Source organism: Syngnathus typhle, linkage group LG6 (genome assembly GCF_033458585.1).
Source record: "Syngnathus typhle isolate RoL2023-S1 ecotype Sweden linkage group LG6, RoL_Styp_1.0, whole genome shotgun sequence".
Taxonomy (NCBI): domain Eukaryota; kingdom Metazoa; phylum Chordata; class Actinopteri; order Syngnathiformes; family Syngnathidae; genus Syngnathus; species Syngnathus typhle.
The window spans coordinates 2417943-2555403 of NC_083743.1; the positions used below are offsets into that span (position 1 = coordinate 2417943).

The 137461-nt window shown below is 49.1% G+C and overlaps 9 protein-coding genes across 18 annotated transcripts in view; 7 read left to right on the forward strand and 2 right to left on the reverse strand.

Moving 5' to 3' along the window:
• Window positions 1-1485: 1485 nt before the first annotated feature.
• Window positions 1486-6221, forward strand: LOC133155384 (arfaptin-2-like). 5 transcript variants are annotated; one of them, XM_061280661.1, is made up of 10 exons: window positions 1486-1617; window positions 2050-2158; window positions 2566-2674; window positions 2845-2907; window positions 3306-3395; window positions 3514-3617; window positions 3695-3916; window positions 3995-4152; window positions 4226-4400; window positions 4766-6221. In XM_061280661.1, the coding sequence occupies exons 2-10, from the start codon at window positions 2060-2062 to the stop codon at window positions 4919-4921; spliced, it is 1176 nt and encodes a 391-aa protein (XP_061136645.1). In that variant the 5' UTR covers window positions 1486-1617; window positions 2050-2059; the 3' UTR covers window positions 4922-6221. The 5 variants fall into 5 exon arrangements, with proteins under 5 accessions (XP_061136645.1, XP_061136644.1, XP_061136647.1 ...); XM_061280660.1 differs by lacking the exon at window positions 1486-1617 and adding an exon at window positions 1722-1981; XM_061280663.1 differs by lacking the exons at window positions 1486-1617; window positions 3306-3395 and adding an exon at window positions 1722-1981.
• A 145-nt stretch (window positions 6222-6366) lies between these two features.
• LOC133155383 (FH2 domain-containing protein 1-like) lies at window positions 6367-13220 on the forward strand. Of its 2 annotated transcripts, XM_061280659.1 has the most exons (13): window positions 6367-6861; window positions 6924-6997; window positions 7663-8154; window positions 8466-8527; window positions 9084-9186; window positions 9632-9717; window positions 9790-9890; window positions 9957-10027; window positions 10099-10210; window positions 10294-10360; window positions 10432-10549; window positions 10618-10782; window positions 10886-13220. In XM_061280659.1, exons 3-13 carry the CDS (start codon window positions 7807-7809, stop codon window positions 11951-11953), a joined length of 2301 nt encoding a protein of 766 aa, XP_061136643.1. In that variant the 5' UTR covers window positions 6367-6861; window positions 6924-6997; window positions 7663-7806; the 3' UTR covers window positions 11954-13220. The 2 variants fall into 2 exon arrangements, with proteins under 2 accessions (XP_061136643.1, XP_061136642.1); XM_061280658.1 differs by having other exon boundaries at window positions 6367-6997.
• A 746-nt stretch (window positions 13221-13966) lies between these two features.
• Window positions 13967-22293, forward strand: LOC133155749 (tripartite motif-containing protein 3-like). The gene is made up of 13 exons (XM_061281277.1): window positions 13967-14182; window positions 17226-17394; window positions 17562-17802; window positions 17873-18024; window positions 18232-18412; window positions 18517-19246; window positions 19350-19453; window positions 19523-19690; window positions 19758-19926; window positions 20130-20189; window positions 20284-20354; window positions 20421-20561; window positions 20704-22293. The coding sequence occupies exons 2-13, from the start codon at window positions 17243-17245 to the stop codon at window positions 20854-20856; spliced, it is 2322 nt and encodes a 773-aa protein (XP_061137261.1). The 5' UTR covers window positions 13967-14182; window positions 17226-17242; the 3' UTR covers window positions 20857-22293.
• A 2166-nt stretch (window positions 22294-24459) lies between these two features.
• On the reverse strand, window positions 24460-63646 carry frem2b (FRAS1 related extracellular matrix 2b). The gene is made up of 24 exons (XM_061281078.1): window positions 58472-63646; window positions 57433-57522; window positions 45015-45161; window positions 41595-41825; window positions 39576-39701; window positions 38305-38556; window positions 33127-33276; window positions 32037-32246; window positions 31766-31963; window positions 31164-31328; window positions 30914-31096; window positions 30710-30840; window positions 30200-30355; window positions 29056-29359; window positions 28547-28678; window positions 28153-28484; window positions 27323-27515; window positions 27139-27243; window positions 26839-26966; window positions 26630-26764; window positions 26434-26560; window positions 26185-26372; window positions 25936-26082; window positions 24460-25797 (listed from the first exon to the last, which is right to left on the reverse strand). The coding sequence occupies exons 1-24, from the start codon at window positions 63486-63488 to the stop codon at window positions 25360-25362; spliced, it is 9285 nt and encodes a 3094-aa protein (XP_061137062.1). The 5' UTR covers window positions 63489-63646; the 3' UTR covers window positions 24460-25359.
• A 4959-nt stretch (window positions 63647-68605) lies between these two features.
• Window positions 68606-73807, forward strand: trpc4b (transient receptor potential cation channel, subfamily C, member 4b). 2 transcript variants are annotated; one of them, XM_061281999.1, is made up of 10 exons: window positions 68606-69399; window positions 69462-69980; window positions 71249-71585; window positions 71651-71790; window positions 72010-72323; window positions 72407-72602; window positions 72684-72878; window positions 72957-72998; window positions 73068-73157; window positions 73222-73807. In XM_061281999.1, the coding sequence occupies exons 1-10, from the start codon at window positions 69022-69024 to the stop codon at window positions 73585-73587; spliced, it is 2577 nt and encodes an 858-aa protein (XP_061137983.1). In that variant the 5' UTR covers window positions 68606-69021; the 3' UTR covers window positions 73588-73807. The 2 variants fall into 2 exon arrangements, with proteins under 2 accessions (XP_061137983.1, XP_061137982.1); XM_061281998.1 differs by having other exon boundaries at window positions 72684-72998.
• Window positions 73808-76032: 2225 nt separating this feature from the next.
• On the forward strand, window positions 76033-86604 carry postnb (periostin, osteoblast specific factor b). The gene is made up of 22 exons (XM_061281079.1): window positions 76033-76198; window positions 76725-76823; window positions 78838-78902; window positions 79093-79250; window positions 79326-79490; window positions 79561-79707; window positions 80319-80460; window positions 81204-81416; window positions 81671-81805; window positions 82217-82365; window positions 82431-82567; window positions 82713-82843; window positions 82918-83048; window positions 83192-83294; window positions 83389-83456; window positions 83667-83712; window positions 83797-83823; window positions 84384-84536; window positions 84693-84740; window positions 84811-84888; window positions 84973-85011; window positions 86147-86604. The coding sequence occupies exons 1-22, from the start codon at window positions 76077-76079 to the stop codon at window positions 86173-86175; spliced, it is 2385 nt and encodes a 794-aa protein (XP_061137063.1). The 5' UTR covers window positions 76033-76076; the 3' UTR covers window positions 86176-86604.
• Window positions 86605-91209: 4605 nt separating this feature from the next.
• spartb (spartin b) lies at window positions 91210-95301 on the forward strand. 2 transcript variants are annotated; one of them, XM_061281618.1, is made up of 8 exons: window positions 91210-91399; window positions 91766-92475; window positions 92640-92837; window positions 93193-93352; window positions 93477-93671; window positions 93731-93889; window positions 93979-94069; window positions 94415-95301. In XM_061281618.1, the coding sequence occupies exons 2-8, from the start codon at window positions 91771-91773 to the stop codon at window positions 94617-94619; spliced, it is 1713 nt and encodes a 570-aa protein (XP_061137602.1). In that variant the 5' UTR covers window positions 91210-91399; window positions 91766-91770; the 3' UTR covers window positions 94620-95301. The 2 variants fall into 2 exon arrangements, with proteins under 2 accessions (XP_061137602.1, XP_061137603.1); XM_061281619.1 differs by lacking the exon at window positions 94415-95301 and adding an exon at window positions 94191-94407.
• A 1118-nt stretch (window positions 95302-96419) lies between these two features.
• On the forward strand, window positions 96420-103611 carry dclk1b (doublecortin-like kinase 1b). Of its 3 annotated transcripts, none has more exons than XM_061281061.1 (15): window positions 96420-96780; window positions 96894-97243; window positions 99964-100063; window positions 100135-100251; window positions 100327-100421; window positions 100524-100616; window positions 100681-100842; window positions 100959-101078; window positions 101156-101302; window positions 101736-101869; window positions 101940-102017; window positions 102080-102176; window positions 102242-102322; window positions 102402-102521; window positions 102600-103611. In XM_061281061.1, exons 1-15 carry the CDS (start codon window positions 96420-96422, stop codon window positions 102810-102812), a joined length of 2268 nt encoding a protein of 755 aa, XP_061137045.1. In that variant the 3' UTR covers window positions 102813-103611. The 3 variants fall into 3 exon arrangements, with proteins under 3 accessions (XP_061137045.1, XP_061137044.1, XP_061137046.1); XM_061281060.1 differs by having other exon boundaries at window positions 100524-100611; window positions 100676-100842; XM_061281062.1 differs by having other exon boundaries at window positions 100524-100605; window positions 100676-100842.
• Window positions 103612-104292: 681 nt separating this feature from the next.
• nbeab (neurobeachin b) overlaps window positions 104293-137461 on the reverse strand; it is a 56404-nt gene continuing 23235 nt past the window's right edge. The window contains exons 8-24 of the mRNA XM_061280396.1: window positions 123273-123390; window positions 122573-122675; window positions 121910-122025; window positions 120892-121004; window positions 117886-118026; window positions 116615-116734; window positions 114886-115038; window positions 113284-113451; window positions 110348-110437; window positions 109692-109869; window positions 109253-109324; window positions 108989-109144; window positions 108187-108357; window positions 106697-106798; window positions 106424-106620; window positions 106197-106348; window positions 104293-105624 (exon numbers count right to left, since the gene is read on the reverse strand). Coding sequence (XP_061136380.1) covers window positions 105534-105624; window positions 106197-106348; window positions 106424-106620; window positions 106697-106798; window positions 108187-108357; window positions 108989-109144; window positions 109253-109324; window positions 109692-109869; window positions 110348-110437; window positions 113284-113451; window positions 114886-115038; window positions 116615-116734; window positions 117886-118026; window positions 120892-121004; window positions 121910-122025; window positions 122573-122675; window positions 123273-123390 — 2241 coding nt within the window. The 3' untranslated portion in view covers window positions 104293-105533. The remainder of the gene's footprint in view (window positions 105625-106196; window positions 106349-106423; window positions 106621-106696; window positions 106799-108186; window positions 108358-108988; window positions 109145-109252; window positions 109325-109691; window positions 109870-110347; window positions 110438-113283; window positions 113452-114885; window positions 115039-116614; window positions 116735-117885; window positions 118027-120891; window positions 121005-121909; window positions 122026-122572; window positions 122676-123272; window positions 123391-137461) is intronic.

Consider the following 137461-nt stretch of genomic DNA (forward strand, 5'->3'; position numbering starts at 1 on the left):
AAGTCAAAACATACCCTTTCAATCAGTCAAAGTGGAACTAAAGCAACTTTGAGATGTTTGGCTTTGAGCAAATGTCAACAGCAACATTATTTACCTTCTTCCTTTATGGGATTTGACTTCCTGCCCGCACGTATACACGGCTTATACACGTGTACAACGGCTGTGTGTGTACGTTGTCGGAAACGAGATTGAGGCTCACAATGGCGGACGTATTTGAAAATGATTCGTTATTATTCATACGAGCACTTCAACAGACACCCTTGAGGTTCGGAGGCGCTATCACAAGGGCAAGGCGTAGTCGTCGTCACTCAGGCGAGGATAATAACTCTTTCATTTGAGATGTTCCATTCATCCCCCCCAACTCTGCCTTCTCGCTTACATCTCACCTCTGGGCGGTCACTCGCCGCATGAGGTGCTCTGAAACAGAAGAACATACATTGGATATTGTATTTTTTAATACATATATGCTAACAAGAAGGAGTCAAGTGGGAAAAAAAAGAAATCCAGACAGTTATGATCTCTGACCCGACTTGAAGCATGGGGAATTCCACATTTTTTTATATTATGTTCAAAACAACCCCGAGATGTAAGTTCTCTTAACCCAAAGGAATATAGTAAAATAGTGCTGTTGCAGAAGCAAAGAAGGGGGAGATGGGGTGCAGTAAAACTAAGCTCTACCATGCTTGGGAAAAATGTCCCTTGTAGCAAATCTTCAATTTAAGCACTTTCACAAGGTTTGAAAGCCATATTCGCTCCACACTGCTTTCCCTGATTGAAATAAATGAGGCACATTAGTACAATCTGGCTCTATCGGTCTATCTCTAAAGACAACTGCAATCAGCAAGAGAGGCGGGACGCAATAATGATTAGAATAATAATCAACAAATGCAATTTCCTTGGAAGTTGATGTTCAGATAGGGCATTTAATCATCCATTCACCCATTTTTCATACCGTTTATCCTCATTAGTCTCGTGGGGAGGAGCTTATTCTTCCCTGGGATGTTTCAAATTCACAACTTGAGCTTTTAAAAATGCATATATCATGCATGTGGTTCAAACTAGTCAAAGTACCTGGACACATGGGAAAGCATGCAAACTAAAAGTGGATGGCCGGATCCAAGATTTGAACCGTGTTGAGCTATTTAATTGGTATGATTTAAAAAGAAAAAAAAAAGAAAATACACATTGGAAACAGATACGTTACTCTCAGTGTCATAGCAACTAAGGCTTATGGGTTCTCAAGTACAGTAACTGTAAGATGCATTATTTGTAGCTGATTGGGTGTTTAGTAGGTGATTCCAGGGAGGACCAGACAAGAATGGAATCACCAATAAATTAATAATAATAACAATTATTATTATTATTAATTATTATGCACCAGAATACGTTGACTATTTGATTGAAAAAGAAAAAGACTAGTCTATAACGAGGAAACACTGACACCTTCAGGATAGAATGCCGTACTACAGTTTGGGGACAACGTGACGTCAGCATAGCACGACGTGGACAACGGTGATGATGGGCGGAAAAGGCTTAAAGATGATGCGCTTTCAAATTAATGGTGCACTTTCTCGATATACCACCCTAAGCCACCAGTAAACTTTCAAACGAATACTGGTGAGTATTTAACGTATTTTGTAAAATCTACATTGGATTAAAAGTGCTAAAACGCCGATTAAGGTCTCTTGGAAAATTGTCAAACTTTTACTGCGAAGTGAAGTTAAAGCCGCTGCTTGGCTGGATGCAGGGATTTTCAGGATGAGTTGTATGGAAAGAGGCACATCATGTAAACAGCAGCCATGGATGGAACGTTGATTCGTTAGAAAAGTCGGCGCCTTTTCTGCTTTTTATTACATTTGTCCGCGAAGCTTTTCTTTGGGACGAACAAGCTGCCAGCCCGATTTAAGCTAGCTGTCACATAGCCAGAAGCCACATCAGCTGCCGTTAGCAATCAGCGTAGCATCAACGGAAGACAGCTACTGTATGCTCGTTTGTGTAGTACTTGCACTCTACAATTGCCTATTATCATTATTATTTGTATCTTTTCAGACATTTTGTCATGGCGGAGGGCATCATGAGCAAAGCAGCTACGATGGAGATTCCCATTAACAGTAATGGAGACACTGGGACCCAGCCAGAAGATGACAGTCTGGAGCAGGTCAGTCAGTCAGTCAGTCAGTCAGTTAGTGTGTTGTTTGTTTGATGAAATCTCAAACTTCACATTGCAACACAATCGATTTATCCCACAGTGGTACACTGATTTACAAGCTTCAATTGTTCCATGACTAATCTTATATCACATCAGTTTTGCCCATTGAAATAAGATGAAATGTCCTTTGCCTTTTCCACCTCACCCCAAAGTTTTCAAAAAACAGCTCTGTCTTTTACTTGGAAAGTAAAGCAATGAACATGATTGTGAATGAATGAATAATAAATAAATTGGACAGTTTAGTTTTCGCTTCCTCTTTGTGTTGTTGGTTTTTTTTTAAGTCAAGGATGTGCTAATGTGTAGGCACCTGAGACTCAACTAAGTCCACACGCATCATTCAGTTGTTTGTGAATCAGGATTTGCAGCAGGTGATGGTGTCGGGGCCCAACCTGAACGAAACCAGCATCGTCTCGGGAGGTTACGGCGGTCCGGCGGGGGGCATCATTCCGACCAGCACCATCAAAGGTATTGGCCGCAACATCATTTCCTTTTCATTCCCACCACTTAACCCCGATGAGTTTTTAAATAGCCTTCGGGCGGCCACAACAAACGGAGGCTCCGTGATGACTCTGATTTGCAGTCACTGTACGTGTGCTGACGTCCAGGCGGCGGCCTTGTATTACCGTATCTCATAGGGCCAGCCATTCGATTCAACCCCGAATATTTGGACAGAAGAGGTGCCCCCGCGCCTGCGCCAGGTGTCTGTACATTCTGTAGCTGTTTCTCAAATTTAACCCCTTCAGTCTTTTTTTTTTTTTGTAAAACGTCTCCTACTTGAATGAAAGGACTCGCAGCCTTGCTCGCATGCCTACATTGGCAGTTGAGGGGAAATACTGGAGCCTTAAAAGATGCACTAACCCAATATGAGCATTTGTTTGTAATACTGTCTTGTATTGAATGGTAAGACCGACTGTCCTTGCTGTTTGCATCTCATCTCATTAACTCCATTCTTCCATGTTTCTTGAGTGCATGACGAAAAAAAACACGCATGCTGGCCATGTCTTCACCCGCTCATACCAAAAAGACACATTTCCCTTTCAAAGCTTTTCTCACCCATGCCCCCCCCCCATGCCCCCCCCCCCCATGCCCATGGCAGACATCCGCATGAAATCTCGGGCCGCCAGCTCGCCCACCGGCCAGCCGGTTGCCGGTCGACTGGCGCAGCACGGCAGCGAGCAGCTCTCAGGTATCATCTCTGAAGTCAGTCACCATCTCCTCCTTCCCCCATTCCCATGACTCATCGTGTCCATTGTGACGAGTCGGCGCTTTTATGGCAGCGGCTTTTTTTTTTTTTTTTTTTGAAGGCTCCTCAAACCATAGCACCTGCACGGCGATGGAAGAAGTGTCTCGTGGCGTGGCAGTGGAGAAGCTGGACAGTGTGAAGAAATGGGGCATAAACACATATAAGGTAACAAGCTACTGCTAAGCCGTTGATTTGATTTCAATTGATACCATTTTTTTTTTCCACGGACGCGTGTCCCTCAGTGCACCAAGCAGATGTTCTCGGAGCGCTTCGGCCGAGGCTCGCGGACGGTCGACCTGGAACTGGAGGCTCAGATCGACGTGCTGAGAGACACCAAGAGCAAGTACGAGAACATCCTCAGGCTGGCCACGGCGCTCACAAGCCACTTCCAGAGCATGGTGCAGACGCAGCAAGCTCTCGGGGACACCTTCACCGACCTCAGCCAGAAGTCGCCCGAGTTGCAGGTAGCCCACGGTGCGAATTCTGCTTGAATCTTTCATTGAAGACAAATAAAGACCAAGGATGCTGCCCCCACCCTCCAGGATGAGTTTGGGTATAACGCGGAAACTCAAAAACTATTGTGCAAGAACGGCGAGTCCCTGCTGGGCGCCATCAGCTTCTTTGTGTCCAGCATTGACACTTTGGTCAACAAAACCATGGAGGACACCTTGATGACCATCAAGCACTACGAAAACGCAAGGTAACGCTGATAAGGACGGGCGTCCTCTCGCGCGCTTCCCCGCAATGTGACAGCCTCCGTCTCGTGCGCTCAGGTTGGAGTTTGACGCCTACCGCTCTGACTTGGAAGAGCTGAGTTTGGGCCCCAGGGACAGCGCCGCCATGGTCCGCATCGACATGGCCCAGCACGAATACCAAGTGCACAGGGACAAATACGAGCGGCTGCGCAGCGACGTCACCATCAAGCTCAAGTTCTTGGAGGAGAACAAGGTTTGCTGCTTTCCACTTTGTCTCTTAAATGAAGCATTTCCCCATTTGAGAACTGCTTTTCAAAACTTTAAAACTAAGTGAATTTTCCAAAGCGAAACCAAATCACTTTCTGGGTTGTTGAGCGGTCAGAGCGAGAACTGCATTGGTCTTTAATGTTTTAATTCTCAGCAAGACTCCGTTTTCAACCAGAATCCATTTTCAAACTAATAAAAAGTTGCCTCGTTTTTTTGGTTGGATGATTTGTTGGATGTTTCTGGCACCATCTAGTGGCGGAGTGGCGGAAGCTCACGCAGGTCACAAAACAAAACTAAAACTAAAAAAACGACCTTGCTGGTCGGTCATCTTTCGATTTTTGTGTGTCCCAGGTGAAAGTGATGCACAAGCAGCTGCTGCTTTTCCACAACGCCATCTCGGCCTACTTCGCTGGCAACCAGCAGCAGCTGGAACAAACTCTGGTGCAGTTCAACGTCAAGTTGAAGCCGCCTGGGGCCGACAAGCCGTCCTGGCTTGAGGAACAGTGACACGTGCTCATTGCGGGATCAGCGCAGAAAATATGGAAAGTCTCCTTTTTTTTTTTTTTGTAGTCCTCACTTGTTCTATATTATCAGCACGAGTTTTGTTTTTATTTAAGCCACACACTATTCTTATTCTTGGATGAATCATTCCTTTTTCTGTATATAAGAATATGTAAAGTCTCGAATTCTTTTTAGTGGAGATGGCTCTTGGGCATTTTAGTCTTTTTTGTTGTTGTCACCTTTTTTTTTTTTTAGAACGGTACATGATAGTTTGAAAGTGAACGTGATTATTTTATATAACAAATGAGACATCTAGTGATCCGAGCGATGCAGCGTGAGCCTTGCAATTGCTTCTCTTCTTCGTCAGTATGATGATATTTGGAGACCACAAACATTTTCCTTTCATCTCAAGAATAGACAAGGGAAGCCAGCCCACCATTTTTGGGTCATTTCCAGAGCTTCTTTCAAGACAAACGTTTGTCCAATCGCTACCAGATTTGAACTTGGTCATTTGGATACAAGGACGACAGGAAGTTAGGAGAAATTCAATTGGTGCATTTATTCCCAGCTATCGTGGTTCAAAGTGGCCATTTTTATGGCAATTGACCATCGAATTGGAACCTTGTGAGAAGTGCACATTTTCCGCCTTTGGTGCGGGCACAGCATGTTTGAGTCACTCACTCCCAGCCACAGAATGAAGCGCAAATGTCATCGACACAAATGTACAGGACATGCAATAAGTGCTTTCGTCTTTGGAGTATAGCCGCTTCGGCTGTTGTTTTACAGGATGAGATGAAACATTGTGTGCGTGTGTGTACGACATATCGAGTCAATCCCGCCCGCGGGTGTCAAATCTGACACCGTGCTTTGGGGGAATTCAGCACTATTTACTGGCCTTATTTAATGGACACAATTCTTGGAGCGAAATGAGCAGAGGTCAGTATTTGGAGCAAATTGTTACACGGGCGGGCTGTTTTTCTCCCACCTATCTATCTATTTATCCACCTGTGCAGAGAGCCTTGTATTTTCACGTCTTTGTCCTTGTCGTGCAGCTCCCAAATAAAAATCCGCTCGCTGGATGACTTTGTTCCATTTAAATGAACAATTGATTTGGGCATGACCGCCTGCGATAACAAAAGTGGCAAGTCTCACGTCATCTTTTCCATGAACATGATTAATGTGCATGTTTATTATGTATGCCAGTGTTGCATGTGGGTATTTTTTCGACTTCAATGTTACTCGTGTACACGACAGTGCATTTAATGCTGATATGCTGTACAATTAACATTTGAACTACATTTCTCAATTGCTGTTGTCAGCTGACGTGGTTTTTATTATCCACCCCGCCTAAAACATCCAATCTCTGCTTTTAGATAGCGATTTGTAGCATTAAAGGCATTTCAGTTCATTATAGAGGTTACAGATTTTTTTTTTTTTTCATTACAGTGGTCAGCAGCCATAATTCATCGTCAAAGCATGATGGTGATCATAACTTTACTGACCCTTCTGCAGAGCATGACTTTTTTTTTTTTTAAATTGGGTTGCTCAAAATGTAACTGCGAGGACACTTTCTGCAGATCTTAAATCAGCTTGTCAATCTTGACATTGTCCCCCATGAAGTGATTATAAATGAGCAAGTAATCTGCATTGAGGTGAATAATTACATTTTAATCCCATCTTCACTATCTCCCATCTTGAGCTATTTTTAAATCAATGAGTGAAAGAGCCCCATGTGTGTGCGTGTGTGTGTGTGTGTGTGTGTGTGTGTGTGTGTGTGTGCGTGCGTGCCTTTAAAACAAATCAATATTCATCTCCTGTATCTTTGAAGCGCAACTCGTCACGTTGCTGGAGTCCATATATCCAGCCCGGCGCTCACAGTCCAACCACTCGCATAACAAGTCAAGGAGTTCCGGCAGGGATCCCAGAGGTGCTCCTTCCCAACGAAGGTGAGCACACACACTCCCTCCCTCTGCCGCCTTCTCTTTTCCAATTGCGACACTCCTTCAAGTTTCAGCACGAGAGGAGCCAGTCCGGAATGGAAAACTAGGAAGCTGGGCATATTTTTAAGCAGAAAAAGCAAAGGTGAGTTACTGTTTATAAGTTGAGTCACTTCCGTGGCATGCTATTGGATTTAGTCATGTGATAGCTCTTTTTTTTACTTTACTGATGTTATCTTTGGCTTATCATCCCAAAGGTAGAATGCGTAACACCCACCTACTGTTGTCAAAAACAGTGGTACCAAAATTGACTGTGTTAAGGAAAAGTTTGAAATGTTCAAAAGTGACTTTTTACTGTCAATAGGTGTTTTGATAAGTTGTTATAGTGAAAACAACCTTACAGCTGCACACAACATAGTTGTCCTTATTCGCTGACAGCTTGTGTGAGGGAAAAAAAAAGCCTTGCTAGCAACAGCTTGACTGTTTTGCTATCAAAGCAACGGCTTCCCGTAGCACTTTGCACAAGTACAGTCTTGAACTATTTCACTCGTTGTTTGTAGCAAAATAAAATATCAGCGAATACAGAAAATGTGTTTTTGTTGATGCTGCTGTGAGGTAACGGAGTAATGGCAGCAGTATCGGATGCCAAATAGTGAGCCAAAATATTGTCGCTGAGGCCCACTCGCATCAAGACTTACTAACAAACGCAACTACAATATGATGTTGGCAATACTTTCTTCATGCAATTTCAAACGATGCGGTCTTTGCACTCCCGCTGTCATAACCTCCCCACACCCTTTTCTTCCCTAGAATGAATGCGTCACTCTCAGTGCCGTTTGGGACGCTCCCGTTGCAGCCAAGACCAATGAAAAGAAAAGACGACGTGTCCTCGCCGGCGCCGGGCTTCCTCACGCGCAGCTGAGAAGACGACCGCGCCGCCGAATCCCCATCGAGATGGAACCCGGTGATCCTCTGCCGGCGCCGCCGCCACCTCCTCCTTTACTGCCTCCTCCTCCACCGCCGCCGCCGCCCCCCGGTCCGGGCAGCTCGAAACTAGAGCGTCGGCGCTCCAGGATGCGCAACTTCAACTGGGAGACCATCCCCAAGCACACGGTGGTGGGCAAGCACAACATCTGGACGGCGGATCAGGCGGACGGCGACTACGAGCTGGACACGGAGCACATAGAGGAGCTCTTCAGCCACAAGCGGGCCCAGCAGCAGAACCAGCAGCAGCAGCAGCTCGCCACCCTGGGCCGCCACGGCGCCAGGGGCCCGCTGGCTGCCGCCTCCGGGGCAGAACTGGTGAGTGCGGACGGATCGACTGGCTAAGTTGGTCGTAATCAAAAGCATCAGAGCATTGCGTGAACACGTCACACTCGAGAAAAAATGCTAACCCGCTGTTACGTAATGGATCAGCAATGTTATCTTTTCTTCACTCGGTGCGTGTTTGCTTAAGGAAGGTCACATGAGAAGCTTCTGGTGTTTTGTCACAATAGTTCCCAGGTGGAGGTTCAAATATCTCAAGCATATTTTGAGGTTCTCACTGACAATAGCCACTTTGGAAGATTGTTGCAATGTGAGCGTTGAAAATAACTTTCTGCTGCCGTCTTTAGGTGTCCATCCTGAGCGCCAAGAGGAGCATGAACATTGGGATTTTCCTCAAGCAGTTCAGGCGGTGAGTCTCGAACTAACGGCGTAGCACCACTGCGTCACAGTGGCGTGTCCCGGCAGGCCCGCTCGACCTGAGATGAGAAGCATGTTGCTCGCGGCTATCGAGTGTGCATTCACAATCAAAGTGTAGCAATGCTTCTGAATGTTTTTTTTTCCCGCCTTGGGAGTAGCCCGACGTCCTGGCATTTTTTTAAGTATTTTTTTTGCAAGCAGCAATTTTACTTTGGAGTGAACTTGTGACACTCCGCCGTTAGGGGGCGGTAGCAAAAGTCAAGGTGAAAATAACTTGAAATGAACTTGACATGCTAGTGATGTGTTTTTGTTTTTTGTTTTTTGAGTGGATTATTAGTGTTTGCATTCATTTCATTGATTAATTGGAGGATGAAGTGCTTTCAAATGAAAATGTTGTTCAGCAAAGCTCGCTTGTTGAGGCTTGTTGGCGTGCGTAACTGGCGGTCCAACCTCAATACAACAAATAATTCATGTGACATCACTGGTGAGCCTCGCCTCGCCTCGCCTCGCCTCACCTCCCTTTCTTCTCTGCGCTCCTCAATCCACAGGCCTGTCACTGACATGATTGAGGAAATCAAAGCGGGAAACGGCCTCGGTTTTGGCCCCGGGAAACTTCGGGAGCTGCGAAAACTGCTGCCGGATGACGGCGAGGTACCTGCCACCACCTTTTCACGTCAACTCCAGCCGCATTATTGTTAGATCTCGTTAACCATTAACGGCAGGACACACATTGATCATCGAAGTACATTGCAAAAGTTTTCCTTTCTGAAGAGTTGACATCCAAATGGATTGTTGCTATCTTTAACACGTACCATGTAATAATCTGCTTTTAGTAAATCATTGATGGAACACATTGCCTTTAGCCTTTAGTACAAGTTATTTTTGCTAACGTTGTTGACATTAGGCTGGCGATCGAATTATTTTTTAAATTTTTTTTATTATAATTATTGCTTTGTAAATGGATGACTACGTATCTTGTCAATGTTTTTATATTTTGTTGCATTTGTAAATTAAGATTTGCAAGAATTCTGTCACAAGATATTGATTTTGATCGAATGACTCCGTTTGCTTAAGATCTCGGTGAAAATGTCCACAGGTGAAAGAGCTGCTTCAATTTAGCGGCGACCAAACGTCCCTCCCGGACGCCGACCTCTTCATGCTGACGCTGATCCGGATCCCCGGGTGAGAGCTCCAGGTTCTTTTGCAAGTGACGGAATGAAGCTTTACAATTGGAGCCTTTTTATGTTGTTTCAGGTATGAGGAGCGTCTGAGCAGCTTGGTCCTTAAGGAGGAGTTTTTCCCCGTCATGGCTGAAATGAGAGGATTCATTGGCACTTTGAAAGCTGCTGCAAACGGTGCTCTACTTTGGACGTCAAAACGAATACTTTGTGCAAACTTATCCAAATTGTTTGTTTTCTCAGAGCTTCTGGATTCTGACAGCTTGCACTCGGTCATCCGGCTGGTTTTGAAGACGGGCAATTACATGAACGCCGTGAGTGAGCGTGACTCTGCCGTTGTCCGTTCTTTGCGTGCGTTTGTGAGCTCGGCTTGTTCGGACCGCAGGGCGGATACGCCGGCAGCGCAATCGGCTTCCGGATGGCATCCCTGCTCAAGTTGGTGGACACCAAAGCAAACAAGCCCGGCATGAATCTAATGCACTATGTGGTGATGGCAAGTGGACGCGTTCGTCAAGTTGCCGAGGAAGCGTTTTCTTTTTATATTTGGCTAATTGCGATTGTCGCGATTCCCCGCAGCAAGCTCAGAACGTCGACGCGGAGCTACTTCACTTTGCCAAACAACTCGCTCACGTCAAAGCCGCAGCAAGGTAAACGCGCTAACTTCTAAAAAGGAAAGAATTGCAATTGAAAATGGATCCTTCCACCTTTTTGCTCGCAGGATCAATCCGAGTGAGCTCCAAGCCGAGTTCGATCGGCAAGTCAAGAAAGCGAACGACGCCAAAGCCAATACTTTGAAGCAGGAAGACCTCAAGGCTCAAATGGAGGATTTCCTCCAAGTGAGAATCATTGGTCGCCCGCCGACCCACTCTTACCGGGCCGCCGCTAAGCGCTCCTCTCGGTTCAGGATGCCGAGGCCTGCTTGGACGAGGTGGAACGGGATCTGCGGGAGCTTCAGTCCGCCAGCGACTCGGTGGCGGAGTACTTCTGCGAAGACCCCAGCAAGTTCAGACTGGAGGAGTGTTGCTCAATCTTCGATTCCTTTTGCGAGAAGTTTCTGCGGGCCGTGCAGGTTAAGCCCGTGTTCTGACGTGCTAGAAAAATAGTCAACGCAAGAATGGGCAAACCGAGGTCTGATGGGTTGATTTTTTTTTTTTTCTTTCTTTCTTCCTCAGGAAAACACAGCCCGGGAGAAGGCGGAGGTGAAACGACGACACCAGAAGCGTCTCCAAAGCGCCGCCAAGCGCAGATCTACAGCCACCTGCTCAGTCAGAGACAAAGAAATGGAGGGCATCGCTTTGGAGTCCATCCTGCAAAACTTCCTGAGCAACCGGCTCCAGAGGAGACGCTCGGGACGCCCCTTGTCCACTCACGGCTTCCCTGCCGGCGCCAGCCCTCAGTCAGGAAGCCTCTCGGAGATGACCTCCCAGCCTGAGCTCAAATGTCTGGAATCTTTAAAGGCCGGCGTCACGGCCAAGAAAGAGTGGAACTCCGCCGCCGAACTCACCACAACTCCCCACCGACCAGCGGACGGCTCGGACCGCGACGCTCACCAAAAGAACCAGGGAGATGATCTACGTCGTGCCGCTGAGGAATCGAGCGACGGGAATCCTAGCACTCCTTCCTCGCCTCGCACGTTCTCCGCTGCCACGGACAGCGGCGAGGAGGACCTCCAGGACAATAACGAGGAGGAGGCCCAAAAACTGCGTGAGGCCTCCAAGAAGGTTTTGCTCTACCAGAAAAGCCGGGGCAGCGTCTCCTCCACGGAGGTTCCTGTGGAAAATCCCAAGTTGGCCAAGACCCGTCAGCGGACTTTTGACATGGAAACCGACCGGTACCCCGGAGACCCGACAAATGAGGATCTGGTCAAATTCTTGCTCAGCTCATCGCCTCCGTCCAAGTGTAATATTCCCCGCCGCCACACGCTGCCGGTCAAAGTCAAGAAGGAGGCAGAGGACGATAACGACGACTTGTGGGACACCGAGCGGGAGACCGAGCGAGGTTCTGACTTAACCAACCTACCTCAAAAACGAGATTCTCAGGCCAGCGAGGGAAGGCTGAGCCTCACGCCGCCCCCCGGCCAAGACGAGGAGCAAAACTACGAGGGAAATGGCGAAAGTGTTGGTCCATCCAAGAGTTCGTCGGAGTCCTCAGGACTCTTTTCTGGCTTTTTCAAGCGCCTCGGCGACATTGGGAGGCAGCAGACGGTCAAGGAAACTGCTCATCTCGGTACGGATGTGTAAGGACGCAAATGAATCTGAAATGATGAGCTCGTCTCCAAAATGCTGCCACAGCTTTCCTTCATGGGATGTCTGAAATTGACGAGTTCAAGCCACACAATCAATTTTTTGGCTCATTGCCACCTTGACGTCATGGTGGAGAGGGTGGAGATTAGGGACCAATGTATGGATTTGCATGAATACGGGGAAGGGGGCTGTTGAGACTACATAGAGAAGAGAGCCGTTTTAGGGAAAGTGTCGTGTGGTAGAAGAAAGACGTTGTTGATGAGGTCAGCCTATTGGAGAAAGAACGGCTTGGATAGGATTCAAGAAGAGAGGGACAGCCGAGCTTTGGTCCTTTGCCGACATGACCCTTTCAGAAGAAAGAAAGAGTATGTTGGAAGAAGGATGGTGAGGATGCAAGTGAGGAAGAAGGTTGGGGATGTAGCGAAGGAAGACTTGAGGGTCGTTGCTGTTCAAGAGGAAAAGGATGACGTGCAGTGGACACGGGTCAGAAGCTGAAGAAGCTGGGCAAAGTTGTCCAGGAGTGCAGTGTGTTGTCTTTTTGCGCAAGCCAACCTTGAGTACGATGAAAATGAACTCTGTTGCAGGACTGGGCGCTACCGCTAGATGGCAGTGTGTTACAGTCCTATGGAAAGACTAAGCTATTGGTCAGGCTTAATTGGAATGCACGTTGGACGCTGGGAAATATCCCATGTTGTTTTTTTTATATTCTCCAAATGTTCATTTAAAATTGTAATTCAACAGTTTTTTCACTTCTATATTGTCCCCCAGTGATGTCATCAGATGAGCTTTTGCTTCTGCACAATTCAGCCTTTGTTTTGTGTGTGTGTGGGGGGGGGGGCTTAATTAAATGGGTCAGTGGTACAAAGGCTGCCTGTCAGATGAGGCGTGTTACGAGCGCCGCAGTTTAGTCAGCCCACCAAATAAACAAACACCTGACGCTCAGGGAACACGTCAGCTTTTAACTTGCGCCCGCTACTCTTGCCAGCTACTCTGGTGTCCAACAATCTCCGGGGCAGATTTCTTCTTTCGAGCCATTACAGTCAAGCAAGTCAGATTCCACACAAGGCATCGAAATAAATACAACTTAATCACGTACACGGCCCGAAAGCTGCACAGCCAAAAGACAATTAAAAAGTCAATAAGCTTAATGGGAGGTCACTGCTTGGGAATGGTGCTCACATTGGAACACAATAGCATTACAATGTCATTGTATTTAGATGTGTCATTTATTTATACTACCATAATAAACATTGTGGCACTATTACCTCTGATTTTGTAAAAGTGTCATTTACCCAACACAAACACACACACATGCATATTAAATATTTCCAGTTGCTTAGCTCTCGGTGCATATGCCGTAAGGTTGTTCAATGTCATCGTCACTTTATGTGTACGGGCTCTAAGATGTGGCAGATTGCGGCGGCCATGTTGTCGGCGCTCCGTGGCGTGTGGAGGCAGTCGCCATGGCAACGAGGCGTTGCGAGATGACTGAACGCCCGCCCCACCCCCAACAAACCACCCGCTGCTTTTATTGCGCAGCATCACACGACGTCTCATCAAAGTACTTATTCGATTGCTTTAAAAATGTATTACATAACTCAACTGACCTGAGCACATTCCATTTATCGTGGAGCTCTGTGCCACCTTGAAATGTGTTTTATTTATGCGGGACCCCCCAATGGACGTCTTTCCTGATAATCGTCGGCCTAAACTGTATTAAACGCCATCCTTTGTCCTTTTAAGGTGGACTAGCTGGGTGGAATCTTAAGCCAGCCAGCCAGCCCCCCTTTCCTTTTTTTTTTTTTTGCATCACATGCACTCTCCCCGTCTGTTACTGAGATTGGACTCCCCCGCACATCCCCATGCACCACCACACATGCCATTGGCTGACCTAGCTCCGCCCACAAGATGCCTGACCAATGCCTCATAGTCGCCACTCCCATGCCCTCTCCCTCCCTCCCTCCTTTCCTTCCTCTCCCTCGACCCCCATGTCCTTCCCTCCTCCTCCTCCTCCTCCTCTTCCTCCTCCCAGACCAACCCAGCCCTTTCCCTTCCTTGCCTTTCCCTTCCTTTGCTGTCTTTAGCGCCTCTGTACGCGTTTGGGAGTCTCGGAGCGGAGCGTGGAGTGGCACAATGGCCGTCTTTCTCCTAGCGAGCCTGCGATGCTGACGCCTGAGCCTCCCTCGCCCGCCGTCGTTCCTGCTGCTCCTGCCGCCGGGATTTCATGTGAGTACTCCCCCAATCCATGCACCATACCTCCTTTTGTTGTTTGCTTGCCCCCGCTCCGTCCATGCGGATGAATAATTGATGTTTTATGAAGTGTGACAGCGAGGATGCTCTTGGTTTCGTACCCCAAATGCCCAAAGCGTCGGATTTTCGGGCTTGTCAACACGGTGACAGGCCTCTTGTCGCAGGTGTGCCCCTTTGCTGCAGTCTGTCTGTCCAGTATGTGGGCTACATGTGAGTCAGCTTGTTTGCTTATGTCACTGCCGTCCGTCCGCGTCCGTCGGTGCGTTTGGTCCTGCACTGCCGCAGCAGGTCGGTCATGTCGCCGAAGCGGATGATTTCTCATCGATTAGCGGGTCTTTGTGTAGAACAAGCCCTCTGGTGTCGTTTGCGGTCACAGCGAGGTTGCTTGTAGACCCCCGGGGGGAGAACGTCGTCATCGGCGTGACAAGTTTGGGCATCAGCAAAACGCTTAGCTGTCTGAGTCCATCATTGGGTGCTGGTGGAGGCCGCAGAGGCCAACGTGCTTCTGCACTCGGATGGGCTGTCAGCAGGCTTGGATGCGGCAGCCGCATCTCTATCGCTAAATAAAACAACACGTCATCAGGGAGCACGGTGCTCCTTAGTGGTCTGCCCCGCAGTGCTTTGGTTCTGGGTTGGACTCTTGGCCCTATTTTGAACAGTAGGGTCAGTAAGAAGCAAATCTGACCACTTGTGTGAATGTAACTGCGTGACTGGTGCTCTGTAATTAGTTGGCGACCAGTCCAGGGTGTACCCCGGGTCTCGTTCACAGTCAAGCCGTCACTCTGGTGGCATGGGAAACGGACGGCTAGAACTTTAGACTTGTATTGTAGCCTAAGTTCTAAATGGCTTCTCGAGGACAAGCGCAATGGAAAGTGGACGCAACGGACACCCCACAACACATCTAGCTGTTTTTGTCCACTTCCTAATTTCGAAGCTGACGTGTGAGAGGAGGTCACGGGATGATCTGCCGGCCGCTGTCTGCCGCCTCTCTTTGTTGTCTCAGCGAGGTTGGCAAAAGTGCTGAGTCGTCGCGTGTTTGTCGGGTTAGTGAACAAAGTGAGATGAGGAGGTGCTTTTGCTCAGCAACTTTGTGATGGGAGTCATGTGATGTACTCTGTCCCTTATCCAGATGGCTAAACTTTGATGAAATCAAACGGGGCCTCGATAAACCGAGCCGTTGGGACCGACCAGACAATTTTGAGTGACTCAACTGATGAGATGCGATGGGTTGCTTGGCCAACGGGATTCAAAAGTGTCAAACAAAACAGCCGTTTGTCAGATAGTGATCATCAAGTTCCGATGCCCACGTTTGGATCGGACTTGTTGCTCGTGTCTTGTTCATTAAGGAAAATACTTTTACAGCCCGAATTTAACATTTCAGTCCTGGATTGAAACGCTAACCCTGGTTTATAAGAAGGGAGCGGACTCCCGCGCTCATCTGTCTCTTGTAATCGGCCGGCGGGTCGGGTCGCTCGCTCGGATTTAGGCGGCAGACGGTGACCTTAACGCTGGCTCCAAATTGAAACTGGAAACCCTCACCACTGTTTGAAACCTTACTTCAAATTACAGCCCAGGTTTGAAAGCCCAGACTTTATTTTGAAATGCTTGCTCTTGTTTGAAAGCCTAAACTTTGCTTGAAACCCGATTTTGGTGGGCTTGAAATTCCAAAGTGAAATAAATCCTCGATGTCCCAATCATTTACTTCCAACACTCACATTTAGCTGAATGTGTTTTCCCCCCACTTATTTGAAACCCTAACATATACCCTAATTTGCTTCCCCCAACTCAGACTATCGCTTGATTAAAACCGTAGCCCAGGCTGAAAAGTCAAACTGCATGAGGTTGTTCAGGGGTACCTAATGAAATGTCCAGTAGCTATCCGCTGTCAAAGAATACGTGCTGAGAATGGTTGACTGCGTTCCATGTGCTATTTTTAACATTTCAACGCACACGACCTAGCTTTTTTTATTTTCGTTTTAGAACGCTCACATCAAATCTCATGCAGAACAACGCCTTCAATAGTCAGCGCACATGAATGAAAAACTGTTGTTGGAGACATTTTCGCTCGAGTGGGAGGAACTGAAACGCGCCGCGCCGGCTGTTCGGATTGAGGAAGGATGGAGGGGGGGGGGTGTGAGCTACGTGACGTCACTTTTTAAATCAGAGTTCATATAAAAGGAGCGTTGCAGCACGCACTTAAATGTTGGCCAACAACGCAGTCTGAAAAATTGCGCAGGAGGTCCCACAATGCCACGAGTGCATCGAAAGAAGACGCAAAACAAAACGAAAGCGAGGGGGCGTTGATCGAAGCTGGAATGTTGCTGCGAGCTGTCGGGGACAGCTGCTTGCTTGCTTGCTTGCCTGCTTGCTCACTGCGCCCACCGACCGACAGACCGACCGACCGACAAGCAAACGCACACACCCACCAAACGTCCTGTGACAGATGGACAGCCAGGTCAGATGGTGGCGCTGTCTTCATGTCTTCAACTCAAGCAGCTGGACACCAAGGGGGAGGAAGTCTCGCATTGGGGTTTTTTTTGCAGTAGCATCTGGAGAGGCAGCTTTTTTTTTTTTTTTTCCTCGCAGTCCCCATGCACGTCGATATTTTTTGAATAGTTTGATGTTTATGATTGCATTTCCCAAGTGCACGAGCTAAGCGTCACTGAGAAAACGTTTGCAAACTCATTTTGTGTTGACTGCGGTTTGGGGTTCAAGTGAAGGTTAGAAGCGGAAGGATTTCAAGCCTGGCTTTGGGTTTCATACCCGTGATGGGGTTTAGGATTTCAATTGGCAATACTGCAGCCGGCTTTCCAAATTCATCAAGCTGCCTGTAGGCTTGCATGTTACGTGCAAAGCAGGGTGATTCCGTCTGTGGAAGAAACCCAAGAGTTAAACAGCCCTGCTCCAGCCAGCTGATACTTGAGCGAGTCTCCAGCTTGGTGACTCATTTCCTCCTAGGCGCGCGCCGACGCCCTCTCAACGCCGCCCAGCTGACCTTGTCGCCACTCCGTCCGCACAGGTTCCCCATTGGCCTGAATGTCTGTGTCCATGGCCAAGCGCGAGAGCGGCGGCGGCGCCGCCAGCCCGGTGGTGAGGCAGATCGACAAGCAGTTCCTGGTGTGCAGCATCTGCCTGGACCGCTACCACAACCCCAAAGTGCTGCCCTGCCTGCACACTTTCTGTGAGAGGTAGCAAAGCCATTTTCTTTTTCAAAACTTCCAATTGTCCTGCTTTGAACGCAGCATCCCCCGGTGGAGTCGCACGCACGCACTGAAAATGGGTGCAGCGCCGCCATCTAGTGGTGGTTGTCAGAACGGTTGTTTTCCACTTTGACCAATAAATGTTTCCCCTGCAGATGCCTGCAGAACTACATCCCTCCGCAGTCCCTGACGCTGTCGTGTCCGGTGTGCCGGCAGACGTCCATCCTGCCCGAAAAGGGCGTGGCCGCTCTCCAGAACAACTTTTTCATCACCAACCTGATGGAGGTCCTGCAGCGGGACCCCGAGTGCAGCCGACCCGAGGCATGCAACGCGCTGGACTCGGCCGGCGCCGCCACCACCTGCCCGACCCTCTCCTGCCCCAACCACGAGGGCAAGGTGAGCGCATGCTCGAGCCCCCGGTGGGTCGTCGCCTTACGAGGTAAAGACTTGCTCCTGCTCCACTTAGGTGATGGAGTTCTACTGCGAGTCGTGCGAGACGGCCATGTGCCTGGAGTGCACGGAGGGCGAGCACAGGGAGCATGTGACGGTGCCTCTGAGGGACGTGCTCGAACAACACAAGTCGGCACTCAAGAACCAGCTGGACACCGTACGCAACAGGTCAGCCATCACGTCCGCCTTTCGATTTGTTTTAGGGGAGGGCGAATATATATATAAAGTGAAAAAAATATGAATATCATAGTTAGAACTTTGATTGATTCGTTTATTTTTCAAGCGTCTTATTTGTTAAACCTATCATTTATCTTTCTTCATTTGTACCTTATACACGTATTAACGAGGAACCTCGTGTCGGTGTTTGCACGACAGACTTCCACAGCTGACGGTGGCCATCGAGCTAGTGAACGAGATCTCCAAGCAGCTGACGGAGCGCAAGCACGCCGCCGTGACGGAGATCAACGACACTTTTGACGAGCTGGAGAAAGCCTTGCACCAGCGCAAGAGCGCCCTTGTCGCCGAGGTGGACAACATCTGCAGCGCCAAGCAGAAGGTTGCACCTTCCGACAAAAAATCTCAACTTGGCTTTTAGAGTAGTTCACTCCAAAGGTTCTCAATTGGGCAAGATAATAGCCGCCCCATCCATTTAAATTTCAGGTGCTCCAAGCCCAGCTGACGTCGTTGCTGCAGGGCAAAGAGAACATCCAGAGCAGCTGCGACTTCACCGAGCAGGCCCTGAGCCACGGCAGCGCCACCGAGGTGCTCCTGGTCCAGAAGCAGATGGGCGAGCGGGTCAGCGCCCTGGCGCGCCACACCTTCCCCGAGTACCCGCATGAAAACGGCCACCTGGAGTGCCAAGTAGAGACGGACGGCCTGCGGCGCTCCATCCAGAACCTGGGAGTCTTGATTACCACGGGGGCGGTGGGCCACACCAGCGTGGCCACTGGCGAGGGCCTGCGCCATGCGCTGGTGGGCCAGCACACCACCGTCACAGTCACCACCAAGGACAAAGACGGCGAGCTGGTCAGGACGGGCAACGCCGCCCTGCGGGCCCGTATCGTGTCGGCCGAGGGTGCGGCGGCCGAGGCCGAGGTGACGGACAACAAGAACGGCACCTACGAGGTGGGCTACACGGCCCGCGCCGAAGGCGAGTACGCCTTCTCGCTGCTGCTCTACGAGCAGCCCGTCCGGGGGAGCCCCTTCCGCCTGCGCGCCGTCAAGCCCTCCGACGTGCTGCAGTCGCCCGACGACGTCAAGCGGCGGGTCAAGTCGCCCAGCGGCGGAGGAGGTCACGTGCGCCAGAAGGCCGTCAGAAGGCCCTCCAGTATGTACAGCACCACCAAGAAGAAGGAGAACCCCATTGAGGACGAGCTCATCTACAGAGTCGGTGAGGGCGGCTCAGATTGGCAAAATGGTCCAAACCAATCAAGGACGTTTGACAACTTGTCTTTGATGAGGCGCTGGAGTTCAATTGTAACCTTATTTGCCAGGAACAAGAGGACGTGACAAAGGAGAATTCACCAACCTTCAAGGCATCTCCACCTCCAGCAACGGTCGCATCGTGGTGGCCGACAGCAACAACCAATGCATACAGGTCTGGCACGTCGCCTTAAATTCAAAATAAAATGGAAATATGTGGGCGAGCTGTGACACTCTTGTTCAGGTGTTCTCCAACGACGGGCAGTTCAAGATGCGATTCGGGGTCAGAGGTCGCTCCCCGGGGCAGCTGCAGCGCCCGACGGGGGTGACGGTGGACATGAACGGCGACATCATCGTGGCCGACTACGACAACAGATGGATTAGCATCTTCTCCTCCGACGGAAAATTCAAAGTAATCCAACAAAACGACATGAGTAATTTCATTGCGACTCGATGACCCAAACGTTGCCGCTTGTCAGAACAAAATCGGTGCCGGTCGTCTGATGGGTCCGAAAGGAGTGGCCGTGGACAAGAACGGACACATCATCACTGTGGACAACAAGGCCTGCTGCGTCTTCATCTTCCAGGCCAACGGAAAGCTGGTCACCAAATTTGGAGCCAAGGGAACGTCCGACAGACACTTTGCTGGTATTTATTATTCCTACAATCATTACGTCACTCAGAGAAAAGAAGAAAGTTTGGATGTGGCGTGATTTCGGGTATTACAAGATGACAGCCATTTTTCTTTTAAATCAAAAGTTGTCTGTTTCTCCAGCTAGCGAGCGAGCTAACCGTCGTGCTCGCTAGTGAGCCAGATATCAAATTTGAAGTCATGTTTTCTCTCCTTGTAGAAAAAAGTGGAGCAAATGTGACACTTGAACAAAAGCTGAGTAAATCAGGCCCCGTCTTCAGTAAGTAAATTCACTATTGATTTCTTTTCTATCTTTTGCTAGCGAGCCCAAGTCCAAAATTCACCCAGTATCTGTTTCCTTGTGTTTTGTGTAGGTCCTCATTTTGTGGCAGTCAATAACAAGAATGAGATTGTCGTGACGGACTTTCACAACCATTCCGTGAAGGTACACTTCTGTTGTCTTCGACCTTTTTGCTCTTCGTCATTAGTCACACCCTTTCTTTCTCTTCAGGTCTACAATGCAGACGGCGAGTTCCTGTTCAAGTTTGGCTCGCACGGCGAAGGCAACGGCCAGTTCAACGCTCCCACGGGCGTGGCCGTCGACGCCAATGGCAACATCATCGTGGCCGACTGGGGCAACAGTCGCATCCAGGTTGGAAAAAAAACTTTTTAGTGTGCTAACAGTACAGTGTCATGTTTCGACCGCTAGAGGGAGCCCCATGTACCACGAGCAGACTGCTCTTGTGTCTTGTGAAATCTGACCTCACGAGGTCTTGTCTTCTCTTCCCGACCAGGTTTTTGACAGCTCAGGCTCCTTCTTGTCCTACATCAACACGACGGCAGACCCCTTGTACGGCCCGCAAGGCTTGGCGCTCACCTCGGACGGCCACGTGGCGGTGGCCGACTCGGGCAACCACTGCTTCAAGGTTTACCGCTACCTGCAGTAAGACGCCACAAAGGCACAGGGTGGAATGAAACCTCTCGTCTCACGTATCAGCCATGACGCTCGCGCCGTGGGCTCGGAATTTTACAATGTTTTTATTTTCCGAATTTGACGACATAGCTTCTTTTAAGGAACACGTGGAGCGTACGAGTGTGTGTGCGCGTGCTACAAAGATAGCTCGATTAGATTCCAGTATTACACGAGCCTTAACTTTGTCCCAATGCATGCAATTCGATTTCATCTCCGTAACGTCATTTATATACCGACAAGTATATGGGCCACACCACTGCAAAGAAAATAACTAGTCTTTTTTTTTTTTTTTAAATCAATTTCAGTCCATTTTATTCACTGCTTGGTGTGAAACAATAATTTGCTGTATGTACTTAGTGTATATAGCGAACTAAATGTATATTATTGTGTATAATACAACATGACGAGGACGCAGCGGCAGCGGCACCCAAGGCAGCTGTTTTCAAATATGCGCTTTTCAAAACTTGCTTGATGAACATACGTACACTAGAAGAATATTTATTGCGATTAAAGCAGCACAATATCGTTTTTTTGTTGATGACTTTTGTTTTTTGTATGATTTTAAGCAACAAGGAGGCAGGACGGGGGGAGGGGGGAGCTAATTTATTTGATTTTATACACTTTTACACTTTTATTTTTTTAAATGGATATGGGTTTGAATTGTTTTCATTTTATTTTATCTGACAACGCCATGTCACCTTTCAAAGGTGTATTGATTGAGATTTGTGAATTCATTTGTGATCATGTGAAGATGGGCTGCATATGATGATCTCGTTTTCTATTTAATAAATTGATACAAAAACAAATTTAGTTTGAAATTCAAGCAATTAATTAGGGTTAACCCGAACCCTAAATTACAGTAATACATTCATTCAGTCAATTAATTAAAGGTCCAAACACAAAAGTACAAGGAATATGTAAGCATACTAAATTACTTTTGATATATAATTTGGATCCAATGTGTAATCTTTCTGCTTGTAATTAATCCCAGGCAACCAACCAACTCTCGATCAAAAATAAAAATGTGTGTTTTTGAGGTGCGTGCTGGGGACAAAATACACTTCTCAGGAAACACAAACTGGCAGGTTGGTTATTTTATTATATTGTAATTATAATCACCACTGTTAGAATGAAGGACGTTAATGAACCAAATTTGGGTGATGACAGATTGCGTGAACTTTGACGTTCAGTCTGATCTTTGTTGTACTGTTCCGCTTTGGCTCCCCCTGCTGGCCATTGTGTGCCAACACTTCATTTATTCAAATGAATGGTGACGGTTTTTAAAACTACCCACGATCTTAATACAAAACATTTCATCATTGTGGTTTATTTCTATAATTGTGTCTCGCGCGCGCGTGGTCTGGTTTCTAGAAATATGCACTGGTAATAAAAGCACATGGTTACCTGAAAAGATGTTTTGGTGCCCTTTTTGTCTGTTCCACATGGACGTTTTTATGACTGTGATGCGGAGAGGGGAACTGTACACACTGAATCTTTAGAATCAGTTCACTCAAAAGATTCGTTCAAAACAATCAGATGGATCGAATTGTTCACACAGCGAGACTCTTTGCCTTGTGTTCTGGAGTTTTGTCATTTGGTTACACGGAGCGGCATTCGAACCCGCCTCTCCGGTACCGTAGACTAATATTTTTCCATTCGGCCACTTTGGCAGAGAAATCTCAAAATCTTTTATGGTGGTCATTCAAAGCACTCGGAAGGTACATATTTCCATGCAACCCTTCAAGCAATTGCATAAAGAAATGAGTCAAAGGTCACAGGTGTCAAGCTCTAGTCCTTGGGGCCGCATTCCAACATGTTTTCCAAGATAATAAAGTGGCCTTTCATTTAAGCTGTACCTAATGGCGTGTCCATATGATTCCCTCGTTAAGCGCACCTGCGTGAAAAGTTTTTGGTCACTTTCACGTTCTACAGGAGCTAAAACTTTTCACGCAGGTGCGCTTAACGAGGGAATCTCACGGACACTTCATTAGGTACACCGCCATTTTTAAGTGTACCTAATAACAGGCCACTTTATTAGGGAAATATCATGGTCAAAGGTCACAGGTGTCAAGCTCTAGTCCTCGGGGCCGCATTCCAACATGTTTTCCAAGATAATAAAGTGGCCACTCCGTTAGGTACACCGCCATTTTCAAGTGTACCTAATAACAGGCCACTTCATTAGGGAAAAATCATGGTCAAAGCTAAAATGAAAGTGAAAAGTGCCACACCCGCCCTCACCCCCACTTTCTGATTGGCTGGTTGATTTGTGACGTCATTGGGACACTCCATTAGGTACACCGCCATTTTCAAGTGTACCTAATAAAAGGCCACTTCATTAGGGAAAAATCATGGTCAACGCTTAAATGAAAGTGAAAAGTGCCACACCCGCCCTCACCCCCACTTTCTGATTGGCTGGTTCATCTATGACGTCACTTGGACACTCCATTAGGTACACCGCCATTTTCAAGTGTACCTAATAACAGGCCACTTCATTAGGGAAAAATCATGGTCAACGCTTAAATGAAAGCGAAAAGTGCCACACCCGCCCTCACCCCCACTTTCTGATTGGCTGGTTGATCTGTGACGTCACTCGGACACTCTATTAGGTACACCGCCATTTTCAAGTGTACCTAATAACAGGCCACTTCATTAGGGAAAAATCATGGTCAAAGCTTAAATGAAAGTGAAAAGTGCCACACCCGCCCTCACCCCCACTTTCTGATTGGCTGGTTGATCTGTGACGTCACTCGGACACTCTATTAGGTACACCGCCATTTTCAGGTGTACCTAATAACAGGCCACTTCATTAGGGAAAAATCATGGTCAAAGGTTAAATGAAAGTGAAAAGTGCCACACCCGCCCTCACCCCCACTTTCTGATTGGCTGCTTGATCTGTGACGTCACTTGGACACTCTATTAGGTACACCGCCATTTTCAAGTGTACCTAATAACAGGCCACTTCATTAGGGAAAAATCATGGTCAAAGCTAAAATGAAAGCGAAAAGTGCCACACCCGCCCTCACCCCCACTTTCTGATTGGCTGGTTGATCTGTGACGTCACTGGGACACTCCATTAGGCACACCGCCATTTTCAAGTGTACCTAATAACAGGCCACTTCATTAGGGAAAAATCATGGTCAAAGCTTAAATGAAAGTGAAAAGTGCCACACCCGCCCTCACCCCCACTTTCTGATTGGCTGGTTGATCTGTGACGTCACTTGGACACTCCATTAGGTACACCGCCATTTTCAGGTGTACCTAATAACAGGCCACTTCATTAGGGAAAAATCATGGTCAAAGCTTAAATGAAAGTGAAAAATGCCACACCCGCCCTCACCCCCACTTTCTGATTGGCTGGTTGATTTGTGACGTCATTGGGACACTACATTAGGTACACCGCCATTTTCAGGTGTACCGAATAACAGGCTACTTCATTAGGGAATAATCATTGTCAAAGCTTAACTGAAAGTGCCACACCCCCACCTCCTTATTGGCTAAGTTATGAACTTTGCTCTTTAAACGATAGTTTCACAACAGGGCAAGTTTCTCAAATTAATTAATTGAGCATTCAAAAAAATTTTTGAAAAATGATTTATTTGCAGATCAGCGCTGTGCTTGTGTAACAAACGCTAACAGCACAGAGTTTGCATTTTTGTCAAGTTTTTTTTTCCAACAACCATTCCCAAAGAACATCCAAATGGCATATTCATAAGTACTACAGCGATTTATATACATGGTGGACATACGTGTGCATAAAAGCGCTCACTGCAAGCGTTAGAGGACATAAAGCACAATAGCACACGTGGGTTGAGAAGATTAACAAGCAGGTTGTACAGTGAAAAATAAAATAGAATAAAAAAAAAAACACATCAAAATGTAAAATCTCACAAATTGCATAGATGTCCTTTTCCCTCCAAATAAAAAGTTTCCCTCCAAATAAAAATGTCATACAATGACTAAATGTTTACTCGCACACAGCAGAATGAGGTCAAACGTTAAAGACACATTTTTGATGTCATTTATTTAAGCGACGACGGAGGAAACAAACAAGACGAGGACGAGCGCGTTGAAAGACATGTTTCAAGTAGATTTCGGAACACAAGCAAAAATGTCTTTTTTTTCCCATCAAATGTGAGGCACTTGCAAAATGGCGCAGGAGTACTAAAGAAACAGAGACAAGAAAAAAAAAAAAAGACATTTTGAAATTGAAGTTGTCTTTGTTTCCCTGCTATTGTGGGCAGCGGATGCATTTTCTACAAATATGACAAGAAAATCAGATCAGAAAATTCCGACTTACTATTCAAAATAGTGTAAAATGTGTCTTTTGGTCATCTATTTCTGAAAGAGGATTCAAATGATCTAATGACAATTTGATTTCTTTGTCACATAGTGTGTTTTTCTCCTTTCTCAGCAAAAGTAGCCGCTTTTTTTTTTTTTCTTGTCAGTGTGAGCCAAGTACTCGGGACGGGGCGCCGGTTCAGACCTCGGAGCTGTCGCCCGGCGCTTCCCGGCCGCTTGGTGACGGGGCGGCCGCGCCCTTGGCGTCTCGCTTGAGTCGCACCAGCGCCACCAGCAGCACCAGCAGCAGGACGGCCAGCAGCATCCCGACCGCCACGCCCACTATTAGCACCGGCTCATCGGTGGCGGCGGCGCCGTCCTCCGCCTCTGCGAGCCCACGCGGAACCACCCCGTCGGGGACCGGGACGTTCCCGGCCAGATCGGCGCCCTTCAGCGCGATGTGGAGGATGTTGGTGCCGCGGTTATTGTCGGCACCGATTTCCTCGACGTGGGCGGAGCGCCGGTGCCGGCTCAGAGTGTGGTACTCCAGGCTGCGTTTGCCGATGCCCCGCTTGGCGTTGTCCCGGGAGCGCACCGTGTAGATGGCGTGGATGAACCACTCTCGACCGGCGGACACCTGCAGAGGAGGAGTTCTCATTCAGACAAGCGGGAGTGCCCTCCTTTAAAAGCTCTCGTCCAAATAAAATGACAGCTGTACCCACGTCATTCTACCATTTTTGTCTCAAATGTTTGTTTCTGCAGAAATTCGGGTGACCTGGAAGAGGGCGGATGAATCCAGGCTGAATCCATCTGATCCCGGCTGTCTGACCAGAGGGAGAGCGGCCGGGTCGTCGACAGCCAAGCGGGCGCTGAAGCCCACGTTTCCAAAAGTCCTGGCTTGGGTCTCTGGCTGGGCTTTGTCCTGGTGATTGAGTGAGGCAAGATTAAAATGATTCTCCAAAAAGAGGCACCCGGTGACAGAAACGTGCCGTGCCGTCTTGTGTTTTGTTCTCAATTCACTTACGATAATTTTGAATCTGTAGAGCAGCGAGGGTGCGTCGGCCAGGCAGCCAAACTCAAAGCCGTCGGGGTTGTATTTGGGCACGTAGCCGTCGGCGCCAGTGCACAGAAATACTTTCTCAATGTTGCAGATGAAGGAGTCGCCCAGGTTCTGGACCGGGTCAACCATGACGCGGCCGTAGATGGTGTCGCCTGCGCAGACAAAAGTCAATGGAGATGCCGGCGAGCGACTCGACGGGAGGGGGGAGGGCACCTTGCGAGAAAGCCGTGTCGCTGGTCTGGCCGAAGCTCGCGGTGCCGTCGGAGAGCCACAGGGTCTTTTTGGAGAGCAGCAGCATCTCTGTGTTCAGACTGAACTCGGCAGCCACGGGATCGCTCACCTGCCGCCGCGCAAAACAAACAACGAGTAAATACTTACGCGCCGCCATTCACGGAACCCCAATATTTACCTGCTGAAATCGGATGTCCAGCTCAAAGCCCACGGGCTCCCTGGGGTTGCACACGGGCGGGACGGTGAACTCCAGGCCGGGCGGCGACGTGCACGGCAGCAGCTTCACCGTGTACGTGCCCGAGTAGTCGCGTACCTGAACGGTCACAACTTGAGACGGCGCCGGAAAGCACAAACAAACGCAAAGCCGCCCGGGCGGCGCTCGCTCACGGCAAAGTCCGAGATGAAGGTCCACTGCTGGATGGGCTGGTTGTAGGTGGGCTCGCTGCGCACCAGGCTGAGGTTGAACGTCAGGCCAGGGTGGTCCGCGCTTATGACTATGGAGGTCAGGCCGGAAGCTGACCGCGAGGCACAATACTCATTTCTCAAGCATTTTGCACACGGTGCCAAAAACTTTTTTTTTTCAATATTACAAAAAATGACCCAAAAAACCCCCCCAAAAGTCTATGTGTAATGATTGACTGGCCAGGAGAAAACAAATAGTGGTCCCCAGAGTGTATTTGGACTTACCAGGATGCCTGGCGACAAACAGGCCCCGAAAGCGAGCTTCGGTGCGGAAGTTGACCACCAGGCGTCCCAGTTCGTTAATACGCATGCTGCTTGGGTAGAGCGCGCCTGCAAAAACAAACAAAAATAAATAAATCAACATTCAACATAATTGAAGCAGCGGCCGACCGGCCGGCCAAGCGCTTACCTTGGAGTTCGGCCTCCGGGGGGCTGCCGATGCCGTCCCTCCACAAGATGGCGGTGTCGTACACAAAAGTCAGCCTCAGCTCCGACTGCAGGTCAAAGTGCTGCCAACCGCCCGCCCCCACCGGCGAGTGGAAGACGTAGGACACGTGGAGCGGCACCCGCAGTGTCACGTAGGACTGGACCAGGTTCAGAACCTGCCAGAAAAAAATAGCACACGTTTCGCACAATGACCACGGCAAATGAAATGTTACATCACTGCCAACCTCCATTTTCCAGACTCATTTACAATGGGCAAAAATACAGAGAGATCGTATGAAATTGTTTGAAAGTACAGATTGAGCTGCAGTCTTGGCTTGGAAACGTGTGGAAAAGCTCAAAATGCACAAATTTGGCCCGACTTGTTCCAACACGAAACGAGGTATCTGCACCTCTCTGACCTGCCGCGCTTGTGCCTGCCTGCCTGCGAGGCGAGCGTGCTCAGGCGAGCCTTGAGGCGCCCGTCGTGCATCACACGCTCATATTCATCCTGCCGACATGACCTGCTGGGCCTTAATGGATTCCTGCGGCCCCGCTGAGCGTTGACATGACACTCGGGGCGGGCCGTCCCTCCATTAGCTCGTCTGGCCTCTCGGGGCAGCGCTTGCAAATCAAAGGAAGGCTGATTCTGCCTGCCTCGGGGTTTTGTCCGCGACGCACTCACAAAACGTGTCGGGTTCCCACAGGTGGGGACTCGGGTCACAAGTCAGACGAGTAGCTTCTCATGTCGATGTTTGCAATCAATATTTTGCTTTTAGGGCCAGAGCGGAAGCAAATCTCCACGGCGGCGCTCACCTGGCCGTCGGTGCCGATGGTTCCGCCGCAGTCCTCCAGCAGCTCGGACATGTCGTAGTAACTGACAAACTCCCACAGGCAGGCCTCCAGGTTGAGGTTGCGGTAGAAGCGCAGCGTGCCGGCGCCCCTCAGCGCGGCGCTGTACTGGTACGGCGCCGTCTCGCCCAGCACCTCCGGGTTCTTGGTGGCGTCGGTGAGGAAGCCGTGGCGCGTCTTGACTTCCGAGTAGTCCAGCAGGTTGGAGCAGCGGTGGTTGCCCACGCGGGTGCCGTCCGGGCTGAGGGTCAGCTCAAAGTTGGACAGGGCGCGGGTGGACACCACGGGTAGCATACCTGCACAAATGGCACAATTGGCTCTTCCATGATGAAGATGTGAAGACTTTTGGCGGCCTTACCGTCGATGTGAGGCATGGTGACGGTCAGTTTGATGAGATTGGGATGCTCGGGGTCCTCGGCTCCGGTGTAGCGCAGTTTGGCTGAGAAGGGCTCGGCCCCCACCGTGCCCGCCACGCGAGGCTGGCACATGCCTGCCGCCCGCCCGGCCGTAAACAAACATAAACGTTTAGTCGGCTGGCGAGGAACAAAAAGAGAGAAGAAAGAACATTCCGCCGCGGAGAAATGATTTGCAGCTGCCAGAGCGGCGACAGCAGGTGCTCGTCGTGCATTTGCATAACAAACGATAGCGCTCGCTGAGTTAAGTCCAAAAATAAAGACCTACGAAAAAACCCACAACAAGGTAAACCGAGTCACAAATGCAATTTTTAGGATAGAAACCCTAACCCTAGTTTGACCCCTAATTTGAAACCCTAACCCTAGTTATGGCTTCAAACATAAACGTGGTATGCTAACAATCTGCGTTATCAATCTGCATTGATTGAAAACAATTGATTGGCCAAAGTCTCACCCTCGTCCGTGCTGACGCTCACCACGGGGCTGCTGAGCTCCAGCCCCTCGTCGCCGTCCGAGTTGACGGCCCTGGCGGCGCACTGCACCCTGGAGCCCGCTTGGAAGTAGACCGAGTCCAGCGTGATGAGCTTGGACGAGGTGAAGAAGGTGTCAAAGTCCAGCTCGCGCATGGGGCCCGTCACGCCGTCCGGGCCCTTGGGGGCGCTGACGAGCCAGCGGTAGCGTGTCAGAGTGTTGTTGATGTTCTCGCTCACGCAGATGGAGCCCGTCTTGTCGTAGTCTGGGTATTTCACGTTGCACGCCTGTGGCGGGAGGAGAATTAAAACCGGCACCGGCACGTGTGGACATGGCAGCCATGCCGTGGCCATCTTCAGCCCAACTAACACATTTGCATGTGCAGCTGCCTCTTCTTTGGAGTCCACCACAGGGCCAGATTGTCAACTCATCGTCAAGTTTGCTGCAAGCGGCTACTTGAAAATTCCCGTTTGCATTCGGACTATTTGTTCTGCTGAGTCTGCATTTGTGTTCCACCCGAGCCTCCCCAACGGGCAGCGATTGGCCGCAAACTAATTCATATATCTGCACCATCATCTTCTCACATTGATTCAAAATCAGATGTTCGCGAATGATCACTGAGGCTCATTGAGTTTCTGTTGCTTGGATGAATGGCACAGACATTCCGTTTTGATGACGAAATTGATACTGTGCTAGCTAGCCATAATGTTGTACTCAATTTTCTTTCAAAAAGCCCCCAAAAATATTTCAATAGAAAGCTGATGAGAAATATATTAAAAATAAAAAAATCAAATCGGCAAATATGCAAATTTGTTGACAGCAGACTACAAATATGCGGTAGTCGCAATAATTGTAAGTCAGCAGGCCTTTTCATTTCTTGTGAATTCGGGTTTGTTGATTTTTTTTGGGATGAGAAGTTGATTTTTGTGAGAAAAAAAAAAAAAAAGCTTCTTGCACTTGATGTGGGTTTGCAGTTGAGCAGGTTTGCACCGTCCCTGGCTGCTCATTTGTATGCAAGAGAGCACTAGGTGTTTTTTTTTTTATTGCAACACTGCCGTCCCCCTCCGGCCTCTACGTCGGCCGGCCACCATCCCTGCATAAAATGATGATGATGGGCGGAGACGTACGGTGACGCAAACGACGGGGTAGCCGGCCACGGGGAGCGAGTCGGGGGGCTTGCCGACGTGGTCGTAATGAAGCAGCGAAAGCACCCTGGGCACCGAGGGGAAGGTCACGTCTGCCATGCTGTTGCTCTCCTCGATGTAGATGATGGCTTTGGTCAGCTGGCAAAGGGGCGGAGAATACAAGGTGAATTGTACATTCCCTGCAATCTTTCTCTTCTCTTCTCTTCTCTTCTGCATACAAAGTGTGTCTTCATGTTGGCTTTGCCGTTGGTTCACTTGTGCACATGTATGTATTATTCATGCGCACAAACACGCCGCTCGCTGCTCTCATTCTGCTCACTCTCATTGGCCCATGCCTGGGAATAGGGGTTCACCAATTTTGCTCTTGAATAATATAGCATGAGTTGAAGATTTTTTTTTTTGTGACTTTTATTGGGATGTTTTGCAAATTGGAAGCTTCCGCTGACTGTTAACAAAAGATGCAATTATTTCTTCAAATTCCAATTTGCCTACCTGCGTCTCTGCCACCATGTTCTCATCTGGCTTGAGGTGCACGGTGAAGGCTTCCCTCATCTCTCTGACCCCGTCGTATAAAACCTCCAGCTCCACAAAGTGCGCGGCGTCACCTTCTCCGAATACGAGCTCTGCAGAGGGAAGCAGCGTCGTGGGTCGTCCTCCCGGCCATGCCCGGCCCGGCCCGGCCCTCCCGTGGCTCACCCTCAGAGATGGGATGGTAGTCCTCCCCCGAGGTGGCGGATCCATCTTTGGTGTGGACTCGGACAACAGACACCTTGGACGAGTCCCCCACCCGCACCACGGGGATTCTCACCACCGACACCTGGCCTCGTTCTTTGGGTTCGTTCACGCTGAATTTGGTCTCGCCGAATTTGATGACGGACTCTGAGGAGGGAAAAGGCCGCGTAGCACCACGACTCCACAACCAGCTGACGAACGCGACGGAACGTACTGTCGGCGTCATCTTTGATCCTGATGAGCGTTTCGTTCTGCCGGCCGACGGACGCGCCGAAGGGAGAATCGCTTTTCGGACTTCCGAGCACCAGACGCAGCTCCTCGTCTTCCTCGTGCTCCGTGTCATCCACCAAGTCCAGGACGCAAGGTTTCTCCACCTCCCCTGAGCAAACACACGGCCAGCCACTTTAGCATGACGCTTTGGAAAACCGTTTTTTTTTTTTTAAACCTGCACAAATCGATGAGATCTGTAAGCGAGATTTCACGTGTAGCCGTTTGCAGTAGGTGACCGTGAACCAAATTGCCAAGTTGACCTTCTCAACTTCTTTTTTCTCTTTTTCAAATGAACCGAGGCTGATCCAAAGCAATAAAAAGCAAACATCGATTCAAGGTCATTTTAAAACAAAACACAAACACACGGGAAAAGTTGAAAGGGGTACTGAAAGCAAAGGGAAAGTTTGTACTCGAATTAAAATGCAGTGAAGAGTCACAATATCGTTAACTCAGTCACTGCCAGCTCAGTACAAAGGGACGTCAATTCTCGTCAATGGCGGTGAAGGAGTTCATGGAGTCATTAGAAACATGAGTATGGTAATCTACCTGGCAGGAAGGTGATGATGGAGGCGTCCGTGTTGGGCCTCTCGTGGAAGTCCATCACGACCTGCGCCGTGCCTTGCCTGCTGTAGCATCGCACGGTGGACTTGTGGCCGATGTCGCCGCTACGGTACACGCTCGCCGCGATCCGCCCCGACCTCTCCTCGCCCACGTAGAGGCTGTTGCGGAACTGCACTTTGGGCACTGGACCGGAAGCAAAAATTCAATCATGAAATGATGGCCGAGGCGCGATCCAAATGTAAAGATCCTGTCTCACGGTCCGACACGGAGTCGTTGATGAGGACCACGGCCTTGGCGGGTGCCCCGAGGAGGCCGTTCATGGGCATCTGCAGCAGAAGCTCAAACCTCTCGGGGCCCTCCAGCACCGGCTGGCCCAGGTCGTCCAGGATGGTCACGCGGAACGTCTGCGTGCTGACGCCCGGCGCAAAGTCCAGATTCCGGCTGATCCCCACGTAATCCGCTCCGGCTGTCGGCCGCCGTCAAAAAGGACAGATGGACAGTAGACGGCAATGAGATTTTTTTTTTTTTGGGGCTTTTTTTTTATCCTGCAGGGATGTCCCAACTTTGCTTTGGTGATGATCTGAAAAACTCACCTATTTGCTGGATTAGCGACGCAATATTTCTTCAGCATTACGTATCTACTTTGCTGCCACAGCAACAATTTGTAGGAAGTTGCAAACGACGGCGTCGGAAAAGTGCAATGATGGCAAACGAGAACGAACGTCTCGCAGTTAGAATTCATTCGTGAATGTCAAACGGAGGGCAAGATGAAAGGATGCAGACCACATCATTATTTGTCATCTAACTTCAAAGTCAAAGCGGCGTGCACGCTTTGAACAGCCCCTCCCTCTCTTCAAATCAAGCCCCGTCCACAAAAACAAGATGCTTGGTTGAGTTAGGACGATTTCGCACCGCTTAAGACGAAAGAAAATCATTTCTTTCCCCCTAAAGAAACGATTTAAGTGGTTCTAGAATATTATTGTCTGTTATGGAACCACTAAGAATGAGAGCGCCACCTCCTGCTGTGGCAGACCGCCTGCAAATTCGCTCGCTCGCTCGGTTCAGATGAGGCCGGCGTCCGCCCACGGGCTTTCCTCACGTCCAAGTGAGCGTTTGCATACGATGAGACACTTAGTTACTCGTGAGCTTAAGAGGCAGTCGAGGGAGTCTGAGCGAGAGAAGGCGGCGGCGGCGACGACGAGGGACAAACGAGAGCCTGACGGATGAGATAATGGAGGCTGAAAGAAAAGCTCGAGGAGAAAAAGTAGAAAGCCACAATTCGAAAAACGCCGTCCTCAATCAAACCGCTGACCCTGAAAGGGGGAAGGGGGGCGGAGGACACGTACCTTCGGCCGAGACGGGCTCCGTCTTTCGGGAGCGCACGGTGACGCTGGCGGCTTTGGAAAGGTCGCTGCCCGTCCTCCACACCTGCACCTCCACCGAGCCGTCGCTCTCGTCCACGTGGTAGTCGGTGTGGCCGAAGTAGAAGACGGGGGCTGCGCAGAAAGAAAAAGAAAGCACATTTGAAGAAAGGCTGCAATCTTCCCTTATTGCAGGGGAAATGGAGGAAATGTTTCTACTGAGTGCACACTGTAATTGGAGCACTTTAAACATGACTGGCCGCTTTCCAAGGCATCCAAAAGCGCCTGACATTAGCGGGATGAACAATTTCATCATCTCAAAGGACGTAATTCGAGTTCATCAAAGTTCTGATTTACTTTCAAGGAAGTGGCTCGCTGCGACCTCCCGGCGTGCTTTGGGCCTTTCCTCCCCTTGCGGCCCTTGGGGAGATTGATTGGCGGTGGCCAAAGCCAGCCGGGCTCCACGTGAGCCCTCCCAGAGAATTGCGACTCAATTCACTTTGCAAACAAATATGTAAAGCGATTGCCAATGCTAGCAAAAATGTGTACTGCGCCATCTTTCGGCACCCTACTGTTGCCGTAGCAACCTGATGATTAATGAATGGGGAATGGTTACTTTTGGACACACAAAAGGCAAGAAGAAAAAAAAAATCGATCATAGAAGATGCTGAACGTCAAACAAGCGGTCCAAATGATGTGCCGAACCGGCTCGTACCACTCGGTCGTTAAGAGCGGTTCTGGTTACCAAATGCATCGCGGTGATGACAAATGGCTCGGCAATAAAGCCCATGAAATGAATGGCCACGGCCATGGGCACACTTGTTGTTTCCATGACAATGGCACTGAGCACCTTGGAGAGGCTACTTCACCGGTGGCGACGTGTGTGCGGCGGGCGGGCGGGCGGGCGGGCGAGCCAGCGAGTGAGTGGGCTCGAGTGAAGAGGCAGGGGAGGGGAGGGAGGCCATAAGGCTGTGCTACGGGAGGAGAGCCTTGAATGAAATATGACAGCGGCGCTGTGAAGATTAGGTTATCTGAGGGAAGCGATGCACGAGAGGAAATAAAGAGATAATCATTTTAGCAAACATGGGCCGTAACTGTCAGCGGGAAGCGCTCACAGATAAGATGGTGCGCTTTTCTTCGGGCTTCTGAAATGAAAGGCTTTGCACAGGGGTGGAAGAAAATCTTATGTTATACTTACTCTTTCTCATATTTATGGGGATTTTCAAACAAATACCACCTCGTAGGTGGGGGGGTGGGGGCGGGGGTTTTGCAAAACTGGCCACCCACGCCCCCACGAAAAGTCAACTTCACGTCTGTTTTCTAAAACTCCCGAGAAGTAACGCTGACATTTAAGGTAAATCCTTGGCATTTCCACTTGCAAGTCGGACCATCTGGCCGTGATCCCAAAAGTGGAGCAAAAAAAAAAAGTTGCACTAACGTCTGTCCCTGCTAGCTTGGCAGGACAATGAGCAAGAGTTGTGACAGGTGCCAGATTGCAGAGAAAGCAAACAAAGATGGTTTGGGCTGCCTGCATGCACTCGCCAACACCGTCCGGGAGTAATCAGATCATGCAGCACACCGAGGATGGCTGGCTGGCGGGCGGCCGCAGGGAGATACACACGCACACGCACACACACGGCGCTTATCGGCGGCGAGCAGCTTCAAAGAGCCGCCACTCATTAAGTGAAAGGTAAACCTGCAAAGCATCTCCAGTTAGCTCCACGTGAGCGCGGATTATCCGTATTTAGACTCGAGCAATTATACGCAAAAAGTCTTCATTAGTTCCGAAAACAACTTGATGAAAGCTCCTTGTTCTTATTCTTATTGTTGCTCTGGCGCTTGCGGATGAGCCAGGAGCCTCGGATCACAAACAGAACATTGCTCACTTGCGAGAAAGCCCGCTGGAGTCATCTCGGGCCGTCAACCACATGCTGCTTCACCAAATCGAAAGACGAGCCACTGCTCTCGTCCATAGATTTTCTGCTTGTTTACTTTGACGACGCTGCCTTTTGACTCGACTGCTTATTTCAATAGGTCAAGAGCAATTTTGTCTTGAATGAGTTTTTGCTTGAGCCTCTCTTAAAAACGAACAAAATAAATAAACCTAAGTATGATTGTTATTTTTGTCGAAAATGGGTCAGTACCTTTAAGTGCTTTGGACATCTGTTTACAAAATGAAGGGAGAGAATAATAACAGTGTGCATAGCCAGAACACACACACACACACACGTCATAATCATACCTTGGGAAACGGGAGCCGACTTTACTGGCGAGCGGACGATAAACTCCGCAAGCATCGTCTTGTTCTACGAGCAGCCGAACAGACATCCGGATGCAGAGGCCGTATCAAACGGCAATTAGCTGAGCAAGAAAGGGCAAGCCTGCACAGAAAGGACTTTGATGGCCCATCTGCAGGCGGGAAGGCCGACCTTCTTGTCCGGCTGGCCGGCTGGCTGAGCCGAGTGAGCGGCCGCTAAAGCTCGCTGCCAACGCGGCGGCTGCTTCACAGGCAGGCCGGCGGTACGGAACCACAAAGATGCGGTAGAAGGTCAACTGAGGCAAAGGCAGTGGACACGATGAAAAACCACCCAGGAGACAACTTCTTGAAATGATGACAACATCGAGTGCATGTCGGGATCAAGTTTCCCTCGGAGGGCCATTCTGACTGTCATTGTCGTCTACATACAAATCTGTATTTTGAAAGAGTGAAGACAATTTGTCATTTTAGTAATGACGCAAAATTTGTCTTGGCGGACCTCATCAAATGATGTGCGGGCCGGATCCGGCCCCCGGGCCTTGAGTTTGACACCTACGTAGGAGTTAGGGTGAAGGAGTTTTGCGGTCGTACTAGCCAGAAATTGTGTGACCCTCACATGGCTTGGTATAGTCATCTTTTCTGGTGCCCTTGGAGATGGCTGCCTCTTTGTGTTTCTTTTTTAAAATGCAGATTTTTGCCTTTGACTTTGTTTGCCTCAACACTCGGCAAATGTCCTTGCGCCTCGTCGGATCGAACGCTCGGATTACCCCGAGCGAGTGAGCCGTAATGATCCGAGGGGCTCCTTTAATGCCCGTCCCGGCCAAATCCGCCGTAAAGTCGGAGGCCTTAAGATATGCAAATTGGTGGGTGGGAGCAATTTTTGAAAAACAACCAGGCGTAGTCAGAGAGCAAACACGGCCGTTTTGTTTTGTTGCGGAGGCGACGTTGCAAATCAGCCGCCGCCGCCGCGGCGACAATTATATTCCGAGCGGCAGACTCGAGGCGTCGCCGGGTCCCTTTGTTCATTTGGCAGACAACGACTGTGCCATCTTTCACGCCGGCGGAAACTTCCCTGGAAGCCACATATCACGGTTCCCGGGCCGCGCCGCCGGTGCCAAACAAATCAGATTTTAATTACACCCCGGCGGTGGGTGAAGGTGTGCTAGTTAGCGGGAATAAACCAAGCCTTGGCAAAGCAAAGTCGCCGCTGCAAAAAAGTTAGCAAGGCAGTCGGATTCGAAACCCTCGCAAATATTTGCTCAGTGGAGCCGCCTCTCTGTTGGAACAAAGCACATTCCATATATTCACACGCTTAGCAATAGCTGCTGTATTTTTTAAGCTGTGCCACTTAAACAGCAGAGGAAAAAAACAAAAAAAACAAACACAGAATACATTCAAAGTGGGAAATTACGCAAGACTGTCAGTCTTTAGTGAGCGAGCAGGTCGGAAAATGTGAAAATAAACAAATGGATAAATAATGCATAAATAAATCAAATAAATAAAAGCCAAAGACGGTCAGATGCTGGCTAAAGGTATGCGGGCCATCCATGCTATGACTCCAATCCTACTCCGCCGATGATAAAAAGTCCCAAACTAACAGCGAGGCCCGAAGCCAGGACAGTTTTTTAATTCCATTAAGTGACTGTGCAGTTTTTAAATGCCAATAAAAAAACTGAAGCAGACAAACAAAACAATAAATAACGACAAGAAACATGAACGATGCGTCAAGTGGGATGCGACAAAATGGGAGGCGTGCCGCACATCCCATCAATAGATTTTGTGGCGTTGTCCCCAGACGCCGCCTTGCCCCCGTCCGTCTTTGCCGCCGCTCGCTCGGCTTACACCGGACGCTGCATTCATTCCCATCACGTAGCCTCCCTCTCTCCCTCCCTCCCTCCCTCCCTCCCTCCCTCCCTCCCTCCCTCCTCGCTACTAAGTAGGTCAAACAAATGGAGTGTAAGCTGGACTTCCATGGGAACCGACACAGGTAGCAAAGCCAGCAAAGCCACACCAGGACGAGCCAATTAGCGACCAGCGCCACTTTCCTGTTCACGAGGCAGCTCAAACTTTGCTTTTGCCCCTTTTTTTGCATGATTGCAATCAGGAGCCGTGGAACGGCAATCAACGGCAACAAAGGCTCACATTGAAGTGGCAGCTCGACTTTGCTGAGTCTTTTTCTCATTGTGATTACTTGTGTCCCCGAGGGCCAAAACTGCCAGCGACCCAAACACTGCTTCCACTTAAAACAAGTTGTTTAAAGCTACTGCAGTCTAAAATAAACATCTAAAATATTAACGATATTTTTTGGCAGGCTTTGATAGAACCTTTCTTTTTCTGCTTACGTACAAACGTGTTGTTTGTTGCCTTGCTTTGCTATTTTAGATTTATTGAAGCAAATATACTATATCAATATTAAACAATATAGATATAATTTTATATATTTACCCGCAGTAGCTGTAGGTAGCGAAAATAAAGGAATAAAAGCACTAAAATGACACCTTGTCAATCAACGATTGAGTGGCCAAAGTTAATTTGAGAAAAAAGAGCCACTAATGATGACTTTTCCCACCAAGACTATTTGCGACATCAAAAAGCCGTGCGAGTGTGTGGATCCGGCTTTGCTGCACCCGCATGGCCACATTTCTCTTGACATCAACAGCAGCACACTTCTAAAGCAAAGAGCAGAAAAATAACTCTGTCAATGTTTTTCTGCATGCTTCAATTGGGAAAAAGAAATGGTGCATTCCTTCCGCTGAATAAATAGCAACATTGAAAGTTCAATGGTCCCCGTCAGTACTGTAGCATTGAAAAAAATCCTTTTGAGGAATAAAGTGAAAAAAGGGCAAGGATGGGTGAACTGGAGGATGCTGAACTGCGTTTTTTCTTTTTTTCTTTTTAGGTCTTACCGTCGTCCATGTCGGGCAGGATGGTGATTCTGGTGCTGGGGAAGCGGGCGCCCAGGCGGCCCCCCATGGGCACGCCGAGGCTGACGTTGAAGCTTTCGTCGGGCTCGTAGAGCGAGTCGTCGATGATCACCACGCGGCACGGCTTCTCCACCTCGCCCTTGTCGAAGCGCAGCACGCTGCGGTGGTCGTCCGGACGCGAGATGTAGTCGGAGTAGGACAGCACGCTGGTGGGCACCGTGCCCGTGGCCGACGCTACGGAAACACCCACATTAGATGGATTCCATTTTCTTCGCTGTGTGTAAACAACATATAGTTCACTGAAATGCTAATCATGGATTTTATTTTCATTTCTGAAGTTTTAAGGCGTTGGTGTCAAACATCAGGCCCGGGGGCCACATACGGCCCACTACATCATTTTATGCGGCCCGCGAAGAAAAATTGTGCATCGACTTTGTGTCATTACTAAAATCACAAATTGTCTTCACTTTGAAAAAAATGGAGATGTCGCTTGCAATTTTTATTATCACTCGTCTTTTTAAAATATTTGAACACTTTTTACTAGTCTTTGATTTCAAAACTAGTTAGGTATCAGTTAGTTTTGTAGCCTATACTGTATATATAGAAGATGTCCCTCCGAGGGAAACTATGACTACGACCCAAATGAGTTTGACACCCCTGCTTTAATATCATTGGGTGGAGGGGGTTAAACAACTTTGTTCTTCTTTTGCTTGTTTGGTTTTATATTCTGTTGTGATGTCCGCCTCTGCGGCTCTGTTGTCATTTAATGATCCTCAAGTGGCCCATAACATTGTCACCGGGCCAGCCGGCCCGCCCGCCTTTGGTGGTTTTACGCCCTCAAACTTCTGGAAGACATGATAGTCTTGGAAGTGAGAGTGCCAGTACGTTAGACAATATAAAGTCCATTGTTTCAGAACAATGTGAAAATGATGAGCTTTGTATTTGGATGGCTAGCTCCTTCTAATCATCATTTGGATCTCTAAAAAGCCACTTGAGGGATTTTTGCACCGTAGGGAAGAAAAAAGAAAATCACCCAATGTAACACAAAATATCTGCTGAATAAAACATTTTCTTTGACTTGAAACAAGTCCATATTTACAGTTTACGCTAGACTGGGGGAAAAAAAGACAGAGAATATTAAATGATTTATAAAAACGGAGGTTTTCTTTGTCGAATTAGTCGAGGAAGTCATATGCATGCGGAAAGAAAAAGTCATTCGAGTGAAACCTCATCCGGCGCTCAATTTTGTTTACCTTGCTGAGTGAAGCAGACCACCATGAGCTCCTGGGCCACGTCGCCGCTACGCCTCACCGGCACCATCAGCTCGCCGACGTCCTCCTCGATGTTGTACGCGGCTGCCGGAATGAACACGGATGACTCTGAAGGGGAACGAGGGGCGGAAAATGAAGTGTTAGGAAATTCAACCCGTCCCTTGATATATTCCGTTTGAGCGGGATGAAGTGAAGGAGAAGTGCAATGAACGATTTCAATCATTTAAATGCAAAACGTGGAGTTTACACATCAATGGATGCTCTGTCATAGGAACATTTTACGCCGTCATGCACGCCCGGCATGAAAGGAAAAAGAACATTTCATGATTCAATTTCATTCGCGCTAGAAACTTACACTCGATTTTTACTGTGATCACATTTATACGTGTATGTGTGTACGTGTGTGTATGTATATATATATGTATATATATATATATATATATATATATATATATATTACGTGTGTCAATCACATGCTTAAATGTGTTTATCTTTGTTTCTCCTGCAGACGGTTGATTCCAAACACTGTAAAACAAAACAAAGCTGATGTTTTCATTAAGCACGCCAATCACAATTGCCGACTTCTCTCGACTGCGGCGCGGCTTTTCTTTTATGCGACACAAAATCTCCGGGGCGCAGCAAACGAAAGAGGAGAAAGCCTTTTCTTTTTCTTCCTTCCTTGAGCTGCCAAAACACGTCAAAAAAGGCAAAAGGTGACAACGAATCCGTGTTGGCGTGTCGTGGGGTGATTGTCCACCAGAGATGTTTCGCAGAGCAAACTAGCAAGTGAACATGCTCATTTGCATAAGTTGTTGACAGCCAATCCAGCCGGCAACGTCCCAGGAGACTTGCTTATCCATATTTATACGCCGGCTGCACTTTTCCGCACCTCAGCACTCGTGTATATGAGGCGGCGGCAGCGGCGGCGGCGGCGGCGCAACTCTTTACAGAAGCAATGTTCACTTGTTATTGTTGCGCATCTCTTTCGTATCTTTTCCACGACTGTGGCTTTTACCTCCTATTCTTCCCGGTGGTTTGAAGCGGTCGTCACAAAAAAAATAAATTGAAGTTTGGCTGTCAGCTTGTTTGACTAACCGTTAGCTTGTCTGCTAACTGTAATGCAGCGGGAAAGACGTGTACCGTAATTTTCGGACTATAAGTCGTGTTTTTTTTCATAGTTTGGGTGGGGGGGCGACTTATACTCAGGAGCGACTTATATACATATATATGTTTTTTTTTCTCCGGTGCGACTTATAGTCCAAAAATTACGGTACTTGTCATTTTTCACATCAACCAGAACTCAAAAGCACTCACTTGAGCGGCTGACAGAGGCTAGTTTGTGATGCCGCGGACCAAGGCCGCAAAAATAAAGGTTCCGGAGTTTCGCGCTAAATAAATTGCCATTGAAGTCTTGGAAAGCGCACCTTGTGACTCAACTACCAGTTGCTCCTCTATTTGCAGCTGTCGCCCATTCTATACACTACTCTGTTACTTTTTCTGAGATTCCGAGAGACCTCAGCTAGCTGGAGGATTTTTTTTTTTGGGTTAATCCCAGTTTTGGGGAAGCTTAAATTAAAATCCTTGGACAAAGTCAGGACGCTCCTTGAGTCGTCGCCCACTTTGAAGACTACGCTACTTAGTCTCGATCCCATCCTTTGCATAAAATCCTTTTGTTATTCCTTTGGCTTGAGTTATTTTGCCGCAGAAAGCCTCCTCTCTCTCGTGGATCATTTTCACTCGCTTCCAAGTACGTCGTTTGTTCATGGCCACGTCGCATTCAACGGTCGCTGGAGATGCCGTGATTGAAAGTGGCGAGCTCATGCTATCTGCTCTCGATGCATTTGACCTGAAGCGCTAAGTGGTTGAAAATGGCTTTCCACTTCAGGATGAATATCTCGGATTGAAAAGCCGCCACTTTATTAGGTACACCCGCACACTCTGCTTCCTGGCACTAACGCCGTGGTGTTTACAAGAGGGAAAAAAAAAAAAACAGCGACTGACCATCAGCAGGGTCCACAATCTCCACGCTGGCGGCTTCCGGGGATTCGAGGACGGCCATCACAGGTTCGGAGAGAACGATCTGGAAGGTCTCGGACACCTCGTACTCGCTATCTGGCAGGATGCGCACCTTCCAGGTGGCGGCGGTCTGACCCGGGTTGAACTGCACCTGCTTCTGAGATTTGCCGCGGAAATCTTTGTCCTTGAGCGCCGTTCCGTCCTTGGTGCCGATGCCTTTGCGGAGGACGCAAACAAAAAGTTATCATGACAAGACTCATGACTTCATTGGCAACGATATCTCTCACACGTATCAAAACGCCAGCTCAACTCGCCATAAACAAACTCATCAATAAAACCGGGTGAAGCCCGGGCGCCTCCATCGGTGCTGATTTCTGGTCGGTCCCAAGTTACGTGTCTCGACTGGTTATGGCCGAGCTGAAGCCAATTATCTATCTGCTCAGCCCGTCTTTGACCTTCAGCGTTCGACTGTAAAGCCGAGGCCTGTAAAATGTCAACTCCATTGTCTCCTGGAACTGACCACACGACATGCGGCGGGCTTTGGCAGCAAACAAGGCAACCCGCCGCAGGGCCATTATGCCGTCCGACACCGACGCACAAAAACAACTACCAAAGTAGAGCTTGAACTTCACTGGTCTCCAGATATTTTCATGCAGGCGTGGCTGTTCCTATACTTTTGTCGTTGAGCCTTTGTAAACTGACAGCATGGAAACATTCAAAGGGAATCTGAGCATTTGGAGTCATGTCATGGCTAGGTATGTCTTTTTTCCCCATTGGTGGTACCAGTGACCCAATTTCCAGGAAGCGAACCATATTTCAAAACAAACTTTTCAAAATGTTGAGGAATCAAACCTCTGGTTTCAAGTATGCAAAACTTGACTCTGGTTATATGTCTGGACCCAAAGTCCAAAATCGGTAGCGTTGTCCATATGGTCAACGTTGACGCTAATTGGCTCATTCCCCCGAAAGGCTTGGTTAAAAATACCAGGCCAAATTCGGGAAGATGACTCCACTAAATTTGCTGGCTTTTGGATCATGTTTAAAGGTTCAAGGCAATTTCATCTACCTAAGAACCATTTTACTCGTAGGGAACGCCGGTGCTAGTTCCTTCCTCAGTAAATTGTCAGCGGAAGGAAAAGGTTAAATAATTCCTCTTGTAGAAGAAAGATGCTCAGGCTGCATACATGAAATGCATACCTTCGACTATTTGGGCGACTATAACTGATTTATTCACCTGCTCTTTGAAATGTAAGCGAGGACTTTGATATGTAAGTAGAGACGGGAGGGAAAGAAGCTCCAGCACAGCCAAACTGAGATAAGATGGTCCATTTTAGCATCCCCCTCGGCGGTGTAAGGGGGGGCGGGCGTTCAGTCTGCTAACTTGGCAAGGAGAATGAATTTCTCCCGAAACCTTAGCATGCAACTTGCATGGTCGCGGTGACTCAGAAACTCCAACGAAAATGTCTATCAAAACTCACGTCGCTTCATTTTAGCCATGCAGGCTAATTAGCCGTGTTGGCCGTTTACACTAAATGATGAGGGTAATTATTGCCGGCGGCAGCGTGTTTATTTGCACAAGCGGTGAAATGGAGTTCAAACAAAAAAATATTTGATCGTTTCCTCACGTCGGCGAATGTTTGACCTTTTGTTTTGAAAAAGACGTGTTATTTTCTTTATGGCCAAACACACTCTGGGGTAATGTAAGGCTGCGCTCCATTTTGTGAGCAATGTACAACATAAAAGGTTGTATGGCTGTTGAGGGGCTTGTAAGGACAAAATTGTTGGACTTATCCCATTTCAGCGTTGCTGATCTTTCCATCACCGGACGGCGGTTTTATTGTTCTCGCTTGTTCTCGTCCACTCTTCATCGATCTGACGGGAGCCGCGGACCACAAAGGGCTCGTACGCGAGGTGGACCAAAAAGTATTAAGACACAGTCCATCAACGAGATGTGGAAATGAAAAAAAGCTTAGCCCTTGGCTGCTACTTTTGCAACCAATGCTTTTCCGTGCCGTGTGTTCACGTTTGAAAGAAAACGAGTGGACCTGATCACTGAGGAATCCCAATTGTGTCTGACTCTTACTTTGGATGGCTGGCGAACAAAGTCACTCGTGTCGCGTACTCTACATTATACACAGACAAAAATATCAGGACACACGGCTATATTTATAACACCAATCAATTGAGATTCAAAGACGCCTAGGTTGTTTCGTCCAAGCTCCGATTGGGAGAAATGTCTCCGTAGTTGAGTCATTTGAGTGCATGTGGCAGGCTCCCTGTTATTAGTTGAAAGAGGAATTTCTTTCATTTACAACGCAAGCATGAATAAAACAGCCAGCTCTGCTATGCATAATCAAAACAAGTTAAATTTCCGCCCACGTTCTTTAAATACACATTCTTGCTTGGCTTCAATTTGCGAGACTAGCACACGGGGATCATCACACGATATTTTCCGTGTTAACATTCCTTTTCATTTTTGCCGTAATTAGAAAGGAGCCTTTTCAATTTCACACCCCCGTCCGTATTCACACCTTACTGTCAGCTCAATCTCCCGACACCTTTTTTTAATGATCCGCGCAGCCACACTTGCGTTTGATTTCAAACGGCAACTGAGGCGCGCGTGCGCCAAGTTGAACAAAGGTTCGAAATTTCCATATCGCCTCCTGCGTTGATGCATTAGCGGGAGCTCTCGACGGACGGAGGCTGCTAACGATGCCACGGGATCTGACCTTCCGCATCACGTCGTGTTAATGATCCCTTCGCTTTTTAGACGCTTAATGGTGACACCAAAAAAGAAAACAAAAACAGCGGCGCCCCCTCCGCCTTTAATCGCGTTCATAAAAGCGACTTCGATTGTCTCGTTTGGTGGCGGTGGTTAAATTGCTCGCTGCGTCGTTCGAAGCGCTGACACCAATCGCAGGTGACCTCTGCGCACCGAGCGCTGTCGTGCATCCGAACGGTAAATGGGAGAGGGGTTAAAGGTCACTGTTGGAATAATTCGATGATCGGCCTGACCAATTTACGAGTTGGAGTCCCGTAGTTCAATGAAGCTAGCTCCAAAGCATTCCTTTCACTCCCTTCCTTTCTTATCTCACTAACTATGAGGAGAGCTCCCTCGCACCTGTTCAAAGGAACTTCTTTCTCTTTGAATCAATCCTGTAGCTTTTATCGATGGATTGTTGTTGATCCAGACTGTTTGTGTTACAGAAAAGACTCTTTGTTTTAGTGTGTGAAATAATGTCTGATGGCCTGAAAGTATGGTTTTTTGTTTTGCGGGCTCATAAAAAGACAAAGGCAAAGCACCCCAACAGGTTCTAATATGAACTGTGGCTACAATTGATTTGTTCGTCCACGTCAGCGACACGCAACTCAAGCGACAAGCGAACCGTTCGACTTTGGACTCACTAACAAAGGAGGTCTCGCCCAGGTAGCCTCGACGCTTGAGGACCACCTCCAGGAACTTGAGCTCCTCGTCCACCACATAGTGCTTCCTCTCCAATGAGATCCAAGCCCAGTTGAGGCGGAAGTGCTGGTTCCTCAGTTTGTTGCCACCTGCAAAAGACGAAGGAAGTCCTCAAAGAAAGAAAAGACTGTTTGATGCGCTTATGCTCAGCACGGCAAAAGCAGTCACACTCACTCACATTTAACCCACTGGAGAATTTAGCCTTCATTAAACCTAAGTTTCTGGGAGGTCGGAGGAAGCTTCCCACGATCAAGCTCTTTTGAAAACTTTCAGAGTCTGCGGGAAGTACCAAGGGCCGGGGATCGGTAGGATCCGACTGCTTGGCTTCTAATTAAAAGAAAAAAAGGTGCGGCTTTGCCATCCAGACTGCTTCCATTCATCCTGGCCTTTCCAAGCCGCTTTCAAAATGGCACCCAGTCGTCCTACTGTTCTCCGACGCTAATGGCGCTAATGCTACACTAACGCTAATTCATCGGGCAAATAAAGACGGCGCAGAGTTTTAATTAGACCAAAAGGCTAGCGAGGGCGTGACAAATTTTCCCTTTCAACAATTTACGACCATCTCTTCTGTGAGCCCGAGACGATCGATGAGCCGCTAATACAAGTCTGGCTTCACCTTTCCGCCGATGGCATCATTCTTTCTAAAGAAGGGGAAGAATGGCCTTGGTTGACATCATCGCAGTTAGCAAATCATCACGTCAAAGACGCTGAATGGGACTCCAACTTGAGGGATCGAAGAGTAATCATATTGGAAAGAGCTTTCTATTTTCTTGATGGCTTTTTTTCCATGTCCGCTCAGCCATCAAATGACCGAGCGCTATTACCAACAGTCCGGTTCATCGGGTCCTCAGGTGTCTGTCACGAGCAGGGCCTTTCTGTCTTTCTCCCCAGCCACCATCATCAAAATGCATCTAAATTCATGCCTATGGCTGTTGTTTTTTTTCCTTCCCCCCCAACCCAACTGCTCCACTCCCCCTGTAATGCGCTTCGACACGGACAAACAAGGCCTCCGGCTTGATGCGTTGCTATTACGGTGCAGGATGAGTTCAGTAGTTTGGCATTAACAAAGGCAAACTTTGCAGCGGCTTCAACTCACTGGCGGCTGGCTTCCTGTGCGTTCTGTGACCCGGGTGCCACAGGACCCCCGCCTCCGTGGATTAACGTTAGCGGGCGACGCGGGCCGTCCGTTTGATCGCCGAGTCGTGAAGGAAACCGACCGAGGTCGTGGAAAAAGGTCCCAATTCACTCACGGAGAAGGAAGTCGAGAAAGACTTTTGACGAGCCTTTTTAAGGCCACGTTGATCAAATGGAAGAGCTCACGTTAGCTCAAATGTGAGCTCGCTAAGCTAATAAAGGAGATGAATGGCAACGTAGGAAAACATCTCGTCGCTCTTTTGGGGCTTCTCGGAGCAAATCATTTATGCTGACTCGGTAGATGAGCAAACATTAACTTTGAGTTTAGATTGTAAGTTCGGTAAGTGGGGAGGACACCATCGTCCTCCGGATTTCTCTCCAAAGAAGATAAACAGTCTTGAAGCGGCCACCCCGACCGTCTCGCTGAGACGCTGGTTAATCTTTCACCGGCGCTTTGTCAGCCATATTTGCATTTCAAGCGTAAGCTGAGGCAAAACCCGCATGACCTCACCTGACGTTAATGCAAATCTCACAGCGGGTACCTTCATTTCTACCAGACGCTATTGGACAAAATTCACACGCTCATAACTTTGATTCACGGGCTTCTTCGAAATGGCACACTCAGCAAAAAAGAAAAGAAAATAAGAGGCACTTTTGCGGAAGTCTTGCTGTTTCTTTGAAGCAATGACAACATGCGGTGGATGGCAAAAGTCTACACACCCCTGCTCTTAAAAAGAAAAAGCGTGGAGGGATGATTGCATTCGGTTTGATACTATTTTTTAACCACTGGGGAGCAAACCTTCACCTTAATCTGCCTTGTTGCTAAAAGCCCAGAGCACAAAAGTGCCGAGCGTGAACTCCGTGCACTAACACAGTGGGCGGATGATGAGCGACAGAATCCTTTAGAGAGCGGGCCAAGGAATGCGGGGCCCCGGGGCCGTGCCAGCTCGGTGCCCCCCGCTCGGTCCCTCCCCTTTAGTAGACGGTCCTTATTTGGTCGCGGTCGAGCATGCCCGGCGGACCCGTCGTCCGTGCCGGCCAGGCGGGCTAATGAGGCCGGATAAATTGGGACGCGGCCGAACTGACACAATACATCTAAAAATACCTTCACAAGGCGTTTGCACGCTTAAAAAGTTTCCGTGACAGGCGTAAGAGTGTAAACATCCCGGCGACCAAGGGGAATGTTGTCGTTGACGTGGGGGGTCGGCTCGGGCCCCTCCGAACAAATGGGTCGTGATTGCGGGCTGACAAAAGATGTCGCCACGCCTCCGTGCCAAAGCCGCAGCGCGGCGAGTGCCAAGTCACGTGACTCTCATCGCAATCCCCATGTCAGCCTGTTCTCACACAAATTTGCTAGCAGACGTAAGAAAAGCAGCGTGGATGCTAAACGGCCAAGCCTCGTTTAATGTGGGCGGAGCGTGAAGTCAAAGTTTAATCATCATTGCGAGGCTCAGTTATGAAAAAAGGCAGCGGGAGGGCGCCGGCAGGCCGGCCGGCCAGCTTTAATGAGGATTGCTGGGCTTTATGACTTCGCAAAAATACCGCAGCAGCACAAGTGAATGCACAAAGCTCACACAGGTGCCGTACTTTTGCTTCACATATGGCGGTCAGGAGATTTTCTTTTCAACCTTTATCATAACATGAAGTCATAATAGTAGGACTAAATTCCAATCCAAAAGAGCGGCCGCTAATCCCAGCCTAGGCTATATTTTGCCGGAATGTTTAGATTCAATAAAGCGCCAGACGGGGCGCGCGTGCCTTTCGGCGCTCCAATTAAGGTGGAGCGGGATAGGATAATCCTGTAGAAGGGAAAAAAAAAGCAAATGAGCTATATGGTCTAATCAGCCTAAGCCTTGTATCAGCGCTAATGAGAGGCGAGTGGAAAAAGATTTAGAGCCGCAATCATTTCACACAGCCCGAAGACCCTTCTCTGGCGTGCCCCAAAGGCAGGGAGCGCCCCGTACCGATCAGCTCGTTCCGAGGCCGCCCTGAGAGGAAGGCCAAAGGCGCCTCGGAACAAAAGGCCGGGGTCGGGTCAGGGAGGCGCGCCCACCGCCGGGCTTGGGGTGAGTCGGGCTTTGCGCTCAGCGGGGAGATTAACATGTGAGGAGCCTCAACGGAGGTGCTTGGCCTCTGCGTACATGAGAAGAATGAGCAGATAAATCACAAGCACAATACGGGGATCTCTTTTGGTGCCCAGTCTGGCGTGAGGCGCGCTCAGTTTGCAGAGGATAAAGAATATATGCCTGCGAGAATACAACATTTGAGCTGCTGTTGGCCACGGCTCACACCCAGACACTCACGTGAGCATTTGAGCCCAAGCGCCGCCTCTTCAACTTTTTTTGTGCATTCAAATATGATGACAATGTTGTTAAAATACATGTTTGAGTACATTTAAATGCATATGGAAGAGGTATGATTATTATTATTTTTTAATGTTGTCTGCTGCTTTCACCTGGAGCATATGCACAGCAATGAATGTTTTCCCAAAACAGCTCTATTATGCTCAAGTTTTTATTTATATTTTCATTTTGCAATTAAAGCTGGCAAGCACTAAGCTGCACAAGATTCTCGCAATGCCTGCTCTTTTTTCTTTTTTTTTCTTCCCTCCAGGATCCCAAAGTTGAAGCCCTTGACTGAGCACAGCGGTCTGGAGGAAATTCCCAAGGCTCTTATTTCAAACGGCTCTCCTTTATGTGTGTCCCGGGAGACTTTAAAGGCAAAAGAAATACTGTACGGGGAAAGGTCGACCCGACCTGGCACTTGGCTTGTTGCCTCCGAACGGCCTAATTTGTCTTCTCGTGGAACTGGCACGACATAAAACTCGGGAAAGTTCTCAGGCTGTTTTTCAGGTGGTTGAGGAAACCCGAGAAGAGCCGCGACAGACACGAGAACAGCGCAAAGGTGTTCTCCGAGCTCGTGAGGATTTCACGCTTGATCCCACGCGTGCCGCCTGCGAGCGATAGTCGTGAGGAATACTTCACGGCGACCCATGTTTCCGGCAGGAGCGCAAGATGTTCCTCTCCAAGTCGGAGAGGCCTACGACGAGCGCATCGTTAGAGAGCGTTGGCTTCAGATATGAGCGGACTCATTTCAAACGATTATCCTGCTTTTTCGGTTCGCGTCGTGTCGGTGGCGGCTAATCCCCGTTTAGCAAGCGCAAAGATCAAATTGTCAGTGTGGATTTCAGAAGGCGCCTTTGAATCATTTGTATTCGCCCCGCATCCAGACTGCAGAAACTCCAGTTTGGCGGGATAATAAGCGAGAAATCGTGTCCTAATCCCCCGTGTCGCCGTGAAAGTGAGCACATTGATCACTTAGCTGATTTGTGAAATGTTCAATGCTGCGACTGTTGAACGGATACGTATCGTTCGTGGGCTGGGCGGCCTCTACTTTTCGATTTTTTTCTTCCTCATTAGGAAGTCAATCTTCAGTCGTCCTCATTGTCAAAATCACAAAGGAAATCACTTCCAGACTCAGCTAATAAGCTTGGGGGAGCCCGGCGCCCTGCCCCACCCAAAATGTGATTTCCTGTGAATGGACTTCCACGCTGACGGAATCCAAAAGCAAAGACAAGGAGCGACAAGAGAAAACAAAGCGGCACAAGGAGCGAGACGGCGGCGGGGGGGCCCGCTTTTTCCGTGACCCCCCGAATGGGCCGTATTTGCTCTCTTGTCGGAGCAAATAATGGCCGACTGTTTGCCCATGTGAAGCCTTTGAATATAAAAGTGCGGCGCGGGCCTCGCCAGCGCCATACTAATCACGCCGGGTTTGAAATGTCGAATTGCGAATGGAGGCGGGCGAAGAGGTGGAAGGAGCGACGAGTCCTGCGTGAAAAGGTAAAGCGCTCTTCCACGACTCTTTGTTTGTGCACGCTGAAAGGAGGGAGGCCTTGGATTGGAACACAAAGCTGCTTGCTCAAGATAAGACGGCCGCCTCGCCTCGCAAATGAGAAGGGAGGAGCATCTCCAAAAGATGATTTGGAACAAAGTCCAGGTTGGGAAAAGCTTCAGCCCGAGGCCAACATTCATGTTCGAAAATGTAAAGGCAGAATGATTGCCAAAGTCAGTGCTTTCTTTTTTTTTTTTTTCGGGTGGCCAGCCTTCAGACGCTGGCTGTTTGCTAACTTCCAAGGGAAGCGTGATCAACAGCGTGCAACGTTCAAGTCAAGGGTTTCCAAAAAAGCCGCTCTTTCTCCTTCCGTGTCATACAATACAAGCCGAAAGATCTCACGCTGGGGGACGGCGGAAGCCCCTAGGAACAAAGAATGAGATCAGTTTCGCATTGAAAAAAGTGCCGGATGGGATTTTTAGCCCGAACAAAAGCTCGGCGTGGAACGTGAGGGGCGTGCAGACGTTTTTGCCTTATCTGGGAAATTGGATCTCTCCCCCTCTTTCAAGGTGCAAATTAAATACGTGCCCCTCCCCACTCGGGGCGAGCCGAACCGAGCGGTCCCGCTCAGACAGAACCTTTCCGGCTCATTGGCGGCTGATAAGCTTGTTAGTATGGCACGACAATGACGCTCTCATTAAAACGGCTCCTGGTGACGACTCGGAGGAAAACGCAAGCACTTTGTTGGCACGCACCTGCTGCTGCACTTTTTTTTTTCACGTCTGCAAATGCCAAGACAAAAAAGCAGATTGTGGGGAAAAAAAACAACAACCTGTGACTGTGACTTTTATTATGATCAAATAAAGCAATGCATTCCTCATTTCAAGATTTTTTTTTTTGTTGCAATCTTGGCAGCTAATTTTTAACTGCTCTCTATGAGAAGTTGAAAGAGCCTAGACACGGTTGAGTTGATTTCAAACCTAAGGGAGGGGGCTCTCCTGTTGAACTCTGATCTCTTGCCTCATGCTCGGTTAATCTGTGCGGAACTTCCAGATGATTGTTTGGAATCATTGAAAGGAACTGAGATTTTTAAAAGATGCCACAAACAGGGCACCTTGAGATGCTAATTCTGGCAAAGCAAGCAGGAGATTCTGAGTCGGCGCTTTGTTGCCATCTCTTTTTTAAAACGCCGGATATTATTTGCGGGCCGACGCAAAACCTGACTCGCTTTCCTCGGCGCCGCTGGTTCTCAGCTTTTTCGCAAAAAATCTTCGCCCCGCGTTAACGATTCTACCAACGCTTTTGAGGCTGTCGCATATTTATAGACGAGAAGTGGGACGCGCGAACAAGCCCACAGCCTTTTTTTTTTTAAACTCATGCACAGGTAATGAAAGCGATGGCGGCGGCGAGCCATCAAACGCATCCAGATGAGGATCCCCGCAGGCCTCCGCTACTTGTCTGATCCTCCATCAGCACGTCGGCGCCGTCCCGACAGGTGACAGGAAGAGGCTCCTCGCCTGGAAAAAAATAAACCTACCAGCGACGAAGCACGTCTATCTTTCATCTCCTCCCAACTTCACCTCCCACGTCTCCACCAGCCAGCCGATTTCCCGTCAGCGTGGCGGATCCCTCAGAGGCTTTCATCAACACCTTTTATGAGATAAGAGCAACCCGATGGCGAGGATTCGACCTCGTGGTCAAAGCGGCGCACGTTCGGATCGGGTGCCTTCTCCGCCGCTCATGAGAGCAGAGCGCGGTGTGAAATGCGAGGCCTTTTTTCAATTCAACTTGGGGTTGTCGATTAGGGCGGCCCGCCTCACCGGGAATGTGCCGTGTTTCCTGCATGTTGCCAATCTTTTATTCATTCATTCATAACAGTGAGTCAGTCACTGGAATGATAATGAATATTCAATATTATAAGGAATAATAATTTAAAATACCGTATTTTCCGGCCTATAAGGCGCACCGGACTATAAGGCGCACCTTCAATGAATGGCCCATTTTAAAACTTTATCCTTATATAAGGCGCACCGGACTATAAGGCGCACCATTAATGCATCATGTCAGATTTTTAATCCAAATCAAATAATTCTCCATTTTATCTTTTTTATTTCAACTTCAGACGGAACAAATTACTTTATAATCATAAAATAATGATCCATAGTCTTTTTGAGTCATGATTCATAGTCTTCAGCGGGCCACTTATGATTGATTTCATGACACAATACTTCGGGCCAGTTTGAATTTAGGAATTTGGTCCATATATAAGGCGCACCGGACTATAAGGCGCACTGTTGGTTTTTGAGAAAATTTTAGGTTTTTAGGTGCGCCTTATAGGGCGGAAAATACGGTAATCGTAATAAATACAAAATAAATAAAAATATAATAAATGTCATTAATATTCAAGAAAGCCACATGACTTCAAAAGGGGAAAATCATTTGCAGCCCAAAATCATTTTGCGTCCCTAATTGTAGAAGATTGGAAGCTGCAAAGTCAGAAGCGGAAGTGCTCGCTCAGTCAACCAGCCGGTTCCGACAATCGTCCCAAAAGATTTGCAACAACTTCTACGTCGACAATGAATACTAATGTCGCTTGGTTCTTTGGCAGACAACTTGCTCGAACACAGCCTCCCACGAGTTCACGGCAGTTGTCAGCCTGTCATCAAGCAGGCGAGAGGCGGGTCCGGCGTTTCACTTCATCCTCAGGACTTTTGCAACAAATTAGAAGAAAAAGCCGCTGCATGGAGTCACACTCCGATTCCCTGCTGTGGTTTTTCTTCTGGGCATCTCTCAAGGCACTAATGAATATCCCCACAAGAGGTGTGAATGATTTGTTAAGACGGCGTGCTGGGAGATGGAAGCGGCCGATGAACATTCGGAAAGTTTGACCGCGACATCCATGTGACAAATGTCATGAAGCAACCTGCTGGTGGTGGCCCAAGCACAAGACACTTGAGCCAGCGTTGTTTTCAACTTTTCAGTTTGCCTCAACACGTTTGTCCTGATTGCATCCTGTTGCCGTGGCAGGAAGACAGACAGACAGATGGACGGACGGACGGACAGACAGGCAGAAGACTCCCGGCTGTCCTTCAAGCAGATAACAACCCCCCCCTTCGCCCACATACTTGCCTCCCTCCCCCCTCGGTCTGAGCTTTTCAACCAAGGAATTTTTGGCACTTGCGGAAGCTCAGTTCTGCTCGGGCGATATCCTAAGGCGGCTATGACGACACGTATCATCGCCTTCCTTCCTACCTTCCTTCCGGGGGAACAAGCCCGGGCCGGTTTGGACAAGGCTGAAGAAGGGGGCCGGTCGTTCGGCCGGCCGCGGGGATTTTGCATTTCCACTTCAGAAGGCGACCTGAAGTTAGCAAGAATATGCCAGACAACCTCTGCTCTGACTTTTGCGACTTTCCCCACAGGAAATAATGAAAACGGCAATAATTATTGCCACGCTCAAAAGGTCGGCGGGGTGAAATCCGTCATTGTTTCACATTCATGCCAGGCTGACAATGAGTGAACGAGTGCTTCTAGCCATGCGTTGATGACCTTTTTTTACCAATTTCCCTCTCTTTGTATGACGTGAAGAAAATGACAATAAAATTTTGTCCTCCTTGTCGCGGGGGAACCGGAGTCGATCACAGATGATTTTTTCTTTATTTTGGGGGGAAGCTGGCTACAATTGTGCGAATCTTTCCAATAAAGGACCACTCAATATACTTCTGAATCGATCGCAGGGGTGATTTGAGGTTTTTTTGTTTTTGGGTCAAACGACCATGGTGTGTAATTGCACACCCAGAACAGAAGATAGCAGTGGCACTCATTTTTTATTTCAGGCAAATTGAAAATCTTGTCTGTTGATTGACATTTCTTTCTTTTTTGTTTCATGAAATGTCAAGAGCAATTCAATGTTACGCAGAAAAGCACGAACCAATGAATGCCTCGATGGTGACTTGGCTGCGATAGAGCAAAACAGTTCCGCTGCCGTAAAACGAATGAAACGCTAACAGCAGAGAAGCTACAGCAATCATAAAACTATCAGACATCTGCTAGAAGGAGATATGGAAATTGAGAAGGATCATTCATAATCAAGCAATAAAGTTCTTGCAAAGATGTGCTTATTATCTGAGATCATAAAAAAGGCTTGGTTTAATGTCGGGCTAAGGGAAATGACGTTGTTTGGAGTCTGTTAGGGGTTGATCCATTTTTCATGCTGCGGCCGCTGAGCAGCTTCTTGAGCAGCCTGCAAATCACACGTGCATCAAAGGTGCAATAAAAATGAAGTCGCTAACAAGGGGCGCTCTCGCTAATAAAAGCTGCTGGGACAACAAACAAGATGACTGAGCGGTCGTGGTGGACTCAAATTCAACTTGAGCAATTCATGCATGACAGAATGCATTGCCGACTTACACCAATGAAGGCTTACTTACACGAAATATTTGCACCAAAACCACTTCAACGCTATGAATACAAAAATCAATCAATCAAATGATTGCAAAAAAAAAAACAAAACATCAATACGTGTGGCCCCACTGTAGAAACGTGAGCCAAGTATAAAAGTCCAAGTGAGCAAGATGGCATCTGGAGCGAGTGTCCTACAAAAGCAACAAGCTTGTAATCCTTTCTTTCTCCAAAGTAAAGCAGCTGTCACGCAACCATCGCTCTGTAATCATCTACCAGATGTTTCCGCAGAGAAAGGTAAAGCGCACGTGTCATTTTCACCTGCAGTTCTTCTAATTCCTATCATTGTTGCCAAGGACGGACCAATGTCACACACGCAGACGGATAAGCGCCAAGGAGAGCGCTAGAATTAATAAAAAGAAAACGCAGACTCATCACCGACAAGGCCACACACAAAAAAGTGGAAAGGCGATCCGGCTTTGCACATTTACCAGCAAATTCCTGGCCACCCAGCAGGCCGCTGTGCTTAAGCACGCTAAGGCGAGGCAGATAATCCCCTACAACCTGGGGGGGGGGGGGTCGACAGGTGGGGGGCGCGAGGTGTTACAAACATCATATAAATTCACACGGGAGGGAAAACGCTTCAGAGGATTGAACGCTAAGAGGACACTTCATTAGGTACACAAGGGCATCAGACTGTCAATAATTATGATTATTTGATTAATATGATCATAAACACTATTGTAGAAATGATTGCTGATTTACATCGAGTCGCCCACCTGACCTTTACCGGACGCAGGAACAACCGATGGACTGGTCGTTCGAAACGCACAGTGGACGGAGCGGAGATTCAAACCCAGAAAGTCTCAAGTGCAAAGCGGACGTGCTAACCACTAGCGCGCCGTGCTGATGCCCTAACACGTCTCGAGCCGAATAAGAAGCGCCACGTCTCGGATGCTGACTGACGGGATCAGAGCAGACCAGAATGCCCGAGCAAAAACACTTTAGCGGGTCACTGCGGTCTTGTGTGTGTATCCAGGTGAGCTCACCTGAATGCGTGGGCTAGGGGAGGGGGAGGGAGGTCTCGACGTGGCGTACAGAAGCAGCAAGAAACCACAAGTCCTTTTCCTAAGCAGGAGACTTTTATAGCCAGCCATTAAGCAGCCTTTCATCACTTCTACCTCCAGCTGGGATGTTTTTACAAAAACAGCAGAGCCAGCTAGCCGGCCCGACACGCTCGTGCACCCGAGCCAAGGAATTTGGCAAACGTTCAGTGCAAGTGGAAAAAGAACCTCACCGCTGGACATTACAATTGTTGACAATAGCCGCAGTCACAAACATTTAAATGATTTTAATTTTAAAAAAAAAGGGGGTAATATAGGATTTAAAAATAATCCCAAACTGGGCCGAAAACATTTCTTTGGGCATGAATTAAAACAAAAATGCTGTTTACTGAAAGTAAAGTTGTTTCCTGCTGGCGTGAATATTTTCCGGCTCGCTAGCGAAGCTAACCTTCATTCTGAGCCAGCAGCCGTTTCATTTTGTGCCCTTGCGGGGGCTCGGCGGGAAATTAGGAAGCTCGGAAGACCAGAGGTCAAAAACAGCGCTTAGTCAATTAGTCCAGTTCAGTTTGCGATGGGCTGTCGCCTTTTTTTTTCTTCCTCTACTGCAACTAATGTGGGCTGATCATGGCGTCAAAGCTGAGTCATCGGCTTACAACGGGGGGGGGGGGGGGGGGGGGGGGGGGCGTTATTAAAAATGCACGCATTGATCCTGTCGTGCAGAAATATTTCGGAATTCATCTCCGATGGCGCATTGGCGGCAGTTACGGCGCTAACCGCCACGCTTTATTACAGCCGTGGCACAGAAAGTCATTTCTTCCTGATGGGAGGGGGGGTCCTCAGCCTACCTCCCCCACCTCAATACTGGAGGCTGCGTCCGTCTGGGGGACGCAGGGCAGCCACCCAGCACAAGTAAATCTTATTAAGGGAGGAAAAATAAGTTCCTTCACGGCCTCATAAGCTGCGGCGGAGTCAGCCTTTAAGTCCGAGTGGACAAGTCACAGCGCAAAACCTATCTGCAGCCATTAAGGTGCCACCATAAAGCTAATTGTGAGCGCTTGGCCACGCTTCTTTCGGCCACAAATGGATTCTACCAAAGGCACACGACGACACATTTGGAACTCGGCGTTATCTTTGCAACCTCAAATGCATTTTGAGCGCAAGACAGTGTAGCGGCCCAATTAGAAAGTCAACGTTCTACCTGTGGTGTCAAATTGGCTTAGGTGGAAAAAAAAGCATATCTGATGAGATGGAGCGAATAATCACAAAAGGCAGCCAAGCAAATGTGACCCAAAAAAAAAATCAATTTAATTTTTTCTGTTCATCACATTGGGTAACTACGGGTGAGTTTGTCCATCTGCGGCTGAGGAAAGGGCACAAGGGGAGGGGCCCACATCATCGGGCACGCCGCTTCACGCCGCTCGGGCTAATCGTCAACGCGCTCGCCTCGGTTGTCTGCCCCTTTTTCTAATTGTTCCCTTCATCACACGGCGGCGGCGAGCGAGCCAGCCAGCGCGGTAAAGGCGGCTTATTAAAAATGTATGTTCTTGGATTCAGCACGTAGTTATTTCCCCACGCGGCCGTACTCGGCTCAAGGAACTGGATGTAAATCTCCCATCTGCGAGGCCAATGTTTACGCTTAATTAAAAAACATGATGAAGCGCGGCTGAGAGCGCATTTACACCTGCACACAACGGCACAAATTAACATGGGCTTCATTCGCCGGTTCGAGCTCGGTGCCGAAGAGCGCACGGCTGCTCCGACGTTTCAAGGTCAGGACCGCAATACATTGTTTGCCTGGGCTTTTGTTTCCGGCCTACAAATGGCCGCCATGACTCTGACTCATCTCCGTTCGAAAAAGTTGTGACAAAATCTTTAGTTTTTTTGCTTCCTCGATGGATGGGGACGGAAGCGGGGGAAAGAAATGGCGACTTACCGCTGTCTTCGATGGAGAAATGGAAGATGTCGTTGGTGGCGTCGTCGCCTTTCCTCAAGATGTAGCAGATGCGCATGTCGTTGATGTTCGCTAAAAGAAAATAGATGCAACAATATCAGTCATTTGGCTTTTGGCCTTGGAAGAGATCGATCAATCCATCCATCCATCCATCCATCCATCCATCCATCCATCCAACCCATCCAACCCATCCATCCAACCCATCCATCCATCCAACCCATCCATCCATCCATCCATCCATCCATCCATCCATCCATCCATCCATCCATCCATCCATCCATCCATCCATCCATCCATCCATCCATCCATCCATCCATCCACCCACCCACCCATCCATCCATCCATCCATCCATCCATCCATCCATCCATCCATCCAGCCATCCTTAAAAGCGGGAGTTTTACACCCATGGCCGTCTTCAATATTTGATGGCCACGTGTTTTCTCTTCAAAGAGATCGATGCATCGCCGCCGCCGCCTAGGAGATGACTGGCGTCTTTATTTACAGTCTGTTTACTTGTGAAATATTGAACAGGGCTCGCGGGGAACTTGGCGGCTCGGTGAATAAAAGCCAAGCAGCCAGCCAGCGGTGGCGCGTGCATGCCCGCGTTTGCACTTCCGGTTTACAAAATTCACCAATGACCTCCTTTGACACACGTGTGCCAGGCGACATGTATGATCCTGCACAAAATGCGCCCGGCACAAATCACCTTGGGCACTTTTCCCTGAAGTGTAATCCATTCTGCTCTCTTTGAAATTCTCCTGTGAGATGCACAGCTTGCCTGAGGCGCTGTCATAGTTCAACGCTCTAAATAGGAGGGTGGCTTCGGTCAAAGAAATAAAAATCTGTTTTGGCCACCTCATGAGAAACAGAGCAAAATCCCTGTGGACATTAGACATGCCATTTTTTTTTGGAATACTTTTTCTTTGGCCGTGTATATGTTGATTGTTGGAGTATTTCGACAAGAACATATCACAAACACGATGAAGAGCTTTCAGTAAAGAATGTGACAAAGACCGGTACCTTGCGTGAAAGTGCTGACGGTGGCATTTCCTTTGCTGGTGTCCACCAGGTAGCCGTGCTGCGGGGCGCCCGTAATCCGAAAAAGCACAGAACCCTGCGTGCTGTCTGGGTCTTCCGCCTTGAGGGATTTGCCGGTGATCACGAAGCCGAGGCGCCCGCCGTCCAGGACCCGCAAGGTGGGGGCGCCCTTGTTGACCGCGATCTGCGGCACGCCGTTGTCCAACGGGACGATGCGAATCTTCATGAGCTGCGGCTTTCGGGTCACGAAGACCGTGTCGGGGAAGACGTAGAAGTCGGCGTGGGTGCCGTCCGTCACCGTGAAGGAGAAGCTGTCCTCGGCGCTCTCGCTTCCGTCGTGCTTGTAGCTGATCATGTTCTCGTTGAGGTCTTGCTTGGTGAAGGAGGCCACGGGCCGGCTGGCGTTGAAGAGCAGTCGGCCGTGAACGGGCATCTGGGTGAGCGTGAACGTCAAGAATCGGTCCGCCGTGTCTCTGTCCTCCGCCGTGAGCTCGAAAGGCGTGATGAGCTTGCTCTCGCCCTCCGTCAGCGCCAGGCCGTGCACCGTCACCACCGGCTTTTTGTTGTCCACGTCCGTGATGGAGATGCGGAAGGTGCGGAACACGGGGTTGTAGCCGTCGGTCACCTCGAACTCGAAGCTGTCCATTTTCACCTCGTCGTCGGCCGTGTGGATGTAATAGATCTTGTTGCCCGCCAGCTGAAGCTGCGTGAAGGACGAAATGGGCATCCCGGGCGTGTCCGTGCACTCCAGGTGGCCTCGCACCGGAGCTCGGGTGACGGTGAAGACCAAGTGCTCGTCCGGGCTGTTGTGGTCGCTGGTGCTGAGCAGGTCTGTGGTCAGAGTGACCCTGCCGCCTTCCTTCAGGGACACGCCTTTACTGACCACGTAGGGGAAGACCATGTCGATGCCGCCCACGGTGACATAAAAGTATCTGTCGATCAACGGGTTGAAGCCATCCGTCACGTCGAATTTGAAGATGTCGCGAACGCCCTCCTGGCCGCTGTGCACGTAAACGATCAAACCCCGGTCCACTTCGTCCTGGGTGAAATTCATTCCGAGGGTTATGTTCTGCAGCACGCCGTCTGGCGTGCTTTTCTGCAAGTAGCCCTGCCCGGGCACGAGGCGAACGATATAAGTCAACGCGCCGTCCTCCGAGTCCAGATCGGTGGCTCGTAAAACGTCGCCGTTGATGACTTTGACGTCGCCCACTTCCACGTCCAGGCCGTCGTTGATGGCCATCCTGGGCGTCTCGTCGTCCACGGGGATAATCATGACCACCGCCGTTCTCCGCACGGTAAACTTGCCGTCGGTGAGGAGCACGTCGAAGCTGTCCTGCGTGCTCTCCGAGTCGTCGTGCTCGTAAACGATGCTGGAGGCCTCGCTGATCTGCTCCAAGGTGAAGTTGTGCACGGGCACGGTGCCCGTGGTGAGCTGGTTGAGGAGAAATCCGTGCGCGGGTGGTCTGGTGATGATGAACGTGAGGAGGTCGGCGGGGACGTCGGCGTCGGCCGCGTTCAGAATGGGCGTATCGATCACGATGTTCATGCCCTCCATGACCACAAACTCCCTCATGTATATCTCCGGCTTTTCATCGTTGGCCGGGATGATGGAAATGGGGAAAAAGTGCCTCTCGGAGAAATTGATTCCGTCGGAGCATCTGAACGTAAACCTGTCCTCCACCGGCTCCACTCCTCCGTGGATGCTTTGAACGTAGTAAACGTGACCCCGCTGAATGTCCTTGACGGTGAAAGCGCTGACGGCCGTGCCGGACCTGGATTTTTCCGAGCCGGGGGCCGGGGAAATATTCTCCACGTAGCCCAAAGTGGGCTGCACGACGATGGTGCACAGGAGGTCTTCCACCAGCGTGTCCACGTCATCCGCGCCGATGTGATGCGTCTGGATGGCGTTCTTCTCGCCCTCCACCACGGAAAAGAGTCTCCCCACAAACACTTGGGGGGCTTGGCTGTCCAGCGGTAGAATGGTCACGCGCACTCTCACACCGGTAATCTTATTACCTCCCACCGTCCACTCGTCAGACATGTCGGTCAGAGTTAAGTTGAAAATGTCTTGTCTTGTGGTGAAACCCACCTCGCCGCCGGTGTGGGCGTAGATCACGTGGCCGTTGATGACATCGGCTTGGGTGAACGTGACCGAAGGGAGCCCTCGGACCAAAATTTCACCCAGAGACGGCGGGTCCTCCACGATGAAGGTCAAACGGAGGTCGTCCGTGTCCTCGTCTCTCCCCTGAATGACATTACTGGTAATTTCAGTCGCCCCGTTCTCCAAGACATCAATGGAGGAGCCGATGGTCCCCGCCGGAAGGCTAATGGACGGAGTCTCGTCGTCGACGGGCTTCACGTTGATCTTTACGTTAATCGGGACCACGTGGACCCCGTCGCTGACGTCGATTTGCACGGAGTCGGACGTCGATTCGTCCCCGTCGTGCACGTAAGAAACGCGCTCGTCGTCAATGTCCTCGAGGCGAAAAGCGTCTCCTCTCGTCATGTCCGCGGACACCAAGCGGAGGTGTCCGTGCAGGGGAGGCCGAGCGACAGTAAAAGAGATGCCTTTGCTGTCTGTGTCTGAGTCGGACGTATACAGCTCAGCGCTCGTGATGATATGGGCCCCCCGCTCCAGCACTGTGAATCCAGAGTTGGTAATCTGCGGCGGCTTGTTATCCACGGGCTTCAGGAAGACGGTAAAAACACCGTCTGCGCTATTCCCCGAAACATCTTCCACTTTGTAGCGAAACTGCAAAACGTGGGTGGTGATGCCCAGCTCCAGATCGGGCGGTCGGTAAGCTATTTTGTGATGGTTGATTTGGGCCTGAGTGAAAGTTGACACTTCCACCTTGGGGTTTTCCGTCAAAACCAGAGCGCCCAGCACGACGGGGTTGTTCTGGTCCGTGTCTGTCGGCGGCTGCAAAATGACGTACTTGAGGTCCCGGTCCTCCGAGTCCAGATCCGTGTAGCGCAGGAACTTCTTGCGCAAGTGCGTGAGCTGATACTCGTGCACAGTCATATGCAAAGTGGCCTCCGGGTGGCGCTCGGGCGGGAGGTCGTCCACGGGGAGGATTTTGATGGCGAACGAGCTCTCCTCCGACTGGTTGGGGGGGTCGTTGTCATCTTGTACACGGAAGGTGAAGTGATCCATGAGCGTGCTGGTGCTGTGCGGCCCCACGTGCTTGTAAAAGACTTTGCCGTCGCTCACGTCCCGCTGCAGCCATTCGCTCACCACCTTCTCGTACATTTCCTCCTCTGTGTTGAACTTCCAGGTGGACGGGTCCTCCGGGGCCTCGGCCTGGCGCAGCAGCACCTGGCCGATGGCGGAAAAGGGCGGCTGGACGATGAATTTAACGGTGGAGTCCTCCGAGTCGATGTCTGCCGCGCTGAGCATGAGGGAGGAAATGGGCACCATTTGGTTCTTGAAGAGAATCAAACCGGTGTTGGCGTTGACGATGGGCGGCTCGTCGTCGGTGGGCACCACGGTGATGGGGAAGAGAAACTCCACCTGATGCGAGCCGTCCGTCATTCGAAAAACAATGTTATCGCTGTAGGTGTCGCTGCCGTCGTGCTGATAAACCACTGGGCCGGCGTTCAGGTCGGCCGGCGTGAAAAACTTCCCGCCTGAGCCCAAGACGGTTAAATGGCCGTGTTTCAGGCCGCCGATCACAGCGATTTTGACCTTGTCCAGGTTGTCTTCGTCACTGATTTCCAGGTTTTGCGAGCTGGACAACGGCCTGGACTGTCCCTCGTACAGCAGCTGACCGGTATTTTTGCTCACCACGGGGGCCAGAGTGTTCATGGGCTTGACCACGATCATAAAGGCGAAAGGGTCCGACACGGCCCCCTCCGTGTCCACCACCTCAAACTCCAGCTGGAAAATGCGCTCGCTGTCTGAATCCACGGCGGGCGGCTTGTAGGCGATTTTGAAGTCTTTGAGGTCCGCCTGGTAAAAGGAGCTCAGGGGTAAATTCCTGTCGTCCGTGCTGACGATGTAGCCCTCCTCGTAAGACAACGGCGACGTGATGTTGAAAATCAACTCGTCGGGGTGCGACTCGGCGTCCTCGGCGGCCAGCATGTCGGCGGTGAGGGCCGTCATGACAAACTGGTCCACTTCCATCATCATCATGGCCACGAAGCTGGCTTTGGGCGCCGTGTTCTCCTCGCCCTCTTTAATCCTGACCAAGATTTGGAAGAACTCCTGCTTGAGCGGGTTGCCCTCGTTGTCGTGCAGCTCCACCACCATGGGGAGGTAATCTCGGCTCGGCGACTTCAAAGCGAACGTGTGGCGATAGCGCAGGTTCAGCTCGGTGAATCGGTCGCAGTCCGTCATCCCCGTAGCCAGGCCGCCCTCGTCCAGCAGGACTCCGTACCTGGGCAAGGCGCCGCCGCCGCCGGACAGGGGCGTGACCCTGCACCGCTGCGCTTGCCTGTCAAATGTAAATTCCAAGACGCGCCTGTCGATGGGGTTGCTGGTCCCCAGCAGCTTCTCCACGGTGAGCGGCATGTTTTTGGTCAGCACCTCCAGCTGCGTGAAGACCACCTCCACCTCCATCATGAAAGGAATCACAACAGTGTCCGTCTGCGTGTCGTACCTGAGCTGCAGTCTCACCCGGTCCCTGGCCGGACTCCGGGAGCCAAAGTGGGAGTACTTGACATCGTTGGGGCCAAATTCACACGGGAACTTTTTGGGGCTTAGAGTCCCGGGCCTCTGAGACAGAGGGTCATTGTCCAAGACGGTGACGGTGCACCTGTCACCGGGCTGAACTTGGATCACCAGGTCGTTGACGGGATCCACAAAGGCTGCCCTCCCGAAAGGCACCCGGATGCCGTTGTTGGCCACCAGCACCGTGTCCTCGGACAGCTCGGAGCGCAGCACGTAGGACAGTCCGTGGTGCTCCCAGAACTGCGCGTCGCTGGTCGTGGTGAGGACGAGCGCCAGCGTGAGAAAAGCCGCGCCGGACGCGTGCGCGCGCGGAGGACGGATTGCAGCCATTCGGAGCCGCGGCTTAACTTTACGCACACACACAGGGACGCACGCACGCACACACGAGCAGACGCACAACTAAGTTGCAGAGTGGCACGGCGTCGCGCAGCCCCCGCCGCCAAGGTGCACCATTCTCTCGCAGCGTCTCTGCACTGGCCAGCCAAACTTCACGCTGGCTGCCTCTTGGAGCGAGTAAAGCGCGGCCGCGCCCCCCTCGCAGCCGATTGGCCGCCGTGGCGGGAGGAATCCGATTGCACCGAGAGGTGATTGAAAGGCACCGCTTCAACCCATGCATGCGTCACTTGGATGACATATTTTCCTTTTCCTCCGCACACAGAGTGGAGTGCCTCTTCCAATCAAGTCTCTGCTTCCACTGCGAGGCAAAAGACGAGTGCAGAAGAAATGCTGGGCAAGTCGAAAACTGTCTCCCTCTTTTGGAGAGACTGCACATTTGCTTTGCACTACAATGGTCAAAAAGGCAAAGTCAAATCATTTGGGACGAGTATATCTGTACTCGAAGTAAAATCTCTTGGAAATCCTAAGACAAGGTATTTAAATATATAAATAAGCGTTGGGAGAATGATTAAATTCAGAAGATAGTTATTCTTCATTTCTTTCCGATTTCATCGAGCACACATAACTGTGGCTTTTCCTCTCATCCTAAAATGTCAGCCACTTCCTTCAGGGTGTCGCCCCTCGGCCCTCAGCTCCACATTCTCCTGACACGCAACAAGCCCGGTCATGATCCGTGTGCAGCGGTGATGACGAAGAGCGAGAGGACGCCCGCCGAGCGGCAGGGCAGAAGTGCAACCAGAAGTACGTCAATCGAAAGCAGCTTTAAAGTATCATCCACATGACTGAGCGAAATTTAAAAATAGCCAGGCCGTGTTTTTTTGCCCCCTCCGCAACTTGTACAATTGGACCTCAAGCATCAAGACGGGCGGGCGCTCCGGACGCTATCGATAAACAAAGTCGTGACCCGCCCCGCCAACATTTGTGACCTTAACTTGCTATCCGGAGCTGGCCACATTTTCTACTTTTAACCACCAAATCCAGTTTGAATGAAAACTCAAGTTGAAATGCCGGTCATGTTCGCAAGACACTCGACTTTAATTGAGTTCGTTTATCATAATGCGAAAGGCTTATTTGATGGAGAAACGTTTATGAAATCCACCTTAGATAATTGATTGGGATAGAGAAACCTCCCCCCCCCCCCAATGCCCCCAAGAAGCCACCCGTCAAAATTTGGCATGTATCGAAACGAGCGCTGGACATTGTTGACGGAGTCCAATTATAAGCGGAGGCGAGTAAACTGCCAGCAAATGGCCCTCAGGCTTTGACAGCTTCCAGACAGAAGAGAAAATGGGAGTGGAATAAAACGCTCTGACAGCAACCCCCGCAGAGAGGGAATTGGATCATATCCCAAAGCTTGGGGCTCGGGCTTGAGGCGGAGCCAACTTTGATCATATTCCGTCATATCGGATTGAGATCAAATTTGGTGTAAATTGTCAATTCGGAGCAGAGTGTCACGGTGTCAGGAAGGTGCCGGAGAAGAGGCGTCGCTGTGATTTATTGGCTCGGGCTAAGATGCCCAAGCGCGGGGCTTCAATATCGCACTCGCACAGCGCTAAAGTTGCCAAAGACAGCAACAAAACATCTAAGAGGGCTTTTATGAGAATAAGGTGCTGCTACCTTGGCCGCACAACAGCACAGCATTGTAGTACCAAAAAAAAAAAAAAAGGCAGATGTCTTCATTCTCACCGGCGCTAGCAAAAGGCAAGTTCGACTCACAAAATACTTGAGCGTGAAGAGTGACAAGGTCAAAAACATGAAATTCCCGACACTCAACAGCTTTCAACGAATTGAAATGAAATGAAGCTGGCTCCTGCTGCTGCAGATAGAGACAAGCAAGGGTAGCGAGGCAACTTTGAAGTTTCTTGAAGATGACAACAGCCACCACAATTGAGATGGTTGATACTCGAGAATGACAAAGAAATAGCAAAATGAATCCAAACTGTGCTGCCACCACCAAGGACCAAACGCTTTTTGTCGCACATGCATTATTGAAAGACAGCAGTCTGTCATTTTTCCACGTCTGCCTCCAAGGCGAGTGTTGGCCGGACTCGTCCGTCGGTGGCGCCGTTGTTATGACAAGCGCGTTGAGGTATGTGGCAGGAGGCGCCAGCAGATAACCAGGCGCTAGGATGGACGTCCACTGACGGACAAATGAGCCCTGCTGACCGCCTTGCTGCAAATCCTCCAAATCTTAAAAAGAACTAAAACCACCATCTTATTGACAGAAGAGAGGAGCTACACCTTTGCTGATTCTTTTTTTTTGCTAGCAACGCGAGTGGTCATTCCCCTGGACGGCGCCGCCCGACGTCACGGCGGAGGCAATTTCAGTTCATCAACTTTCTGTCAGGGGCAATTCTTTTCCGCCGCTTGCTCCGAGCGCAAAACAGCGGCACCGCCCGCCGTCTAGGGCCCACCGAGGCAAATTGCGGAATCTGCGAATTGTCGGCCGCTAGCCAAATCCATCTTGGGCAATTTTCATTACTCTCGGGATGCCGCCCTACTCAACAGCCAGCGCGAGCGAGCCAGTCAGATTTAATGATATTCTTTACCTTGCCGCAATCCCCGCGGGGGTGCATGCACGCATCGCTGCCACGACGGCGGCGGCGGCTGCTGCTGGACTAGCGCGGATGGCAGGTGCAATCACACGCCGTCTGCAAACAAGTCAAATGAGGTTGATTTACTGTGTTTGCTTAAGAAATGGCGGGCGACCTGGAAAATAGAAGGAGGTAACATTGTCGCTGTTTCTTAAAGACTAGTTACTCGTATAATCGTGTATTTTTTGGAATTAAAAAAATACTTTGAATTATTATTATTTTTGTCCATGGGTTGTAAGCCATTCCATTTTTATTTTGGAATAATCGTCATGGGTTAATGGCCGCTTTCTTGTGTTCACCTTGACAGCTAAGATGTTTTGATGCTGCTATTTGTCTTGCAGCTCTCAAATAAAAGGGGCCTAGCGCAAGGCATTCCTCCGGGCTTCCGACTCAACATGTCGCATATGAAAATCTCAAAGTCCTCCCCCCCCCCCCCGGCCTGCAGAGCGCCGCTCACCCGCAGTTCAAAGTTCACGTTATTTAATCATCATGCTGCCAACCAGCTCGCGGGGCTTCTTGCCGCTGATGACTTCTTAAGGTGCCGGGCACTTGACAAGAAGACGTTATGAGCTGACTTGATGACCTGCCGGGAGTCTACGGCAATTGTCGACACTGCGTGGGATGATTCAAATGGCCTTTTACCTTCTTCATGCTATTTGTAAAAAAACAACAACACTCCAAATCAACTAACAAGCTTCTAGCTGAGGGCCTGTTGTGCATGGCCCAAAAATGGGTCATTTGTTTGGTTGGGGGGGGAATATTTCAAATATTTCTCCCCGCCGCGCCGTAATCTGCCCCTCGGAGTCGTCTGTCATCTGTTAACTGTTGTAATTGATGCTTCCTGATAGATGTGGACTTCACTTATGGGGCCTTGAGTTTGATTTATAACCCCTTGCCCCTGGTAGCCCCTCACACAGAAGAAGAAAAAAAAACACACACACACGCGCACACGCACACGCTCGAGTGACAGCTTTAATGGGAAGCGGCGAGCCAACTGACATACGTTTGCTCAATCTTGTCAGGTGATGCCGTTGCTGAGCCCACAAATACCTGCAACAAACACAACCTCCGAGGGGAGGGGGGAGGAACCCGAGTCAAATGTATTTTTACCCGAGCAGACGCTACGAGTTGAGTAAACAAGAAAGAGCCTCCTGGCTCAGGCTTTTTTTTTTTGGGACGGCTCAACCTATTTGGCATTTGTTGCCGGGAGGCGGACGCATCTCATGAGCGCGCGTTTTCAAATTAAGTAAAAAACATTCAAATACGTTGAAAAGATAAATGGTAAAAAAAATGCTAGCAATATCTCTATTTTTGAAGACAATTCTAGTACTGACATGAATTTGCTTTGTCTTGGCGGGCTACATAAAAGGATGTGGCGGGCCATATCCGGCCCCCCGGCCTTTGGTTTGACACCCGGGTCATAAGTGATGCACCACTGTGTTCAGCTTGCGTCAACATGTCAATCCAGCGGCACTAATGACTTCACGTTGGCCTAATGATGTTTGAATTTCGGACCGTTGCATCAGCAGGGTTCTTCTGGAGCGGCGAGGTCGAAACCCGCGCGGCGAGGTCAACCGCCTGGGAAAACAAATGCGATCCGGCTCGACGATTGGCTTGAAATACAAAGTGCGGTTGATCTGACTTAGTGAATAGGGAAGAGGAAAAGTCTTCCTCGCTAAACGATGCAATTAATATTCAATGATGTTGCCGCAAACGTCTTGAGTAGCTTCTCTAGGTGCTTGCGGCGCTGAACCTTATTTATGACAAACATAAAAGTTCCTAGCGAGAAAAAGTTGAAAGCAGTAAACAACATGCCAAGAAGTGAACGGCAAGACTGGCTCGCCATGAACCATTTTCCTGGCCTAGATTTCCGTCCACTTCATCAGACACCCAAAAAGAAAGGATGATCCCCTGGAGGATGTTTTTTTTTTTTTTTTTCTTCCCTCCATCCCTGTTGGGCAAAAAAAAATCTCCACCTCCTGAGTGGAGCAGCTATCATCATAAGTCATGGACACGCTTGAGTATCTAACAAGAAGGGTTGTCGTCCGCCTTCTAGTGGACGGATGCTGAACTGAAGAGCTAGAAGACAAGTGAGCAGATGTGGGGCACAGTAAGCCATCAAGAAGGTGACAACATTTGTGTGGCCAACAAAAATGAGATGCTGCTTAAGCCTTTCATGAACATTCTGAAAACGGTGTGGGGATAAAGATCTTTCAGTCGCTAAAAAGAAAACACCAAGGTGTCACGAGAACGTCTTCTTGCGAGTGATCATAGCCGACAACGGCAAAGGTCACCACTCATGCTTGAGTTTGAAATTGAAAAGCTGTCGGAGAGGAAGAAAAAGAGGAAAGACTTGAGAGCATGGAGAGGGAGGTGGAGGCATAGAAGAGGGAGGGAGGGAGGGAGGGAGTGGCTGACTGCTTGACATGTCATTGAGTTAGTGCGTCCTGCCTTGCGTGCTGGACCACTTCTGACTCACCATTACAAGCTTGTCATCTTTGCGCCTCCTTGACATTTTCTGCTTGTCCAGCGAGTGGCTACTTTGCACCGCCGAAAAGGTAAAGACGATTTGCATTGATGGGGGGGTAAGAAAAAAAGAGGGCATGCACTGTGATGTCATTCCATTTTTTGGTCAGATATTACAAAATGAGTTCAATGAGAAGTTGCAATTCTAGTTCAGTATAGAAAGATTTCAAAAAGGGTTAGGGTTCTACCTCCTAGATGGCTGTCTGCAGCATATACTATATCAAAATAGAAAAAACGTATTATTATTATTATTATTGCATGCGAGCACAGTTTAAGACGGATTCTCGCCATTGAGACCAAAGCAAATAAGAGGCGTGGTGAGGCAAGGCGGGGAAGGGAAGGGAACCATGTCCCGGCTGTACTACAAGAAGACGGGCAGCCCCTCCTACAGCGATCGCATCCCCCTGCGCATCGTGCGGGCCGAGCCGGAGCTCTCGGCCCTGGAGCGGGCCTACCTGGGGGCGGTGGGCAAGGGCGACTACGCCACGGTGAAGGAGGCCCTGGAGGAGGCCGAGATCTACTTCCGCATCAATATCGACTGCGTGGACTCGCTGGGGCGCACGGCGCTGCTCATCGCCATCGAGAACGAGAACCTGGAGATCGTGGACCTGCTGCTCAGCTATAATGTGCACGTGGGCGACGCCCTGCTGCACGCCATCCGCAAGCAGGTGGTGGGCGCCGTGGAACTGCTGCTCAACCACAAGAAGCCCAGCAGCGAGAAACAGGTACGAGAAGACCAGTGGCCGCTGGAATCTTCCTTCTTCAACGCTGTCTTTTCCCCCCGAAGCTCCCGCCCATCCTGCAGGACAAGCAGTTTTGGGGCTTCACCCCGGACATCACTCCCATCATCCTGGCGGCGCACACCAACAACTACGAGATCATCAAGCTGCTGGTGCAGCGAGGCGTGTCCATCCCGCAGCCGCACGCCGTGCTGTGCGACTGCCTGGAGTGCGTGTCCAGCTCGGACGTGGACGGCCTGCGCCACTCGCACTGCCGCCTCAACATCTACAAGGCGCTGGCCAGCCCCTCGCTCATCGCCTTGTCCAGCGAGGACCCTTTCCTCACCGCCTTCCAGCTCAGCTGGGAGCTGAAGGAGCTCAGCAGGGTGGAGAACGAGTTCAAGGCCGAGTACGAGGCGCTGTCGCGTACCTGCAAACAATTCGCCAAGGACCTCCTGGACCAGACCAGGAGCTCCAAGGAGCTGGAAATCATCCTCAACTACCGCGACGACATCAACCCGCTGCTGGATGAGAACACCAACGATCTGGCCCGGGTCAAGTTGGCCATCAAGTACTGTCAGAAGGAGGTAAGCCAGCCGCAAGACCAAGCCGCGCTCTCCTCTCCATTGTGTGAAGAACTTCAAAAGAACCCCTAACTATTGGTAAATAGACTTTTTGCTCCTAAAGAGCTGTCTGAGAGAAAAATGAAGAAAGAAACTCCATTGCGATAAGATTATTGACATGAAATGTTATAATTCCCGCCAACCTGAGCTGTGAAGTCAACCTTTATTATAGTGCCAAATGACGTCCTCATTCGGACAGGCGCTTCGGGTCCTAAAGATGCTTTATCAACTGGATTGAATGATTGGCTGTCAAACATTTTCCCGAAAAGAAGCAAATGAGACATCAAGCTGTCGTTAGCTCTAAATTGTAAAGGCGCTGGCCTCGTGACAAGACGCGCGTGGAGATGAGCCACAAATGGCTCCAAATGCTCGGAGGTGTCCTGAGGGAGCCCCTAATTGCGAGGCTGCCTCTTAATGTGATGCTTCCTCCGTCCCACGACAATTGGATTAGAGGCTGAGAATGACAAAGTCGTGCCTGAGACTTGAAAGAATCAGACATTGCGGGAAATATTATTGCCACAAAAATGGATGTCACCTTCAGGAAGTTGAAACGGATGGAAAGGCCGAAGGTCAGCTTTTATGATTGAATGGTTCAACTCTGTTCGGACCAGTCATTTGCAAGTTTGCATGCGATTGACGCTCAGCGCACGACCGCAAGCCTTTTACAGGTTGCTATTGTGGTTTGTCTGATTGGATGGCTCCAAGGTGGCTACAGACACGCTGCAAAACATTTTCAAGCACTTAGCAGTTGTCCACAACATCCATCCATCCATCCATCCAGCCATCCATCCATCTCTTCCTGCTGCCAGAGTTTGGGTGTTGGTCCAAATAATAGCGCAAGGCTGAGATGCCGGACGGCGTCCATTGTGCCGCAAAAATGCAATTTGGCCACTCCCGAGGCAAGATGGGAAGAGTCAAAAGGATTCTGCGTGGAAAGATGACCTCATCAGCCAGCCCGCCATGGAGAGAATCCATTTGGCTGTAACGAGGTTAAGCTGAAATGAACTCCCGGCACCAGAAAAGAAAAAGATGCCTTGCAGATGTTTTGACAGCAGAGGATGAAAACCAGATTGGACAACTTGTTAGGGAAAGAAGGGATGATGAGAAAAAAATAAAAAATGAATGAAAAAAAGCGGACAAACGGGACGTTGGTAAATAAGTAGGACCGTTGTGGATTGCTTTCGATTATTTGGTGGGCAGTTGATCGATTGCGACCTTTGTCTCGTTGATAGTTTGTGGCCCAGCCCAACTGTCAACAGCTGCTGGCGTCGCGCTGGTACGATCAGATCCCGGGGTGGAGAAGACGGCACTGGGCGGTCAAACTGGTCACGTGTATCCTCATCGGGCTCCTCTTCCCAGTCTTGTCCATCTTTTACTTGGTCTCGCCCAAGAGCCGCTACGGCCTGTTCATCCGCAAGCCCTTCATCAAGTTCATCTGTCACGCCGCTTCCTATTTGACGTTCCTGTTCCTGCTCTTCTTGGCGTCGCAGCACATCGAAGCTCCGCAGCGGGACATTCAGGGCCCGGCACCCACCGCGGTGGAATGGATGATCCTACCCTGGGTCATCGGTAAACAAGTTCTCGTTTTTTCCCGGCGATTGGTCGTAATGCCACCACTTGCTTGTGTCTTGAAGGTTTCATCTGGACGGAGATCAAGCAGATGTGGGATAGCGGTTTCCAAGACTACATGGATGACTGGTGGAACATCATGGACTTCATTATGAACGCGTTGTACCTTGCAACCATTTCCCTCAAGATTGTTGCCTATGCAAAGGTACTGTACAAGTGCCAACTTCAAGTCAAGGCTGGACTTCAAAGGTTTAGAGGAGAGGTAGAGCATGAAGCAATGGAAGAGAAGTTTAAATAAAAAGCAGGGGCCCTGGGATAGAGCCCTGGGGCACACCTGAAGTCACTAAAGAAGTGACAAAAGAGTAGACTTAAGCCTGATGAACCCAAGAGCCGTGTGTTGACTGACGGCGCATTTATTTTGCAGTACAGCGGGCACAAACCCCGATGCAGCTGGGAAATGTGGCACCCCACTCTGATTGCCGAGGCGCTGTTCGCCATCGCCAACATCTTCAGTTCCTTGCGCCTCATCTGCCTTTTCACCGCCAACTCCCACCTGGGCCCGCTGCAGATCTCACTGGGCCGCATGCTCCTCGACATCCTCAAGTTCCTCTTCATCTACTGTCTGGTGCTGCTGGCCTTCGCCAACGGCCTCAACCAGCTCTACTACTACTACGGAACCGACGTGGGCGACAACTGCAAGGGAATCCGATGCATGCAGCAGAACAACGCCTTCTCCACGTACGAGCCGGATGACGGACGGTGTCGCCGGCCCGGCAGACCTGATGTACGTTGTCGCGCTTGTTGTTGTTGTTGTTTTTTAGGTTATTCGAGACGCTGCAGTCGTTATTCTGGTCCGTCTTTGGCCTCGTTTCCCTCTACGTGACACGAGTGAAGCCGCCCCACGAATTTACCGAGTTTGTCGGAACCACCATGTTCGGCACGTACAACATCATCTCCCTGGTGGTGCTGCTGAACATGCTCATCGCCATGATGAACAACTCGTACCAGCACATTGCGGTGAGGACCGACCAACCTAACCGCTCCCGCTTGTCTGGCGTCGGCCTCCGACAAACAAACGAGCCGTATTTTCTCCCGAAGGATCACGCGGATATCGAGTGGAAATTTGCAAGAACTAAATTATGGATGAGCTACTTTGAAGAGGGAGGAACGTTGCCGTCGCCGTTCAACATCATACCCAGTCCCAAGTCCTTTTATTATCTGACGGGATGGATACGAGCGCGTCTGTTTCACGTGCCCAGCGTCAGAAGACTTGAAACTTTTGAAAATTTAGGGGTAAGTTCTTTGATCAAATCTTCCCGGACCGCTTCCTACGCTGACAGACTAACGGTGAATTTACTTGAGCGATTACAGAGGCGAGCGGCAAACAATGTGCGAGTGAACCACGAGTATCAGGTAAGGCGCCCGATCCGAAACAATCGGCGACGATCCATATTTCACTTCCGCATCCACGTGACCTTTTAGGAGGTTTTGAAGAATCTCATCAAGAGGTACGTGGCGGCGATGATCCGAGATGCCAAGACGGAGAAAGGTTTGACCGAAGAAAACTTCAAGGTAGCGTAAAGCCGCCGAGTCGAAGACTTGTCGTTCGCTCGTGACGCCGCCGTTTGTCCTTCAGGAGCTCAAGCAGGACATCTCCAGCTTCCGCTACGAGGTGCTGGGAATGATGCGGGGCAAATGGCAAAGAGGCTCCAGGGTGGCCAGCTCCCCTTTCGCTTACCCGGGAAACTCCTTCAAGTATTCCCCCAAGTTCTTCACGGAAGAGTCGCAGCAGAGGCTGGAGGTGTTTGAGCTGAGCGGCCGCGGGCCCGGCCCGGGCGACGCCGCCACCGCCGTCAGCCCCGAGCAGACGCACGCCAGGCGGGCCTCTCAGAACCGCTCCGAAATGGGCTCAAAGTGTTCCGACAGCGCCGAAAAGCAGCAGCTGAAAAGTCCCAGGGTGATAGTGCAAGTGGCACGGGAGTTGGAGGAGGACCTTTCCTGAGAGCTGCAACCTGCTGGACATTGATGACCTCAACAATGTTCACTCGGGGCCACACACATATACGGGGTTCGATCCCCCGCTTTGCGATAACGTACGGAATGAAGACGCTTTCCCGGCCGGCCGTGTTCTCCTGAGCTCGTGCGCTACGTGAAAAAGTGCTGACGTGTGGAAAGTGAAGAAACAAGAAAGTATTAAACTAAGTTTATTACTTCTCCTCAAACTGTCTCCGTTTTTTAAAAAGTAAGAAATTACAATCTAAAAAGCAGAAGAGACACCGTGTCAAAGCTTCTATTTATGGGAAACGCTCGTAAGTTTATCTGCTTTGCTTTAAATTCTCACTCATCCTGTTTACAGTCAACAGTCGACTTCTTCTCCACACAGAATCTGTGTGTATACAAAAGTAGATGCTAAGCGCACAGGAAATTCTCAACATGCCCGGCGCAACGCGTACGAGCAGAATTTGAACATCCCGAAAAAGCAACTCGACCGCAACGGCCCCAAAACTTTGCTATCAAACTTTCAACATTAAGCTGGGACTGTGGCAACAGAACGTCTGCCCTCTAGTGGAGGACAATGGCTTTGTTCTGCCTGTCAAATTGGCTCATTTTTCAGCCTCTTACATTTCTTGGCACAGCGGGCGGTTGAGAATCATTGAGCCAATCAAGTGGCTGCTCGACTGCTCGCAAAATTAAAAGAAAAAAAGGATCATTTGTATGCATGTTTACGAGTCACAACTCAATAATTCATGGGGAATTGTGCAACTGGTTCCCTTCACTGGAAGCTGTGCTTATATAAGCCACACCCACCTACCAGACTGATATTTTCAAGTTGTCAATTCCAAATTCCTTCTAGCCCAATGGAAAAATAACAATACGAGTGACATGATGTCAACTTGCTGGCTGCTAAATAGAAAGGAGCTGAGGAATTATTTGCGAGCGTTGAGAATGGCAGCAGACTTAATGATGTGTCTGTCGAATGCACTTTTGAAAGTTTCCCGAGAAAAACAAGCTCCCAAACGCTGACGTGACGCTCAAGAGATTTGGCACTAAAAGCTTCTGCGCTGGTTATGGCTTTTATCGCCATGACCGATGCGAAGACGATGGTGTGACAGGCGCGCATTTCGCTGTGTTTTGATTGTCGATGTGCGAGTGAAAAAGAGTGTCGCCGGCGCGCTGCATCCAATTACGGCCGCATTGATCTCATCTGTGCCGTTGTTGTCGCTGCCGCGTGCACGCGAGGAAACTCGCCGCGACTTCAAACGTCCGGCTTATCCACTTAATGTCCTCCACTTGTTTCCATCGACATGAAATATCCACGTTGAACCTATTTGTGAATACGACTGTACAGCACATGCGGCAAAGACGACGAGGAGTTTCCGCCAACAACCCAGGCTAAGGTTAACTCGTTGCCAACAGTCAAAATGTCAATCTACTACTTTCCTATCAAGCCAGGCTTTGGCGCCATCCTGTGGCATTTGATGGTATCAAGACGGACTATCTGGATTGATTGTTATCGAGTTAAGACAAGTTTGATCTTCAAATATTGACTGTAATGATGACATCATTTTCACTTTGAAAGATATTTGCAGTTTTCCAACATAGAGTCAGTAACGGCGGCCACATGAAAGGTGGGAAGCCAGGCCCATCGGATGTGGGACTTGCACGGAGACTTGCCTGGAATATCCCAGATGTGTCTCACGTGTTTTCCGTGTGTGTCCTTGATCACCGAGTGAAACAGACTTTGCAATCTCACATATTCTAGTCCAGTGATCCGATTTGTCCATCTATGCCAGCGATGGGCAGAGTAAGGAAATGCCAGATGCCATTCAAAGCTACAAACAATAGCGTTGTGTTCGAGTAAACGAGCCTGGAATTCAGGAAGCACATTGTCTCAAGTCAGAGATGTGCCTCGGCCTAAGAAATTTGGGAAACGCTGACCTGGAATGACCTTATTGCGAGAGCTAAACAAGCAGTCCTTCGCACCACTAGATGGCACTAACACACACAACATGTGTTCTCACAATTTCATGCAATGCTGCGGACAATGACATGCTTGTTGGATAAAGTTCTGCATGTGCAACTTGCAATGGCTTAAGTTGACAGAAAAATGGTGATACTAGAAACTCATAATATTTGGGTTGCTGCATGGAAACGATTGTGCGGGGTGCCTAATAAAGTGTCCCATAACTCGCTTTGGTCATTCAAAGGAGGCAGAAATAAATTCAGATTTTAAAAACAACAAATGGTCTCATTTAGAAAAATGTAAACAAAGTGGAGTGTTACAGTATGTGTTCTGATGAGTACTTTGGGGAAATATTGAAAAAAAAGGGGGGGGGGGGCTAAGTGCGTGAGGAGGTCGTACTTGAGCGTGATGTTGTCATCCTCCTGGAGCGGGAGGCGCGGGTCGGGCCGGGCCGGGCCGGACGTATATAAAGGCGCACTCTGAGAGGAGCTCTCATCACTTTGGCCGTGCAAAGCAGCAAGTCAAGGATGAAGCTCGTCGTGGCCGCCACCTTTGCACTCTTTGTGCTCTCATCCTTGCTGGACGAGGCGCACTCGTCGGCCTACGACAAGATCGTGGCGCACAGCCGCATCCGGGCCAGGAACCAGGGGTAAGACTTGGGCCTATTTGCTTCTATTGCCTCATTTAGGATCAATGACAGTGCCTTATTGCAACTGCTGTTTTTTGATAAACATTACAAAAACAAGTCCATCCGAATTATAATTAGATTAATATTATTATATTTTAATGTTTTATTGTTGTTATTTATATTAATAATCAATTGGAATATTCTAAATAAAGGCTAGCCATTTTATTGAAAAAAAAACAACCCTTTATGGATTCTGGGTTTTTATTAGCTGCAAGCTAATACAAATAAATGAAAAATGAGGATGAAATATTTCACTTTGTGAATATCTGGCATGAATTCAATGCAAATAATATAAATACTCATATTAGATTGGATACTCAGCAACCTTTGTTACAAACAAATTCCCATGTACAATATGATCACGCACATATTTTGCTTTTGAATGATTTGACTTGTTTCTCTCCAAGTTTTCATGATTGAGTCTTACCTGCTTGATGTTTCCTTCCTTCCTTCCTTCCTCGCTCCCAACGTGAACGTCGCCCCTCAGGCCCAACGTGTGCGCCTTGCAGCAAGTGATGGGCACCCGCAAGAAGTACTTCAGCACTTGTCGCAATTGGTACCAAGGCGCCATCTGTGGGAAGAAAGCGTGAGTAGTTGACAGACAACAAAAGACAAATAAATGACTTCATCATTTGACAACAATGTGCTGTGAGGAGAAAAAAATGATTTTGAGAATTGCCAACCCCAAGCAAGCAAATGGATTGTGTCCACGTGCCAGCGAGTCATTCGCGCGTTACCCTAATTTGTTCGACATATGTTTCCGACACGAGCGTGTTTATATTTCGTGTCTTGCGCCGTTTTCTTTTTTTTTTTTTTTCCCCCCCTGACACTTTCCAAACGTGTTTCCAAATGGGACGCGGAACTCTTTGGAGTCTTTGCAATAACGGACAGTCTCGTTCATTAGCTTTTTGGAGCGCGGCCAGCGGCCACTAGTGGAGAGTCTGTGCGGCAACCACAGACTCCAGGATGTGGCTCGGAATTGCTGACACAATCCATGAATGGAAAAGCCCGCCGTTTACTCCAGCCGACTTCTTCTCTGGCTCTTTTGCCCTTTCTGGCGGCTCAGCACTTTTAGATTGACACATGGACAGGAACCGAGCGTTTGGGGAAAAAGAAAAACATAACCCATACAAAACAACATTTACTCTTTTAAGAACACTACTGCACGTGCATTTTTTTTTCTTTTCACATTTGGGCTTCAAAAGCGAGCGGCGCTAATCAGTAAGTGTATTGGACTGCAGCCAGCCCCGGGGAGAATATATTCTAATTGAGCAATATCCCGTGAATTTCAGAGGAAGCGTTTCTTTTCTTAACTCATTCATTGCCAACCCAGTCTTTGACGTCCGCAACCGTCAATGGCAACGAATGAGTTAAGAAGATGCTGACAAGTCAAAAGTTTCCGAATGCTTGGCCAGACACAATCCCTCTGTGTGAGAGCAATGAAACAACCGTTTTATTTTCTTCTTTTTTTTAATATGCTGACGATGTCTTGAGTGGGCTTCTGCGTGATCTCATCGCAGTGGCTCAAAGTCTCACGCAAACCACAAATAAGCACCATTAATAATATGGCTGACTCGTCCTATATTTATTTCAAGATTAGAGCTCCGACTTTGATTTGAATGTCAAGCAAACAGTAGCCGGCAATTAGGATGTCAAAAAAATGTATACAGAAACCAAATCATCAATCATGACACTTAATACGTCAAGGCATATTGTTAGAGGAAAAACTCTGATCGAACAGATAGCTGTCTCACTATAGCATAGTTAGCAAACTCAAGGCCCGCAAAGACAAATTGTGCATGGACGTCATGTGTCAATACTAAAATTACAAATTGTCAAAAAAAAATCCCCTCCATGTGGATATTTGGTCACAGTTCTCTATTTATTTGATAAGGTTGTTGAAGTTTTATTGCTACTGAGCTCTACCTTGTATACGTTGGTCCCATATATATATATATATTGGTATGTATACGAGTGTGGCCTTCTTGCGGCTCTTTTTTTAATGTTGCATATGTCGCCTGGGCCGTTTAAAATGAGACAAGCATCCGCAAATGTTTCTAATAATGGAAGCGAGATCCAAACATGACATACCTGTGGACCTGAGAAGTATAGCTGTGTTTATATCCAACAGCTGCCCTTTAAAAAAAAAAATCATATTGTGATTATTATCACCGTCGTGGGTGATCTGCGGCAACTCGACTACTACGAGACTATATTCAAAAGAAATACATTTCAAATCAAGAGAATGGCGATTTCTGCTTGTTCACGCTTTAACTTCAACCGTTTCCATTGACGAAACCAAAAGGGGTCTTTGTGCTGAGCAAAAAAAAAAGGTTGTGAAATGCAACATTAAGCCAAAATGAGGTTAAGCAAATGCTAAGCAACAACCAAAAGCGATTGTGACTCTTAAAATGGAGCACTCTGTAACATCAATCTGCTATTTGAATGTTGGCTTAATCCAGGAGGCTGCTTTCCCATTAGCTTTTGGAGCACCAGGCTGCATTTCTTTGCTACAGACAAACGGTGACATCTGGAAATACTCAAATGACATCAAAGTGGCCTTTGAATTTGCTAACTAACTGAGATTGTTTGACTTCCAGGACCGTCCTTTACGAGTGCTGCCCGGGATACATGAAGATGGATGGAATGCGCGGTTGCCCCGCAGGTGCGTGGCAAGAACCGACGACTTTAATTGATACGAGATTTAGTTGGGGGAAAACTTCCAACCTGGCGAGCAGCGGCTGGTTAAGGGATGCTCCCAAATGTTGCCGACGCGTGTTCTTGAGGGCGCACGCGGGTGCTAGACGTTATAGGCTATCTGAGAAGATTCCTTGATTTCCTTTGCCACCCCACAGTGGCCCCGATCGACCATGTGTACGGCACCCTGGGCATGGTGAAGGCCCATTCCACCCAAAATTACGCCGACTTGTCCAAGCTGAGGGCCGAGATCGAGGGATCCGGCTCGTACACTTTCTTTGCGCCCAGCAATGAGGCCTGGGAGCTTTTGGATGAGGTGAGGTTCCACCATTTGTTCCCGTTCCATCACTGCTGGTACGGCATTGTGATGGTATTGGTCCTTCTGCGACAGAGCATGCGGGCCGCGCTGGTCAGCAACGTCAACATTGAGCTTTACAACGCTCTGCATTACCACATGGTCAACAAGCGCCTCCTGACCAAAGACTTGCGCAACGGCATGACAATCACCTCCATGTACAACGACCTGGGTCTGCTCATCAATCACTACTCCAACGGGGTGAGCGCTAGCATCATTTAGCGCCCGCTGACTCCCGGCGTTACAATCGGCGTGCCGCCCCGCCCCGCAGGTGGTGACCGTCAACTGCGCCAGGATCATCCATGGCAACCAGGTGGCCACCAACGGGGTGGTCCACGTGATCGACCGCGTCATCAGCGCCGTCGGGACCACCATTAGGGATGTGATTGAGGTCAACGATGATCTGACCTCCTTGAACGTGAGTTGGAGTCACGAGAATGTGATAAAAGACTATACGAGTGCGCCACCTCCATCTTCTGGACCGCAATTGGTCTAAAAACACGACAGCCACGTCAACAACTAAGAAGATGCCGATTATTGACCAACCTAACAGAGTTTGTCGATACGCCGACCTAATTCAAATTTGAAATCGGACTTGTTAGAGAAAAATATGCGATCTACTTGATAATAAAATGTAAATTGTGTAGGCACTATTGATCCTGAAGTCCCTAGGCTGATTAGATTGACACGGCAGCACATTGTTTAGCATCTTGGATCTTTTCCCCGTGCAATCAAAAATAATTTTTTGGAGCCAGGCTTTTAAAACAGGCTCTGGCTATTTTCCGGCTTGTCCGCTTGCTTATCAGCATTATCAACAAACAGCAGGTATGGCGCCGTTTTCCGTTTATTTGTGCACAGCAGACTTTCTTCCTGTTTACACTCTTGCGACAAATAAGAGGTAAGGTCAATGTTCACGGAAATTTATTTCGGTTGCTGCCTCAATTTCCAATGACTGCTTACTGAATGAAACTTGGGTCTTGTTTTAAACGTGAGCCCCAATTACTTCCTTCCTTCCTTCCTTCCTTCCAGGATATTGCTCAGAACTCGGGATTGCTGGACAAGCTCGGTCAGCCTGGACATTTCACTCTCTTCGCCCCCACCGACGAAGCCTTTGCCAAGCTTGGAGGTGACGTGCTGGAGAGGCTCCAGGGCGACAAGCAGGTCCTCCAAGGTACACGGCATGTTTGCTTTCAACGATGATAAATCGTGCCCAGACGTCTCTCGACTGTGCATTAGTCGGCAAGCAGAACACAAGGCACCTTTGTAGCGCAAAGGTGAAGGTGAAAGCAATCGTATGTCAAATTCAAATTCTTCAGGCTGTGCGTTTGCTTGACTTTTCGAGTCACGGGTTCAATCGGGTCCAACTGGGAACAGCTGAAGCCGCAGTATTCTTCTGTGCAATAAGTCTAGAACTTGACCGCACTTTGGCACAACAACGTTTAGTGGGGAATAATAACAAAAATGAGTCTCCACTTTCAGATCACGCATGTAATCGCGAGCAGAAAGTCGACAGATGAAAGGCAATATTTGACACTCTAATCGGATCAGACATTTACACTGACTAAGTCGTTTTGCGAGACGAGAAACCCTATTTCATTGACTTGTTTGTTAACCCACCCTGAACTTTCAACAAAGTTATCCGTGGTAAACGTAAAATGGCTTTTCTTGGAAGCAGTAGTTGGCCGGTCAACCTCAAATATTTTATTGGCTGATGATGTCATATCACACAATCCCACACAAAGTTAAACAGAAGAGTGGCAGACTCCCAAGTGGTTAATCTCAGGGACCCAAAGGATCCAAGGGTCTTCTGGTTCCCAAGAGCTTCTGCTTGCAGTGTAACCCGAAGCCACCCAAGCAACCAGCAACCCAATTAAACAATGAGACCCCGTTCACAGACTTTTCTTTGTTTTCCAGCTCTTCTCAATTTCCATCTCCTGGACTCGGTGCAATGCTCCGAGGCCATCATGGCTGGAACCTCTTACGAGACGCTGGAGGGCAACAACATCATCGTCGGCTGTGACGGCGAGAGCTTGACCGTCAATGGCATTAAGATGGTGCGCAAGAAGGACATTGTCACCACCAACGGCGTCATCCACGTGATTGACCAAGTGCTCATGCCGGACTCAGGTTAGATCTGCCTCATCTTCACTGACCTACGGCTTACCAAGAGGACACAGAAAGAATCTAGTGCCCATGCAAAGAGCAACCGACTATGCAGACGATCTGAACCTCAAAGCTAACCATGACCCTTTGTGGTCCTGTTGTTTTGTAAATACTGTACATGAATCTTGCTCGCTTCCAGAAGTCTTCTTAACCCAACCTTCACCTGAGACTGATTATGATTCACTTTAACTGTGCCGGGATGGTCTCTGCTATTTAAGCCAAACAGGTAATGGAACTGGTGGGAAGTTCCCAGTCCACCTTTGGCGACATGGTGTCCGAGCTGGGTCTCTCTGCTGCCATGAGACCCAAGGCCGAGTACACGCTCCTGGCCCCCCTCAACACCGCCTTTAACGGTAAGCATCACACGATGCGTCAGAAAATATCGTGTTCTTCCACTCGGGACGAAGCTAAGCCCAGGTGCTGTGTTGACAAACGTGCACAACAGTCAATGGGGACTGGATACTTTATAGGTTTTGGAAATGGAGCCAGGAATTCACACGGTGCCAAAAGCTGAAACTCGTCCTCACTCTGTAAATTCTTCTGGTAGTGCAGACATGATTTGTAGCTTCATGCGCACCGTCCAGCTGCTGAGCTTAACCTTGTGGCGTAAATCATTCCTAAGCACCGTGCTCCGTATTGTAACCTTCTACTTGTGAGGGATGACCACATTTCCAGCGCAATAAAATGGGACGTATAAAACAAAAGACAAAGATTTGTATGACGTATATGTTTACATCAAGCGGGCCCATGTTTTTTTTCTCCAGATGAGGTGATGTCCATGGATCAGAGACTGCTCAAGTTCATCCTGGAAAACCACATCCTGAAGAAAAAGATCATCCTCGGAGACCTCTACAATGGGCAGACGCTGGAGACCATCGGCGGCAAGCTCCTGAGGGTTTTCATCTATCGCACTGTGAGTGGTCCCCATCGAGTCTTGCGCAATTGAGCCGTGACCTGGAGTGCTCCGTTCTTTGGCAGGCCGTGTGCATCGAGAACTCCTGCCTAATCAGGGGAAGCAAGGAAGGAAGCAACGGAGCGCTCCATCTCATGAAGAGCTTCCTCAAACCGGCCGAGAAATCCATGTATGAGATTCTGAGCGATAACGGTAGCTTCAAGTAAGTACATCTGCGTAATCCTTACCAAAGCCAGCCTTGGCCTCGGAGATGCCTTTAAACCGCAGTGTTCCATTCATAGCGGATGTACGTATGCCTATGAGAAAAAGATGTTGCTAGCGGTGCCAAGTTCCTCTCTGTGCTCCAGGATCTTTTTGTCTCTGATGGAAGACGCCGGGTTGAGCGACTTGTTGAGGCAGTCTGGAGACTTCACTTTATTCGCCCCGACCGACCAGGCCTTTGCCGGTTTGAATGAGAGAGATTTCAAACTGCTGAAGAGTAGGGCTTCCGTACGCCTCGGTCTATCTGAGCACACCTAACGTTGATCATCGGCCGTCTCTCGTTAACATTAGGTGACATCAACGCTCTCAGAACCATCCTTCTGTACCACATCAATAACGGCATCTTCATTGGTGGCGGTTTGGAGACGGGAGTAACCAACCTTCTCAAGTCCCTTCAAGGCAGCAACCTCAAAGTGATGTTTGTGAGTATTTGCATAGCGAGCGTTTTTTTTTTTTTTGAGGGGCAATTATCGAAGGAGCTCAACTTACAGAAAGCTGGTAGCTATTACGACGAGAAGTCATCCCAGGTCTTAGCTTTGAGGTTTGGGGGATGTGTCTTTGGCAGGCAAACGACACCATGCGAGTCAACTCGGTGCAAATCCCAGATTCTGACATCATGGCCACAAACGGAGTGGTTCATTTTGTCAACCGACTCTTGTATCCCGCAGGTACAATTTTCTACTTGAAGTAAAATCTCCCAAGATGTGTGAGGCACCCTCCGGCTCCCTGTTATTTAATGAAAGTTCTTGCAACTTCCCACAGATATCCCCGTTGGAAACCAGGATCTTCAATCACTACTGAAGAGGCTCATTACTTATATACAAATTAAGGTTAGTCAGAACCTTGAGTCATTGTGCGCTACCTCGGACATTTTTGAAAGACCCCAGGAAATGACCAAAGGAACTGACATGTCGCTTCTTGAGCCCTTTTGTGGTTCTACTCAAGATAGACGTCTAGCAAATGTCATGTCACGAAATGAAAACGTTTCTGTCGAGCATCACGTCCACTTTGCTCTAAGGTGTTTCCTTTTGAATTTCCAGTACATTCCAGGCTTCAGATACCAGGAAATCCCCCTCACCTTTTTGCGTGAGTACTCAAAGAAGTGACGTTCAAATCTCCTGAGAAAGTTTACACACTCATCGTTTGCTTTCTATCTTCTGTCGTCAACAGAAAAGTACATCACGCGAGTTGTTCAAGGTACAGTAAAGACCCTGAAGCATCTTTGTCATCTTGCGCTTGAGTTTCATCACTATCAGCCTTAAATTATGAGCGCACCGGCATTACGCACCTTTACTTGGACGGTTTCATCCAGCCGTCAGCCATCGGAATTTGTTTCTCTTAGAAGAGGTTTTCCGTGCATCTTTTCCTACTGACCACAAAAGGGAGTCCCTGGCCTTGGTGGAGTGCTCCTGACGAGTGACAAAAAACATACGGTGGTATCTGTTCCGTATAACGCGCAAAACAGATGCCACTCGGATGTTAAACAGATGCTTCCGAAGATTCTTTCTTGGCATATGTTGCAGACCTTGACAGAGCACAAACAAAAAGTGCTTTGTAGGAAAGGTGGGGGGTGGGGGGGGGGAGTCATATGACGCGTCTCGGGTCACAATAGAATTGTTCATTTTAGGACTATTTGGCTAGAACTTAACGCCTCAACCTTACTTCGACTTTGCATCGATGAGATTCAACATGAACTACGCAGTTTGTCTCGATGCTGTCATGTTTTGAATTTTGTTCTCCGATTTGGACTTATTTAGCACCTGACGTGACCAAAGTGACGAGGGTCATCCAACAGGAACCGGCCATCACTAAAGTGACCAGGGTCATTGGAGCCCAACCCTCCGTCACCAAGGTGACCAGAGTCATTGAAAGTGACCCCACCATCACCAAAGTCACCCGACTTGTCACAGGCAAGTATTTGACACCAGAGTGAGAATCACAAGGCCTCCTGAGCAACATCTAACCCTGCTATCCGACTTCGAATGAACCTTGAGCTGTCTTTTGATCATAAACACAATTGTTAGAGTTACGATGACCTACAAATTGATGGATTGTGTCATTTTCAGGACCGCAGTATTCCGTCAGAGGTGGCACCTCCCAAGTCACCGTGGACGGTTAGTCAAATGATTTTACTGGAGCCTGCTAGAATTATAGTAACGCTTTGCTCTTTTCTTCTTCCTGTAGGATCTAACCTTGCAGATATCTCTACCTTTGAAACTGATAAAAACTTTGACGGCGACCAGCTTGTCAAAACGATCAAAGGTGAGCGCGGAGCGAGCGGTTCGTGTATGCTAGCGACGGGGCAAACACTGTTTGACCCAATAATGTTTCCTTGCCTCTATATAGAAGGCGCTTCAAGGAGAAACCCTCCCCGAAGAATTTTAGGTAAAGCAAAGATTCGGTCGGGGAATGCCCGAGCATTTAACACAGATTAAATTGCGGGCTGCGTAACTCTGCATTCAATAAACGAAGAGTCCCTAAGCATGCTAATCGCTAACATGAACTTCCGAAAGACCCAAAAGACCCTTCACCAATGTTCCAGCTAACCTATCGCTTTCAGCATGTAATAATAGCAGGCAAGCAAGTGGCTAGCTGTAGCTAATCCTCCATCGCGGACGGAGTCCATTAAGAGCGTCGTCACTGTTTTGCCGTGTGTGACCCGAGATAGCCTCTTCTGACAGAGCTTCCGAAGCTGATGCAAGATAGTTTTATAACCATTAAAATTTACAACTTGGGAGCAGAGCTTCCGAAGGTGACGCTTGATCGTTTTAGAAGCATTCAAATTTATAAGTTGTTGGCATTGAAATGAAAAAGACAAAGCTCCCGCCAAACAGCCTGGCTCAGACTAACGTCTGGAAATGGGTAAACAGACAGTTGCTAGCGAACAAAAGCATCCAGCAGCACACATTTCAGTTAATCCCCGCTATCCAAAAACCGTAACCCAAACGAACAGGATCATGGTCTGGATTTTTTTTTGGGGGGGTCCTGCATCTCTAGATGGATCAGAATAGAGTTGGGGATTTGGGTTAAGTGGTCATCTTAGAAGCATGGGAAAACTTCAGGAATGGAATAGCTCATGTGATCTTTAATGATTATCATTTCAAAACTCTGTTTTGGTGATCTGAAAAGCTGATTTCACAAGATACTATCTAAAGCAACGGATCTTCAACGGATCACGTGGAGCTTTCCCAAACAATATTCTAATAATTGTACGGGCCTGCTCAAGCTAGGCAATCAGTCCTTGAGACCATACCAAGTCAAGTCTATGCAAGTATCATGAAAATAATGCAGCAGAAACAGAAAGTCTGTCACAGTCTCATCAAGAAATGTTTTCTTCCGGCTCGCCAAAATGTCAAAGTCTGCATGCATGCTGCCAGCCATGCTTGCTGCTGCACATAAGCTCAGGAGCTCCTGCTTTGCCAAATGTGATATTTCCACGAAGGGAATGTCGCTGCACAGCCTGCTCAAAAGACCTTGGAAAAAGATATTGACACTGTCCTTTTGCTTGTTGTCTTCCAAGCTGGCAGCCGGCGAAGAGGACGGGACTGAGCCCGGACTCTCGAGGGGGGAGCGAGCGGGATTCAGGCAGTGACCAAAGCAGGTTGAAAACCAGGGATGCACTTTCAAGTGTACTCTCGGTTCCAAAACCATCCTGGCAAGCAATCTCCACGCTAGCATCTCCACTTTGAGGCTCTCAAATGCCAATGGACAATTCATACGAGCCATTAACGGAGCAATAAAAGAAAAAGCACGGCTCAATCCTACACTTTTTTCCCCGTGTCTTTGCCCAAGTCCAAGCAATGAAACTCAAGGAGAAGATTTTCTAAATCCTGGCATGGTAAATAAGGAGATGTTTTGTTTTCCGACCCTTAAATGCTCTTATCTGCTCTTTCATTTCCAACAATGTATCTAAACGATTCCCTGCTGTCTGTCTTTCTGCCCAAGCATTTTCCAATAAAGTGCATTCTTTGATATAAACCTGCCACTTTTTCCAAAAAGCACACCTGACGACGACGCTTCCTTAAAAGGCCTGCCGACGTTGAATCCTGACCATGTTTCATCGTGTGAGATTCTTCCATCGTGGCCAAGTCATAATAATTGATGGCGGATGGAGAACTCGGCCGTCTCTCTAGAAGAGATTTGAAATCTTTCATGTGTATCCAAGAGATCTGTGTGTTTGGTTTGGATGTCGTGACTTTATTTTGGATGGAATTAATGAGAGAATCAGGGACAACGGCCACAACTGCTTTGGGATTTTTAAAAAAAAAATCAAACTTCTTGGGTATGGTTTGCCTTTTGTTTTGGGAAAAAACAATCTCCAAACTTTGTGGAGGAAACCTTACATCATAGCTGTCGAAGTGGCAGGCTAGCTATCCTGGGAAAGCGTGGTGAAACATGGGAAATGACCTTCAGCATCCATCAGCGCTTACATGATGTTTTAAACACATGTCGGTCGGCAAAGGGAATCCAGCAGTAAGCTGGTGTTGTGGCGGCTGAAGGAAATCCCACGTTCGGGAGGCTTGAGCAAAAAAAAAAAAGATGGCTACCAACACCTCTTCAAAGGAATGTTGCTATGGCACAACTGGCCTGGCCTGATTTCACAAAAGCCGATACGGCCTTGCAACTGCATAGGCGGCGGAGTCCCATGGTTTGTTGAAAGAGCCCATGGCTTTTTCATTTGGTTTTGTGTGTGTGTTTTTTTTCTCTCCCCCTGCACAACTCAGCAGTATTGTTCCAATCAATGATTGAGTCACGGATTCAAATCTCTGTGGATGTGGCGCCTCCGACGCCATCCGACGCTTGTCGTTAAGTGAAAGCAGACGGGCGACATGTTTGCTGGTAGTCAAAATTTCAACAGGGGGGGGGGGGGGGGGGGGTACAGTTAGAACTCGAATGAATTTATTAGCCCTCCTTGGTTCCTCTCCAACTCCAATGAATTTATTAGCCCTACTATGTTGCTTCGTCTACAACGCCAGAAATGTTCATGGGTCGATTGGACCTGCAGTTTCTTCAATCGTACAAAAAACATGCATATTATCCATCCGTCCAGCCATCCGTCCGTCCGTCCGTCCGTCCAAATGAAAGCAACGAGTAAAATCAAGGGTCACCTTGACAGATTCAAACATTCTCAAACAGCCTAAGCTCATGCGAGGTGGACTGCGTGAAAACACGGAAAGCTCAGCGCCGGGATTTCAGCGGCAAGCGCATAGGTTCTAATGAGAAACAGCAGGAAAATAACTGCCGGACTTCATTTTCCATCTCCATAAAAGCCGCCGCCGCCGCCGCCGTCCGTGCCTTGGAAACGGTTCTTTGGCTGGCTGCTTGGTGCAGCCTCAAAAATGGGCCTTTTGAAAGTAAGTCAAGTTCAACTGACGACTCCGAAGCACTATTATTAGACGATCTGAGATACGATAGAGTGGACAGAATTCAAAGTTGTTGGAAAGCACGCACTCGTGTGTGTGTGTGTGTGTGTGCGCGTCCCGCTACTGCAGCACAACAAGGCGCTTCCGCTGTGATGACATCACGGGGTGAAGCCTGCATGACCCCGCCGGTTAATTGATTTCCTTCCGCATGGACGACTGGCCTATATGGCGCATTCTTGCGTGACACGTGTGTGTGTGTGTGATCTTAAGCGTGAAATTCGCAGCCTGGAGATAACGGCACGGGAAGACAAATTCTTTCCATTTTGCTCACGATGTGTCGGGACAAGCGGCGTCGCTCGGGAATTATGTCGAGAACCAATCACTTGACTTTAATCAAGTTCTGAGCTTGTTTGGCTCAAGTCTATACAAGCGGTTTATTATAATTATTATATTCATTATATTTGAATAAATAGATACAAAAATAAATAACATAGTAACACCTGTATTTTATTACATCTATTTTTACATATCAAAAGAATAAAAGATAAATACTAACACCTGTATGATAGCCATTTTTATTACGTCGTCAAATTGTTCATCTGCCAAGCAGGTTCTTTTCATGAAGTGGCTTGCACAGCCATCATTTCTCCGTATTTTGTCAAATACAGAGCAAAACTGGGTGCTCGGTATCAGGAGGCACAATTTGAGGAAAAAGCCGCACAAGTGTTGCCGTTGGGGGCACATCTCAATATTTCCGACAACCATACTTGCGTTTCGACATTTGTGTCTCTTTTTTGACTTTTCACACGCGGCCTGTCCGTCCGTCCCTGCATGACTGCTTCATCTGAGTTGGACTTTTGCGTGACGGTGGGTGAGTGTGGGGACAAAGCGTTTTTCCAGACAGAAGAGCCGGCCGGGTTTCATCTGGGGAACTTGGCTCAGAAATCACGCAAAAATAGGGACAGTTTTACTGGCCAGACCCAACTGACAAAAGTTGCTTTCTCTTTGTCGGCCGACTTTTACAATCCCAATTACAGAGAACATATATACGTCACATTGGACACATGTTCCTTTAAGTTCCATTTTGTCGACATTGTTCTTGCGGGTTTATGTATTCCCTCCCCCCGGGGTCTGTGAGATTTATACTTGACTTGACGTCGCACTTTGATACGGAACATCTTTCGATTTTATCGTAACAGGGAGGTGGAACTAAAGTGGAACACAATGCGTTAAATTGCAATTTGTTTTCTGAAAAGGTCAAACGTCGGCCATCGTAAAACGTTTACGACGCAACGGGACTTTTTCACGGCTTGTGATTGGGGCTCTGAAGTCCAAAGGGATTTTTTTTGGAGCCGCCTGTCAATGTTTTGAAGCAAGTCATTCAGATTTCGACCATCCCTAATAATCCCTCACATTCAATTTTGAACATTTGAAATGACCAAGATTTCAAACTATGAGTAGGCTTTCAAATAGGGTCAACATTCAGAATTTTACATCATCATCTACTAGCGTCTTTGTTTTGATTTTGTCACCAGCGAAAGCATTTCTCTTCCACGAATTTTCTGCTGAAATAAATGCGGGAAGTCAAGTGTGAGGACAAAGTTGGATTGCTGAAAGGAAAATGCGTCCAGCAGCGCCGTTCAATCACATGACTACTTTTGGCACGTGTGTGTGTGTGTGTGTTAGCATCTTCACTGCAGGAAAGAGGACACAGCTCTCTTTTTTTTTCTCTTGCTCTTAGCTGCGGCAGACCATTGAACACCCCAGAGACTTTCTTATTTTTAATTCTCCCCTTGTTTCCATTTGAAGATGCTTCTTACCAGCACCTTACTTTGTCTACTCGAATCACTTTCATTTAAACTGACAGACTTAGCAATGACATCATTGTGGCGTGCAAAATTTCATTCCCCTACTGTTACGTTTATTTAAACTCCCAACTCGGAATGAATTTTTATGACCATGAAAGTGTTTTTCTGATTTTCTACTGGCTTATTAATGAAAGACACGGGCAACGTGATGGTTTGTATTATCTGGCGATTCCTCGTGCATGAGTGTTCAACTTGTCGGACATCTCATTGCCAATTTGAAAACGCCAACATTGAAAACAGAATGTTCTTCTTCTTTCCTGACATTTATCTTCCGGCGGCCCCCTTACTGATCTGTCCCGTAAAACCGCCAGAAATATTTATGAGGGTGACTATGTCACTCTTCAAATATCAGATGGTTTTTGGCGATAGACTTCTGATATGAACCACTTTTTGAATCAAATGATATTTGCTTCGGAGCACCCGCGGCGGCGGCGCTCGCTCTCTTTCAACGGGCAACAATAACGGAACGTTAGCATCATAACTCACCATGAGAGAGGCCCTCCACCTCCTTGTGTGTTTGAATACAGCTGTTCACAAATTGTGCGTTGCTTTCAGACAGCTCAGCCTATGGATAGCGGACGTCATGTGCATTTGGCATTCTTTACAAACGCTCTTAAAAGATATAACAGGCAGTAAATATCTTTTCAGAGGTTATTTCGAAACAAAATCAATGCTTTATTGTTCAAATACGAGTCCAGCTGAACATGTACGTGTTTTGTTAACACGGTTACGATTCTAATGAAGAAAGGTTTTCCATAGTGTGTCGGCATTAGTAAAAAAAATAATTAAAAGGCAAAGAAATGATAACAGGAATGATGGGCCGCTTTTAATCACAAACACGTTTTTTACGACTAGGATTCGCTGGCTACAGTGCTGATCATAAATAACATCATGATCATTATACGTATACCTAATCGCTTCCATGCATAATTCTGGAAATATACAAGGGTAATAAATTGCTTTTGTTCAAGGGGAAAGAAAACAAGCAGACGTACATTCTTTTGCATTTGAGTTCAGATTTGGCGACCCCTGCGGGCGTTGAACGTCATCTTGTACGTGTACGTACACTAGCAAGTGTTTGTTTACTGCCACCTCGTGGTGAAAGCCAGGAAACGGCAGTGATTTTTAATAGTTAAAGGAGCGTCACTGTCACCACGCGAGCGTCGACTTCTGGTTAGTAAACTTCACATTAAAAGGTATGCTAGTTGTTTTTCGCTGACTTTACTAGACCGGAATGGCTAATAATCATAATGTCATAATTATAAAACGTTTATGGGCAATTTAAGAGCGGAATCAAAGGAAGTACTTTAACAATAAAAGTGCTTTTGCGCTACAGCGCTGCTATTTCCGGTATGAAAGAAACCTTCACAATAAAAGACGAAACGGTGGCGCACGGTGTCGCTCCACAGTTCAAGTTGCGTCACCGCGGCTTTTGATTGAATTGTTGTTGCGTCGGGTCCATACATAGTCACTTCAAGCCCCGGGGAGTGGTTTTGTGGAGCCCGTTAAAACGGTTTAGCCGACCGGCTGCTACATTGAGCGGTAAGTTAACGCTGTTGCGACCTAACGGGGAGCTAAAGCTAACTGGCTGGCGACACAAGTGTCAGATAATCCCACCTAGTTAAAAATCCTGAAATCGCGCAGACGAAATGTTTATCGTTCAAATGTTACCTTGTAAGATTAAAGGCGCTGGCATATGAATTTGTTTGACAAGTTTGGATACGTCATCAATTCAATAAAATATAGTAAAACTGTCAAATAGGTCTTGTTTGCTAGTTTTGCATACACGACAACAAAAAAACACAAGAGTGCTTAATGTTCCTCGTCTTTGCTCTTGTACATGAAAAACATTGTGACTGCTGTCTATGTTCTAATCCAATTATTACACAAGTGCCTTCCTTCTCTCAGAGGACATGGAGAAGGGGACAGAGGATGCATTTGACCACGCCAGACTGGAGGTGATCAAAGATGGCAACAAGAAGGCCTTTGAGTGCATCAACAAGGCGCTGACGGCCGACGAAGCCGGAGACAAGCATCAGGCCCTGGAGCTCTACAGGAAGGGGCGGAAGCACCTCCTCAGGGCCATCAGCGTGCCGTCTCAAGGGGCTGAGTGCGCGGGCAGCTCCTGGGAGTCGGCCCGGGAGATGCAACAAAAGATGCAGGAGACCCTGGACAACATCACCACACGCCTCGCCGTGTTGGAGACTGCCGCCGAGAGCGCCGGCGCCGAGCACGGCGTCTACCCGCGACTCCCTGCCCGAGATGAGCAAGTTAACCCCCCCCACGGAGGTACGCCCGCATGCGGCGCCGTGGCTCTCGGGGAGCAGCCCCCGGCGTACTCCCCACAGGTGGCGGACGGCCACCTCTCCATCTCGTACGGGACCGAGTCGGGCGAACTGTCGCTGGTGGGTGACGATTTTTACAGTCGCACGTCCAGCGCCGCGTCGACCCCGCAGAGCATGGGCGAGGATGCGGAGGAGCTGCTGTGCATCCCGCAAGGGGTGCAGATATTCTTTGTGAGCCCGGAGGGGCACGTGAGCGCCCCGTCGTACCCGGGCTACCTGCGGCTGATCAAGTTCACCGATGATTGCCCCGGTCGACCACCGGCGTTTCTGGAGGTAATTCAGAGCCTGAACTATGGGAGCGGACATGAAAGGTCACGAGGGCTGCATTGATCTAATCAGTCAGTCATGTGAGCTGTCTCCCCATGATGTGATTAAGTCACGAAATGACTTTAGACTTTGAAGCGACAGAAAGAAATCAATATGCGCTGTATTGGCAGGTGTGCGACTGGCTGTACCCGCTCATGGCGGCAAACTCGCCGGCCTTGCTGTGCAACACCGGCGTCTTCATGTTCCCCGACATGATGGCGCCCACGCCGGGGAACTTTGTAGGCGTGGTCCTATCGGCGGAGTTGCCCGCCGCTGACCGAGAGCTGTTTCGGGATCTACTGGCTCAGATGACCGACCTCAGAATACAGGTAATAGTTTGAGTTGCGAGCCGGCCGGCCGGCCGGCCTCACTCGCTCTGCCTCAGCAATGTCGGGATTTGAGCGCTTAAAGTGCGCTAATGCTCTTATTGTCGGCCGTCGGAACGAGTCGAGAGCCTCGGCCGCCGCGCAAGACGAGGTCGTTTTCCGTGCAAGGCTTCCATGGAGCCGCTTCCATGTCGGCAAACGGACATTTTTCTCTTCCCTCGAAAAGTGGAATTGAGCCTTTAGGCACAAAGGGAAGCTCTCTTATTTGTAAACAATCGCAGCTTTGTGAGCAGTGACGAGCAGACGAGCCTTGCTCCGTCTTGAGGTTTTAGCCCGTGTCATGTGTTTGTTTCATCAGGATGAAGACGAGGCCGCCGAGCACGTGAATCTGAGCAACAAAGTGTCCATCCCCGTGCCCGGCGAGGAGCCGAACCAGGAGGAGACAGCGGGGGCGGCGGCGGAGGATGACAAGAATTTGCCCGAGTGGAGCGAGAAGGTGGCCCACGGGATCCTGACAGGTCAGCCCGCTGCGGGAAAGCTCCAACACAATCAATTCCACAAGGGCAAAAATGATGACTCATCCTAATTTGTATTGTTAATATCTTTTGGCGAGTATGACGAAAAGAATTTGGTGACACCTAGGCGCAAGCTGGCTGAGCTGGGGTCTGGTCAAAGGAGCCGAGTTGACGGGCAAGGCCATCCACAAGGGGGCGTCCAAACTGCGAGAGCACATCACGCCTGACGACACGCCGGCTCACGTCAGCCCCACCGTCAGCAAAGGCCTCCACGTGGCCAAGCAGGCCACCGGCGGCGCCGTCAAAGTCAGCCAATTTCTAGGTGAGCGCGCTCAGCACTTTTTTTTTTTTTTCCCTCCACTGACCATTGTGTCACCGCAGTGGACGGCGTGTGCGCCGTGGCTGGCCGTGTGGGGCGGGAACTGGCGCCGCACGTCAAGAAGCACGGAGGCAAGCTGGTGCCCGAGTCCTTGCGCAAAGACAAGGACGGGCGCTCCAACATCGACGGGGCAATGGTGGTGGCCGCCAGCGGAGTGCAAGGTGCCCGCACGTCCGCATTTCAATGTCGCATCCAAATGAGTTTTCACGAGTGAGCTTGCTTTTGACTTTTAATTTCCTCTGTCGGCCAGGGTTCGCCACCATGTGGACAGGTTTGGAAGTGGCGGCCAAGAACATCACGACGAGCGTCGCGTCCGAGACGGTCACCACGGTGAAACACAAGTACGTAGGTGGCTTCTTCGTCCCGTTGCGCTTGCAGCTACGTGACTGCGTGTGTGTGTGTGTGTGTGTGTTTTTACGCGTGTGGCTCTGGCCTTTTCCCACCCTTCAATTTGCTCTGCAGATTTCGGGGTCTTCAAACCCTTTGCTGATTTTTGCTGTCAAAATGTGTTTTAACGCTTTGCACTACTGACACCAGCCTGTCTACTCCATTCCAAATCACGCTTGAAATGAAACATTCTTCTCGCAGCCTTTTCGCTCTATCATTCTCGGCATGCCATCTTTGCACAATAATTCCTCTGGCCTTCCAACCCACCTCGCCCCCCCCCCCCCTCCCCCTACCCAAAGGTACGGCGCGGTGGCCGGGCAGGCCACAGACAACGCCGTCAACTCGGCCATCAACGTGGGCGTGGCCGCCTTCAACATCGACAACCTGGGCGTCAAAGCGGTGGTTAAGCGGACGGGCAAGCAAACGGCGCGAACCATCCTGGAGGACTACAAGCTTCAGGACGGCGCCGACACGCACAAACAAGTAGAGAAAGCCAGCAAATAGCCCGAGCCGCACACCGCCTACTCTTTTGCCTTAAAACAAATTCTAGATTGATTCCTATTTTTGATGTGGACTGCTAATGACCTAACAGAACTAACGGGACTTTGATGTTACCTATAGAGTTTATTCCGTGAAATAAATATGACGTAATATATATTGGATAGTTTTCTATAATCAAAGTCATTGGTTATACTACTGACCACTGTGCTGCAACTACTGTGTGTAATCTCTTGAAGCGATCCAAAATGGATCTTTTCCAACCAAAGATGCGAAGCTCGTAGCCATTTTGAGTCAATATTAACGTTGAAACGGCTTATTGTGAATGTTGATGATTTGATAAGCCGCCGTTATTTCCAAGTGTCGACAATATAAGGTGTGTCTAAAACATGGAATGCTGCTCCTACTCGATATCTGACGCTGCTCGAGCGTTTGAGAAAATCTTTCGCAAGGTTTCCTCGCTAACTTCAAATTACCAAGTCAGCAAATGATGGGGGGGGGGGGACAATAAGTAGATTGTGCCTTTCCCAGCCAACTGGGCGTAATGAAATAAAAACATCATCTTGGTCCCAGGACATTGTGACTCTCAAGGAATGTTGTGCAAGGGTTATGTAAAAAGAGATGTACAGAAATGAAGGTTATATTTCCTAATTTATGTGAAATTTATTAAATATATTGAGCATCCTGACATGAGTATCATTTATGCTAACAATATTAGCATTCTTTTTTTATGTTTATTAAACTGCTCGTTAATATTGTGAAGTGACTGCTGACTCCCGATTTGACCGATAGCGCCTGCACGAGCGCAAGTCCGGCGAGCACCACTGCAGTGCAATGGCCGAGAAGGGAGGAAAAAAGATGACGAAGAGGAGGTGGTAGCAGGTGGAGGAAAGGGGGGAGGAAGGGGGAGGGGGCGCAGCAGGGTGGAGGAGGACACCGGCTCCAGCCCTGCCTCCGAGCGAGCGAGCAGCCAGGCAGCCAGCACACGCAAGCAACAAAGGGAGGGACACTGACTCCGTCTGACATCAAATGCATCTGAGCGCAACTTTCAACCTTGACACGCTTCTGCTCACATCATCTCAAAGGTAGGAAGGAGCAATTCAATCCAATGGCTCGCCATTGCAGTATTCTTTCCGGCTTGCAAGAAAGCAAATGACTGAAGCTGCTTTTTTTTCCACGTGCATATGCTGCTGCATTGTTGGCGTACTCATTCTTTCAAAAAGAATGGAAGAAGAAAATGCTTGCAGAAGGTGTCCAAACATGCAGCATGGGATGGAAGGATGGATGCATGGGATGGGATGGGATGGGATGGGATGGGTGTGACGTGCTCTTTATGTGTCCGAGCAGCATGGTTGAAGAGGCCCCCCTCTGATGTTCGTGCAGCAAAATTGAAAAAACGTTTCTAGTTGTCTTCCTAACATATCCATGTTGATTTAGCGGCATGCATCAAGGAACAACGATTACAGCAGCACACTTATCAATCTATTCTCTAAGGCTCGTTGAAATGAGCCTATATTGAGGGGGCGGGGGAGGCAGCAAAAAAGAGCTGTCTAATTTCACACTTGCATTGTCTTACTTTGATTTGATTCATCCCCTACCTTGAGCACTGCCCCCTGGCGGTCTGGAGGGAGCAATGCAACGTCAATTACAAAAGTACAGAGTCGCGGTGTTGGACTTTGAGGGGTTTTAGTACACGCCCTAATTTCGTAGTTACATCAGCACCCGGCCGTCGTTACCCTTTGAAAAAAATCAAAGGCCTGCCTTGTTCGCTGTGTCTTTATTAGGGCGTGAAAAGAAGGCTCAAACATGGAGCTGGAGCACTTTGATGAGCGCGACAAGGCGCAGCGTTACGCCCGCCGGGGCTCCAGGGGCAACGGGTTGCCCAGCCCCACTCACAGCGCCCACTGCAGTTTGTACCGAACCAGGACGCTGCAGGCGCTGAGTTCGGAAAAGAAGGCCAAGAAGGTCCGCTTCTACCGCAACGGCGACCGCTACTTCCAAGGGATCGTGTACGCCATTTCGCAGGACAGGTTCCGCTCCCTGGACGCGCTGCTAGCCGATCTGACGCGAGCGCTGTCGGATAACGTCAACCTGCCTCAGGGGGTTCGGACCATATACTCCGTCGATGGGATGACGAGGGTCGCCAGCATGGAGCAGCTGCTGGAAGGTACGCCGCCGCGTTCAGAGTCCAACTTTGCTGTTCTGATTACAATTCATCGATGGGCCGATGAGAACTTTTCGAGTGCCTGCCACTTTAACGTGTCGCGAACACTTTTATAGGAGAAAGCTACGTGTGTGCCTCCTTCGAGCCATACAAGAAGGTGGACTACACCAAGAACGTCAACCCCAACTGGTCAGCCGGCGCCAGGACGGCGGCGGTATCCCCCCGCGACCCGCCGTCCCTCGGCAGCGGGCGGGCCGGCTCGCCGGAAACCCGGGAGAGCAAGGACTTCATCAAACCCAAGCTGGTCACCATCGTGCGCAGCGGCGTCAAGCCCCGCAAGGCCGTGCGCGTGCTGCTCAACAAGAAGACGGCGCACTCCTTCGAGCAGGTCATGACAGACATCACGGACGCCATCAAACTGGACAGCGGCACCGTCAAAAGGCTCTTCACGGTGGACGGCAAGACGGTACGTAGCTTCCGCCGATATGCAGAACTTATATGTTATTATTTAGAAATATGGATAGGACAATCGAAAGTCTTCAGAAAACTTAACGAGTGGGATTTTAAGGAATAGTGTCGATTTGTGGAAAGAGGAGAAATGGTTTTGGCCAGATGCCGACAATCTCGTATGGCAAAGTTGGTATCGGAAAACAGATACAACTACTTTCGATCCGTTGGGAAGGCCAAATGGGATTTTCCCGGACTCTCTAATGTGCTTCTTATGCAAGCCCAGTTCGATGGATGCATCTGCTAACACAACAGCAGCTGATCAATTCTATTTAGTGACTCGGCTCTCGTGTTCTCCACATCAACGGACAGACGGACAAATAGTTAGCGAGCGAGCTAGCTAGATGGACAGACAGACAGACAGATTGCTGCTCACCAGCCTTGACCATATGACAAAAATCTAATGACTGTGGCCACCCTCCCCTCCCCTCCCCTCTTCTCTGATGGTGTCTCTGGTTTCCATGGCGATGTGCTTCCCTGAGCCGGTTGCTAAGGAACTGCTGCAGAGCGCTGCTGCAGGCAGCCATGTCGGGGTTGCGACTGCGTACTATGGTAGCGCGCCTGCGCTAGAGTGCTATGTGATGCGGCGGCGGCAGCACGAGGGAGCGCACGACGGCACCTCATCCCGGTTCCCCCGTGACGTCACACGCACTTCCGGGTCGCCGATGGCACCGCGAGCAAACAACCCCCTCGTGTCATTTGGCAACCCGAGTTGTCGGGCTAAATGGCTTCTAATGGCAAATAAATATGAAATGGATTTTTCGCTAACGACTGTTGGGCCTGAGCATGAACGGAGCGGATTGGAACTTTCAGCCGCAGCCAGCAATACACGCAAGCTTAGGTCGGAAGAGAGGAAAAGTGGAACCAGGCCACTGGTGATTGTGTCGCGTTGTATTGATTTCGGTGACACAGCAGCTCCATCGGGTCTGCTGTCCCTCCCCCCGCCCAACACTCTCATGCGTATTGACTGACTGACTGACTGAGTGGCTGGGCCCAATAACAGACGGTGCAATATTTGCGCTCAACGCTCTTTGTAAGGTTTTATCAAACATGGCCACCGGCCGCCTACCTGACACCGATGAAAGGTCCAGATAGGGCATCCATCGCTGTAGTCAACATTTTCCTCCTTTTCACTCCATTTCCTAGGGTTGGGGCTTTTCTTTTGCGACCCATTTTCTCCACCTATTAGCAAGATATTAAAAGTTATATAAGGTTTTTGCTCGTTTGCTACTAAAGAATACATCACATTTGGTTTAGTTACTTTTGTTGACAAAATGGCTCGGTGACACAGACACGAGCATACGAGGGCAGAGTTGCACAATATTTCTTCCAAAAGTGACTTTTATGCACGCAGGTACTGTCCATTTCTGGTCATAGTTTTTTTTTTTAAAGGGAGCTCTGATACTTTAATGCATGCATGTATTCATGGGAGCAGCAGGTGCAGGTCTCCACCGTGTAGTGGCCGACATGCGTACGGAGACGATCAACGTACCTGCACGGACGTGGCAGTCGTTGCTTTTGGGTCATAATTTGTTGCATGTTTCACTGTCAATCACTGCCGCTGTCATGCTTGAACGCGGCGTGGACGTTTTTCACGGCAGCGGTGTCCGTTAAGGACATGCAACTTCTGCTACGCCAGTGCTTCTCAAATAGTGGGGCGCGCCCCCCTTGGGGGGCGCGGTGCTATTCCTGGGGGGGCGCGTGTGACCCTGGGGAACAGGCTTTTTTTTTGGCAGTACTAGAATAAAGTGTAATTGCGCGTTTACTACAGCAGGGGGCAGTGGCGCTCTCATTGTTACTTCTGTCACGTTTGCGACAGTGCAACATTTTACGGCTTACAAGACAAGTTAGGATAGTCACGGTGGGGAGGGGGGCGCGAATAGTTTTCTTCTTGCTAGGGGGGGGCGTACCAGAAAATAATTGAGAAGCACTGTGCTACGCACACCTGCACGGCCGCCGCTCAATGGTTTACCTGAAGGCAACATGGCCGTGGCGCATGCGCAGTTCGCTGTTGTAAAAATAGAAACTCTGGTCCTTCTCCAGCACTTTCTACTTTATATTTAGCTCTTCAAACAAAACGTCTGCTTCTCTTCATCAGAAGGGAACCGTTTTAGACGGTTTTCTGCTGCAAAATGCGCATAAAGAATATGAACGGCTGACGACAAAGTGTCTGAGATGCTTTTGCGTTTAGCGGGCGGCCGTGCCTTCCTTCCTTCCTCATCTTGTCTTACCCCCCACGACCATCTATCTCCACGTCTCCTTGGCAACGGCCATCTTTAAAGCTCCCCACCCGCTGCGGACTTGCTGGGGGGTCAAGCCGTTCTCCCGTCTTGATGACGTCAGGATATTTATTCCTCTTATGCACTAACTGCTCGTGTTAAGCTAGCAGACAGAGATGCTTTTCCGGTGAAAGGAAATGAGAGCTTTGGTTAAGTGTATCAAGATCAGCTTTTAAGGAGAAGGGCAGGACGCCATGAGTGTCTTTTGATTTATTTATGACTGCTGAGTCGGCTTCATTTGAATGAAAGCACATTTGTTTACCTATTTGCAAGCTTTTATGAGCGATGCTCTTCAAGTGCGCAATCACGACTAGTATGCACGCGCCCTCTAGTGGCACACAAAAGAATGACAGCCCCACGCAGTTCCTTTGTACAGTATTTGAGTATTCATGTTTTGCAGGTGACGTGCCTTCAGGACTTTTTTGGGGAAGACGACATCTTTTTTGCTTGTGGGCCCGAAAAGTACCGCTACCAAGATGACTTCAGTTTGGACGAAAATGGTAAGTGCCGGTTGGTTTTGCTGCACTTGGCTCATATCGCAGTTTTTTTTTGGTTTGTTTGTTTTTTTCAGATTGCAGAGTGGCCAAGTCGGCCTCATATGGTCGGCTCCCCTCGGTGCACGGTCGTTGCTCTCCAAGAAGTGGCGCAATGTCTCGCAGGAGCAAATCACCTTCATCGACTGGCTCAGGTGAGGTGGCAAAGCCGTCGTGACTGAGTTTTTAGGATGGAAGCTGACAAGTGTCCGGTTGCTCATTTTCCACAGCCAACGGAACTGCGGGCAGTCAGCTGTCCACTCCTCGATCGGGGAAATCCCCTTGCCCGTCTCCCACCAGTCCAGGCAGTCACAGGAGACGCCAGGTAGCGGGGGAAAAAATCATAAACAATACACAAAATTCCAAAATGGTGTCAGTGATGTCATCATTTCTGACTAATTCGTTTCCTTTTCATTGTCGTGGTCAGGGCTCGCAGCACAGCGGCTCGTCCCTCTCGCTGGCCTCCACCAAGGTGTGCAGCTCCATGGACGAAGGCGACGGACCCAGCAGCGAAGGTGAGGCCGGCCGCCTCACTGCAAGAAGAAACGAGCTGATTTTGAACACCCCTTCCCCCCTTAGCTGAGCCCATGGACGAGTCGTCTGTCCCCGCATCCATCGCCGAGCGCTACAAAGTGGGCCGCACTTTAGGCAGCGGCAACTTTGCTGTGGTGCGAGAGTGCGTGGAGAGGGCCACGGGACGAGAATTCGCCCTCAAGATCATCAGCAAGGAGAAATGCAGGGGGAAGGTGCAAATGATCTCTTCTTCAACAGCAAGCAAGAACTTTGCTAAAGAACCTTTTGGATTTGACTTTCTCGAGTGAGGACTTTTGGAAGCTGAGTTTTTGCGTCTGTTTTTGCGCAGGAGCACATGATCCAGAGCGAGGTGTCCATCCTTCGGCGTGTCAAACATCCCAACATCGTCCTGTTGATCGAAGAGATGGACACCGGCAATGAGATTTATCTGGTCATGGAGCTGGTTAAGGTGGGAGAAGGATTGACCAATAGCCAACTTTTGTCTTGAAGGGCAGACTTTGAAGCCTTCTGCTGCGTTTGTGCCAGGGGGGCGACCTGTTTGACGCCATCACCTCGTCCAACAAGTACACGGAGCGGGACGCCGGCTGCATGCTCTTTAACTTGGCCAGCGCCGTCAAGTACCTGCACGGCCTCAATATCGTCCACAGAGACGTCAAACCTGAAAACCTGCTGGTAAGCAAATCTGGGATTTTTTTTTTTTTTTAATTCCTCATTTTTAGTTGGAAAACTCCCCAGTGACTGTTTTTGCGCCCAGGCCACATCTGTGCCGAATATTCAAGTATTAGCGCCCTCTTGTGGCCAGGAAGCATGTTGAAGTCAGAGGAGGAGTTTCCTACCTTGACTAATAAAACCAAGTCCTTGGCTGCCCTCTTGTGGCATCTGTTGGCAATTACAAGCCATCAATTGCTTGCACCTTGGGCTTTTTCAAATTTAACCAAAAACATCTTTCTCAACAAAATGTGCCTTTGTCCTTGGAAAGATTAGAAATGATTTTTCTTCAGGGGAAAAAAAACCTTTTAGATTTACTGGTGGTGAGCATTTTCCAAGTTTGCTGCCATCTTTGAAATGGAGCTTTCTTTATCAACTTGTGGGCTTTTGGGCAAAGGTTTACCAGCACCACGACGGCAGCAAGTCTCTGAAGCTGGGCGATTTTGGCCTGGCCACCGTCGTCAACGGTTACCTGTACACCGTGTGCGGCACGCCCACCTACGTGGCCCCGGAGATCGTGGCTGAGAAGGGGTGAGGCCTGCTCTTTTTCTTTTGCTCCATTGCGCTGGTGTCCCTCATGGTGTCTCCTGTTCAATTCCAGGTATGGACTGAAGGTGGACATTTGGGCTGCGGGTGTCATCACGTACATCCTGCTGTGCGGCTTCCCGCCTTTCAACTGGTACGTGCCCCTGCATCCTGGCCCGTCGTGGAACTTAGCTGAACGTTTACGTGTTTGCGCAGCGACGGCGAGGATCAGGACGTTTTGTTCCGAGAGATCCTGAAAGCTCAACTGGAGTTCCCTTCACCGCACTGGGACGGCGTGTCGGACTCTGCCAAGGTGGGTGCGGCGCCAGGTGGGGAACTGGACGTGGCGGCATCTCTAACGCACTCTGTGGCGTTCAGGAGCTCATCGGTGGCATGCTGCAGGTGGACGTGGAGCAAAGGCTGTCGGCCGCGCAGGTGCTGGAGCACCCGTGGGTCAACGTAAGGTCACGCGCGCCACGCCCCGTCTGTCGCCGCCGCCGCCGCGCTTCTCCAAAGCGGCCCATCTTTGCTCTCACAGGAGGACGGCGTGCCGGAGAACCAACAGCAGCTGCCGGTGGCCTTGAGGATCAAGAAGAACTTCTACACCGGAGCCAAGTGCGGTAGCAGCAGCACGGCGGCGGGCGTCATGCTCATCACTGTCAGTCTGCACACGCTAATTTTAGGACCCAAAAGATTGTTCCTTTGAATGACCTGCTCCGTTTGTTTCCTGCGACAGAACACGCCGCTGGACAAAGAGAAGCAGGTGTTCCGTCCTCGACAACATCATCCCGACGCCAACTTCCCGCACGGCGCTCGCCCTCCCGTCTCCTCAGCGCCCGCCGTGGGCTGCAACCCCCCCGTCCTGTCCCCCGCCGACTTCACGTCCGAGTCGGACGACTATTCTCCGGGTTCGGCCGACACTGTGCGCTCACCCGTGTCTCCGTTCTGAGCGGATTGACTTGACTCAAGAGCGCCCCCACGAGCCACGATTGTATTTTTTTCCCCCCAAATTGTGCGAATGCTGAAGAGCATTGGACCGCGTGGTTCTGCCAATGGCATCATTGCCTTTTAAGCCATGTTTGTATGTTTTCAGAAAACGAGCTTTAGCAAGCTCACTGGGGCAATTTTGCTCGGAGGGTAACAAAGTTAGCATGATTTGTCCATTTTTTTTTTTTACATTTCTACTTTCACATTTGACTACCAGATCAAACCAATTTCAGACAAATGGACATCTAGCTCCATTTCGCAACCATTCCAACTTTCATTTGGGACATGGAAGGGAACCGTTGAGCAGACTTGCCTCCCTCAAACGTTAGCAATGCAAGTCCCTTCTCGTTGCACATTTCTTGAGCGCCTTCCAACTAAATGACACATTCCACTGTTGAACAATGAACTCAATTCCTGCTCAGGCATTTCCTCACTTCAGCGTCAAGCTCTTCAGTATTCACACGCAATTTTCAAAACGAGTTATCATTGACAAGTTTGAGGTTAGACAACGAACAATCTACTCGCTCACCTGTTGCAGCCGCCAGAAAGTGGTAGCGCTCTGGCGCCCGCTCGTGGTCAGGATTGAGTACTGCAGGAACGGCAACCTGCATGATCTCACGTGACTTTCAGCGAGCTATTGCTGCACTATCGAGGGTTCCGCATAATGCATCATGTTCAATTGAACCTTCCAGTGGACGGAGCCAAGAATTTGCTGCTATAAAGTTGTCACAGGTGTTGCCAATGCTGCTTCTTTTTTTTTTTTTTTTATAACTCGCTGTCGAGTGTTCAGAAAGTGGCATTGCACTATAATAGCACAAGTTGAAAGTGCAATTAGAAGTGTCGGCTCGCGAAAAGCACAGCGATAAACAGGAAGGAAGGAAGGAGTGAATGAAACAAAAGGCGAAAAATACAACGGAAGTTAGACGGATTGCATGTAGCACAGCACTTCCGGTCAAACGTGACTTTTCTTTCAAAGGTGAGGCTGCGCGTAAAGTGCATGTGCGCGCGCATCTTGCATCCATCCATCCATCCGTCCCATCCCATGTTTGTGTCCATGAATGTCCTGCGGCTCGTTTGTTTATCTTGGAAGAAACCCAACGCCACTATGTTGTTTTGTAAGGGCTGCTGAAATGTACAAGTCACAAAGGCTAAATCAAATAGGCCAGACCTTTGTCCTTTTTTTAAATGTGTTTTTTCATTTGATCTGCAACGTCAGTAATGTAACAACAGAGGAATGTGCCTGTAACTATTATCGACATCCATAATCCGTCCTAATATTATGTCAACACGGATGAGCTCCTTTATACAATTTGTTGGGTGACTGTCTGGAGTGCCTGCTCGCCCATCAAGTTCTGAAAATGTGTCTGTGAATGAGTTTCCTCGCCCAGATCAGGAATAAAGGATAAAAAAAAAGACTCGAAACCAATTTCTCTTTTTTTGAATTTAAACGTATTAAAAGGATACAAGTGATGTGGGCAAACAATTGCTGCATGACTTTTTGAAAGCGAAGTCCTGCTGTGACAGGTTCAGACAGTAGAGGGCAGTATAAGCACGCGGAAAAGAAAACCTTCAGCAAGAGGAATTCACAGTCATTTTGAAACACGTTTGCTTAAATACCAACCGAAGACATCATCCCAGACATTTTTTTAAAAATCAAAAATGCAACTGAGAAAAATAAATACAAGTCAACCAAGCATGATGGCACATATAAAACATTCACAACGTGAACAAATTAATATAATTTAAAGGAAATTATTCTCAAATGAAAACAAGCGAAAACTTGCGTTCCCGCTGTCGCTCACCTCTCGCAAGTTTGCCAAAAAACATGAATCAATTTGCATATTGGATAATTTCATGTTAATACTGCGCAGTTCCTTTTAAGTTTCATATTGCTTCCCAGCACACACGGCACTTTTGAAATGGACAAATGTACTTGGAAAAAAACAAACATTAAAATCAAATGAAAGTACATGTGCACATTACACAAACACGTTGACGCTCAATTTAGCTGAGCTGGCAAACAAAACGTGCATTTAATATGATATGATTCAAAAGTTTTCTCGATTAAAAAAGGTTGTAAATGTTAATAACAAGAGGAGATTTCGAATGTCAGTGACAACATGGCGGCTGCGTCTGCATGTAAAAAGAAATCACCAGGTTGAGAACCCGTTGGCACATTTTTTTCCCCCCTTTTAGGAGTTAATGGGCGCCACCATTTTGGCCTCAGCACATCATTGGCAATGAAAAAGACCCCAAAACAATTTTCTGGCTTGTAAATACTTGTGACTCTCTCCAATTATATTTGCTTTGGCCAGCTGCGCGTCCCACGAGGATGGAAACTCCCAGCAGTTCAGTTCCGTGTCTGAATATTTAAAATGCACAAGCTGACAGAAATAAACAGTCCCGACTTAAAAGGATTTCTTGAACCAAAACCACCAATTCATCTCATCGTCATGTCTTGTTTGGTTGACAAGCCAAGTCTAGGAACACTTTTGTTGCATATTTACACGTTCTGGTTGGCTTCCCTGAACTGCGGCCGGTGACGTGAAACCAGCAGAAAGCACGTCCATGCTGAACGCAAAGCCGTTCTTTGCTTCACTTTTCAAGGCCACCGAGATCGGTGCCGGCCGGACGCAACACGGGCACAGTCCAGGTCCAGAGTGTCCGCCGGGTCGGGCGGGGATCAGTACCTGTGTTGGTGCTCGTAATGCCAGCGGTTGAAGTCGATGTTGAATGCTACGATACTCCCTGAGGCCATCCCGGTGATCAGCGTCCTATGGGGAACATAAATAAATAAATGCAATACAATAATAATAAATACAAGTTTTGTTAAACTGCCCTTTTTTTTAACCACGATGGAAGCCTTACGTACTGTTGGGGTCAAACGTGACTCCTAAAATATTCTTATAATAACATGTGACCCCCCCACGTGGCCTTCCGGACCTCAGGGGCGGCTCCCACTTTGACGTCACGCTGGGAACCCCCCAGCACTGTCGCACGGGGGTCAGACCTGCCTGATGCGCACGAGTGTGCACAAATGTGTGTGTGTGTGGTCATTTATCACAGCAAAGTGAAAATGGAGAGTTTTGAATTGACAAAGAAGCTCGTGTCAAGTTGACTTGCTACAGGGCCCAAGTCTCCGCTTTTAAGGGCGCTCCTTTGCAAAGTCAAAGTGACAAGTGTGACACAAACAGGCACCATGGTGCTTTATCCTCCGGCAAGACAACGTTTCGTCAAAGAACGTATTTGTTGCAACACTACATTGATTTATAGCAATTTTCTCTTCGAATATCTTGATGGGAGGATCTTAAAAACAACCATAAATGTTTGGCCACTTTCTGCTGACCTTTGGTCATGCGACAGGTCCATGGCTCTGATGGCGGCGTCGCAGGCCGGGTACACGTAGAGCGGCTTGAGGCTGCACGCCTGCCACACTTGGACCACGCCGCTGTCGCCGCCCGTCGCCAGGTTGTGCCCGTCGCTGCTCAGCACCATGGCCTGCGCACAAAAAAACATATTGCACTTCAATAAAAGCAGACGGATTCTCATTTTTTTGCGCGGCCGCCTGCTGACCCTGGTGCTGTCGCGGAGCTCCATGTGGGCCAGCAGCTTGCCGTTGACGCTGAAGTTGCAGAAGCGTCCGCGCTCGTAGTAGACGATGCAGTGGCCTTCGCTGGACACCGAGATGAGCCGCGGCTGCCGCCAGCTCTCGGGAGCCTCCAGCGCCCGCAGCAGGTCCCCCGTGATGGTGTGCACCAGGCAGGGACCGTCTGGGAACACACGCACCAATGCTACTTAGCGTGGCGCTAGCAGAGGAAAAAATGTCTTTTATACTGGCTGACAAACCTTTGGCCCCGCTGATGACCAGCCCCAGCTCAGCACACACCGCCACGCACGCCACTTCCTGGTCGTGACCCGTGAGGACAGCTCGTGGCGCCGGGTAGTCGCCTGCAACAAGGCACGCCCTTAAATTATTGCTATGTACCCGAAAGAGCCCACAGTGTTGTCTGTCTCATGCAAGACAGCGGATAGGGAGCAAGTACGCCCCCAAGTGGCGTTCAGAAATACAACACCACCCATTGCCTGAAATGAGACAAATCTCATTTGGTAAATCCTAACACAGAGTCAGTCCCACCATCGCAGCTTCACTCATGAAGACAAGCTAATGCTACTCTTTCGGGCTAATCCCTTCGGTCACATGTGCGAGTGACAAGCTGAGCGCCGCACCCGCCTCCCCCTGTTGGTCGTACAGCCACGTCGGCGGTCCAGTCGGCTGGACCGTGATGGATGTGGTCCCACGGAGACCACGCCGGAGCCTGAGCCGTGCTGTCAGTGCAGGCAGCTGCTCTGAGGATGATGTGGGGGGGTGGGGGTGGGCGAGGGGGGCTTTGATGAGGACAAGTGTCACAGGAAGCCTCTGGGGAGCTAACAAGGGAGCTGGAGCCGCTCACCTGCCCGACAAAAAAAATTCAATCTCCCCGCCTCAGTCGCCTTCACCCTGGGGACCAACGCAACTCGCTCGCCTGGTGGTGGCATCAGGCTGGAAGGGGGGGAAGGGGGGGGGGGGGTGCTGATTGAATCAGAATCACAATTTGAAGGATCTGACACATCCAGACCCCTTTTTGTATTCACATGACCTCAACTCAGAGAGCGCCAAGTGATTAAGTCCAAATTGAGGATTCGGCTTGAAGCATGTCGAATGAATCGTGAAAAAAACCCAGAAAATTAAAATGGTTTTGCAGCACGATGCCACCAGGTGGCAACAAAGCTATATTACGTCAGACAGACATGGTTTTGGCAAATTTGCCAATCACAAAGCACAAATGTGGGTTCAATTTTTAACACCATAAACAATGAAGAAAACAAACTATGAGAATAAAACACTATCATGTCTTTCACATCATTAAAAAAAAAAAAGACACCAGTTACAAAGATAAGAAAACCATTTCAAAGCAAATGAAGTCGCTGACTACTCAAACAAAATTTTGGGGAAAATGCATTAAATGGGAAATGCTTTCAATTGGATGTCTTCATTTTCCGCTAAAGGGGTTCAAACGACAATTTGGAAAAACAAAACATCTGCCGTAGTGCACGTTTAATTGCTAAAGAAGACATTGGTTCGAGTGTTGAAGACGCTCGGTAAGCAGCAGCAGCAGCGCGAGCAGCAGGGGAATTCTCTTTTCTCGTCGCAACAAACACGCCAAGCCCTCCTCGGCTAATTGGACTCAGCTCAGCCGAAATTCTTAATTAGCCGTTGCCGCTTCTGTCAACTTCATCAAACCCGGACTTGCGCGCCGAATGTGTGAACCCCCATTAAAAAATACAAAGCAACTTACCGTTGACGGGGTTGTCACCGATGATGTGATGCCTGCCGCTCCAGTACCACAAAAGAAGAGTGGCGTCTCTGGAACCCGACACGATGTAGCAGTCGCCCCCGATGTAGGACTCGGAGCGCGCCAGACACGTCACCACGTCCCAGTGACCAAACACGATCTGGGTCAGCTTTCCTGCTCAGGACACACGTTGGGTTCAACATGGCGGACTTATGTATGTCTGTCCGTAAATACGGCGATTAAAATACCTTGAAAAAACCCCCCGCACTATTATTATGTCTTGCTCTACTCAAACTACTGCCAAGGAAGACTTAAGAAGATTTAGATCTTAAGTATCGGAGACTGGTATCGTCAGGCTCAATGAGTATCCGATACCTTCAAATCTATGCTACTGGTACTCTGTCAGCCAACATGAATTAACAAAGGACATTTTCACACTCGTTTTAAACATGAAAAATGTCATTTCTCGAATTTGATTGGATTTTTGCGTCACCAGTTTTCATGAAAGGTTACAAAACAATTTGTTGGGTAGACGTCAAAGGGAAATCGCATCTAGTGCACTTTAGGAGAAAAGAAATATGAGGCCCATCGTCTATTCAAACTGTCTCCTTACCGGGTTGTTATTAAAATGTGGATGTGACGTCTCAAAGTGCTTGAGGGGCATCAATTAGCTGTCGTCCCCCTCACCAATAGCCGAGCTGTACTGCATTAGGATGCGGCTGTTCCGCACGGCAAAGTATTGACAGCATCATCCACGCGCCAGCCAGCCAGCGCGCCCACCTTTTGTGCGCCCACCCCACCCCACCTGTCTCGGAGGAGTACACGCGGAAGCTCTTGTCCCAGAAGCCGCACGCCAGGATGTAGCGGTTGTCAGCTGTCACCACAAAGCATTGCGTGCTGATCTGGATGCTCTGGTCCACTAAGTCTGTGATCTGACGCTTGTTGCTCGCAGCGCCGTTGGCTGCGGCAAAGGAGGACACGCGCACGACACGTGTCAACACCAGACGTTACAAGCGCCACGTACGTTTCAGGAGGCGCCGGTATCGGCGGAAGAAGGAGAAGGACTCACCGATCAGCGGGTCCATCTCGATTGGGAGATGATGAGCCTGCTCCAGGGAATATCCTGGTGCTCCTCGGAGGCCTGGTAAAAAGAAAAAAAAAAAGACGTGTGTGAACATCCAAATGAATGAAGACATTTATTCCGGGCAGGAATAAAAACCAATGTCATCAGAGCCAAAGCGCCTTTCCTCTCTGCCCAAAATGGCGGCCGGCTGCGGTCCGCAGCTGCCCTCATTAGGGCGCTCTCTCCGTGTTTTCCACTTTGACAGCTGGGAAGTGTGAGGAGAATGCCTCGACCTGATTTCCAAGCAAGCATTGCGTTGGCCCCCTGACCCGGAGGTGGCGGCGCCGTTCTGGGGTGGGGGCGCCGCAGTTCACACGCCGGCAAGAGGCAACATGTGGAAACACTCTTCACCTGCCCGGGTGTGTTTGTTTTTTACGCCACTCACCGAGCGTGTTGTGCCATCGGTTGACGGCGAAGAGGCGACTGCACGTGACGGTGACCACGGCCGGCACGGCGAGGTGTGGCAGCGTGTTGGCGGCCACGTGCGTCACCGGCGAGTTGGACGGGAACTTCAGCACCATGATGACGTCTTGCTGCAGCTGGTCCTTGAACATCAGCGGACTCTGAGAAGACACCAGGTAGCGTCCAATTTAGTTATCATTTGAGACGGAACCCGGCTGTCGACGTTGCCGCGACGACCGAGACACAGCTCGCCGAGGCAGATTTTACTCACTTACCATCAATATTTTATATTATCAAATGATATATTAATTAGCTATATATATTATATATAAAAATAATATCGTATATTTTAACGAGTTGATTTTCTTTTCTCATCCATTGAATGATGATTTGTTTTTAAATCAACAGGCAGATAAAAGAAAAAAAGAATTCCAATAGGTCCCTCGAGCTATCCTTTGCTCACTTCTGAAGTAAGGTGTGCTATCATTCTTAATCTTTGGGCTGATTGGACAAAAGCATGTCACATGTTATGAAATTCATTCAATTGTAAGGGGGGGGGGGCATAACATGTCTCCTTTAAATCATCCAGCCATGTTTTTTTTCCCCTCCTTCCTCTCCCAGCATGCTCTCTGCTCTCACCAGGTGCATGGCGGAGCTGCGTGGAGGATGTGGCTCGATGAGCAAGTGAGATGGCGTCTGTCCAAAGCTCCGGATCTGCGCCTCCGTGGCCTGCGGGTGGGAAAGCGAGAGAGTGTGAGAACGAGAGAGAGAGAGAGAGAGAGAGAGAGAGAGGGCTGCTGTCAGAGAGGATATGCGTCAAAGTGATGGGTCAATGCGCTACTTGCACGGCAGTGGGGAGGGGGGGGCACTCCCGGACCCCGCCCCCCTCCCTATCCTCACCCGCCTCACCCTGCAGAGTCATCCAAGTGTTAGTATGGAAGAGACAGGCCTTTTCCTATTAACATGCTTGGCTTAACCCCCCCCCCTCCCCTCGCTTCCCCATTTGCAGGCGCGAGGGGCCCCCGCTTGCGCGAACGCTAACCTGGACTGACACCCCAGCCAGGCAGGCAGCCAGGCAGGCAGGCAGGCCCGGCCGCTGCGCTGCTTCGTGTTATTGTGCGGAAGACAAAGAAAAGGCCGTGTGCAAACGGAGAACATGTTTACCAAGGGTAAAATAAAGTCAAAGGTACAGGAGGGTCGTTTGGAAGGCGGGCGCTTCACATATGCGAGCAGATCTGCAACTCAAATGGCAATCAATAGCCCTCCATCTTACGAGATCAACTGTAATGCAAAGCTTCTTTAGCGTGAGGACTTCAAATGACACTCAGCCAATGGGCAGCACATGTCAGGGACGCTCCGAGGCCATTGTGGATGAGGACAGGCCACCTGCGAGTGCCCCCAAGTCCAACTAGTTCCTCTGTCCCTGCAGTCACTTTCAATCTGGCACAAGGCTGCTGTCGCACTGCACTGAAAAAGAGTCACGCCATTGGTCGCCGAGCACATTCGGCCAGAGAAATAAAGGCCTGCATCATTTCTGACGCATCACGCTAAAAACATTTTAGCATATGAAAAATAGCACTTTGGAATTTCGAATAGAATTGCTGCCAATCATGCAAATGCTGAAACTCTAATGATACATTCAGATTGAATTATAGATTTCACTTACAGATCAAAGAATACACAAGCTAAAGATGTTGCCTGAGCTTTTGGAAGCAGTGCCGTGGAGCTCTGGCATGCAACACAACGAGTCAACAACATCAAGCGCGTGAGAGCTAGACAGACAGACAGACAGACAGACAGACAGAAGGAGGAGGACGCGCCCTCTGCTTGACCCGCTAAGCAGCGTGGGATCACCTGAAGTCGACAAATCAAAGTGGAAGGAATACTGCTGAAGGACAACCACTCTCCTGAGCTTTAGCGGCATAAACATACACACGCTAAATCAGAAACGGATGCGCTCTCTAATTGGCCGTTACTGACCCGATTTAGGGGAGCGAGGGCGCCAATATTTGATGACTATTTTGTTTTCACACACACACGTGATGTCCATTGTCCTCCACATGATTTCCTTTAACTCATTCACTGCCAACCCGGTATCGTCTATAACCGTCAATGGCACTGAATGAGTTAAAGGTCAAATGATGACCTTCCATGTCTGCTACAACTCAAGCTTTTTTTGTCTTTGTCATCTCATAAACACTCAATGATGGGAGAGGGGGGGGCTAAAAGTTTGACTGATGATGAATTTGTCCGTCCCGTCCCGAGCGGTGGGAAAGCGACGCTCTGGGCTGTCATGTTTTTGGGAAGCTGTCGCGCCCCCTCCAACGGGGCGCCCCCACCTGAAAAGCGGCCTACGCTGGCATTTCCTGACGTGTCCACGCTGTCGTGGGCGTTTACGTCATTCGTCAGATGTCAGCCGGCCGCGGGTGAATCAATACGGCCGTTTTGCGACTTTTTCCGCGGGATTTCGAGGAGGATCATCCATCTGCCTACAAAGGGAGAATTGTGTATTTTTGAACGCTGGAATAAGCAAACATGAGCTCATTCTGTTTTTGTAAACAAGGGGCAGCGACAAACACAATTCTTAATTGGTGTTAAGAAGATTGGAAAGAGATCGGTCTCAATGAGCCAGCTCGCCCTCCAATGTTTATCTCGACATCCAATGTTCATCTCGACACAATTAAACTCGACAATTGGCAGCCGTGCAGATAAAAAAAAAAAAACATCAAACCAATAAGAAAAAAAATGGTGCTGGGATCAAGCAAATGTTGGCGTGATCCATTTGCATAATGGTCACTTGATAAATAAAGGCGCGACTGGAAGTGACAGTATATAAATGAGTTGTTTTGCAGGCGGCAGATGGCGCCTATCACAGGAAAAGGGACCGGTCCCGCAAAAGACCCACAATGCACGGCAGCTGCCACCACCACGGCCGCAATTAAGCGATTCACAAGTGGCACGCCGCAGCTCATAGATATTCAATTAATGCGAGGAGAACAAGGAGAAGCACCCGCTCGCCTTTTGACGGCCTGACCTCTGCCCATTGATCACAGTCATTGATCCCGTTGAAAGCCGTTTGGATGATGAGTCGCTCACAAACGCCCAGCGCGTGCCGGACGGGAAGTTACACCGCCGGCCGGCCGTGAGTGATAGAATGGGGGAGGGGAGGGGCTTGGTCGCCATGGAGACAAGTATTGTACAGTACAGCAGGCTAATCCCACGTGTATCTTGTTCATCTGTCACAAATTCATCATCTCACGCTGGGAAAGATTCAATGCAAATACGGCCCACTAAAGGTTAAATACAACTGAAGCATAAAATATTCGGTTGTGCATGAAATAATCTAGTCAGATTGATTTTGCTATCATTTATGAGTTTTATAAATCCACTTGAAAAAATATAAAAAACTGTAACAAATGTATTATATAAATTGATTAATAAATATTTATTTTATTAACTTGAAAATGTAGCAGTTTGAGTTATTTTCTCCCTTTTAGTGAACTCTAATAACCCCACTGCATATATATATATATACATACACCGTGTGTGTGTGTGTGTGTACACATATGATTTACCTCTCTGGTCAAAGGATCTGCGATGGCGTCCAGGCTGACGGCGCCCTCGTAGGTCAGGTGGTGAAAGACGTTGAGGGCGCGCACGGCCTCGGGCCCGCGCTGCTTGTAGCCGAAAAGGAGGTCAATCCACTGATGCAGCTGACACGACACAAACTCGCTCTCCAGCGCCTGCCCGACCAGCACAGGGGCCAATTAGAACACGCCAGCGCGCACACACGCGCCCAGAAGAGATGACACACGTTGTCCGTTTGCATTCCGAGGCGCTCCGATGCGCCCGTGACCTCGCGGGACCTTGCGGCAACAGCAAAACGCACCGGACAATACATTAGGTACACCCATGGACAACAGCTGGGGGCATTCAGACCTCCGCCAAGGCCACACCATTCAAAAACTGCAGAGAAATAGCAATTTCAGGAATTTTGTCGATAAGATTCATGTATTGTTCAGTGAGGAATGAATCTGACCTACAGGGGAAAAAGGGGGAAGTAAAAATCAGACTCATGATATGGTACCAAATTTTTTAAATGCCCTCAAGAGTGACAAATTTGCTCATCACATATAAGCATCATTTATTAGATTTAAACATTTGCTATGAAATGATGTATTTGACTTTTAAAAAAATGTTGCTGAGGTTAAAAAAGGTACAAAAAAATGTATAGTCAGGAAAAATGTGGAGTAAGCACTCTTATAGGAAAAATATTTTATAGGATCACAAAAGAAAAATCATTGTGACTGCATTTGATTGGCTTAAGTGCAGCTCATGTGCAAGAGCGAGCGCCTCTCCAATGTGTTGTGCTGCAATCAGCTCGTGCACTAAAAAAAAAAAAAAAACCCTCATCATTTTGGAAGACAAATGGCTGCAATGCTAACCGGGATCCAATTTAATGTAAAACCAGCCTGATAAATGACCGGTGAGGGCGTGCGTATTCCTCCGCCGTGTGCGTAGAGAAGACGGCCGGCCGGCCAGCAGGCAGGCTGATGAATGCGAGCGAGCGCCGAGCTGTACCGGGCTCGGCCCGAGCGCCGTGCGGAAAACAGCCATTAGCAACACAGGCTGTGCACACACATACACACATATATATGCGCACGCACACACAATCGCACGCACACACACACACGCAGGCAGGCAGAGTTTGCCACAGGGCATGTCACCGCAATTGGAAGTGGCACATGCAAAGATAGAAAGTGGGAGGAAGCGAGGGAGGGAAAGAGAAAGACAAGGGAGAAAGGCGGGGGGTGCAGAGCCCAACCAAATCAGGAAGGAGGCCAGACTAGAACAAAAGAAGAACGAAAATGGCGGCAGAGAGAAGATGGCAATTGCGCTGCCCGCAGTCGCGTCACAGAACACGCGCTCGCTCGCTCGCTAGGCCGGCCGGTCGGCTGAGGAAAGGTCACCCCTGTAAGAGCAGCCCGCATGTGTCACTCAGGCTGAAAAGGTCAAGCGTGTTCTGCCCGTGTTTGGCCAGCCAGCCAAGAAGGAGAAACTCCAAAAAGGCTGGCAAACGGATGGAAAATCCATCCATCCATCCATCCATCTATCCAAAACGCCCAACTGGAGCTCCAAGAAGCGTTGATAAGAATCTCCTTGGGTACGATGCTCACCATTCTGTTGATCCTCACAAAGTCTTCAGGGGTCCTGGCCCAGGCCGGCAGGTCCACGTCGCCCACGGCGGCGCCGTCTTCCCGCATTCCCAGATGGTAGCCGTTGGAGTTGACCAGCATCTCCGGCAGGTAGAAGAACTCCGGGATCAGCTCCTGCAAGTGGGGTGGACACAATTTCCATTATTTCATTTCGTATTTGTTTTAGAATTGATTACTAATCCAAAATTTAATTAAAATTTAATTTCAAATTAAAAATGAATTATCTCCAAATTAGGACAATTCTAGATTTCTTTTCAGAAATGTTATTTGTCAATTCCCACTGTGGTGTATTTATTTAAATTTGCCTTTTGAATGTTTATTTGAAGAGGAAAAGAGTAGAGCAAGAAGAAGACGCAGAAAGCAGCCCAGCGAGAAGAAGGTGAAAGGTAACGCAAACACAGCAAACAGCGGGGTGTGAAAACGGAGCGCTGGTGGTTTTTTTTTTTCACGCTTATTATGATCCACCAAAGTGTTAGCGTGTGAAATTGAAGTGGAAGTGAGTCATTGTTGTCCATGTCGAACGTGACGGTGGAGGAAGCTGGCAACAGCTGCTGAAATTCTTGGCGTGGAAATCTCGCATCGTGATTGACAAGCTGAGATCGGAATGAGCTACCGTCCCTTTAACAACGTCTGCGCCATCGAGGCGTCTGCACACTCGGAATGTTCACGTTGGCCGTGCCTGCGCCTGCCAAATTGCGCCTGGGCGACGGTTGAGGTCTTGTTTCCGTCTGACTCCAGAGGTCAGAGTGGTCAGCTAACCACGGCCGGGACATGGCCACTCGTTCTCGTGGTGGTCACGACCGCTGGAGGTTAATGAAGGAGAGACCCCGGGAAAAACAAGAGGCCGTTTTATTTTTTTTTTAAATCAGGCAGCCCGATGGCCGCCTCAGTCTACCGGGCCTCGGATGACCTCCCGCCTGACTCTCGGTTCAATTTGTGACAGCTGCCAGGTGGCGCCGCCTGCTGTTTGTGAGGACGCTTCATTAGGAACAGTCGCAATCCCGCGAATCGGGCGGCCGGTATCGGCGCCCTCGACGAGTACCTGATACCCTGAAAATAAACAACCTGTACGGCTAATTTTGACACACCCCGTTACGCTTGGCTGGGTAAGGAATGGATTCTTACTGTTATTGCAGCTCGCAGACGTGGACTGGCAACATGGTGTGCATTTTGTGAACAGGGTGCGGCGTGAGCGAGGACAACCTCTGTGCCGACATGGAGAAGAAGTGCCTTTCAAAGGCCTCTTGTCATTAATGCTTTATTAATTGCCGGCGGGCAGAGCGCCCGCTACCAGGCTGCGGCTCGGAGAGGATGACACTTTGAGGTCAGCGTGCCTGCCTGCCTGCCCGCCTGCCTGCGTTGGTTCGTGTTAAGCACTCAGGCAACAAATCAGCAGGCTTCAGCGCTTTTTCTGCCTTGCATTCTTTTTCTTTGGCTCTTTGTTCAAGCGCCTGCGATCAGAGATTTATATTTCTTTTTTTTCCGTCTGGAAAGCTGACGAAAATGTGGATTCTTTCTTTTTTATTTTGAGGGGATTCCCGTGTGAAGGTTTCTCGGTTTGAACACGGTATTTATAATTTATAGAATATTTGAACGTGCTGCAGCCAGGCATGCGCTGGCTGGTCACTATATTAGGTACACCTACGCCATCGAGCATAAGAGAAAGCCAAAGCCCGCCGCCAAAGCTCACCCTGACGTCGGAGGTGTCTCGTTGACAGTTCCTCCATGAGCGGGCGATGGAGGAAAAGATGCGGTCCGGGTGGTCAAATTTATCATCGTTGGCGCTGAGAAACAAGCTGGTGAAGGGCTCCTGAACAAACAAACAAACAAACAAACAAACAAACAAACAAACAAAGGGACAGCAACGTTTTGGTGACTTTTTGTTCTTCGACGGCAGCTCACATTTGCTTCAAACTGGAATTCAAAACCCCGGCTCCAGTTTAAAAGCCAAATTGGAACCTCTGACCTTTCACCTGGCTCCAAATTTGAGCTCCAAATCCTAATTTTATAGCTAACCTCATTTTCAGCCCTCAGCGTATGGATCAGCTCTTCCCCCTTGGGGGGCGGGGGGTGAAATTAACGAGCTTTCCGGCCGAGTAAAACGAGCGTTGATGATAATTGGCTCAAATGAGGTTTTTTCCTGACAGGGCGTCGGCGGGCATCGGGAAGCAACGGATTGTGTGAGCCAAACCCGCAGAGGCCAATCTAGGCGCTGTCAAGGGAAGCTGCTCAGTTCATCAGCAGCCGCTTCCGACTAATGATGGCGGCTTTCAGCTCTCGGACTTCCCCAAACAACTTGCGCCGCCTCCGCCGCTAAACGAGGAGCAGAGTAAGCGTGATGGACACGTTTGCGAGGCTGAAGCGCATAAAGCTGTCACCCCCGCCCGCCCGCCCGCCCGCCCTGCCTCGCCCAACCGCCGGCCGGCGGCCCCAGCCGACTTCCTCCCGCCCCCAGCAAATCATGAGCCAGCCACTCTTTATTTAGCGCACATATGCCGCTTTACTGGCCTGTGAAATGTGTGTTTTTTTTGTGGGAGGGGGGGCGGGTCAATAGAGACGTACCGGCGTCATCGGCACTGACAAGTGACGACGTGCTAACGCTAACTGCTGAATAAGGAGGGAGAGAGAGAGAGGCTGTCGGGCGGGGAACCTTTGTTTTATTTTTTTATTTATCTTTTTTTTTCCGTCGCTCACCATTAGGGTCGGACATTTTGGAAATGAGAATTAACAAGAAGTGATGGCAAACAAAAAGAATATACCAGGAAATTGCAAAATTATGGATGGAGGGTGGGATGGAGAAAGAGAGAGAGGGTTGGGAGATGGATTTCTTTGTTTTCATGTTTTTTTTTAGAAGTCACTTGATTGGTGGAAATTTGTTTTTTCTTCATCACAAAATGGCAACATTTGAACAGAGGTGTGTAGACTTTTAGAACCACTTTATAAATTTGCATCCCAACTTACCATCCTGACGAGCCAGTGCAGCGCGCAGGCGGCGGTGGAGCAGAAGCTTGGGTAATGGTACGGCGGCGTCTGGTCATCGGCCCACGACTCGAAGCGCTCGGCGAAGAAGGCGGCGCGTTTCGGGTTGAGAGCGCCGATGGGCTGCCGGGGGGGGGGGGAAGCAACAAACAAAGATCTCAGCCAAGAATTCTCGCTCTTAAGTATCAGCGGTTAGTATCGACAGCCTCCACAAGCACCTAACATTTTCGTGTTGGCACGTGCCCAAATAAAATCCATCCCCCAAATACATTTGATGCCAACATAATGAATTCAAACTTGCCACCGTTTGAAGCAAGCAACCAGGTGTTGGTCATTTTTCACCGGCGTTGTATCCATCTATCTTTTGCCCTTTGCGCCTCCTCGAGGCCGCCAAATGGCTGCCATTAAGCATACGCTTAGCCGCCGATAAATTGCTTTCTCTGCCTTTTCAATCAAGCCTGCCAATACCAAAGCCCGCAAGGCGCACCACCGGTCAATATTAATACACTCGCTATGACCCAGTCAGTCACAGTGAAGGATGAGGGGAGGGAGAAGGAAGGGGGGGGAGGGCTAATCAATGGCAGCTTTCTTGCCTGCGAGCCGCGACGTGAGCAAACGAGGGCGTTTGGGTCCCGACTTACATCTGGTCACACAGCCAAGAAGAAGTTTATTGAGATCCGCGTGGATTTACGAGGTGATAATAGCCCCGCATGCGACTCGTCTCGGGCACAGCTGGGGCGCGACGCATCTCGCACACCGTAAAAAGGCGGAACGGCCCATTCCAAAGTTGGGGGGTTATTTTTTTTCATTCAAATGATTTTTTTAATTTGATGTTTATTCAAACCCTAATTTGGAATCTTTGAGTCCCAAGTTGAAAGCGTAACTCTGGTTGAAAACACACCTCGTTTGCCTAAAATGGAGCCTTTGTGTCTCCGCTGTGGCTTTCTACGAGCAGGAAAATGGCGCCTAAATAAAAGCGTCCGTCGCCGGCTTTGAAATGAAGCCCAAAGAGAGCGAGCAAATCTGGCTCGGCCCGTCACAATCGCACAGTGTTGCTCTCGGGAGCGATGGCGTGTGAAGTCCACCGAGAGGCTCCTACACATTGTGGAGGAAAAAGAAAACAAACAGTCATCTTTCCTCTCCGCCGAAAAGTCAAATTCAATTAAAGTTGAGGCGAGGGGCCTCGCACGCCCCCGACTTGGAAGAGCGTTTCAGTGCCAACAGAGGCATGAATGCAGCTGCGCATCTACGCCTGTAGGGGGCGCCTATATTTAGTTTTGAAATGATTTGTTATTATTGTTGTATTCTTTTTTATTGAGCGTTGGGTGGGGTGTGGATTTAATCGATTTTAGCGGCCACACCCACAACATTCCAAAAGAAGAGCGATACGTGATCTCACGCTCAACCTGCTGAAATATACATATAGCAACAAAAATATGATTAAAACTTTCGAACGTTCCGCTTGTGAAACACAATCTGCACGTTGCACTTTAGATTTCACAAGGAATTAGGCCGTCGGGACACGTCAGGTTCGTTTGCGCTCGCCTTGTCGCATGCAATCAGCTGCATTATGGGAAGAGGGGGGGTCACAAAAAGTCCAAACTGCACGAGATGAAATGACACACCATCTCTTCTCTGATTGGCTGGGAGGAATCACATGCCTTCCTGTTATTTCGCATTGGTGCAAATTTTAAATTTGCACTCATTCAGCCTCCTTTCCCCCAAACATTTGACCCCAGCGAAGACTTTTTGGAATGCCCTCGCTGGTTCTCGACGGTCGGACGTCGCCGCTGACACGTTGCGCAAAGTGACACGTTGCTTTTTGACTATTTGCAGTAAGTGTTACACAACGTGCCAACGGATGAAGTTGCGTGTGACTCGAGGAAAACTCCCAACAGGTGATTGCACAGCTATGAAGAACGTCGGCCGTCAGCCGCTTGTCAAGTCATCAGGAAATAATCATTAGCGTGCAACGTGCAAGGCTCGGTGAAGACCTGCCACGCAAATATGCGGCGGGCCCGCGGGCGGCGCCTTTGGCGGCCGCTAATTGTCGGCGTGCAGGTGAGCGCAATACGTGGGCTGCATACGTGGGAATGCCGTACGCTATGTCATCCATTATGGAGCTGGTGTCGGTTGGGGAGCCGCGGGGGGTCCAAGGACAACTGTCAAGTGTTGCGGGCTTGTGAACTCATGCTAATGAAGGCAGCTCAGGCATGCAAGCAGCATGGGCGGATGTCACCCGAATACATTACAATACATAACTGTCTGCCAGCCTGCGAGGGGGGGGGGCGCAGATGAACGTCCAGCAGGCCGGATGCAAACGTGGACGTCCACCCAAATCAATTGAAATGAATTGATAAACGGGAGGACGTCGGTGTGGCTTTCAGAGGGGGTGTGGCCTAGTCGAGCCAGTCAGGTTGGGTTAGTGTTTGTGCCATTTTTGTCCGGTTCAATTAACCAATTAAAAATGCGTCATACTTTTTACTCTATAATTTGACACGCTAATCAACACACCGCCGCCATGCGTCGCCGACAACGTTTTGTTCCTTTTTGCTATTTCTACTACCCCGATTTTGTCTACACACATGAACTGGAATTTTATTCTCGGCAACCATGGAGGGAAAGAAAAAAAAAATGCTGAGGCTCAACACTCAAAGTGAGTCAGTAAAGAAATGGCAGCCAGGAATGTGACTCTTTTCAGGTCACTGAGCTGAACATGAGCGAGAGAGAGAGAGCAAGAGAGACACGGAGAGACAGAGACAGAGAGAGAGCAGGCCAAAGTTTGTACTGGAATAATTCCTTGCCTTTGCCCAAAACAAACACAGAAAAACATCAAGCCTGAAAAGTTTCACTCTCAGGCTCCAAATGGCACAATGAAGTTCCCCAACTGTTGTGCTGCGTGCGGCCATTATTTCCACAACACGACTTCAGACTTCAAGATCTGCGTTCGAAAATCAATCCAGCAAACACTGCAGTCGCATGCGCTACCTTGGAGAGATCTCTGAAGTTGGCGGGCAGGGTGAGGTCCAGCTCTTGAGAGTCGTAGCTGGCCAGAACCCAGGGGAAGAGCGGGTACTGGTTCAGGTCGTTGTACGTCCGGCCTGGACGCAACAATAATTCAATGATTTCCATCGAAAGACTCCACTCCGACCAAATTATGCTGACGAGGTCACGATTTATTTTTTTAAAAGGCGATGTGAAAGTGTGGAAGCATGGCCGCCGTGTCGTCGGGGCGTGGGCAGAGTGTCGAGATGTTAATAATAGCCCGATGGTGGTTAATTAGCAGAGCACGTCCCCTTCGCACCTCTCAGCCCAACTGTCGGCGCCGCTTCCTGACGCGCCTGTCAGGCCGGGTCATTACTGGGAGATTCTCTCTTTTCTTTTTCATTTAATGAATTTCCTGCATGTTTTGCCCTCCGTCTTGCCTTTCCGTCTAATTAGCTGACAATAATGTATCCAAGGAGCTGAGGCTAAATATAAATATGCATGAGCGGCGGCGGCGAGACGCGGCGAGACGCGGCGTGACACCCCGACGAGCGGGGCCCGGCTCGCCTCCCCCTGTTGGATCAGAGAGGAGAGCGTCGAGCCTTTCCCGATCTACACGCCGGACGCGGGTAATTATCGAGCCGAGCTCACGCTTCAAACAAACGACGTCGACCGCTTAAGGACGAAAGCGGGCCGGCGCCAGGCGCTCCTACTGCGATGTCGTTTGTGTTTATTGATGGCGGCAGCGGCGAAGAACTTGCAGTCGGTGGACTCCGACACCCGAGATGAAGATAATTGCTTTAAGCGTAAAGCTCTCCGTTTCAATAACTTTTTTCCACAATCGGCAGAAAATGTGTCGGAGTCAATGGAAGTGACTGACGGCAAAAAAAAAACGCAAAAAAAAAAAAATTTAAAGAAATAAAGCGTGCTTTGTGTTGATATCTGGACTCTCACGAGTCTCCAAGTCCTAAAAAAAAAAAAAAAATGACATGAAATAAAAAGCCATCATTCATAGGCTCACCTGCGATGGTGTTGAGGAACATGAGGTACTCAAAGTTGGAGATCTCTCTCCTCTGCCAGCGCTGCGTCATGTTGGACGACTTGAAGAGCTGCCGAGGGCTGGCCAGTGAGGCGCGCCTGCAAAACAAGACGACAAAGGTGCCACGTTGCGTCACGTCTGGCACGCGCCCTTTGACTACAGTCCTATGACTCGGCGCTTCATCCATTTGTGACTCAATCGGGGTTTGGATCGCAGCCCTCCGGTCTGAATGCGTCATTTTGGACAATTGCGGGAACACTTTGGGAAAGGCCCGTTCCTCCAGCCAAGCGGTGTCCGCAAAGACATGCGGACGGAGGGAGGGAGGGAGGGAGGTTGGTAGGAGCAGCCTCGCGGATGCTTGAGAATATCAGATTCACCGCCATGTTTTCTTTTGACTGATTCCTCCAGTTGTGACAATACCGACAACTCATTTACATTCATTCCCTTCATGAATCGGGCCATTGTTTTCCCACGATTGCCACGCCCACTTTTCGACAAACCACTCTCTTCGGCAGGCAGGCTGTCCGCGTGTGGAATGAGGTCACCCCGACCGCCCCTCGAGGGTCAGCGCACAAGCGCACAACAAAAACAAGGGAGCGCCAACGCTAGCTAACACGCTAAACAACGCTAACATCAGGAATAGACCTGTCTTGAGGGAGTCCATAGCTGGTCCCCACTCCGACTCGAGGAAGACTGTGGACTGCTTTCTTCACCGTGGCCTGGTCGGGGAAGTTAAACAGGACGGACGCTGGAAGGAAGGAAGGAAGGAAGGAAGGAAGGAAGGGAGGGAGGGAGGAAGGAAGGAAGGGAGGGAGGGAGGGAGGGAGGGAGGGAGGGAGGGAGGAAGGAAGGAAGGAAGGGAGGGAGGGAGGGAGGGAGGGAGGGAGGGAGGGAGGGAGGGAGGAAGGAAGGAAGGGAGGAAGGGAGGAAGGAAGGAAGGAAGGAAGGAAGGAAGGAAGGAAGGAAGGAAGGAAGGAAGGAAGGAAGGAAGGAAGGAAGGGAGGGAGGGAGGGAGGGAGGGAGGGAGGGAGGGAGGGAGGGAGGGAGGGAGGGAGGGAGGGAGGGAGGAAGGAAGGAAGGGAGGAAGGAAGGAAGGAAGGAAGGAAGGAAGGAAGGAAGGAAGGAAGGAAGGAAGGAAGGAAGGAAGGAAGGAAGGAAGGAAGGAAGGAAGGAAGGAAGGAAGGAAGGAAGGAAGGAAGGAAGGAAGGAAGGAAGGAAGGAAGGAAGGAAGGAAGGAAGGAAGGAAGGAAGGAACTTGATTCAACTTGGTTGTGTGTTGACTTTTTGTCAGAGAATGCTTTTCCATGAGAACAAGTGAATAAGAATCAAATGAAATATGGCGTACTTCGATTGGCCATGAAGACCTCCATGGCTGTGTTTTGCAGCAGGTGACGCCTGGAGAAGATGGCGCGGATCTCGCTGAACATCCACTTCCCGTGCAGACCTTCAGTGTAGGCCAACACCTGCGTCGGAACACATTTCCACACAGCGCTTAGCAATTCAGCATGGGCCAAATGAAACAATCTTGGACCCCATGTGGCGTGTGACAAAAATCAATAAAAGCATTGTGTGTCTGAGGTGGCAGACAAAAGGACGGGCGCTGCGGGGCCGCAAGCGCACAAAAGTAAGACAATTCTTCTGACAGGTGAGAACGCCCCCCCCCGCTTTTTCCATCTCGCTCCTCTCCGAACAATTTTGTCCCGCGGCGACCTCATCGGTTCTCCGGGTCGTGGCGGCGGCGACGTCTCTGGAGAGGCAACACGTGAGGAGAAAGACGCGACGTGTTTGCACAAACACTCACACCATTGCAATTTTTCATAGAAACCATTCAAGGACTTAGCTTCTGTCCTGTTTATTAATATCCGACAACACTGTGACCAGGAGAGTGTGATGTGCTCCAGGAGGTCAGCTCCGACGCTTGTCAAGAGTGCATCGGGCGGGCGGGCGGTTGGGGGCCCGCCGCCTTAATTTCTCCACGGAATAGCCGTCCGGCCGACCCCGCCGCCGCCGCCCGGCTCTCTGGAGCTCAATTAAAATTGGATTAGATGGAGATAGCGGCATCCCTCAACTGATGCTCTCCTGCGGCAGTGCCCCCTCCCACCCCTCATTTGACACCTCGGCAGCCTCTCCTCCAACTCAAACAGTTGTCATAGAGACAGCGTGGCCCCAGAGGAGGGGGCAAGAGAGGACAGCAAGTGAGGGTGGCCCCCTCCAGATGCATCCAGATGTTGTGCAAGTCAAATTTGCTCTTTCTAAATTCCAAAGGCATCATGGGAAGGCTTATCAGGTGAAATGGGCCATCCCGTGACCTTAATTGGGGCGTTACAGGACAACCCATTAGTGTCTTCTAACTTTACAATAAAAAACGGTGCATTTCCTATTGAAATAGACTGTGCGGTGAAGACAAAAAAAAAAGCATCATTTGACATGTGGTTTCATTTGGGCCGCTGTCCTGTCCAAGTGAACATTTGTGTGGCTTGACAAAGCGCAGGCCAAAGGGCTCGCTGTCAACAAAAGGGAGGCTAAACACCGACTTGGGCTTGGGGGGGGGGGGCAAAAAAGCTGATTTCAAACAGCCTCAATCAGAAGATTTGTCATCATAACAAAGCTTCGGGGGTCTAGAGGCAACGCACGGGGCCCCTCCTCCTCCACTCGACAAAGCCCAGCCAGCGCCCGTGTTTCTTTTTTTGGGAGGTGTGGGGGGGCAGCTGTAAAAAATGCCATTTAATGAACCTGTCTGCTGAAGCTGTCCCCTGCCTGTCAGAGGTGTCAGCCGCTGACGAGCGCTGGGGACGGCCGTCCGCCCGCCCGCCCGCCCGTCCGCCTGCTCGACCGCCCGCCCGCCTCCAGTCACAGACAGGCCTGCCAGCTGGAGGCTTCGGCCCCAATCTAATCACGCCACCAGGAAGGGACCGGCGGGCGCTCTGCTCTGCTCTTGGTCTGTCACGCTCAGAGCTGCGAGGGAGGGGAAGGGAGGGGGACGTGGGCAGGGCGCTCGATGATGGAAAGGAGGTCTGCCGCCCAAGCCTTTTGTTTCCACACGCACGCTCATTAGGAAGCCAAGGCGCATGCGCCGCGGCCGCCGCCGCCAGCGCTCTCGGTGCTAAAGCGGAACCCGCAAAATAAAACCTATGAATGTATCTGTAATCTTATTTGTGGACGTCTGCTACTTTGAAAAGCAAATATTTCTGTAAATCGCTTCTTGATTGAAACGATGTGAGGTTGCCCTAAGCCTTGTTTGCCCTCCGTGGCGCAAGCTTTTCACTCTCAGGCACATTTTGAAATTTGCACCTTGACAGAGGGGGAGACAACGCAACCACGAAGACGTGATGAGGAGGCGGCGCGCGGGTGACGCCGCCGTTTAAACCCGTCTTAACAAACACGGACGGCACAGAAAAGGGCCTCTCATCGCATGTGGCTGCCCGGCGGCTTCGACGACACGTGATGGATGTTATTAATCAATCTAAAGGCGTTGTCTGCATATTTCCTCCTGGATAGGAGAAGAATGCAATTGGGCGTGACGGCTAGATTTATACGAGCCAGCGCAGCAGTGTGACACGCCGGCCGCTCTCTCACTCTGCACATTTGCCTCGTCGGTCTCCATCCCAAGGTGGGAGAGAAGGATCCATCCATACGCCCTTTGTGGCTTTTCAAGGAATGCGAGCGGCAACTCGGGAATATTTTTCCTCAGGTGACATGAAAGGTCTCGCCGGCGCATTTAACTTGAAATAAAGCGCAATGGAAGGGGAATCTGCACACGTTTGCGTGAATCCATTTTTCACGCCGCAAAGAATTAGCGCATCAAAGAACGTTTCATCGCTGACAAGTGTTGTGAAGAGCAAAATATGATTCCCCGCATTCGTATAGGCGCTGGGCGCTGTATAAATAGTCCACGCCAGTCGCCTCCACTCGGGTTGAGGCCCGTATCACGCAGGCTCTTAAAGCAGGTATTGCTTGGGGGTGCTTGCTGCAATGTGTGTGTGTGTGGGGGGGGGGGCAAGATAGAGATTTGCATAATCAGTGTCAGTCTACATTTGGGAGAGAGCTGGAGTGTGGCGGGATGACACGGTGGGGCTGCTCTCTCTCTCTGCCAGCCAGCGACCGGTGGTGGGGTAAAGTAGATGAATATGCATGCCCAGCCAAGTTTGTCAATAGCGTTTACGTCAGCCACGCTCGCTCGTTGGCACGCATTAGCCAGACGCTGGCTGGGAGGACACACTTGTGGGCTTCTTCTTATACTTGCTAGTTACTTCTCAAGTCAGATTGTTATTTTGAAGTCCGTCAAACGGATGGCCTCGAGATTCTTGGCTCTCAGCAATCAATCAATAACAATCCTTTTGTGCATTAGCACTAGATTAGCTTCACTGACCGATGGCGTGACACTCTGGCATATTTTGGCAACGATTACGTGCAAAAAAAGGGCCAAGAAGAGACTTTGGAGAGCCCATCAAGCAGATAAAGAGCTTGAGACTTTTGAGTCTAAGGAGCTTGAGGCCCATCTTCTCTTAATGGGACTTTTTCCCAGAGGCTTGTCAGCCTTAAGATGACTGAAATCTTTCCTGGCCGGGATGCCGCCATCGGGGCTGCCACGCCGAGTGCCAAGCTGATCGCTTTTGATCCCGCTTTTTTTTTTTTTTTTTAATGGTGGTGTGGGAGGGAGAAAGAACAAGACAAGGATGGAGGAGAGCAAGCAGGAGGGCGGCGCTGATGAGCACCGAGCGGCCCTCAGTTCATCTGGTCTGCCTCACCTTTTTTTGCCTCCTTCATTATCCGTTTATCCTCAACTTCTTCGCTAGCGATTGCTGGGTAATATGTTGGGGATTTGGTCGAATTCTGCCTGTCACCTGCTGCTACATCATGCGTGAACAAAAAGACCCAAACGGGGTGGACGCTCTTTGAGGATTATGCTGGGTGACACCTCCATCGGGAGCATCATTTTCACAGGCATCCGGCGGAATTAGCTTGACGGACAAAAAAAAAGGTGGAACAGGTTTCTTATCGGTTCTTCTGCATACGAGAAGGGGGGGGGGGGCTTGTTCATGCAAATGAGCGCCTTTTGTCAGGCGCCGGCGTCAACCCTCGAGGGCTGAGCGGGGCCACGCCGGGCCGAGGCTACGCTAATCCGCCACTGGAGCGCGCCCGATAATTTGCGCCTTATCCTCATGTAATGATAGCGTTAAAGTCTTTTTCCTGCCGCTAATCCCGCCGCCATGCGGCTGAGGTTTGTTGTTAGCTGGCCGCTGCCTAACCCTTAGAAAAAGAAAAAACAATCGTGTAGGAGGAGCGAGGCTCTGATGTAACGATTGTGACTCGTGGCCTCTGCGCTTGCTGATCCACCTCAGCGGTTCGGCCAGAGAGACAAGCTCCGGGCTATGGCGGCCATCTTGGAAAAATGTCGACGTTAAGTCCACAGCGTCGTTCTCAAAGTGTGACATTGAGGCCTTTGTACTCGACTGGATTAAAAAAAGACAATAGCGTCTTGCAGAAGACATAGTGTGCATTTTGCTCACAACGCAAAATATGAGATGATAAAATATGATACAAATCTCTAGTCTTTAGCCAGGGGTCACCAGGTAGCCCCCAAGGAGCAGCCCCGCTACAACATTGTGAGGAATTTTATATAAGTGGCCTGGATATAAAACAAAGCGAGCTGTTTTTGTTTTCACAAAAGCAAGTGAAACAGAATGAAAAGAGCGTTAGCTTTGGCAACTCTTTGGCCCAGCGGGGATCCCGGCCAGCCATTACTGGAGCCTGCCAAAGGCAACAACTCCCCGTCCCTCCCCCCCTGCCAAAGCCAACAACTCCTCGTCCGTCTCTTCCCTCCCTCCCTCCCTCCCCCCCTCGACAAGCTGCTTTGGCGTGCTGCGATTTGACTAATTACGTCGGATTAGAGCATATTCACGCAAGATGTTCTCTTGAGGGTCAGCGACACGGCGCCCGGTTGGCCTCTCCTGGTCCCGGCCTGCTTGTACACAAACGGGCCACTTGGATAGAACAAGCTGGAACGGATACTGCCACCATTTCCTATTCCTGCTGATTAGCTGTTAGCATTAAGCTAGCAGACTGAGGCTAAATTTGTCCGGACGATGTCAATCCAGTTGATGAGGCAAAGCTTTCAAAAGCTTTTTTTCTTTTCCAAAAAGAAGGCAAACCTTGGGATCATTTACATTTGTTAAAAAAAAAAATGCCCACAGGGAAATGAGCCTCGGAATATGTGTGTTTGAATTCAATTGTGCTAAATCAATTTGCCACAATGGGGGAGGTTGCTTGACTATTTGTACGTGTAATAATGGGGGCGCACAATGGCAAAGAGGCTTACGGCCGGCGTTTCATCAAAGATTTGGGCAAAAAAGTTCCAAGGGGCCGCGCCGCACCGCGCCGCGCCTGATGAAAGAAGCCAAAGCTGGTGGGATCGCCCGGCCTTATTGTACACAAGTCACATCAAATTAATACGGAGGGCCGCTCGCATCCTTTCTTCTCCTCGGCTTTTCACAACGGATTAAGCTATGAAAACTCAGAAATGACTAAAGCACCTATTAGGCTGCGCGCTCCCGCCTTTCTTCCGCTCGCCTTTGAAAGGCGCATCAAAGTGGAAAAAACGTATACGGCAACTTTGCCATGGCGGGCCAAAGGCAAAAAGTCACGCTTTACTCATTCATGGTCAAAGTTGATTGATTGACAAGGCAAGCTTGTCATTCAACTTTTTCCTTTGACCATCAATATAGTGGGCCAGGTACTTGCTACGTACTTGGACAAAGAAATCCAAAGAGCTCTCAAACAATTCTTAAAAAGTCTCAAAACTGTTGACTTCAGTCGACTCCTCTGATTGGTTATCGCATCATTTGATGCTTTGGCGTGTCAAGATGATGGGGGGGGGGGGGGGGGCGCAAATGTTTGATTGAAAATACCCTCGTAGCGAGCAGCCTTCATCCATGCAAGGCGAGCGCTGACAGGGAGGGGGGGGGGGCGTGTCTTGCTGCACCCCGACTCGCCTTCTCTCCTCAAAGACGTGCATGAATTGTAATTATGGCTCCTAACAGGATTGGAGAGCGCGCACTTGAGAAGCGGGTCGTGTGGAGTTAAACGGCTGTCACACACTCCAAAGCCGAGGTGCCATGAGAACTAACCAACAAAGGCCCGAGCGACGCCATCCAGCGTCCCGCCCGCTTCGCCTCTCAAGCCACATGGCAGCATTGTTCGTCCACGTTGCACTTTTTCAAGCTAATGCACAAAAGACGTCCAACGTAGTCTTGACATAAGATATCGGTAATTATCAAGCAAGAGATGGTAGAGTTTAACGGGGTCGGTCGGGGGTCCGATGATTGGTACCATCTGAGAAACCAACGTTTGAAAGAGAAAATAAAATCAGTGTCAGATTATCTCCCGACCTGGCCATTAGGAGCAACGGAAAAGCTCCACAAAATGCTTCAATATGGGACCCTTCAATGAAAAGAAAAAAAAAAAAAAAAGCGTGACGTCCCCCACGCTTGACCCTCGTTTTCAACTCTTAATTGGATTGTGAGCAGAGCTGAAGAAACTTTTGCCTATTGTTCACTGAGCTGTGCTTTTCTTTAGCAGCATTCCTTCCAGTAGTTTGCTTCCTCAACAAAAACATTCAAACAGCCGCTGCCGGGAAACTTTTCACTTTTCATAAACTCCCAAAATCCACTTTCTCAGCGAGCTCGCTGCTGACAGGCTGAAACAAAGCCAAGCCGAAGCCATTGTGTCGCCTTTCAGCGCTCGCAAGCAGTGGCAAACCCTCAACGGTTGGGCCCAAGACACCGCAGGTCCAAATCAAGTCAAGTTAGATTCATGTAAAAGCGGGTCATCTTCAGGGAAGGCGGGGATTTGGATCCTAGCGTCCTACCGCGGTAGTCCATTAGGTCTCTGCATTAGTCGTTTGGTGTCAAATCAAGATGGCCGTTGGCGCTAGCAACTCGTGAGCGTGCATTGATTCAGAAAAAATAAATAAAATAGTCGACCAATCCAGGAGGAAGGAAATTCTTCAGCCAAATAGAACTAAAATATTTGTTTTCAGTTCTATTATTTTTTAAAAAATATTAAAACATTTCAAATAGAAGCAAAACGTGCGTTCTTTGTCTGCTGAGATATTATTTCGACCGGGCAAGAATATTTCTCCTGTTTTGAGCATTTTTGCCCAAGTTTGATATTTCATATCCAGCATTTGAAGCAATTTGACATCTGCTCTCATGAAACTTTCCAAACTTTTTCTCTGTAATTGTTGCGGTGGAGTAAAACGCAAGCTAATAGACAAGTAAGGGCGCCTTTAACAATCACATCCATCAAGCTCATTACCCCCTCACGCGCCGCTTTAAAAAAAAAAATAATTATAATAATATCTCATTAAGGGAGCGAATGAGCGACATGGGGGAGAATTAATAGCAGACAGGTGTACAACACGGCGCAATTATGGAAGCCCAAATTAGTTCACTGCCTGGAGGCAAGAGAAATTGTGTGAGGAGGTTTCCAGGAGCGAGGCTCACTGGCAAGAGCGGCAAACACCCAAAAAAAAAAAGTCTTCAATGTGGAAATTAGGGCGAGGAGTGCGCGCGGAAAGCGGCTTTCCCCGCGGCAAACGCAGGCAGGCCGAGATGAGACGGGGCGCGGCGGTGAAACGTGATCAAGGCCGGCGAGGCGAGGCGAGGCGAAGGGAGGGAGGGGAGGCAAGGGGAGCCACGGCGGGCGTCAGCGCCGACGCTCAGCTCGGCGGCAAGTGGCAGCGTCTCTTTTACAGTCAATCATTCATTACTCAGCCCGGCGCTGCCTCTCCAGGTTCTTTCTTTTTTTTTTTTCCTCGTTCTGGGTAAACGGCTAATCCACCCCCTTCATTAGACGATGTCAATATCCGACACAATGGCAGGCAGCACTGACTAATACGAGATGGCCTGCGACTGGAACAGACCATTTCATCTCCATTTGATTTGCTGACCTTTCCAAACAATGTGTTTAAATGAAATTTCGGAGGAAAGTTGCAGAGATATTTGGCTCGTGGTAATTTGGTAGCTAGCTTGCTCGCTAACCACGGCCTACAAGGCGCTATCCGTTCTATTGGAAAAGAAGCACATTAAGCCGAGCAACAGAAAAGTCAAGCAATTAGCCCGTGACTTTTTGAAGTACACCTGCACGGTCGCCGTTCGCCACATGAATCGTTTTTCTTCCATTCCAATCCTCCGATTGTGAGAAGGCAAATTCGAAATGGTCCCTGCCCTTCCGTGCAGATCCTAAAAGAGAAGGCCCGACCGACCGGGGCCGAAATGGAAAGCATGTCACGCTGGAGGCGCATCTAACGCGGTCTGAGTTGCCGTTAATTACCGTATAAAATAAGCAATTGGCAACCTGGCCCATATGTCGGCGCCAGCGTGGCGGATGGAAATGAGGCGGGCTCCGTTTGACGCCGCTGACGGGCTAATATTAAGCGCGGCTCAGCGGCAGGCAGAACTAATCAAAGTAGACAAAATGTCTCTCCTTGCCATCTTTGTCTCCGGGGCTTTTTTGGCTTTCTCTCCGTTTCACCTCACCTCTGCCGTAGCAATGGTGGCGCTGTGTGGGGGTGTTAGGTCAAGCCTAAGCTCACAAACTGGGTCATTATAAGGAACAGGAAAGGAAAAATGGGTCAGAAACGAAATCATACTCTTGTTGCATGATTTGGACGCATATGTCGCTTGATTTATTTCTTGAAATTCTATTATTGTTTTTGCAAAGTAAATTCCTTGAATGCTATAGTATACAATTTTTGTTGAGGCTGGAAATCTCACTCCCATTCATTTAAAAGGGAAAGATGATTTGCGTTACGAGCGTGGAACAAATTTAACTTGTAAGTCGAGGTACCACTGTACTCCCCCCCCCCCCCCCCCCCCTGAAAAATGACCAAAAAATTGTCTGTGTTTAACATAAAAAAAAAACTTGCTCTATTGGAAAGTGAGTCTTAGATTTCTCTTGTAAAGTGAAGCCATATAAATGTGTTATTTATCTACAAAAAAAGGTTTAAGCATCACTTTCAGATGTATCCAAAAAAAAAAAACTCCCGAGGTCTCGGCGTGACGCGTCGCGGGTGAAGCCCCCCCACTCTTGGGACGATAACCTCGCAGACATAAATCACGGCGCAAAACAAGGCGGGCTCATCCGATTCCTGAATGGAAATGATGTGTCAATACGCTGCCGTCCATTCACGCGCGTCAGCTGGCCCCGTCGCACAATGGGCCGGGGGCCGACTTATGAACTCCCGGCAGCACTCGGCCGAGTCCATAAAACAACTGGCGGCGCCGGCGGGGAGCGCCCCCGAGACGCCGCCCTCTCGCACGGACCAGCAGATGACACAGATGGGGCGAGAGCAAACAAAGACGAGGGCCCCTTTGTGCGGCCTTTCAAGAGCTATTCATGCAACAAATTGGGCAAATCTGGCCGGGCCGCGGCCGCTCCTCTTTTGCTCTTTTATTAGCATGAGGCCGACGTCACGCCGCCAGCGCGGCGTCTGATTTACCGCGGCCTCCTAAAATCGCTGCTTAACACTACAATTTAAGCAGACAGCAAACAGGGAGACTTGCGAGCTCCAACAATTGATTGTCAGGCCACTTTATAGGCCCGGCCGGGAAATATGATTGGAAAGTCCGGTCTAACAATTTGATAAATATTCTATAATACAATTTGAAAGCTATCTTTTAAGAATTTGGATTCCCGGTGGCGCAAACAATGCTTGGAAATCATGGCCAATGATATGCTAGCCTGGATAGCATAGATCCCAACGTGTTATTTCGGCAAGCTTTTACCGGTAGCAGGTATCGATTGGACCACTTTATTTGAAGGTTGAAAAAGTGGACCTCTAAAGCAGTTGACCCTGAGGTCGCGGTGGAAATGACAAGCGTCCTCTACTTTCTCCCATAAGCCTCATCAAGATGATGTTGAGGATGTTATTTAAAGCGCAAAGCAGCGCTGCTTTGTGTTGGCCCTTAACGACATCAAGCTTGAGTGAGTGCCGTTGGCTTGCGTGCGGGTCATTAAATGAACGCGCAAGCTTCCTCTCATTAGGCCCTGCAGCAGCAGCAGCAGCAGCAGCAGCAGCAGCAGCAGCAGTAGCAGCAGCGCAAGCGCAAGCAATCTGCATGGAGAGACATTTGTCATCATTAGCCCGCCTCTGACAGTTGGCACCCGGCTTCTCACATCACCACGACTGACAATTATGAACCCTTCATCCCTTATTTAGGCAAGCCCGCCTAATGTTACGCCAGGCCTCGGAGGCGCGATCTGCTTTTGTGGACCTGCGCTTGGTCTCGGGGGGGGGCGAGGACTTCTGCAGACGAGCATCTCGGGGTCAGTGGGCAGATGATTGCGGCGCCCACGCGGAGAGAGCCGACACCTCGCGCAACATGAAGATTAATATGCTGTTTGTTTTTCCCCGCAAAAACCACCAGGAAAGGAAAATGAGCTGAGCTCAGCGCAAAGCTACAGCGAGGGCTAACATTGCAACATTTGCTTGGCCATCAGCTGCGTTTAGGGCAGTGCTTCTCAAATAGTGGGGCGCGCCCCCCTTGGGGGGCGCGGTGCTATTCCTGGGGGGGCGCGTGTGACCCTGGGGAACAGGCTTTTTTTTTGGCAGTACTAGAATAAAGTGTAATTGCGCGTTTACTACAGCAGGGGGCAGTGGCGCTCTCATTGTTACTTCTGTCACGTTTGCGACAGTGCAACATTTTACGACTTACAAGACAAGTTAGGATAGTCACGGTGGGGAGGGGGGGCGCGAATAGTTTTCTTCTTGCTGGGGGGGGCGTAACAGAAAATAATTGAGAAGCACTGGTTTAGGGTAATTAGCAAATAAAAAACTTGGCGTTTACGACAACAGCGAGCCTGGAATTGTGATTAAGGCCAGTAAAGCAAACTTCATGTTGGTTTCAGATTTAGTTTTTTTATCTACTCATAATAACAATATTTATCAAATTGTTACCTGACTTTTTAAAATTCTGGTCTTTTATGTCCAGTCAACAGTCCCCTCAAAACAAAATGGCCGACTCCCTATAGGTTTTGTAATAGGATCTTCAGAGTTTTTGTGGGTCTACCCAAGATGGATGCGATTGTCCAACTTGAAGTTTCCAAGTGAAACTGTCGTCCGGGGCTCAATTTTCAAACTATGATGCGACCAACCAGCGATTCGTCAGCAACATTGCCAACCCGTAAAAACGATGATTTATTGGACCTAATAATGACAAATGACGTAATTGAATGGGAAAAGGCAGAGGTAAAAAGAGTTAACCACAACGACGCCGCATCTTTTCTAAATAGTTGCTCAATTGTACGTCAGCCATGAGAAAGGTGCCTCAAAATGAGGCCAATGGTGCAACTCTTAATGTGGCCACGTGTGAGCCGCACTGCTTCTAAATTCATGCAAATGCATGCATGTCATTTATCACAAAGGCTGACAAGCGTAGCATATTGCAGGAGGGCGGGGGGGGGGGGGGGGTGAAGGGCCAAATGAAGCTGAGCCAATCAATTACGATTTTTAATTTACACTTTGGCCACATTTTTGTGTATGGACGAGAGAGAGAGAGAAAAAAAGATTGCAGGTACGCTGGGAAAAGTTCAGCCATTGTCTGCTTGACTTGAGGAAGGTTGCGAGCCTTCAGGCGACATACGCAAGAGGCCCGCCCGCAAAACAAATGAATGGACACGAGCCAAAGGGGGTCCGGCAAAATTAGCCGGCCTCCTGCGGCGACGCCATATTGCCGGGGAATCAGCATCGGAATAAGAAACAAAACAAAAAATCCCACTGACAATTTCATCATATCATATCATAAACACGCAACAGCAGATTAAAGCATATTATTTTTTCGCGGCGGGGAACGTCACATCGCTGACATTCATAATCAGATTTAGTCCAAAATGTGTCATACTATTAAATCCTCTTAATATTATCGGCGCGTTAGCTTGGGAGCGCTACGGCAGTATGTGCTAAACGTCCTTGCAGTCTAAACTTCAACTTGCAGCGCTCACAAATTGGTCATCTTTTTATTGGGTTGCTGAAAGCAAAAAGGAAAGATTTTCATCAATCTTCATTTATTTCTTTTTGATGTGAAAAAAAAAAAAACACTAAACACCTTGCTTTTTGGTCTTCCAAAAAATGTAGAGACAGCCATTTTGGGCAAATTTGCTGCTCTTGCATTTTCAACAACTCCTTCTAGACGCCTACTAACTTTGGGGACTGCATTTTTAACAATGTGTAGTTATGATGATGAGTCATCAAGCTGCCAAATTACCCATAAATCCAAATTGTATCTTTTGGGTGGTGCATGACATTTTTGGTGGCTCTCCTAAAGCTAGACACGCGCAGCAATTTTCAAATTTGCCAATTTTTGACACATTCTGACATTTTGGCACTTTATCAAACGGCACGATGACTTTGTGCCAACATGCAGAATTTGCATATGCATAATTGTAGGAATCCATATTATTTCTGTTTACTTCAGCATACACACACAGACACACACACACGCACACACATACACACTGGATCACCTCAGGCCACTGTCTAATCTAAGCACGAGTGTTGCGGTCAAAGGGGGAATTTCCAGTCAAGCCGGAGTGACCCCTGCCATGTTAACAGCACAATCCTCCTTCATACAGACGAAAGGGCCAAAGAAAAATGGAAGACAAGAAGCAAAGAAGTGTCTCGTCCGCGCCGTGGAAACAAAAGAGGCCTTGAAAACGGGGTCACATGCGCTGGGAAAAATGGCGGGCTGGCGGGGAGACAGCGGGAGACGCCATGTTGATTTATGCAACCACGCGTGGGTCACCGAGTCGCATAGATCAGAGCCGAGGGCCTCCTCCTTTAGAAAGCAACGGCGCTCCCGTGTACGAGACGATGCCTTGACGAGCCGGCACATGCTTCAGATTAGGAGGCCATAATCTGGGCCAAATCCCCGCGCCGGCCGGCCGGTATCACGCACGCGGCCGGCGACGGGCCAAACCGAGAAGCCGGCGCTCGCGAGGTTACTGGATGCCGACGTCGCCGCGCCCTTGTTGGACGAGCCAATGTCGAAGCGGGTCTGCTTCGAATCAACGTGGCGCAGCGGGAGGGAAGATGGAACATACGCCGGTCCACTTTACAGTCGTACGGAAGAATGTTCGATGGTGTACGCTGACAAACATTCCCACCAAAATACATTTTTTATTGTTTTGGCGGGCTAGTTGTGAATGACAGCAAATAGCACAGGCCATTTTCAAGCGGGAGAGAAGAAAATAGTCAACGCCGAGGCTTTGACTTGTCTTCCTTGAAATATTTATCTCTTCCGAAATATCACACATCAAAGAGATGAAAGGCGAGATTGTGACGTCACTGCGCTGCCTGATTGTAATTTACAAAGCGGCCAATCAGATTTGCTCGGCTGCTCACGGCCACTAGGGGGTGCATGCTCATTGGAGACCTGCAAAAAACGTTGTTGGAGCCATTTATCAATCTAAAATACTTGCGTCTTTGTTCTTTTTTTTATTTGATCTGCTTTTCAAAGTGTGAGATGGAGGCAGGCGATGAAAAGATTGATCTCAAAACGCCAAATAACAAGTTTGCATGCAAAGACCTTAACTGTGAAACGCACACGGGAACTATAGCAAATATGATAACAGAAGTCCATGCTTCAATTATATTCAACACTCATGAAATGAAATATATATGATGGTACGAGAAGGAAATAATCAAATAATATCAAATCAATCGATAATTATTTTTGATAATCAATGACTCATGTGCAGAACTTGTTTCTTTTCATTTTTTCCAAATCCTAAACCTCTCAAACAAACATTCTCAGATTTCTGTGGTTCTTTATAACAGAATCTTTTTTTTTCAATCTTGTGTTGACTCCAAATAAAACATTTACACTATTTTCTGAAATGTTATGGACCGAACAATAAGCGAATTTTAATTTCCTGCACTGTGATTTTGAAGTAACATTTTGTTTTTGAACACAGGGGTTAAAATTGTTAAGCAAAATAATGCACTGATTCATAAAAAATGATTTCATAAAAACGCTACTTTCACCCCTAGTCAAAGTAAAGCACATTCCGAATTTCACATCTTGTCAAATTTAGAAAACAATATGTAAAAACTAAAAAGTCAACTGAAATTTGTTTTGGAATTGGAGACGTTCATAAATGATTGGAAAACAGTTTGGAAATAATGAATCATGACAAACGAAACGTTTTAAAATCCACATAATAACGCAAAGACAACTTTAAAGTGGTTGCTTCACGAAACGAATTTCAATGACGTCTATTAACTGGCTACAAAGTCACTTAAAAAAAAAACGGATTCTCCAGGAAATTTAACAAATTCCAGCTTGCAGAAAAATTCAATCCGATCGCGTGAAGAAAATCTTTCAAAGAATGCATACGGATAGAAATGACTTCCCCTGCAGCTGACAACGAGCAGCTGTCACTTGGACATTCGTGAGGAAAAAGCAATGCAATCCAGTAAAGGGGGGGGGGGGGTCCTAAAACTGCAACAATAACCAAAACGGGGGATTTTTCCCA

Coding starts and splice junctions, on each gene's coding strand:
- LOC133155384 (XM_061280661.1), top strand. CDS start 2,060: ATGGCGGAGGGCATCATGAGCAAAGCAGCTACGATGGAGATTCCCATT. Junction 2,159..2,565: donor AAGATGACAGTCTGGAGCAG/GTCAGTCAGTCA, acceptor TTTGTGAATCAG/GATTTGCAGCAGGTGATGGT. Junction 2,908..3,305: donor TGCCCCCGCGCCTGCGCCAG/GTGTCTGTACAT, acceptor TGCCCATGGCAG/ACATCCGCATGAAATCTCGG.
- LOC133155383 (XM_061280658.1), top strand. CDS start 7,807: ATGGAACCCGGTGATCCTCTGCCGGCGCCGCCGCCACCTCCTCCTTTA. Junction 8,528..9,083: donor TTCCTCAAGCAGTTCAGGCG/GTGAGTCTCGAA, acceptor CTCAATCCACAG/GCCTGTCACTGACATGATTG. Junction 10,783..10,885: donor AGTTTCTGCGGGCCGTGCAG/GTTAAGCCCGTG, acceptor TTTCTTCCTCAG/GAAAACACAGCCCGGGAGAA.
- LOC133155749 (XM_061281277.1), top strand. CDS start 17,243: ATGTCTGTGTCCATGGCCAAGCGCGAGAGCGGCGGCGGCGCCGCCAGC. Junction 18,025..18,231: donor CTGGACACCGTACGCAACAG/GTCAGCCATCAC, acceptor TTTGCACGACAG/ACTTCCACAGCTGACGGTGG. Junction 20,190..20,283: donor TAAATCAGGCCCCGTCTTCA/GTAAGTAAATTC, acceptor TGTTTTGTGTAG/GTCCTCATTTTGTGGCAGTC.
- frem2b (XM_061281078.1), bottom strand. CDS start 63,488: ATGGCTGCAATCCGTCCTCCGCGCGCGCACGCGTCCGGCGCGGCTTTT. Junction 27,244..27,322: donor CCCGGAGGCCGAACTCCAAG/GTAAGCGCTTGG, acceptor TTGTTTTTGCAG/GCGCGCTCTACCCAAGCAGC. Junction 25,798..25,935: donor ATTCATCCGCCCTCTTCCAG/GTCACCCGAATT, acceptor CCTCCTCTGCAG/GTGTCCGCCGGTCGAGAGTG.
- trpc4b (XM_061281998.1), top strand. CDS start 69,022: ATGTCCCGGCTGTACTACAAGAAGACGGGCAGCCCCTCCTACAGCGAT. Junction 69,400..69,461: donor AGCCCAGCAGCGAGAAACAG/GTACGAGAAGAC, acceptor TTCCCCCCGAAG/CTCCCGCCCATCCTGCAGGA. Junction 72,999..73,067: donor GAGTGAACCACGAGTATCAG/GTAAGGCGCCCG, acceptor GTGACCTTTTAG/GAGGTTTTGAAGAATCTCAT.
- postnb (XM_061281079.1), top strand. CDS start 76,077: ATGAAGCTCGTCGTGGCCGCCACCTTTGCACTCTTTGTGCTCTCATCC. Junction 82,366..82,430: donor GGGTTTTCATCTATCGCACT/GTGAGTGGTCCC, acceptor GTTCTTTGGCAG/GCCGTGTGCATCGAGAACTC. Junction 84,537..84,692: donor AGTCACCCGACTTGTCACAG/GCAAGTATTTGA, acceptor TGTCATTTTCAG/GACCGCAGTATTCCGTCAGA.
- spartb (XM_061281618.1), top strand. CDS start 91,771: ATGGAGAAGGGGACAGAGGATGCATTTGACCACGCCAGACTGGAGGTG. Junction 93,353..93,476: donor GGCCCACGGGATCCTGACAG/GTCAGCCCGCTG, acceptor GGTGACACCTAG/GCGCAAGCTGGCTGAGCTGG. Junction 94,070..94,414: donor GTCACCACGGTGAAACACAA/GTACGTAGGTGG, acceptor CCCTACCCAAAG/GTACGGCGCGGTGGCCGGGC.
- dclk1b (XM_061281061.1), top strand. CDS start 96,420: ATGGAGCTGGAGCACTTTGATGAGCGCGACAAGGCGCAGCGTTACGCC. Junction 102,018..102,079: donor GGCTTCCCGCCTTTCAACTG/GTACGTGCCCCT, acceptor GTGTTTGCGCAG/CGACGGCGAGGATCAGGACG. Junction 102,323..102,401: donor TGGAGCACCCGTGGGTCAAC/GTAAGGTCACGC, acceptor TTGCTCTCACAG/GAGGACGGCGTGCCGGAGAA.